This window comes from Macaca thibetana, chromosome 10, assembly GCF_024542745.1.
Source record: "Macaca thibetana thibetana isolate TM-01 chromosome 10, ASM2454274v1, whole genome shotgun sequence".
Taxonomy (NCBI): domain Eukaryota; kingdom Metazoa; phylum Chordata; class Mammalia; order Primates; family Cercopithecidae; genus Macaca; species Macaca thibetana.
This window is the reverse complement of record NC_065587.1, coordinates 34,370,745-34,514,923: the sequence shown is the minus strand read 5'-3', so window position 1 is coordinate 34,514,923 and position 144,179 is coordinate 34,370,745. Positions and strand designations below refer to the sequence as shown.

The 144,179-nt window shown below is 43.7% G+C and overlaps 2 protein-coding genes and 1 pseudogene across 2 annotated transcripts; 1 reads left to right on the top strand and 2 right to left on the bottom strand.

Annotated features, from left to right (window-relative positions):
* Positions 1-47,558: 47,558 nt before the first annotated feature.
* On the bottom strand, positions 47,559-104,863 carry GAB4 (GRB2 associated binding protein family member 4). Its single transcript, XM_050746054.1, has 14 exons — positions 104,508-104,863; positions 86,575-86,881; positions 82,620-82,827; positions 64,978-65,558; positions 63,362-63,447; positions 59,700-59,964; positions 59,189-59,279; positions 58,052-58,632; positions 56,740-56,825; positions 53,686-53,950; positions 53,176-53,266; positions 52,769-52,865; positions 51,722-51,829; positions 47,559-50,833 (listed from the first exon to the last, which is right to left on the bottom strand). The coding sequence occupies exons 1-14, from the start codon at positions 104,577-104,579 to the stop codon at positions 50,690-50,692; spliced, it is 2,982 nt and encodes a 993-aa protein (XP_050602011.1). The 5' UTR covers positions 104,580-104,863; the 3' UTR covers positions 47,559-50,689.
* Positions 104,864-118,294: 13,431 nt separating this feature from the next.
* On the bottom strand, positions 118,295-119,203 carry LOC126929692 (putative vomeronasal receptor-like protein 4). Its single transcript, XM_050746291.1, is given in 3 exon segments — positions 118,295-118,760; positions 118,762-119,005; positions 119,008-119,203. Coding segments are annotated over 3 exon segments (906 nt in total).
* Positions 119,204-143,199: 23,996 nt separating this feature from the next.
* Positions 143,200-143,809, top strand: LOC126964083 (uncharacterized; annotated as a pseudogene).
* The last annotated feature ends 370 nt before the right edge of the window (positions 143,810-144,179 follow it).

Below are 144,179 nucleotides of genomic sequence, written 5' to 3'. Positions count from 1 at the left end.
TTGTTCTTATTTACATATGCAGATATAGCTTAAATATTTTGACTAGATTAGACAGTTAATAGATCCACCATTAGGAATCAATATGTTATGTCATAATAAACATCCTTTTTCTTTCACTGAAATTTCTTTTAGAAATAAACTTATTTTCACTTGTTATGTTTTGAAACTTGACATAGGATATTTTCCCTCTGGCTACACATTCACCTACTCTCGTTCTCTGTTTAGATTATTCAAATAAAGTTAGTTTGCTTTTAAAAAAAAAATTGTGTCTCTTCTCCCAAATTTATATGTTGATATTCTAATATTTATATGTTGATATTCTAAGGCATATATAATGTAATAGGCCTCAAATTGTGAGTGAGTGTTTGGACATATGGTCCTTAAAGAGGTGACTATGATTAAGTAAGTTAAGTAAAGTGGACCCCAATCTACTATGACTGGAGTCCTTTTAAAAAGAGTAAAGACACAGAGAGGCTCAAGGGAAGAGCCTGTGAAAACAGAAATAGAAGGTGGTCATCTCATCTCAAGTAGAAAGAGGCATTAAAAAAATCACTCCAGCCAATAGCTTGATGTTGAATTTCTAGCCTCCAGAATTATAAGACACTCAGTTTTCATTGAGACCTTCAGTCCGTGGTACTGGGTTATGGAATCCAAGCAAACTGTTCCAGCCAATCATGACACACAGATAATGTTTTCTGCATTACAGCCAAAATGAAAATAGAAGGTTATCATGGCAGACTCCAGCAGCACTGAAGGGCTAAACCACTCTGGGAAATGGCCTCCTTTTATAGAACGTTACAAAGACACAAAGACATGCGAAGGCACAGCTTCTGCCCTGAACTCCAGGGATGAGTTCTCTGAGATGACACATTTCAGACAAATGCATGGAACGATGTAACCCATTTTTCATGTAACCTCTTCCCTATTTTTGTGTAAAAGCCTCCGTAGTAATAGTCGTGGCTTTTAAGTCTCGGAGAAGGTCTGGCAGTACAGTGAAGCCACCTGCTACAGAAGATACCTGGGGTAAATAGTTAAAACAATACAAACTGTAGCAACATGAATAAATTCAGCCTAGTGTAAAGTAAAAACAACACAAACACCTTCTCTGATATTTCCACAAGTATGTCAACAGGGACTTTACACCTAACCAAGTTGCCATTGGTACTAATGAAGGCCAGATTTCTGGGGGTGAGAACTTTGGGTCACTCATAGAAAACAGTGCTAAGACAGAGTGGAGAGAGAGTCCATATTTGAGTCTGGGTCCTGGACCATCCTGGTCTTGTCAGGCTGAAAGGACACAAAGATAGATGTGTACCCGCCCCCCACCCGCTACACCCTTGTTCTGCTCTCTAATCTTTGCACATACCAGAGATTTCGTAAGTTCTGTGAGTACCTGGTTTTCTGCATGTACCAGAGATTTTGTTTTGCACAAACCAGAGATTTTGTAAGTTCTGAGGCAAGGTCACAAGACGTGTTTAAGTAAGATAAACTCTTGCTGCCATAAACCTGCTCTCCCGCCTCAAAGTTTGAACCAAAATATCAGAAATGGCGGGAACCAATCATAGTTAGCCAAATCGCCTTGTTCAAACACTAGCCAATCATATATCTGATTTGTATAATAACTCTATGCCCACTTTTCTTAGACTATATAACACTGCTCGGAGCTCAGTGGGGGAGCTCTCCTGCCCGTCTCGTTTCACGAGCGAGGGAGAGTTCCAGGTTCGAACCTGTAATAAAGATCCTTGCTGCTTAGCTTTGACTCTGGACTCTGGTGGTCTTCTTCCGGGAATAAACGGTCTGGGCATAACAAATGGGGGCTCGTCCGGGATTTCCCCCAAGCCCACCAGACCCCCAAGTCAATGGATCTTAATCTGTAGGTAAGCCGGCTTTGTCACTGTCTCTGTCTTTGTCTCTGTCTGTCTCCCTGAAATTTCGCGAAATCCGTAATCTGTAATCTGTATTGGTCTGTTTTATAAGTGGCATGGTCTTGGCGGACGCGCTAAAAGACAGCCACTCGGGACTGGTGGGAGACGTCCCCCAGTGCTCATCTGGGGGCCTCCATCCTTGGTTGCCCCGTCTGACTCAGGTCGGAAGTCCGACACGCGCTCGCGAAGGCTCATCGTTTCTCACTGTCTGTCTGTTATTGTTAAGTGTTAAGTGTAAGTCCAAAACGAAACATAAAACCTTTTCTTCCCCTTCCAGGACCGGACCTGTCGGATACTCCCCTCTGCTTCACACTCATTTTCGTCCCTCCTTCTCTTTGTAGGAGCAGTCCAAAGATGGGCAACAACCAGAGCACGCCGCTCTCACTCCTTGTTACCAATTTTAAGGATGTGAAGGCTCGGGGGCGTAACTTAAACGTAGAACTAAAGAAGGGAAAGCTAGTTACTTTCTGCCGTTCGGAGTGGCCCTCTTTCGGAGTAGGGTGGCCCTCCGAAGGAACTTTCTGTCTCTCTATTATTACTAAGGTAAAAACTAAGATTTTCCTGCCAGGACAGTCAGGACATCCTGATCAAATTCCTTATATTCTAGTGTGGCAAAATCTTGTGGAAGACCCACCGCCCTGGATAACTCCATTCATCCTTGAGCCTTGCAAGGTCCTAGTAATGCGACCTACAAGACAAAGGACTCCCTCTGCTCCCTCGGCCCCTGTGCTGCCAGACAGCCAGGACCCCCTAACGTTAGAACCCACACTTCCCCCACCATATCCGCACCTTATCCCGCAGGACCCAGTCCCCCAGGGTGGTGCTTCCATAGAGGGAAACCGAGAAGCGGAAGCAGCCGAGAGCGAAAGTAACCCGGGGGGGCTGGCCGGCCGAACGCGAGGCCGTGTACTGCGGGACGAAGCTTCCCGACTCCCTGACTCCACCGTAGCCCTGCCTCTCAGAGAAATAGGATCGCTCGATGATACTAGGCTCTCCCGTCTCATGTATTGGCCTTTTTCCACTAGTGATTTATACAATTGGAAGTCCCAAAATGCTCGGTTCTCCGATAATCCCAAAGATCTAACCTCGTTGTTAGATAGTGTCATGTTTACTCACCAGCCAACCTGGGATGACTGTCAACAGCTCCTCCGAATCCTGTTCACAACGGAGGAGCGGGAAAGAATCCAAGTTGAGGCCAGAAAGCTGGTTCCAGGAGATGACGGCCAGCCAACTGCAAATCCTGACCTCATTAACGCAGCTTTTCCTTTGACCCGGCCCAGATGGGACTACAACACGGCAGAAGGTAGGGGACGACTGCTCATTTATCGCCAGACTCTAATGGCGGGTCTCCGGGCTGCAGCTCGGAAGCCCACCAATTTGGCTAAAGTATATTCTGTGTTACAAGGTAAGACAGAAAGCCCCGCTGTGTATTTAGAGAGATTAATGGAAGCTTTCAGACAGTATACCCCTATGGACCCGGAAGCACCGGAAAATCAGGCTGCGGTAGTAATGTCCTTTGTAAACCAGGCAGCATCAGATATTAGAAGAAAACTCCAGAAATTAGAAGGTTTAGAGGGAAAGCAGATTCAGGACCTCCTTCAGATGGCCCAGCGAGTTTATAATAATAGGGATACTCCAGAAGAAAAACAGTTCAAGGCAACCAAAGAAATGACCAAAGTTTTAGTAGCAGCTTTCCCCCAGGCAGGGAATGGCCAAAGCAGAAAGCAGACAAAGCAAGGCTCTAGGCAAGGATTAGAAAAGGATCAGTGTGCTTATTGCAAGGAACGTGGTCACTGGATTAAAGACTGCCCAAAGAAACAGAGACCAGCTAACCCTACCTCCGTACTCGTTACCCAGGACTCTGACTAGGGAAGATGGGGTTCGGACCCCCTCCCCGAACCCAGGGTAACTTTGCAAGTGGAGGGGTCCCCAGTTCGCTTCTTGGTCGATACTGGGGCGGAACGCTCAGTCCTAACCAAACCGATTGGAAAAATGTCTAAGAAAACATCCTGGGTGCACGGGGCCACAGGCATCAAAAAATACCCCTGGACAACCCAGAGGACTGTAGACTTAGGAACGGGAAAAGTCTCCCATTCCTTCCTAGTCATCCCAGAGAGCCCCTGCCCTCTACTAGGGAGGGACTTGCTGACAAAAATGAGGGCCCAAATCCACTTTGAGCCAGAAGGGCCCAAGATAACTGATTCCCAAAACAGGCCAATATCTATCCTGACTGTCACCTTAGAAGATGAGTACAGACTCCATCAAGAGCAAAAGCCCCCCAATCAGGAAATTGACTCTTGGCTCCAGCGTTTCCCTGAAGCGTGGGCAGAAACTGGGGGCTTAGGGCTAGCTAAACATCGACCTGCCATATTTGTGGAAGTTAAGCCAGGAACGGACCCGGTTCGGGTTCGGCAATATCCTATGCCCCTGGAGGCAAGAGAAGGAATTACGCCCCATATCCGCCGACTCCTAGACCAGGGAGTCCTACGGGCTTGCCACTCATCCTGGAATACTCCACTGTTACCTGTTCGTAAACCCAACAGTACGGACTACAGGCCAGTACAGGATTTAAGAGAAGTTAATAAAAGGGTCATGGACATACATCCCACTGTGCCCAATCCATACACCCTTCTGAGTGCTTTACATCCCGAAAAAACAGTGGTATACCGTTCTTGATCTAAAAGATGCTTTCTTCAGCCTTCCTCTGGCTCCCAAAAGTCAAGGACTCTTTGCATTTCAATGGACGGATCCTGAGAGGGGCATCAACGGTCAGCTAACATGGACCAGGCTGCCACAAGGGTTCAAGAACTCGCCAACCCTGTTCGATGAAGCCCTTCATGAAGATCTGGGTGAGTACCGGCGGCAACACCCTGAAATAACTCTTTTGCAATATGTTGATGATCTCTTAATAGCAGCCAGATCCCCGGAAACTTGTGTTCAAGGGACTGAGGACCTCTTGAAGACTCTGGGGGAGCTAGGCTACCGAGCCTCAGCAACAAAGGCTCAGATCTGCAAGTCGGAGGTAACTTATCTGGGGTACCTATTAAAAGGGGGGCAACGCTGGCTAACCAAAGCCCGAAAGGAAACAGTCCTAAGCATCCCTAGACCCCAGTCGACATGGCAAGTGAGAGAATTCCTGGGGTCGGCAGGGTTCTGTAGGTTATGGATACCCGGATTTGCTGAGTTAGCCAAGCCCCTATACCAGGCAAGAAAGGAACGGCAGCCCTTCAATTGGACGGAAGAGGCTGAGCTGGCCTTTCAACAAATCAAAACTGCCTTGTTATCAGCCCCCGCGCTGGGGCTCCCTGATGTCTCCAAGCCCTTCCACTTATACGTAGATGAAAGTAAGGGTGTTGCAAAAGCCGTGTTAACACAGTACCTAGGCCCCTGGCAGAGGCCAGTTGCCTATTTGTCAAAAAAATTAGATTCAGTGGCTGCTGGCTGGCCACCCTGCCTGCGGATAATCGCGGCGACCGCCCTAATGGTCCGAGACGCTGATAAACTTATCATGGGGCAAGAGTTGCGCGTTATAACCCCGCATGCCATTGAAGGCGTCCTCCGGCAGCCGCCGGACCGATGGATGAGTAATGCCCGGCTCACCCACTATCAAGGACTGCTGTTAAACCCCCTCAGAATAACTTTTCTACCCCCAACCTCTTTAAACCCTGCTTCACTGCTGCCAAATCCAGACTTGGACGCCCCGTTCCATGAGTGCACTGAGATACTGGCTCAGGTGCATGGGGTGTGGGAGGACCTGCAAGATCGTCCGCTCCCCGACACAGAACTCACCTGGTTCACTGATGGCAGCAGCTATGTCCACCAAGGCCAGCGGTATGCAGGAGCGGCTGTAACGTCAGAGACTGAGGTAATCTGGGCGGAACCCTTGCCTCCAGGGACATCGGCCCAAAGAGCCGAACTGATAGCCCTCACACAGGCCCTCACCCTAGGGGCAGAGAAAAAACTAACAGTATACACGGATAGCCGCTATGCTTTCGCTACTGCGCACATACATGGGGCCATCTACAGAGAAAGGGGACTATTAACAGCCGAAGGCAAAGAAATAAAAAACAAGCAAGAGATCCTAGCTCTATTAACTGCTTTGTGGAAACCAAAGAAATTGGCTATCGTACATTGCCCTAGGCATCAGAAACCAACTACGCCAATTGCTCGAGGCAACTTCTTAGCCGACCAAACCGCAAGGAGCATAGCAAAAGCTCCCAGTCAGCTCCTCGCGCTCCAGCTCCCCGATCCTGGCCCGCAAAATTTGCCATGTTTTCCCGACTATACCGAACAGGATCGCGAATGGATGAACACGCTTCCCCTAAAACAGGTTAAAAATGGGTGGTGGACTGATATAAATGACCAAACCATCCTACCAGAAAAATTAGGACGGCAGGTGTTGGAACACATCCACCGGACAACCCACCTGGGTGCAGGGCGAATGATGGACTTAATCAGGCATGCCAAGTTTAGAATCAGGCGCATAGCTGAACTGGCCAGCGATGTCACAACAAATTGCAAAGCCTGCCAACTAAACAACGCTTGCCCCCAAACCCAGACCACCGCAGGAATTAGGTGTAGAGGAACTAGGCCTGGTATCTATTGGGAAATAGACTTTACTGAGATAAAGCCTGGAAAATATAGGTATCAGTACTTACTTGTCTTTGTAGATACTTTTTCAGGATGGACAGAAGCGTTCCCAACTAAGAGAGAAACTGCTCAGGTTGTAGCAAAGAAAATTTTGGAAGAAATCCTCCCCAGGTATGGCTTTCCCGTCCAAATAGGGTCAGACAATGGACCAGCCTTCGTTGCTAAGGTAAGTCAGGATTTGGCTTCCATTCTTGGGGCAAATTGGAAATTACATTGTGCTTATAGGCCCCAAAGCTCAGGACAGGTAGAAAGGATGAATCGGACTCTGAAGGAGACCTTAACTAAATTGACCATGGAGACTGGCGCTAATTGGGTAGTACTTCTCCCCTACGCTCTGTTCCGGGCCCGAAATACCCCTTACAGACTGGGCCTCACACCATATGAAATCATGTATGGCAGACCCCCACCCCTGGTCCCCAGTCTAAAACATGACTTACTCAAACCTGAAACTGAAAATGTCTCTGAGCTCCTGTTCTCCTTACAAGCCTTACAGAAAATTCACCAGGAAATTTGGCCCAGACTACGAGAACTGTACGAGGCAGGACCTCCGCCGACGCCTCATCCGTTCCAGCCGGGAGACTGGGTCCTAGTCAAGCGCCACCGGCAAGAAACTCTTCAACCCAGATGGAAAGGACCACTGCAAGTACTCCTGACTACTCCCACCGCTCTCAAAGTAGAAGGCATCGCTTCGTGGATCCACTACACACACGTCAAACCAGTGGACCCAACATCCGACCTTCTCGAGCCGTCTGGAGCACTGGTTACATGGACTGTAGACAAAGCTAAGAACAATCCCTTAAAGCTAACCCTGCGCCGTCACCCACATAGCCGTAACCATGTCTAGCTTGCCTATGCTTTTATGCCTTATACATCTGATTCTCCTAACTGCTGCGCCGTCTAATCCCTATGTCTGGAGGTTCTGGCTCTATGAGAACAAAACTCACCCCGGGGAAACCCCCCAAGCGGGTAAACTGCTAGCTAGTGCACACTGCCCCCCCTCCGGGTGCAATACTCCAATTTACCTCAATTTCACTAATTTCCAAATTGCCCAACCGGGGATACCTATGATTTGTTTTGAATATGATCAGACTGAATATAATTGTAAGAATTATTGGTGGCACCAGAATGCAGGTTGCCCATACCACTATTGTAAAATGCACTCAGCCAGGGTATGGGACGAATACCCGAGAAAGTCTAACCTCCTCAGGACTCGCTACCCGACAGGGACTCTCAACATATTCACTTGGATAATAACAGATCCAGGGCACTCCCGGTGGACATCACCCCAACATGGGGCAGTCTACTACGATGCCAGTAGTAGCTGGCCTAGTAGCCACCTGTACTTGTGGCGGAGTCTAGTCCAGATTCGACCCTTAATCCATACACAAATCCACAGACAGGAAACCAAGCTATCACAAGACTTGCAGCCCTTCTCCTGGCTAACCCTATTATAAGAAGGGCTAGCATTCGCCAACCTCACCGGTTTAGGCGACCTGTCCTCTTGCTTTATGTGTGCAACCTTAGGAAGACCACCATTAACCGCTGTTCCCCTTTCCTCCCCACCCACAAACTATATGCCAGATTCTAATTCATCAACAGTTGCAATACCTGATGTAGCCCTGTACCGTGACCCATACCAAGAGAAATACCCCTACTGTTATTCAGCATTTAGTAGCAGCCTCTGCAACCAGACGGCTACATACCCTAATAGCCCCATACGTGCTCCCCCTGGTGTGTTCTTCTGGTGTAATATGACTCTGTTAAAAACTCTGTCCAAAAGCATCTCTGACAGACAGTTGTGCATCCCTGTTACACTAGTTCCCCGACTGACCCTGCTGACCCCGGCAGAGTTCATAGGCTGGGCAGGGACTGCCCCAACTGAAACTGCGCGACATAGACGAGCAGTTTTTCTACCACTAATTGCTGGAATATCCTTAACCACCTCTGTCGTCGCAGTGGGGTTAGCAGGAGGGGCCCTACAACACTCCATGATAGAAAACGACAAGCTGTTACAACAGTTCTCTGTTGCTATGGAAGACTCTGCCTATTCCCTAGCCTCCCTTCAGCAGCAGCTCACCTCCCTAGCACAGGTCACCCTTCAAAACCGCAGAGCCTTAGACTTACTCACGGCTGAGAAAGGAGGTACCTGTATGTTCCTCAAAGAAGAATGCTGTTTCTATATGAATGAGTCAGGGTTAGTTGAGGAAAGAGTCCAACGCCTACATGAACTAAGCTTAGAAATGAAAAAGCAACAATTCACTACAGCCGCTAACAATTGGTGGAGCTCTTCAATGTTTTCCCTTCTGGCACCCCTTTTAGGCCCCCTAATGTCTTTACTACTTCTATTCACTATAGGCCCCTGTGTGGTAAATAAAATTTTACAATTTGTCAGAGAAAGGTTTGATACCATCCAACTAATGGTCCTCCGTAGCCATCACCAGCCTCTCCTGCACCCAGAAAGTGAGGCTATATTATAAGACTCTGGAAATCCAAGATTGGACATCCAGTTACTTATGAGAAGGGGGAAATGAAAGGACACAAAGATAGATGTGTACCCGCCCCCCACCCGCTACACCCTTGTTCTGCTCTCTAATCTTTGCACATACCAGAGATTTCGTAAGTTCTGTGAGTACCTGGTTTTCTGCATGTACCAGAGATTTTGTTTTGCACAAACCAGAGATTTTGTAAGTTCTGAGGCAAGGTCACAAGACGTGTTTAAGTAAGATAAACTCTTGCTGCCATAAACCTGCTCTCCCGCCTCAAAGTTTGAACCAAAATATCAGAAATGGCGGGAACCAATCATAGTTAGCCAAATCGCCTTGTTCAAACACTAGCCAATCATATATCTGATTTGTATAATAACTCTATGCCCACTTTTCTTAGACTATATAACACTGCTCGGAGCTCAGTGGGGGAGCTCTCCTGCCCGTCTCGTTTCACGAGCGAGGGAGAGTTCCAGGTTCGAACCTGTAATAAAGATCCTTGCTGCTTAGCTTTGACTCTGGACTCTGGTGGTCTTCTCCCCGGATCAGGCACATAGCATCTGCATAGACCCCCAGGCAGTGAGGAAACCAGAAGACAGCTTAAGGCCTTTGGATTCACATCTGAGTAGACAAACTTGGTCCCCCAACACTCAAATTTGTATTCCACCAGCCATGACCTGGGTGTGAACATGACAGACAGATCCACCAGGATTGCAACGCCTGACAACCTACCCCTGTCAGGAAGAGCCCCCTCCTTTCCTGCTCCTCCTGCAACACACAGTTATGGTGGGACAGGTGGGGTTGCCCAGTTTAGATGACAAGAGAGGTCTGGCATGGACAGACTTGCCCTGGGCTACACTGTGTTACATGTGGGTACATTGTCTTACAAATGGACAGAGGCATTAAGGATGCGGACGGAGCCAATGTCTACATTATAAAAAAAGGTTCTCACTTTGAGCCTTTCCAAGGCAGCAGCTTAGAAATGTCACCATATAATGAGAACATAAGTGCTCTCTTAAGCATCTCCCATGAAATGAGATAGGTATAGGGCTGTCTTTAGAATGCGGGTGTCTGGTTTTCAAAGTTCTAAATTCTGTCAGGTTCTCTCACAAGGGAAGTGTGTTAATTCTTCAAGGTTCCATCCCCTGAGCCCTAGTCTTTCATAAATCTATGCAAAGGCCCACACCGCTGCTGATTACTCACCTTCCTCTCCCATGTCAACTCCTCACCTGTACACAATTAGGCAAACACAAGCCCCTTACCCCCTGCAAACATCTAAATGCAGGCAGGGCCCCAGGTTTGAGGGAACAGAGCTGGGTTAGAACATTCATTTTCTTTTCAATTCTGTGATCATAAAAAAGTCATTGTGTGTTTCAGGTCTCCCCAGCCGTGAAATATGCACAATGGGGATTATGCTAGCATTGACTTCCAAAAATATTCCTTGGGTATATATGAGATAGAATAAATAAAATTCAGTCAGGTGCAGTGGCTCGTGCCTGTAATCCTAGCACACCGGGAGGCCAAGGCACGTGGATCAACTTAAGGCAAGGAGTTTGAGACCAGCCACAGCCAATGAGGCAAAAACCCAGGAGGCTGGGACAGGCCAGTCGCTTGAACCAGGGAGGTGGAAGCGGAGGTTGCTGTGAGCCAAGATTGCACCATGGCACTCCAGCCTGGGTGACAGAGTGAGACTCTGTCTCAAAATAATAATAACAACAATAATAATAAGATTAGCTGGGCATGGTGGTGCATGCCAGTATTCTCAGCTACTCTGGAGGCTGAGATAAGGAGAAGATCACTTGAGGCCTGAAAAGTCGAGGATGCAGTCAGCCTTGTCCACTCTAACATGGGCAATCCTGTGTAAGAGAGAGACAGAGAGGGAAAGGAAGGGGAAGGGGAAGGGGAAGGGGAAGGGGAAGGGGAAGGGGAAGGGGAAGGAAAGGAAAGGAAAGGAAAGGAAAGGAAAGGAAAGGAAAGGAAAGGAAAGGAAAGGAAAGGGGAGGAGAAGGAGGAGAAGGGAAGGAAAAAGAAAGAGAACCAAAGAAACCAGTGTGCAATGTGCTATGCATAGATGTTCCACATTTATTGATAATGAAAGGGCTACTGACCATGGGGTCAATTTGATACAATGGCAAGGCTACACCAACCTAGCAGGGAAACTGCAATCTGGCTGGGCGCAATGGCTCATGCCAGTAATCCCTGGACTTTTGGTGGCCGAGGCAGGTGGATCACGAGGTCAGGAGATCAAGACCACCATGGCCAACATAGTGAAACTCCGTCTCTACTAAAAATACAAAAATTAGCTGGGCGTGGTTCGGTGTGCCTATAATCCCAGCTCCTCAGGAGGCTGAGGCAGGAGAATCGCTGGAACCAGGGAGCCAGAGATTTCAGTGAGTCGCGATCCTACCACAGCACTCCAGCCTGGCGACAGAGCAAGACTTCGTATAAAAATACAAAAAAAAGAAAACTGCAAACTGCAATCCAAGCTTGGCCACCACCCCATGTGCAGCTCATAGTGGATCTACCCATTTGTCAACTCAGATCTACAGTCCTTCCTTCCTTCCTTTCCTTTTCATTTTCCTCTTTCTCTTTCTCTTTCTCTTTTTCTGTCTCTCTCTCTCTCTCTCTCTCTCTCTCTCTCTCTTCTCTCTCTTTCTTTCTTGACAGGGTCTCACCTTGCCACCTCCGTCTTCCAGGCTCTAGCGATTCTTGTGCCTCGGCTTCCCTGAGTGGCTGGGATCGTAGGCGCATGCTACCACACCTGGCTGATAATTGTATTTTTAGTGGAGATGGATGGAGTTTTGCCATGTTGGCCAGGCTGGTCCACTCTCATCTTCATTTTTTTAAATTCATTTTTTTGGAGACGGAGTCTTGCTCTGTTGCCCAAGTTAGAGTGCAGTGGCGTGATATCAGCACACTGCAACCTCTGCCTGCTGGGTTCAAGTGATTCTTCTGCTTCAGCCTCCCAAGTAGCCGGGATTACAAGTTCCTTCCACCGCGCCCAGCTAATTTTCATATTTTTAGTAGAGACGGGGTTTCACCATCTTGGCCAGGCTAGTCTCGAACTCCTGGCCTCGTGATCCACCTGCCTCGGCCTCCCAAAGTCCTGGGATGACAGGTGTGAGCCACCACCCCCGGACCTACTCATCTTTAAGATAACTACACTGTACAAGAAAGAAGGAAGGAAGGAAGGAAGGAAGGAAGGAAGGAAGGAAGGAAGGAAGGAAGGAAGGAAGGAAGGAAGGAAGGAAGGAAAATGTTTTTGGTGCCAATAATATTTGTGAAATAATACGTGGAATTTTGCTTTAATGAAATAGTTTTAACTAAGTAGTGACATGATCTGCTTAAGTGTATTGACCCTACCAATCAGAGGCCTCCAAATCCCCACCACGACTTTTCGGTTACATTTGACAAGCATTGATTCTCCTATCATACATACAGGATAGTCAGAATTTCAGAATTCCAACTCTCGCTATGCTATTTGGGCACATTGCGCAACATCTCTAAGACTCGGTATTTTTACTCTTAAGATACTACTAAGAATAGTACCTAGCTTTTATGATATAATGTGTATCAAAAGCATTATACTTTCAGGCAGATATCATTTCTCAATAAATATTTGCTAATATTTTAGTACAAACAGGAAAATTGGATTATGATATTTATGACACTGTTGATTCTTCTTCTAGAAACACTCATTTCTAAAACTTGTTTTCAAGTTACAGCACTATTTTGTGTTCAAACTGAAAACACTTTATGTTCAGACTTTTTAAAAAACAGTATTGCATGAATGTTTTAATAAAAATATTCCTAAATGAGCTTGAGCAAGGAGGACAGGGGAGATACGTGAAATAAGGCTTTGTGGCATAGGAGACATTTGGTGGAAATCTTTCAGCTCAACTAAGATTTGGGAAAAAAAAAAGAGAATTTTTATAAAAAATGTAAAGGCAGGATTTACCCTGATGATCTTGTGGAGAAAATACAGAGTCTAACGTAATTCAAAAGAGCTTTTAAGGAAATATCTTTAAAAGTAGCTTTTAAGGAAATATCTTGAAGAGAGAGAACATAAAATGAAGATCAGGTATGTAATTATTTTAATAATCTATTCATGAGGTTAAAAAATTGATTTTTTTTTTATTGGTCAAAAAGGGACAATAGTTTCAAGAACCATTCTTTGTTCAGCCTAAAGAGGATTTTACATTTTGAACCAGCGATGTATTGTGCTACATATGATAATATCCAAATCCGTGTTTATGTCAACCATTTTGTTCTCAATAAAAACACTTTATTCACACAACTGATGATTATCTGAATCTGATTTAGTGCTGAAATGCCAAAGGAGGACTAATAAAAACAAAATATTAGAGTTACAAGTGGCTTAAGTGGAAAATAATGATCATATTCAACTCATCATTACTGAAACAAGAAAACAAACCGAAAAATAAATAAGAAAAAAATTGACTACATGAACATTTGCTTCTCTCCTAAGATTCAAAATCCTTAATTTGCTGTGGCAAAAAAGCATCTGGGTCCATGAACCCATGCAAAAGTCAACTGTTTCTGGGAGACAAGAAGCAGCAAAACGCATCAGCTTTCAGAGAAGGTTAAGAAACCTATCACACCCTAACCCACCCTACCTGAGACCAGGCAAAGACTCACTGTTTCTGGGGAAGGGATGGAGGAAAAATACTTCTCCATCAGGAAAGGAACAGGGATTGTTTTGGGGCCCAGGATTTTGCACTAATGCAGAGTTGTGCTACTGTGGTAAAGGGTTGGAAAATCTCCATCCAGTGACCACAGACAAAGGTGCATTGTTCCTATGGAAGGAGAAATAAGAGTTTGTCCTTATTGTGGGGCTGAAAACTTGCAATGATATAAACCAAAGGTTTTCTACCACTGATCTGGGAGGAGGGCAAGGTATTATTTCTTCCTCAAAAAACAACACAGATAAGTAACAGTTTGACTTCCACTAGAATAAGAGTCAGGAAGTGCTAAAAATACCCCTTCTCTGAGTGTCCGATGATGAAACTGGCTCAAAAATAACATGAATCATCCCTCTGCCCTCAACCTGAATTTTCTGCCTAGTCACACACATACACATACACAAAATGATGTTCTACAGTTAGAGAGGAACAAGAAAGTGGAGAGAGACCCTATCTATGACACAGGTGGTAAGGACTACCAAAAGCTAACTGTGGAACAGGACATTGGCATATGCCCTCCAGAGCCTAAGGCCTCACACAAGGCACAGGATATAGCAGCCTACTGCTGGAGAAATTTGAGTTACATGGTTCACTGAATGTTTCAGACACCACAGCAAGAAGCAACCTTTGTTCCTGTACACACTAATAACATGACACACAACAAAATGAAACAGAAATATAAAACAATCTGGACATAAATAATTGTCTCATCTACTGTTTTTCTACATCTGATGATTTGCATTTTTTAGAAACTGAGAGACACATAAAAGCAAGTTAGAAATTTGAGTTATGAGTTACAATATTTTCAAAAGATAAAAAGTCAACAGAATCAAATTCAGAGGTAATTCAGATGGTGGAACTAAATGCAAGTAATTTAAAACAATAATGATCAAAATGTTAAAGGATCTAGTTTAAAAAACACGATGTGAATGGAAAAATGAGGAATTTCAGCAGAGATGGGAACAGTAAAAGGCAAAAGCTAGAAATAAGTGAAAGCATGAGAACAGAGATGAAGAATTACATCAGCAAGCTGATTAGCAGACTGGTCATCAGAGTTAAAGAAAGAAGCAGTAAATTTTATACTGGGTCAATACAAATTATTTGAATGGTAGCATGAAGGAAGGAAAGAGAAAAGCAAAATAAGCCAATGAAGCAAGCAAATAAATACCCCAGTGAATCCAAGAATTCTCTGGTAATATGAAATTAACTAAAATACAAAATTTTTAAATAACTGAAAAAAAGTCAACCCCCAATCTTATATTCATTAACTATATAGCAAAAATAACAATTAAATGAAGACATTTTCAGATTAACACTGGAAGAGTCCCTTGTTAACAGGTCTGCACTAAAATAAATGTCAAAATGATTTCTTGAAGCAAAAGGAATATGGAAGCAGATGAAAGTTGAAACTACACAAAGAAATAAAGAGTGCCAGAAAAGATATAAAGATATATCACCCAATGATTTTACAGTGCTCTAAAGATAATTGTCTATTTTGTTTTAAAAAGAGTAACTTTATATTATGGAATTCACAATATTTGAGACTATAATGCATGACATAAATAGTACAGAGGAGAGAGGAAACAAATATACATTTTAAGGTTTTTATACTACAGTTGGTATAATACAAATTATAGGTTACTTTAATAAGCTAGAATAGGTATTGAAATCTCTACAGAAACCATGAACATTTTAAAAAGATGGTATGTGCATTAATGTTTTCATAGAACTTCCAGCTTTTATTTGTTTTTATTTATTTAATTGTATTTATTTATTTATTTATTTTTGAGTCTCACCCTGTTGCCCAAGTTGGAGTGCAATGGCATGATCTCAGCTCACTGCAACCTCTGCCTCCCAGGTTCCAATGATTCTCTTGCCTCAGCCTCCTGAGTAGCTGAGATTACAGGTGCCCACTACCATGCCCAGCTAATTTTTGTATTTTTAATAGAGACAGGGATTCACCATGTTTGCCAGACTTGTCTCAAACTCCTGACATCATCATTGGCCCACCTCAGCTTCTCAAAGTGCTGGAATTACAGACTTGAGACACTGTGCCAGGCCCCAGCTTTTAGCTTTTAAGGTAGTTGTTGTGTTATTACATGTGAAGTAAGGTTATTCTTAAATATCCATGTTTTGAGAATTAATGATAATGACAAATTATCTCAATCTAAATAACATTTTAATATTAAATATTTAAATATTTTTATTATTTTTACTTTTTAACAGAAGTCATTCTAACTGGTGTGAGCTGTGATTTCACTGATATTTTGTTTTGCATTTCTCTGATGATTAGTGATGGTATATATGTGTTAATATATTTGTTGGCCACATATGTGTTCTTTTGAAAACTGTCTGTTCATGTTCTTTGCCCATTTTTTAATGGAGTTATTTATTTTTTGCTTGTTGATTTGTCTAAGTCTCTTATGGATTCTGGATAATAGGCCTTTGCTGTATGCATAGTATGTGAATATTTCTTCCATTCTGTAGGCTGTCTGTTCAATCCCTTGATAGTTTCTCATGCTGTGCAGAAGAAGCTCTTCAGTTTAATTAAAACACATTTGTCAATTTTCATTTTTCTTGCAATTGCTTTTGAGGACTTACCCATAAATTCATTGCCAAGTGCAATGTCCAGAAGAATATTTCCTAGGTTTTCTTCCAGGATTTTTATAGTCAGAGGATGTAATCTTATGCCAATGGGTCTCAATAATCAAATGACTCCACAGTGAGAATCATTACTCTGAAAAATCGATTTTGTTATAATGATGGAAATTTAAATATTTGAAAGTAAAAACAGATGCCACCTTTTTGCTAGAACTCTACAAGGCAAATTGCTATGAGAGAGGCAGAGGAAACACAACATATATATATATATCTCCAAAATATAATTTGCAATGAAATAAATGAAAGCACATTATAAATAAACTTACCTGATTTTACAAACTAACCTGTAAAGGGATTTCTACTAATTTTTCTATTGCCTGCATTGCCCTTTCTTCTAGATCTGATTTATATTTTTGTATTTCACCAATGTCTCTTCACCAATGTGTACTTCCCATGTTTCTTAAGATTTAATATTTCTTCTTCCAACATTTTTATCCTCCTCAAGTTTTTTACATTCCTATTGTACTTTTTTCATAGATAATAATTCCTGTTGAATAACTTAATTGTTTTTAGTCAAATAGACATATTTTGAAGATACAGCTTCCAGCTCTGCTGTAAGATCATCAAACTACAATAATAAAATCATATATCTTGATAATGAAGGAGGATGAGGATAATCTCATACAAAACCAATAACAAATTTTCAAATACATTTACTTGCAATAAAATGTTATCTATAATATAGATTCTTTAAATGTTAACCCTTAAATTACTCAGAAATTCAAGAACAAAGTAAAAGCCACCATGAGTCACAAACATATATTCTTTACTATCATCATCTTTGCCACAGAACTTTTATACTTGATCTTTCTTTTATTTTTCTGATAATTTGCATTTGTTCCTCCATAAATGGCTCTAAGTTAACTCTTATTACGAAGTTTCAAACCCCCTTCTCTCATTATTATGCCCCAAAATTTGTCAAAAAAGGTATCAGAGATATTACATTGAGTTATTTAGGCCAAAGTCAATAAATGGCTCTTAGAATAAGACTTTGAAAATAATGTAATACTCTATGCTAGGCATGGTGGCTCATCCCTGTAATCCCAGCACTTTAGGAGGCTGTGGCAGAAAGATCACTTGAGGCCAGGAATTTGAGACCAGCCAGAGCAACATAGTGATACCATAATCTCAAAAAAAAAAAAAAAAAAAAAAAAAAAAAGATGGCTGAATAGGAACAGCTCCAGTCTCCAGCTCCCAGTGTGAGCGACACAGAAGACAGGTGATTTCTGCATTTTCAACTGAGGTACCAGGTTCATCTCACTAGGGAGTACCGGACAATCGGTGCTGCTGGTCAGCTGCTGCAGCCCGACCAGCCAGAGCTGAAGCAGTGCGAGGCATCGCCTCACCTGAGAAGCACAAGGGGGAAGGGAATCCCTTTTCCTAGCCAGGGGAACTGAGACACACAACACCTGGAAAATCGGGTAACTCCCACCCCAATACTGCACTTTACCAAGGGTCTTAGCAAACGGGCACACCAGGAGATTATATCCCACACCTGGCTGGGAGGGTCCCATGCCCACAGAGCCTCCCTCATTGCTAGCACAGCAGTCTGCGATCTAGGCAAGGCAGCAGCGAGGCTGGGGGAGGGGTGCCCACCATTGCTGAGGCTTAAATAGGTAAACAAAGCTGCTGGGAAGCTGGAACTGGGTGGAGCTCACAGCAGCTCAAGGAGGCCTGCCTGTCTCTGTAGACTCCACCTCTGGAGACAGGGAACAGCTAAACAACAACAATAACAACAACAACAACAAAAAGCAGCAGAAACCTCTGCAGATGCAAACGACTCTGTCTGACAGCTTTGAAGAGAGCAGTGGATCTCCCAACACGGAGGTTGAGATCTGAGAACAGACAGACTGCCTGCTCAAGTGGGTCCCTGACCCCTGAGTAGTCTAACTGGGAGACACCCCCCACTAGGGGCAGACCGACACCCCACACCTCCCACGGTGGAGTACACCCCTGAGAGGAAGCTTCCAAAGCAAGAATCAGACAGGTACACTTGCTGTTCAGTAATATTCTATCTTCTGCAGCCTCTGCTGCTGATACCCAGGCAAACAGGGTCTGGAGAGGACCTCAAGCAATCCCCAACAGACCTACAGCTGAGGGTCCTGACTGTTAGAAGGAAAACTAACAAACAGGAAGGACGCCCACACCAAAACCCCATCAGTACGTAACCATTATCAAAGACCAGAGGCATATAAAACCATAAAGATGGGGAAAAAGCAGGGCAGAAAAGCTGGAAATTCAAAAAATAAGAGCGCATCTCCCCCAGCAAAGGAACGCAGCTCATCGCCAGCAACGGGTCAAAGCTGGACGGAGAATGACTTTGACGAGATGAGAGAAGAAGGCTTCAGTCTATCAAACTTCTCAGAGCCAAAGGAGGAATTACGTACCCAGGGCAAAGAAACTAAAAATCTTGAAAAAAGAGTGGAAGAATTGATAACTAGAATAATTAATGCAGAGAGGGCCATAAACGAACTGACAGAGATGAAAACCATGACACGAGAAATACGTGACAAATGCACAAGCTTCAGTAACCGACTCGATCAACTGGAAGAAAGAGTATCAGCGATTGAGGATCAAATGAATGAAATGAAGCGAGAAGAGAAATCTAAAGAAAAAAGAAGAAAAAGAAATGAACAAAGCCTGCAAGAAGTATGGGATTATGTAAAAAGACCAAATCTACATCTGATTGGGGTGCCTGAAAGTGAGGGGGAAAATGGAACCAAGTTGGAAAACACTCTTCAGGATATCATCCAGGAGAACTGCCTCAACCTAGTAAGGCAGGCCAACATTCAAATTCAGGAAATACAGAGAACGCCACAAAGATACTCCTCGAGAAGAGCAACTCCAAGACATATAATTGTCAGATTCACCAAAGTTGAAATGAAGGAAAAAAGGTTAAGGGCAGCCAGAGAGAAAGGTCGGGTTACCCACAAAGGGAAGCCCATCAGACTAACAGCAGATCTCTCGGCAGAAACTCTCAAAACCAGAAGAGAGTGGGGGCCAATATTCAACATTCTTAAAGAAAAGAATTTTCAACCCAGAATTTCATATCCAGCCAAACTAAGTTTCATAAGCGAAGGAGAAATAAAATCCTTTACAGACAAGCAAATGCTTAGAGATTTTGTCATCACCAGGCCTGCCCTACAAGAGATCCTAAAGGAAGCACTAAACATGGATAGGAACAACAGGTACCAGCCATTGCAAAAACATGTCAAAATGTAAAATCCATCGATGCTAGGAAGAAACTGCATCAACTAGCGAGCAAAATAATCAGCTAATATCATAATGACAGGATCAAGTTCACACATAACAATATTAACTTTAAATGTAAATGGACTAAATGGTCCAATTAAAAGACACAGACTGGCAAATTGGATAATGGGTCAAGCCCATCAGTTTGCTGTATTCAGGAGACCCATCTCACATGCAGAGACACACATAGGCTCAAAATAAAGGGATGGAGGAAGATCTACTAAGCAAATGGAAAACAAAAAAAAAAAAAAGCAGGAGTTGCAATCCTAGTCTCTGATAAAACAGACTTTAAACCATCAAAGATCAAAAGAGACAAAGAAGGCCATTACATAATGGTAAGGGATCAATTCATCAGGAAGAGCTAACTATCCTAAATAAATATGCACCCACTACAGGAGCACCCCGATTCATAAAGCAAGTCCTTAGAGACTTACAAAGAGATTTAGACTCCCATACAATAATAATGGAAGACTTTAACACCCCACTGTCAACATTAGACAGATCAACAAGACAGAAAGTTAACAAGGATATCCAGGAATTGAACTCAACTCTGCACCAAGCGGACCTAATAGACATCTACGGAACTCTCCACCCCAAATCAACAGAATATACATTCTTCTCAGCACCACATCACACTTATTCCAAAATTGACCACATAATTGGAAGTAAAGCACTCCTCAGCAAATGTACAAGAACAGAAATTATAGCAAATTGTCTCTCAGACCACAGTGCAATCAAACTAGAACTCAGGACTAAGAAACTCAATCAAAACCGTTCAACTACATGGAAACTGAACAACCTGCTCCTGACTGACTGCTGGTTACATAACCAAATGAAGACAAAAATAAAGATGTTCTTTGAAACCAATGAGAACAAAGCTACAACATACCAGAATCTCTGGGACACATTTAAAGCAGTGTGTAGAGGGAAATTTATAGCACTAAATGTCCATAAGAGAAAGAAGGAAATATATAAAATTGACACTCTAACATCACAATTAAAAGAACTAGAGAAGCAAGAGCAAACACATTCAAAAGCTAGCAGAAGGCAAGAAATAACGAAGATCAGAGTGGAACTGAAGGAGATAAAGACACAAAACACCCTCCAAAATATCAAAGAATCCAGGAGCTCGTTTTTTTTGAAAACATCAACAAAATTGATAGACTGCTAGCAAGACTAATAAAGAAGAGAGAAGAATCAAATAGGCGCAATAAAAAATGATAAAGGGGATATCACCACCGACCCCACAGAAATACAAACTACCATCAGAGAATACGATAAACACCTCTATGCAAATAAACTAGAAGAAATGGATAATTTCCTGGACACTTACACTCTCCCAAGACTAAACCAGGAAGAAGTTGAATCCCTAAATAGACCAATAGCAGGCTCTGAAATTGAGGCAATAATTAATAGCCTACCAACCAAAAAAAGTCCAGGACCAGATGGATTCACAGCCGAATTCTACCAGAGGTACAAGGAGGAGCTGGTACCATTCCTTCTGAAACTATTCCAATCAATAGAAAAAGAGGGAATCCTCCCTAACTCATTTTATGAAGCCAACATCATCCTGATACCAAAGCCTGACAGAGATACAACAAAAAAAGAGAATTTTAGACCAATATCCCTGATGAACATCAATGCAAAAATCCTCAATAAAATACTGGCAAACCAAATCCAGCAGCACATCAAAAAGCTTATCCACCATGATCAAGTGGGCTTCATCCCTGGGATGCAAGGCTGATTCAACATACGCAAATCAATAAACGTAATCCAGCATATAAACAGAACCAAAGACAAAAACCACATGATTATCTCAATAGATGCAGAAAAGGCCTTTGACAAAATTCAACAGCCCTTCATGCTAAAAAGTCTCAATAAATTCGGTATTGATGGAATGTATCTCAAAATCATAAGAGCTGTTTATGACAAACCCACGGCCAATATCATTGTGAATGGGCAAAAACTGGAAGCATTCCCTTTGAAAACTGACCCAAGAGAGGGCTGCCCTCTCTCACCACTCCTATTCAACATAGTGTTGGAAGTTCTGGCTAGGGCAATCAGGCAAGAGAAAGAAACAAAGGGTATTCAGTTAGGAAAAGAAGAAGTCAAATTGTCCCATGTTTTGGCACCGGTACCAAAACAGAGATCTAGACCAATGGAACAGAACAGAGTCCTCAGAAATAATACCACACATCTACAGCCATCTGATCTTTGACAAACCCGACAAAAACAAGAAATGGGAAAAGGATTCCCTATTTAATAAATGGTGCTGGGAAAATTGGCTGGCCATAAGTAGAAAGCTGAAACTGGATCCTTTCCTTACTCCTTATACAAAAATCAATTCAAGATGGATTAGAGACTTAAATGTTAGACCTAAAACCATAAAAACCCTAGAAGAAAACCTAGGTAATACCATTCAGGACATAGGCATGGACAAGGACTTCATGTCTAAAACACCAAAAGCAACGGCAACAAAAGCCAAAATTGACAAATGGGATCTAATTAAACTAAAGAGCTTCTGCACAGCAAAAGAAACTACCATCAGAGTGAACAGGCAACCTACAGAATGGGAGAAAATTTTTGCAATCTACTCATCTGACAAAGGGCTAATATCCAGAACCTATAAAGGACTCAATCAAATTTACAAGAAAAAAACAAACAACCCCATCAAAAAGTGGGCAAAGGATATGAACAGACACTTCTCAAAAGAAGACATTCATACAGCCAACAGACATATGAAAAAATGCTCATCATCACTTGCCATCAGAGAAATGCAAATCAAAACCACAATGAGGTACCATCTCACACCAGTTAGAATGGTGATCATTAAAAAATCAGGAAACAACAGGTGCTGGGGAGGATGTGGAGAAATAGGAACACTTTTACACTGTTGGTGGGACTATAAACTAGTTCAACCATTGTGGAAAACAGTGTGGCAATTCCTCAAGAATCTAGAACTAGAAATACCATTTGACTGAGCCATCCCATTACTGGGTATATACCCAAAGGATTACAAGTCATGCTGCTATAAAGACACATGCACACGTATGTTTATTGCAGCACTATTCACAATAGCAAAGACTTGGAATCAACCCAAATGTCCATCAGTGTCAGACTGGATTAAGAAAATGTGGTACATATACACCATGGAATACTATGCAGCTATAAAAAAGGATGAGTTCGTGTCCTTTGTAGGGACATAGATGCAGCTGGAAACCATCATTCTCAGCAAACTATCACAAGAACAGAAAACCAAATATTGCATGTTCTCACTCATAGGTGGGAATTGAACAACGAGATCACTAGGACACAGGAAGGGGAACATCACTCACCGGGTCCTATTGTGGGGATGGTGCGGAGGGATAGCATTAGGAGATATACCTAATGTAAATGACATGTATACATATGTAACAAACCTGCACGTTGTGCATGTGTACCCTAGAACTTAAAGTATAATAAAAAAAAAAAATTAGCCAGGCATGGTGGTGGGCACCTGTAATCCCAGCTACTCAGTAGGCTGAGCTGGAGAATTGCTTGAACCTGGGAGGCAGAGGTTGTAGTGAGCCGACATTGTGCCTCTACACTCCAGCCTGGACAACAGAGTGAGACTCTGTCTCAGAAAAATAAATAAATAAATAAATATTTGCATATATAAATAGACATTTGTGTTTTCTTCTGGTGCTTTTCTCCTTTTGTATATTTAAAATTTTTAACCAATACTCCAGGAACTTATTTTTGTGACATAAAAATCTAGCTAGTTTTCTCCAAACAGCATGAATTATTCAGCATTGATATATAATTCATCTTGTTTTACCAATAAGAAGCATCACCATTATCAAGTGATAAATTCTTACATGTATTTGGGTATTTCTGGATTTCCTATTCTGTTCTATTCATTGATGTCTTTTCAGCTGTTAGTAAATAATTTGTGGAAATAGCACATGCACATTTTGATATCTGGAAAAGCAAGTTTTCCATTCTGTTGCAAAAAAATTAATTTATCACAATAATAAAATACAGCATGTCCATTTTAAAAACGCTAAAACTTCGCTATTTTTATTTGGCTTACATAAAAGTGATAAACACAGAAGAAGCTCACATCTTCAGAAAAATGAATCTTCCTATTCAAGGACACGAACCATACTTCCCATTTCAGTTTCCTTTTACGGTTCCTCAGTAAAGAACATATTTGCGAAGGGTACATCGATATAAAATCCATGTTGGATTTTATTTGAAAAATATTTAGCCCAGAAGTTGATGTATTATGGGACTTAGTTCTCAATATACACCTTTCTATAATGTATAGAACATTGTTTTCAAATGTGTACATTAAAAATTATCTGCTGCATCAACTTAATTTTGCGAGTTAAATCACTTTAAAACAGACTATTGGTGTTCTATAAGAGAAATAGTAATTGGATTGGAATTCAGCTACAGTTTTGTTTTTGTGTTGCTGTTCATAATGGGCCTGTGCCCTGTCCTCTCTGAGGTTTCCACACCCAGGGAAGTGTGGGGCCTGCGGAGGCGAGAAAGCCAGTCTCCCCACTCTCCCGCCAGGAGGGTGTCTCCATCATCCCCCCATGTCCTGCCTCCTCCCAGCCCAGGCCCGGTTACCTCTTTTGCTTGTCCCTCTTGTTCACTTCAGTGCCCCTGAGCATGAAGATGAGATCCTTTCTGGGGACTTTACCCCATCAGGCAGCTCTGTGGAGCTTGCCCATATCTTCTTGACGGACGTGGTACCGGGGCTCCATGAAGGCGCTGTCGTCATAGTCTTCCCAAGCACCCACGTTGCTCTTGCCGCTCCTCCTGCAGCAGGGGAAGCAGTGGCAGCACCACTTGCCCATCTTGCTCCTGAGACCAAACGGCTTCTTCATAGAGGAGGCAGCAGGCATTGAACAAACCTCAGCCACCACCTGCTTTTAACAGCCAGGGGAGGCCGGTAGTAGTGAGCAGATCGCGTCTACCAACCAGTTTCAACAACTAGCAGGAAATTCTGGGTTTCCAATCTGCTCTAAGAGAAAGGTCAATCCCAACCAAAACCTGCCAACCCCAGCTGGGGAGCCCAACCCAGCCCACCCAGGGAAAACCCACACCTGCCCGGGAAAGCCCACGCCCACCCGGGGCGACCCAACGCCCACCCCAGGAAAGACCAAGCCCCCCACCCCCAAGGAAACACCCAGCCCAGTCAAGGGAATACCAAACCCAGCAAAGAAAAGGTCAAGCCCAGCAAAGGAATGCGAGGGAGGAAATGCCAATCCAAGCAAGAAACTCCAGGCAAAGCGACTAAGGCCAAGCCAAGCTACGAACGCCAAGCCAAGCTAGGAACACAAAGCCAAGCCTAGCCCGTTACAGGCAAGCCAAGACGGCGTGCGCGTGTGGCGTGCGCGTGCGGCGTGCGCGTGCGGCGTGCGGCGTGCGCGGCGTGCCTCAGGCTGCGTCATTGCACGTGGCGCAGACAGTGGCTATGTGTGCAACCCGCGTGCGCAAGTCTTGGCGCCACAAATGTCAGTGACAGCTTTGTGTTATCGGCAAACTTTATGGGAGTTGGCCGAGCATTCAGGCCACTGAGGAGAGGCCTCTGGTGGGAAAAAGCCCCTTGAAGCAGGACTGGGGCTAGAGCGCCTGGAACTTGAGGATGCTGACAGACTCCTCTGAAGAAAGCCCCCAGGACACGTGGTGGTGCTATTGCGGGTGGCCGCCGCTGCGGCTCAGAGCTCGGGTTGGCAGAGCTGGATGCAAATGGCCTCAAAATCGCTGAGCACAAGACGCCCAGGGAGCCCAGGGCCTGCCTAAGGGCCTTGGACACCGCTCCTCCTTGGTCCACACCCCGAACACAGGACCATCAGCGACTGGGCACTCCGGGTCACAGAATCACGGCTGGGCGGCCAGCTCCTGCTCTGGTGCCCCCTGCCTGGTGTCCAAGCCAGGGTCAACAGCTGTGGGGCTTCTGGCCCGGGGTGCTTCGCTTCACTGGCATGCAGTAGGGCTGAGGTGCAGGCCGCTGTCTCCAGGCCTACAAGAGGGGGTCTGGAGGAGCATGTACCACCGATGGGGAGATGCAAGAAGGTAACCCCCATGTGCAGATCCTGGGAACAGGACACTGCCAGCACCAGGGAGCAAGACCCGTGCCTCCTGGAGGCCTCTGAGCTGGACCCAGGCAGGGGCACCTTGACCCTCCTGCTGGGACCCTCCTGCTGTGCAGGCTTATGCAGTCAGGCTCCAGGCTGCTTCGCCCATACCGCAGGTGCTTTGATGTGGAGGAAAAATGGCTTCTGGCCGGTTGCGGGGCTGACGCCTGTAATCCCAGCACTTTGGGAGGCCGAGGCAGGTGGATCACGAGGTCAGGAGATCCAAGACCATCCTAACACGGTGAAACCTCGTCTCTACTAAAAATGCAAAAAATTAGCTGGGCGTGGTGGCGGGCACCTTTACTCCCAGCTACTCGGGAGGCTGGGAAGAGGAAGAGAGATGGATTCTAAGCCTGGGACACCAACCTGCTCTTGCCAACAAAAACAGAGGAGAAGCCAATTACAAATGCAAAAAAAAAAAGTTTTTATTTCAGTGGGACGAATACCTAGGCGTGCAGTCACTGGTGTAAACTTCACTGGGGCATGCTGTGTAATTCTTTGTGTATATTGCTGAGTTCTACTGCTAATGTTGTTAAGAATTAGTATATCTATGTTCAAGAGAATTACCGGACTAGAGTTTACTTTTTTGTACTGTCTATTTTGATATCACAGTAATGTTAGCTTCATAAAAATGAATTGTGAAAGATTCTCTATTTTCAGAAATGATTGTGTGTATTAGTGTCAATTCTTTAAGCAGTAGGTAAAATTCTTCAGTAAAACCATTTTGTCCTGGAGCTTTCTCCTTCAGCAGTCTTTAAAATTAGAAATTAAACGTCTTTAATTTTTAAGGCTATTAAATTATCTATTTTAGATTGGGTGAATTTTGTGGTAGTTTGTGTTTTTCATGAAATTGGCCCATTTTCTCCAAGTTGTCAAATGTATGTGAGTGGAGTTGTTCATGACATTCCTTTATTATCATTTTCATGTCTTCAGGGTCTGTAAGGATAGCCTATTTCATTCATAAAATTGGTAATTTAAGACATCCCTTTTTTCTTTGTCATTATTAGAAAAGATTTGTCAATTTGATTGATATTTTCAAAGAACCAACTTTATTTATTTGCTTTTCTTTGTTGTTTTCTTTTGGCTGTTTCATTTATTTCCTGCTCTTATCCTTATTATATTCTTATATTTGTTTTGGTTTCATTTTGCTACTATATTCTACTTTCTTGATATGATAGCTTGAATTTTTATTTGAGAAATTTCTACTTTTCTATTATACACATTTAGTGAAATACCTTTTCCTCTCAGCACTGACATTAACTGTGTTAAATCAAGTTTGATATGTTGTTTTTTTTTTTCAGTTCAATATATTTAATTGTTTCCCTTGAGACGTTCTCCTTAGAGGTGTGCTTGCTGTTTAGCACTATTCTCAATAGCAAAGACATGGAATCAACCAAAATGTCCATCAGTGATAGACTGGATGAAGAAAATGTGGTACCCATACAACAGGGAATACTATGTAGCCATAAAAAGGAACGAGATCATGTCCATTGCAGGGACATGGATGGAACAGGAAGCCATTATCCTCAGGAAACTAATTCAGAAACACGAAGCCAAACATCGAGTGTTCTCACTTGTAAGTAGGAGCTGAACAATGAGAACACATTGACACAGGGAAGGAAACAACACACACTGGGGCCCATGGATGGAGGAGGGAGAGCGAGAGCATCAGGAAAAACAGCTAATGCATGCTGGGCTTACTACTGAGGTGATGGGTTGATAGGTACAGCAAAGTACCATGGCACAAATTTACCTATGTAACAAAACTGCACATCCTCCACCTGTACCCCAGAACTTAAAATAAACAAAAATGTAAAAAAAAAAGAACTAAAAAAGTGTGCTGTTTATTTTTCAAGTACTTAAGATTTTGCTGTTATCTCTTTTATTTATAATTGATGCCATTTTTGTTGGAGGATACATTCTACACGATTTCAGTTCTTTTAAAAATCTTAATGTTTGTTTAAATCCAGGATACAGTCCATCTTAGTTTATGTTCTGTGGGTACCTAAACGTTCTGCTGTATTCTGCTGCTAGGGGGTGGAGCACTTTTTTTTTTTTCTTTCTTTTTTTTTTTTTTTTTTTTTAGGCAGATTCCTGCTCTTTTGTCCAGGCTGGAGTGCAATGGTGCGATCTTGGCTCACTGCAACCTTTGCCTCCCGGGTTCAAGGGATTCTCCTGCCTCAACCTCCCGAGTAGCTGGGATTACAGGCACCCACCACCACACCTGGCTAATTCTAGTATTTTTCGTAGAGACGGGGTTTCGCCATGTTGACCAGGTTGGTCAACTCCTGACCTCAGGTGATCCACCCACCTTGGCCTCCCAAAGTTCTGGGACTACAGACTTGAGCCATCACGCCCAGCTGGCATTGGAGCACTTTATGAATGCCAGTGAGATCCTGTGGATTGATGGTGTTGTTGAGGTTTTTTTTTTTATAACATTGATAGTATTTAGGTCTAGTTTTTCTACCAATTATTGAAAGATGCCTGTTGAAGTCTCCAATTGTAATTGTTGATTTGTGTATTTATTCTTTCAGTTCTATCAGATTTTGCTTCACATACTTTGTAGCTCTGTTATTGGTGGTATATACATTTAAGATTGCCAAGTCTTTTTCATGAACCGAATCTTTTTTTTTCTTATGTGATGCCTTTCTCTGTCTCTCTCAATTGTCTTTGCTCTGAAATTAATTTTAGCTGACATTGAGATAACACTCCTGTTCTCCTTTGATTAATGTTTATACAACATATCACCTTTCCTCCTTTTACTTTCAACCGATCTATATTGTTATTATTATTGTGTGCTAGTGTAGACTCTCATTGCTTCATCTTCTTATGAGTTTTAAAGAAAACTCCTAAGACTGGTTATAAATAGCAAAATAGACCAAATGGTAATAACCACATACCCACTAAATCTTGTCATGTGATATTCCTGTATATCATACTTGCACCTTCTCTGTTCAGTGATTGTGACACTTCAAAGAATTTGGCAGGTTCAGCACAGTTTCTTATATACATAACTAATTGCCCAACCTTTCTCAAGTTTCCAGTGAAATCTTAGCTCTATTTATGAAACATATATTTTGGATAGCAAACTAAAATTTATTTTTTTACTAAACTCCGTATCAATTCCTCTCTAACAGCCACTGTAACTCTTTCTTTCCTGGTATCCAAAAGACACAACCTTGGCTGGCTCTGATTAACATTTGCTTAGACATGCTGATAGGCCCACTAAATTATGCAATTATGACAATAATATTAAAAAGCTTAGAATTAATCTGTTTTCAAGCCCAAGATTCTATGAAAACTATAGAACATTTACCAATTAACTTTGTATTAGGCACTTCACACATTTGTCATGTTCTTATTTAATCCTTGTAATCGCACAAATGATCTTCTGCAGTAGGCATCATCTTCTCTTCTTAACAGCTGAAAAACTGAACTCAACATCACGTAGCTGGAATTAAGCTGGACTTTTACTGACACCCACCTTTGTGCCAGTCTTTGGGAGATTGTACATCTGACTAAAATGTTTACACTTCTCTGAATCCACTCCATGTGCAGTGTCCTTCTACTATGGCTCGGTGACCTAGGTTTACTCCTGGGGCTTGCTTTGACCAGTGGAACTTCAGCAGGTATTACACAAGCAAAGGCTTAAATGGAGTTTGCATAATTAGACTTGATTTGTGCCTCCTTCACTACCGTGAGACAAACATTTCTCAGCTAGTCTCTTGGTTGCAGGAAGATGAAAGAAAGGTGGTGCAGATCCTCATTAGATAATTTGCCCAATGCAAGCCAGTAAAGAATAGAGCTCCCTCCAGTCAGTAAACTGCAGAAGCACAAGTTCAGTCAACCCCAACTAGGTTCAACCTAGATCAGCTTGGTCTTAGATGTTTCCAGATACTTGAGCTGAAAGGATAAATGATTATTTGTTTTGAGCTGTGGGGTGGTTTGTGATGCTGCAGTTGATAACCAACACAAAATTGTAAACTCTTTCCCCTGCTTTTTGCAGATGATGAAATGAAACACAATGTCTGATAGGAGAAGCTTACAGAAGTGTTGAAACATCTTTGCTGTCTGTGCATAAGAAAAGTTCAACACTAATGTTAAGAGGCAGGAAAGAGTGATATTAAGTGGCTTGTTAGTTTTTCTATCTGAAAACGGTACTTGATGTTCTCTATTAATCTAGGACAAAAGATGAGAACCAAAAGGAAAGGAGAGAATACTATCTATGATGTACCGTAGTAACACACCAGTATACTTCTGAGTATATAAATGTCAAGAAGAAGTGTTCTGACTCGCTCCTCTCTGTATGCCCTGCTGGAAGAGGTAAAATATAACAGGCAAGACTCACTTTTCCAGTTAAAGTAACCATGGAAATTTTAAGCATTCCATCATGGATTAACAAACCATACCCCATAAGCCAAATCTAGCCTGCTGCCACTTTTTATTAAGTTTCACTGAAGAAGACAGCCATATCTGTCATTATATATTGCCTACTGCTGCTTTTGCTCTACACTGGCAGAGGTGAGCAGTTGCGAGAGACATTACAGCACATAAAACTTAAAATACTTACTATCTGGTTCAGTTTAGAAAATGTTTGCTGACCCTTGCTGTAGAGTGCTGTAGGAAGGCATGGCTGGAAGATGTTAGACTAGAGCAGGAAAGTACAGCTGATCATGTGAGGAAATCGTGTAGCTATAGTTGTGGCTGTGGTTGTAGTACTGTGATTGTGCTTAACAAATGGGAAAAGAGACATGATTTCAGGGAATTCTCACTGGGGTCCACTGTGAAATGTGAAGTCAATGCTTCTGTCATTCACCTGTTGTAGAAAATTACTGAATGGCTTATCTACTTTAAAAAACCTTCTTTTGATGCAGCATCTTTACAACATTAGTGTCATCTCAAAGATTTAACTTGATTTCTAGGTGGAAATTGGAACAAAGAGAAATGGGACACTCTGGAAATGTAGCCAGGCCCAGACGTATTTTCTATAAAACATCATGCGTGTGTGTTTAAAAGGTATCAGTCAGATATTGCCCCCAAAATACGTATGTTTGGATCAAGCACAAAGTGTAGACATAACTACAAGGTATATGCTGTCAGACCACATTTCAGAGCACTCTAAATTGTTTGTTGTGCGCATCCTCCAGCTCTGACAAATCCCCAAGGACCAAATAAAGACTACACTCCTCTCCACTTCGAAGTTCCTGTGAGTTTTACTGTTCAAATTACGGTAGTGACTGCTTTCCCCTTCTCTATTTGCTTGTCCTTTGTCTGTTTCTTTTTTTTTTTTTTTTTCTTTTTCTTTTTTTCTTTTTTGAGATGGAGTCTTTGCTCTGTCACCCAGGCTGGTGTGCAGTGGTGCAATCTGGGCTCACTGCAAGCTCCGCCTCCTGCATTCACGCCATTCTCCTGCCTCAGGCTCCTGAGTAACTGGGACTACAGGCGCCCACCACCGCGCCCAGCTAATGTTTTGTATTTTTTAGTAGAGATGGGGTTTCACCGTGTTAGCCAGGATGGTCTCGATGTCCTGACCTCGTGATCCACCCACCTCGGCCTCCCAAAGTGCTGGCATTACAGGCGTTAGCCACAGCACCCGGCCTTGTCCTTTGTCTGTTTTCAAACTCCTCCCGGCTGTGTAATCACTTATTCTCTCTCATTGATCACAACCTTTCCCAGTCCTGACTATGCTATCTCCCCATTTTTGTTATGGTACACTGGTACATTACAAATTCAATCAAACTGCTTACGACATTGCAGCTTTTGCCCAACACATCCCAGCTTCAAGGTTGAAAGATTTCTGATATTACCTCTGATACCAGTTCTTTCCCATTTATCAACAGTATCCGGACTAATGCAGTAGTGTTGCATTAATTAAAGGAAGCATGTACTACTACTGCTCTTTTTGCCAGTCTGACACTGAATCAGGAGTCTAATGCCTGCTCATGTTTTAAGAACCATTTATCACCCATGGCATCCCAAAGCAGCCAGCTGTCTGAGCCAAGCCTCATTTGCATTTCATCAACCACAGGCTCTCTTTCCCCATCTCACTCTCATGTCCTTGTACTGCAGCCTTAATTTTTTAAAGCACATTTTTCAAAGAAGGAGTTTAGCTAAAATTACATGCTCCATAGAAAGTTGATTTCAATACCACACACAAGTCTCCATACTGATTGTGGTCAAAATGAGTAACACAGACTGTGCCTTGAATTTGTTCTTTCTCTTGGTCAGGTGATGGAGAGATGGGGAGAGCTGTAACCACTACCTCGCTCCCAAAATTGGTACAGAAATTTTATTGATATTTGAGTTTGATAGTAAATCTAAAAATTCAATTTCATTTTCTGATTATGAAAATAATTTATTACAGTAACAAATGAAACATATTTGATTTCATTTCATAATTCATTTTGCACTTGGCCCTCTGTTCTTCCTACTCTCTCCAGTCGAACATTATATAACTTCCCTACTCACCAAAGCTTTCTAGACATATCTTGACAATGGCCCACATTTCCCAAACCAATGAAAACTCAACTAATGAAACTGCAATTTGAAGCTATTTCAAAATAAGTTCAGCATTGGTCTTCATAATTTCAAAATCTGTTTCTTTAATGTACACATTTTATTTTTTACATATGTCTTTACTATATCCCCCTTTTCCATCTATTGATCCAAATTCTAATACCGTTTGAGAAAATTTAGCTTTTTCTTTCCAAGGAAAAAGTAATACTTCTCCCTTTCCTTGAATCATTTTTTTTTTTTTTTTTTTTTGAGACGGAGTCTCGATCTGTCGCCCAGGCTGGAGTGCAGTGGCGCGATCTCGGCTCACTGCAAGCTCCGCCTCCCGGGTTCACGCCATTCTCCTGCCTCAGCCTCCCAAGTAGCTGGGACTACAGGCGCCCACAACCGCGCCCGGCTAATTTTTTGTATTTTTAGTAGAGACGGGGTTTCACCGTGGTCTCGATCTCCTGACCTTGTGATCCGCCCGCCTCAGCCTCCCAAAGTGCTGGGATTACAGGCGTGAGCCACCGCGCCCGGCCTCCTTGAATCATTTTTATAGTAAACACCTTTTCAGAAAGCTTATGCAGAGTGTGTGTGTGTGTGTGTGTGTGTGTATGTGTGTGTGTGTGCGTGTGTGTTGGGGGGTTGTTGGTTGAGGTATGTATGGAGAGTGGGGTGAATGAGATTATGTTAACTCACTGTGCCATAGACTTGTCCAACCTCAATGTTTGACCTAAATCAAATCCCTGGAGATAATTTTTTTAGGGGCAATCATCCCCTTTTATGTTCTTGCTTTTAAACTCAGATGGTCAGCAACAGTGGACACCTGTCTCCTACTGAGACCATTTGATAAAGGTCATTTAACAGTTTTTCCTGACAATACCCTTTAGTCACCATAGGGTTGGTTTCAGATTCCATTCGGTGACCTAGAAACTTGAAAGCTCTATATCCATAACTAATGCTTTGGGATTTCTGGTCCTCAATAGGGAATTATTGCAACGAGTTTCTTTTTGAAAAGTAAATGACCTTTTGGAATTTTTATTAAATTGAATGGGGAAATAAGAATTTTGTATGTATTAAATCTAGTTCACATCTCAAGCACAGTTTAAGATGAATATCACTTAAATTTTAATCAACCATGTATCATTTAGAGCACAAGAACAACTACTTTCCAATATACTATGTAAAAAGAGGTTTTACCTAGGTAATACCATTCAGGACATAGGCATGGGCAAGGACTTCATGTCTAAAACACCAAAAGCAAAGTCAACAAAAGCCAAAATTGACAAATGGGATCTAATTAAACTAAAGAGCTTCTGCACAGCAAAAGAAACTACCATCAGAGTGAACAGGCAACCTACAGAATGGGAGAAAATTTTTGCAATCTACTCATCTGACAAAGGGCTAATATCCAGAACCTACAAAGAACTCAAACAAATTTACAAGAAAAAAACAAACAACCCCATCAAAAAGTGGGCAAGGGATATGAACAGACATTTCTCAAAAGAAGACATGCATACAGCCAAGAGACACATGAAAAATGCTCATCATCACTGGCCATCAGAGAAATGCAAATCAAAACCATCTCACACCAGTTAGAATGGCGTGATACCATCTCACAACAGTTAGAATGGCAATCATTAAAAAGTCAGGAAACAACAGGTGCTGGAGAGGATGTGGAGAAATAGGAACACTTTTACACTGTTGGTGGGATTGTAAACTAGTTCAACCATTATGGAAAACAGTATGGTGATTCCTGAAGGATCTAGAACTGGAAGTACCATATGACCCAGCCATCCCATTACTGGGGATATACCCAAAAGATTATAAATCATGCTGCTATAAAGACACATGCACACATATGTTCATTGTGGCACTATTCACAATAGCGAAAACTTGGACTCAACCCAAAGGTCCATCAGTGACAGACTGGATTAAGAAAATGTGGCACATATACACCATGGAATACTATGCAGCCATAAAAAAGGATGAGTTTGTGTCATTTGTAGGGACATGGATGCAGCTGGAAACCATCATTCTCAGCAAACTATCGCAAGAACAGAAAACCAAACACCGCATGTTCTCACTCACAGGTGGAAACTGAACAATGAGATCACTTGGACTCGGGAAGGGGAACATCACACACCGGGGCCTATTATGGGGAGGGGGGAGGGCGGAGGGATTGCATTGGGAGTTATACCTGATGTAAAGGACGAGTTGATGGGTGCTGACGAGTTGATGGGTGCAGCACAGCAACATGGCACAAGTATACATATGTAACAAACCTGCACGTTATGCACATGTACCCTAGAACTTAAAGTATAATAATAAAAAAAGAGGTTTTAATTTGATTAAGTGTAATTCATTGTTATGTATTTGATAATCTTCCTAATTCATTGTCAAAACACCTTACATTTTCAGAGCTATAAAATGTGCTTCAGTAAGAAAAGTTATGTTCTAAAATCCCTTTTAATGCAGTGAGGATACTCTAAATTATTGCATAAACACTGTACACTTATTTTCCACTGACTTGAAAATGCCATATTGGTACTTCTGAACTAACATTCATTTTTCAAACAGTAAACCGGTTTTCTGTAGCTTCTATGCTGTCATATATTCACAAGGATTCATAAAAGAAATATTTATTCTTATATATTTTTTTCATATCTCTTAGTACCTTTATTTTCTCTTTATTTTCCTTCAGATTTGTGAACTAAGACGTTAATGCTTGAAGCTGAAACTTTTTCCCTCAGCTTTTGCACATGTAAATCTCTTTTTATATTACAACTCTTCCTGCCATGTTCAAGGTTATTAAAATATGTTCACATTTTTATAGATAGATTGTTTTGCTAATAACATTTTCGTGAACACTTTCCCTTTGACCACTTTAATTTGCTTTCATATTTTTTCATAATCCTTACAATATCATGAATTTTGAAAACATGGAATAAGGGCTTCTGACTTTAAGAAGAATGGGTTTAATGAAATCAAATAATTTGGTTTCTGAGTATATTTTGCCCCTCTTTAGCAAAACCATCATAAAATTGGGATAGAAGATGTCTGTTAGTTGTATGGATGGATTGCTTTAAACACTGGCTGGATATGCATATATAGTCATTTCTATTTTTATTTTTATTTTTATTTTTTGAGATGGAGTCTCACTCTGTGGCCCAAGCTGGAATGCAGTGGCACGATCTCGGCTCACTGCAAGCTCTGCCTCCCAGGTACACACCATTCTCCTGCCTCAGCCTCCCAAGTAGCTGGGACTACAGGCGCCCGCCACCACGCCTGGCTACTTTTTTGTATTTTTAGTAGAGATGGGGTTTCACCGTGTTAGCCAGGATGGTCTCGATCTCCTGACCTGGTGATCTGCCCTTCTCAGCCTCCCAAAGTGCTGGGATTACAGGCGTGAGCCACCGCCTCCAGCCTATATAGTCATTTTTTAAGATAGAATTTTAATTTTAGAATAGCTTTAGATTTCTAGTTGGAAACATTAACAGCAGTATAGGCAAGCTGAGGAAAGAACGTCAGAGCTTGAAGACTGGTTCTTTGAATCAACTCAGTCAGAGAAAAATAAAGAAAAAAGAATCTTAGTCAATGAACAAAATATCTGAGAAATATGGGATTGTGTAAGGAGACCAAAACTACAACCCACTGGCATTGCTAAGAAACAAGGACAGAAAGTAAGCAACCTCAAAACCATGTTTGAGGTTATAGTCCATGAAAAATTCCCCTATCTCACTAGAAAGGTTGACATGCAAATTCAAAAAATTGAGAGAATCCCTGTGAGATACTATGACCATGCAAAAGGCACATAGGTCATTAGATTCATTCAGGTGAAAGCAAAAGAAAAAAATCTTAAAGGCAGCTAAAGAGAAGAGGCAGGCCGGGCGCGGTGGCTCATGCCTGTAATCCCAGCACTTTGGGAGGCCGAGATGGACGGATCACGAGGTCAGGAGATCGAGACCATCCTGGCTAACACGGTGAAACCCCGTCTCTACTAAAAAATATAAAAACTAGCCGGGCGAGGTGGCGGGCGCCTGTAGTCCCAGCTACTCGGGAGGCTGAGGCAGGAGAATGGCATGAACCCGGGAGGCGGAGCTTGCAGTGAGCTGAGATCCGGCCACCGCACTCCAGCCTGGGTGACAGAGCGAGACTCCGTCTCAAAAAAAAAAAAGAGAAGAGGCAGATCACTTACAAAGGGAACCCCATCAGACTAGCAGCAGAATTCTCAGCAGAAACCTTACATGCCGGAAGAAATTGCAGATGCTATTTTCAGCATCCTGAAAGAGAAGAAATTCCAACCAAGTATTTAATACCCCAACAAACTAAGCTTCATAAACAAAGGAGAAATAAAATCATTCCCAACAAATAAACACTAAGGGAATTTGTTACCAGTAGACAAACCTTATAAGAGGTTCTTAAGAACATGCTAAACATGGAAGTGAAAGAACAATACCTGCTACCACAAAAGTTCACTTTAAACACATAGCCCACAGACACCATTAAGCAACTAGATAATCAAGTCTACAAAACATCCAGCTAACAACATGATGGAAGGATCAAAATCTAACATATAAATACTAATCTTAGATGTAAATTGTCTAAACACCAGACTTAAAATGCATACACTGGCAAGTTGGATAAAAAATAAAAGGCCCAACCATCTGCTGTCTTCAAGAGACCCATCTCACATGTGGTAAACACCTAAAATCAGTGAATTAACACAGTAATGATACAACTTTTCAGTAACATTTGTCGATGTCAAAATAAAGGATGAATTTCTAAATTTAACGTTTTATTTTTGGAAGCAACAGTTGCAATTCAGGACATACACACAGGTGGTCTTTGGTATATGTGAAGAACAAAGAGAAGTTTGGGGGTTTTATTTTAAAAAGAAACATTACGTATTGTTTTGAAAGAAGGCTCATGGGCACTAGAGAAGCTTTTGGGAGCTGGAAAGCTCTGATTGGTGAGTGATGGTGGCAGGTAAAACTGGTCTTGGTGTCAAAGCAGGAAGTTTCATCAGTCACTAGGTAAAACCGGTCTTAGGCTGACAGCAGGCTTGTGGAAAATAAAATTCTTGGAGCAAGTGCTATGTTCCCTTAGTGCTTTTACCCCCTGGTCCCTAGAGTCTGATTTAGTTGAGCATAACAAGAATTACACAATTTATAAACTTTCACACATTATTTGATTCTATTTTTAAACACCTATCTAAAAACACTTCACTGCACACATTATATACATGTGTTGAAATAACTTGATGAAGCTAAGTTTTTAACCTTAATGGTAAGTTGTATGTTTAAAGAAGTATATGTAAACACTTGATCATTTAGTTTACAGTTAGGTAATCATATAATCACTAAATAGGCACTGTTAACAAATCATTTTTAAGCAACATTATTATAATCATCTTTTATGTATGTATGTATGCACAAACACTTCACCATACATTACAATGCTCTAAAATACCACACTTCAGCACATTCAAGCTTTACGTCCATATGGCACCCAAAATGTTTAAAGAAGTATTTTCAAACACTTCTTTACCTAGTTTACAGTTTGGTACACACTTAAGTTCACTCATGTACCCTACCACCACATTGCAGAAAAAAAGAGCATCATTTCCGACTTACTGTTCTGGAATTCAGTTTTCTCTTCCTTTTTGACCCCTGGTGATTCTCCCTTACTGTCTTGCAAGTTTAGCTACATACTAACAATTAGTTTATAAAGCAAAAATTGCCAAACACACTAAGGGCCAATTTACCATGAATTGGCAGATGCAACAAACAAACAAAACATCTGGTATCTACTTGGAACTTCTCAGCTTTTCAAACTTCACAAGAGACAGAGTTGTTTAATAGTCAGAGCTACTTAAAATGGAATAGGCTGCCTAGATACCTCCTGAGCTCCCTGTCACCACAGGTGGATGAACAGAGGAGACAGGACTTCCATTTGTTGGAAATGTAGCCCAAGGTTTTGGCATCAAAAAGGAGAAAAATAAAGAGCTCTGAGCTTCTGAGACTGTTACTGTTTGTTTCCTGGTAGACTGTGAGTTTCTGGTGGGCAGGGACCACATTGTTTTGAGCTCTTTGTCCTCTGTACCCAGTACATGTCTGCAGTGAATAAGGGAATATCATAAAAGCATTACTGCAGTGTGAAGAATGCTATAATATAAGTATGAACAAAGAGGAGGGAGCATGGCCCTGTACTGGGCACTGAGGGAAACCCAAGACGAGTGAGACATGGGTGTTGCACTCTGGGTACAAAAGGTCTGATCTAGGTGATAAGATGATCTGCAAATACTTATTACTAGCAGGTGCATGGAGTTAAACTTTATAATACAGGTACAGATAGCTTAGGGAGCCAACTTGAGAAGATTCTGGAAAGCATCATAGAGAAGAGATCTAGCAGTTAGGCCTTGACAGACAGGAACTGGCAAGAGGGGGTCGCTCCAGATGAGTCAGAAGAAAAGGCACAGAAGTGGAAATACCCAATTTCAGTTTGGCAGTAGTGTGTCGGCAGAGTGTAGGGAAGATCAAAAAGATCAGCAGAGAGCAGTGCTCTGAAAACTAGGCTGAGTCATTCTGCATCATCCAGCAGACCTGGGCATCTCCACATTTCCACCAAACTACTTGATATCAGAGTAGGGGACTGACCCAAAGCAGCCTGACATGAGCTCAGAGTCTCTCTACAATCTCATTGTACCTCAGAGACTCAGCTAAGCAAGGAGGTGAAAGATTACTTTATGGCGAATTACAAAACACTGCTGAAAGAAATCAGAAATGACACAAATAAATGGAAAAACATCCCATGCTTATACAAGAAGCAACATCATTAAAATGATCATACTTCCCAAAGGAACTTACAGATTCAATGTTATTCCCATCAAACTACCAACATCGTTTTTCACAGAATTAGAAGAATTATTCTAAATTCCATTTGGAACAACAACTACAGCAACAACAACAACAAAAAATCCCTGAAGAGTCAAAGTAAGCCTAAGCAAAAAAAAAGAATACAAAACAGAACAGAAAACAAAACAAAAAAGTGGGAGGCATCACACTACCCAACTTCAAACTATGCTATGGGGACACAGTAACCTAATACTGACTGGTACAAAAGTGGATACAAAGACCAATGGAACAAAATATAAAAGCCAGAAATAAAGCTGCATACCTACAACCACCTGATCTTCAACAAAGTCAACAAAAATAGGCAATGGGGAAAGGACTCTCTATTTAATAAATGGTCCCGAGTAACTGGCTACGCATACGCGGAAGAATAAAACTGGATCCCTATTGCATTAGTCAGCTTTCTCTAGAGGGACAGGACTAGTAGGATAGATGTACATATGAAAGGGAGTTTATTAAGGATTGTTAAGTCACACAATAATGAGGTGAAGTTCCACAATAAGTCGTCTGCAAGCTGAGAAGCAAAAAAGCCAGCCCTAGTCTCCAAACCTAAAAAGTAGGGAAGCTGACGGGGCAGCCTTCGGTCTGTGGCTGAAGGCCCGAGGGCCCCTGGCAAACCACTGGTGTAAGTCCAAGAGTCCAAAAGCTGGAGAATTCGGAGTCCAGTATTCAAGGACAGGAAGCAGCCAGACTGGGAGAAAGATGAAGGCCAGAAGACTCAGCCAGTCTAGTCCTTCCATGTTCCTCTGTCTGCTTTTATCCTAGCTGCACTGGCAGCTGATTAGATGGTGCCCACACAGATTGAGGGTGGGTCTGCCTCTTTCAGGCCACAGACTCAAATGTTAATCTTTTTTGGCAACACCCTCACAGACACACCAAGGAACAATACTTTGCATCCTTCAATTCAGTCAAGTTGACACTCATTATTAAACATCACACCTACCTATCATCACATACAAAAATTAATTCAAGATGTATTAAAGACTTAAGTGAAAGATCTCAAACTAATCAAAATCCTATAAGAAAACCTAGGAAATATCCTTCTAAATATAAGCCTGGGCAAATAATTGTGGCTATGTCCTTAAAAGCAATTGCTACAAAAACAAAAATTAACAAGTGAGACCTAATTAACTAAAGAGCTTCTCCACAGCAAAGGAAACTATCAAGGAAGTAAACAGACAACCCACATAACGGAAGAAGGTATTTGCAAACCATGCATTCAACAAAAGTCAAGTATCCAGAATCTATAAGTAATTTAAACACTTGAACAAGCAAAAAGCAAATAACCCCATTAAAAAGGCAGCAAAGGACATAAACAGCCACTTCTCAAAAAAAGACATACAAGAATATTCATGAAAAAAATGCTTATCATCACTAATTACCAGAGAAATGCAAATCAAAACCATAAAGAGATATCATCTCACACCAGTCGGAATGGCTATTACTAAAAAGTCCAAAAATAACAGATTGATGAGGTTGTTGAAAAAGGAGTGGGTATATACGGTTGATGGGAATTTAAATCAGTTCAGTCACTGTGGAGAGCAGTGTGGAAATTTCTCAGAGAACTTAGAACTACCATTCAACGGTAATTTTTTTTTTTTTTTTTTTTTAACAATAGCAAAGACGTGGAATGAACCCAGGTGCCCATCAATTATGGGTGGAATAAATAAAACGTGGCACATATACACTATGGAGTACTACACACCTATAAAAAAAGAATGAAATCAAGCCCTTTGCTGCCACTTGGATGCAGCTGGAAACCATCATCCTAAACAAACAAATACAGAAACAGAAAATCAAATATCACATGTTCTCACTTATAAGTGGGAGCTAAACATTGGGTATGCATGGTAATAAAAATAGGAGCAATAGACTTTTGGGAATACAAGAGCAAGGAGAGAGGGAGGGGTGTAAGGGTTAATAAAAACTACCTATGGGTCTCTAGGTTCACTACCTGGGTGATGGATTCACTCGTGTTCCGAACCTCAGCACCATACAATATACCCAGGTAACAAACCTACACATATACCCTGATTGTAAATTAAAGTTGGACAAAAAGACTCAGGCATGTAGTTCATAATTATAAACACTTGTTTTAACATAAATGCATATTTTTCTTTGTTGAATATTAGAGAATATAGCTCCAGGAAAAAGTGCTACATTTTTCCTGTGGCTTTACATACCACTTGCCAACAAGCCAGTTTGAGAGTCAAGACAGAAAAGTATAGGATTTTACTGTTTATGAAATTCTTCCACATGTGTTCTAAAAGCACATTATGGTTTGGATATATGTTCCGTTGCACACAAGCTCTGGGAAGTGCTTGTACCAAGGCACATGCATCAGGCTATGCCAGTTTCTCTGGGAGCAGCAGAGCTTGCTCAGGGGGCCATCATATGTAAATTTCCAGAAGCATTAGGAGCTTAAGAGTAATTTGGGGAATTGTTTTATTTTCTTAAAAGTATGAAGTTCCATTCTATGGGGGAAAATGGCATTCGATGATCTTTTTTCTGTTGTGAATATTTTTCCCTCTCTCTCTCTCTCTCTCTATGTATGCATGTGTGTGTGTGTGTATAGGTTCTGTCCATCTGTCTACCTTTCTGTCCCTATTTGTTGATATTGTGTGTGGGGTGAGGAAGAACTGGATAGGGCAGAATTATAAGAAAAAAAGAGGGACTAAGAGAGAAGATGCTGTTATCTCCCCTCTGGCAGCTCTTTTGATCTTTTTTAATCATCTGTGGGAGGTGATTGGCTAATCTGATATGTTATCTAATAAATGCTCCTGGGAAATGAGTGAGTTAAACCACTGCTCGAGCAACGTCTTCTGCAGTAGTCAGAGGACGTGCACTGGGGAGATGAGGGTATTGGGTGTTAAGCCAGCTCGAAGCTCTGTGGAATCTTGTACAAATCTAGGGCACTGTACTCAGGATCTGAGGACAAGAATAGGGCTAGAGTAACTGTCATAAATGCTGCTTAAATCAATTAAGAAACACTACATTGTGCTTAGGTGTTTTCTTTAAAATATATCATTATTAGAACTAGTGCTTGGTGATATTGCTGCAGGTGCAGCTGTATAATGTGATAAAGGGTAATGAGGGGAAAGCTTGCTCATGACCAAGGACCCATACCACAGAACCCCAGCACACTCCCATTGACCTGACTGTAGGATCATGTCCCAAGGGGGTGACTAATTGTCTTGCAAGTTGACTCTGCAAATCTAAAAGTAGAAGACGAAAGCAGGAACATGACTGCGGGTAAGCACCATGGAAGAATAGAACGCCAAACTAGTAGAAGGTAGACATATCCTCACCTGAGAGATGAGGAAATCCAGGCCCAGGGAGGTTTACAGGTTGAGTCAGAGACGCTCACTGACCATGGCCAGACAGCAAGTGAGGACGAGCACGGGGGCTCACACCGAGGTCTTGATGCCACTGGATTTGGCCAATGGACCAGGGCTGTAGCTGCTGGGCTCCTGTAGGAACTTATGAATCCTTCATTCACTGCCATGTGACCTGACCAATTCTTTTCTCCATCTGAATCTCAGTCATTTAATCGATAAAATGGGCATTACTTTAAGGTGGTATGAAGTGAAAGGTCACATAAAAGGCCCTCATGTCAAGATGAGAAGCTGGACTGTGTTTGCAGGCAGAAGCTGTTGGCACCATTTGTAGGCAGTTTCTCAGGACTCCAGCCAGGTTGGATGTAGTGAAGACGACTTCCCAGAGGAGGTGACTGTTTTCTAGTCCAGTTACTGGGCTGATTCTGGTGCCCACTGCCTTGCCTTGTTTCCTCCTCAGGACTTTCATGTTCCCAGTGAGGATTACACTAAGCAGCAATTATGGTAGGAGGCCTGGACCTCACAGGAGAGCGAGCTGACTGGCTTCTGCCCTGAGCACATGGCCAAGTCAGATACGGGCAATATCGTTTTAATCAATCTGGGTGCCCCATGCTGCGTGAACAGCATCCCTCAGGCCTTGTTCGTGGTTTTTGAATAGACGCTGATTTTGCACTTCCTGTCTGCCCTTGGTTCTCCGCACTATGGTCAATGGTAGATGGTAGAAAGGAGTGAGAATGTGGGCTGGAGAGAGTGGGTCTTGCTTTGCATTGCTGACATGATCCCCTGAGGTCTGTGGATACGTGAAGGCCCCAGAGGGCCTCAAGCCATTGTCAAGGTAGTAGGTAGCAACGGGATAAGAACTCAAGATGGGCACAAGGGTAGGCGGGAGGAGGGGTCCTCGCTGGCTGCTTGACATCACTGACTTTTCTCCATGAGTCCATGGTGGTGGACTGCGTCCTCCTGTGTGGAGCTCCCATTCATTCTGGTTTCAGACATGTTTTTGTTGAATGCAACAAACGCAGTATTTACTATCTATGGCTACCTATTCACTTTATGGCTTGCTTAAAAATCACTCAAAATTTCAGCTTTGATTCTGTGAAAGTAAGCTTTGATCCAGGTTTATAGTATGACCTCAAGGCAATTTCTCCTCTCTGAACTTCAGGTTCAGCAGAGGAGGTTGGCTATGATCTCTGACTTCCCAAGCTGCGGCTCCTTGTTCTTCTCAAACTTCCTGGTGAAGGACTTGTTTTTTTCTAATTTTGGTCTGCTGCAGACCATTACTTTTGTAAAATACAATAAAATGACTTACCAAAAAAAAAAAAAAAAAAAAAAAAAAAAAAAGACCCTGTGTTTATGTGGCCATGGTAATATCACAATGCTTTACAGGTTTCTAAAGGCTTCCTCCATTTCTGAACTTACATTGCCTTGAAACAGCTGAGTGGCCCACACTTTAAGAAGTGCTATTCTGTGCGGTGGGCTGTTTGGAGAAATGCATGACTGATCTTTCCAGATTGTCTAGTGAGAAGAGAAACAAAGCTGGGATCTGGAAATCAGCTTGTTCCAGGGAATATGGGCATGAAGAGGATCTCCTTCCTGTCTCCCATAGGACCACACCTCTGCCATCAGAAGCCAGTGTACACCACCATGTCCTCTTCTGTCAGCATAATTCTCATACTGATGCCTGCCTTTCTCATTTGAAGGCAGGGGGATAACTTTGGGTGACTCTAGGGCCAGGGTGCTGAGCAGGGCTGCAGGAGTGGACTGGGGGTGGAGTTGGAGCCAGAGGCACTGCTCTGCATAGGTCTGAATGCCCTGTCCCAGGGAAGCAGGGAGAAAGTGGTGTGGGTGGAATAACTCATGGTGGCTCTAGGGCCAGGCCCCTGAACAGGGGCTGCAGCAGTGGACTGGGACAGAGGTGGAGCTTGCTGCTTTGCAGGGGTGTGGATGCTCTCTCCTGGGGAACCATGGAGAAAGGGGTATGGGGGCTGCTGTGGTTGGAATGATGTTGACATGAACTCCGTGGCAGACCTGAGCCCCAGCCTTAGAACCCTGGTACCACAAGACCTTAGGACACACTAATCTTTGGCTCCTGGGGCTATGGGATGTCAGAGCTGGAAGGGACTTCAGGGGTTACCTTGTTATACCGCTTATTTTCCAAACCAAGGTCATTGCTGTGTTTCCAATCCCAGACACTCTGGGCCAAGTGTTCACCTTCTCTTCCTCCGGGTCCCATGCCTCCAGCCTCACTTTGAACTAGAAATGCCTGTTCTGCCTTTGGCCTGGAGACCATGGGTGAGTAGAGGCTCCTGGGCACTCCTGCTTTTTTTGTGAAGCTTCAAACACTCTTGGCTTCATTTGAGAACAACTCACAGCCTTTTATTTCCAGGCTGCAGTGGCTCTTTGCCTTCCTGGATCAAGCCTCCCGCTGCCAAGTGTGTGCAGCGGGAGGCATGGGTGGAAAGGTAGCTCCGGTCAGGCCCCCACAGTGACACCCTCCCTGCCCCAGGACCCACCTGCATGTGACTACAAGAGCCTGCTTCATGGAAGAAGCTATTAAGCCCTTGTCCATGCTAGCACAGGTTCATGATGGAGCCTCTGGGGCCATGGCAGGGCCCCCTAGAGCCCCATTCTGTGCTGTGCTGCCCAAATCTCTCTCCAGTGATTCCATCTACTGCATTAAGCCTGGGGCCTTCACGTGCTGTAAGTATCATTCATCTACTGTCAACTTTGAGCACCCACATTGCCAGGCATCCCTGGGCTGTTGAGGGTACAGAAGTGAATGAAGGGGGTGAACAAAAAGGGGGAGAATGGCCTGGGACCAGGGACCCACAGGGACACCACTGCCCTCTCCGTGAAAGCGTTGTGTGGTCTCCAGGGCTCCAGCTTTGACTTGAACCTGGTCAACTACTTCCTGTTCCCTCACAGGCTGACAGCAGAGAGCTGCTGCTCCAGCGAGGTGGGTGCTGTCCCTAAGGGTGTTGAACAGACAGGGGCCTGAGCCAGCGGCCACACTACCTCATCCAAAGATTGCTGTGCTTCCCCTTCGATGCAGGAACTGCAAGATCCTGGGTGACATCGCTGCCCACTTGCTGGTGCCAGGCCAGAGCTGTGAACTAGCACTGAACCAGCACTCTCTGGAGTGTCCCGGGAGAGCTGTCCCAACCACTGCTAAGCCCGCAAGGGTGCTGCTGCCCAGCCCCTATGGGAAACTGCCCACACAGGTGGCCTTCTCCTGCTGTCTACTGCAATGTCCCATCCCTCTTATGCAAGGAAAGTCTGTGTGCTCTTTTACCAGCAGTGGCCCAGGGAGGGGCCCAAGGCTGAGCCGGGCTCTCCCAGAGTCTGGACCACGTCCACCCTCCACACGGCTGGACGGAAGCCATTTCCAAGGACAGCAACATCCTCACCTGTGGGAGAGCAGACCCACCAGATTCCTGGATTTGATCTCCTGGGTGGAGATGCATCCAGTCTCAGCCAAGCATTGGGTCAATATAGTATTTCCCTTCACTTTGAGTCTTAAAAATCCATCCATCCGTTCACTCATTCATTGCTCAGTGTCGGAATATATTGGTGATCCAAACAGACCTAACCCCTTACTTCAGAGGAACAGACACTGCATAATGAATTATGCAGTTATTTAGTAAGTGTGCTGTTCTACGAGTGTGAATGGCCAAGTGTCAGTGGGAGGTTAGTTCTAGCTCCTAACTGTGCCTGTGACTCCACCCTTTAGAGTTAAGGGTGGTATCAAAATATTTAACAACTGGAACAGCAAAGGCTTTGGCCAGCAGGATGAGTTTTAGCCATGGACAACCAGAGCAGTACCTGAGGGCTGAGCGGGGGCAGTCCAGTGACCTTCTTGTGCCTTGAGCCTGCTATAGCCCCTTTTCTACGAAGAGAAAGACCCTTGTTCTCAAACAGTATGAAACCAGCCTCTCTGGAGCCTTTGAAAGCTGTTGCTCTTCCTGTATGCTGTACCCTTGATTTCCTCACTGCATCTGGGCAGCCTGATAGGGACCCGTGCTCCTCCTTGGTAAGGCGAGGACATACCCGTCCCCTTCACTTGAGATACAGCATGGAGTGAGAGCCCTGTGTGCTGAAGGACTTGCCTAGTTCTGAGGCTGGGAGGACCTAGAGGATTGAATGGAAGAGGGAGGAAGGGTGCACAGGATGCGGCATCCCAGTGGAATACTGTGGAGGGGACTCACCTCTCAGGTGCACCTGAAACCCAAATAACTGGAGATGTTTCAGACCCAAGAATTCTGGACTGCCCACAAACACCTGTTGCAGATGCCACATTCCTTTCCTCGCACCTAAGAAGCTGGGGAGGTTGAGAGGGGGTTGTCACATCTCCAGAGCTGGACTTGACACGGGTCAGGGCTAGCTGGGAGGCAGCCCCGTTTCTCCGGAACTCAAACCCATCTCCTTCCCGTGGGCACCATCCCATCCAGGAGCTGGAGAGGAGCACACGAGCAGCCACACTGGCAGGGCCGAGGACTAGCTGTCACACAGGGCCATGGTGCACCCACCATGGCTACACCCAGCTCCTTACCACAGGCACCATCCCATCCTGGAGCTAGAGAAACGCAGGAGCAGCCACGCTCACAGAGCCCAGGATCAGCCTTCACCACAGGTTTCCCACTCCAGAGCCTGCACCCGGCTCCTTTCCTGGACCCCACCCTATCCTGGAGTTGAAGAAGAGAAGTGGGGCACGTACAGAGCCTGGGAGCAGCCCTTACCACTGGGTCCCCAAGCACCATGCCTGCAGTGCCATTTGGGAGAACATGGTACAGGTAAAAAGGCACCAGGGACCTCAAGGGCTGCCCCACTTGTGCAGTGGGTGGAGGGGAGCTGTGAGATGTCAGACCTCAGGGACCTGTGCCAGAGGCCCAGTGGACACAGACACAGATGAGGCCCTCTCGGAACCCACCACTAGACACCCTTCTGAGAAAGACGAATTGGCAGATGCTAGCACAATGTCCAGTTTACAGATTAGGAAAACAGATTCTGTGATAAAGAGAATTTATTTTCTTTCTGAGCCAGGAAAACTACTTATTTCCTACTTAAGATGAAGTGAACAGACTGGCACAGTGGCCTTCCTGGGTCATTGGAGAAATGATTCTGAAACGCTTTTCTTGTTGACAGTGTGTGTCTGTGCCTACCCAGGGCAGCCAGGTGCTCAGGCTCACCCCAAGGTGGGACTTCAGTGAGTATGGGCTCCACTCCCAGAGAGACCCAAGCAGCCCACCCTGGGCTGTATTCCTCATGCACTTCACTGTTGTCCTGCTCCAGTGCCTCAGTACAAAGGAGCCTGCCAGCACGAGGCCTGTCCCGTGGCCACAGCAGAAACGACAACCACTTGAGCACACTCCTGTCACCCCAGGTCTGCTCACAGGGTAAATACACATAATAAAAGTTGTAGAAAAAAATGGATTAACTTCAGTGATTAGGCACCAACAGTGATTTGAAAAATGAAATGTCAGTTTTAAATGGTACCAAGTCAAGAACTTAAGACGGGGCTTCTCGCCCATTTTCTCTTAAGGAGAAACCAAACATTCTGTACAAAATGATTCTAAACAGCAAGATACAAGTAGCCAACAAATAAAAACAAGAACACACACTGCCGGACCGAATATGCCAGCCTGACTCTGCAGTGGGCTCTCAGCAGGCAGACGGCCATTGTCCCAGGCCCCAGGGGCCTGGTGTATCCCAGAATGATGCCCTTAGTGCTCTGCAGGTCAGCCTCCCCTCCCCCACACTTCCTAGATCAAGGCCCAGGCCCAGAACGGCAGTGCTCACTTCCCTGTCCTGCATCTCCCTGGAGGTCACAGTCATACCGGTGGTGCTGTGCCAGGGCCTGGGACTGAGATGACAGCCTCACAGCATGCTGAAGGACCACAAGGCAGACTGCAGCTGAGCCTATGATCCCACAACCAGAATGGTTGTGCTTCTGCCGTAGGAATGCGGTCTGTTTGACTGGTTTGAACTAAAGAAGTTGTCCATATCAAGCCAGGGAGGGACTGGCCAATTGGCCAAAGCTCTGGTGTTGCTCATCCCTCGTGATGCAGATCCTCCAGAAAGAAGTAACAGAGCAAGGAGCTCCCCGAGACCAGTAGAGCCTCAGCCTAGGAAGGGGCCAGAAAATATCAAATCCAACTACCCACTCCACAGATGGAAAAGCAAGGTCCTAGGGAGATGTCCTTGCCCCTGCTTCTCATTGTTCCCACCTGACTGCTCTCTAACTTTGCAGGTGGTGGGGGTGGGTGAAGAAGGCTCCCCTGGAGAGCCCAGCAGGACAAGCCCTCATGTGAGTTGCACTGGCTGAGGTGTCCCTTTTTGGGGTCTCACTCATGGCCAGGCCACCAGGGGAGGTGGACTTTAACCTCATGATAGGTCCAAGGACCCCTGTATTAAGCTGAGTTGACTTTTCCTTCTGGGCTGGTGGGTGGAGGGGTGGATACATGCTAGACATGACTGGAGTTCAGGCTTGGGAATAGAGCTCTGCTTCCAATAGGCCCGTGTCCTCTTCTCTTGCCCTTCTTTCCATCTCCACCCTAATCTCACCCTCAGGGTTTTGGTGGTCACAGGAACCAAGAGCTAGAAGGAACCCCTCTGGAGATGGGACTTCAACACCTCAGTCTCTGAAGCCTCCACCAGGTTCATGCATGCCACGCACACTCAGAACACGCAGCACTTTCTCAGCAGCCTGGGATCAACAAGGAAGGTGACTGGGCTGGGAACTGAGATCAATACTGGGCCCCATTGTAGTCAGCTGGGGACAGGGAACAGCAGTTAAGAGCTGCGCTGTATGGGGTCTCTTGCAGAGGACCTTACAGGGACACAGTCAGGGCTGGGCCAGTCATCCAGCACCCTGCACACTCTGCCCAGTGTGGCCACCCAGCCATCACCATTCCAACTGTGGAAGCACAAAGGCCCGGCCCCTGCAGTTCTGAGCAGCTGGACCTGCACTCCAAAGTCCCTTTGGTCCCTCAGCACAAGGCTTTTCCAGTCTGTCGTTCCTTCTTCCTCCACCGCACCCTGGCCCTGCCCTCCTTCCCTGTAAAAATCTGACCTAACTTCCTCTCAAGCCTAACTCAGGCACCCCTTGTCCTAAAAACCACCTTCTCTGCCTCCACTCCCTGAGGAGTTTCCACTTTCTGGGCACCCCATCAGCATCTTCAGCCCATCTTGCCCATCACCACCGTCTGCGTCCTTGTCCTTTCCCTCACTGATGTGACCTTGTCAAGTTTGGGAAAAGGTCTGATAGACTCCTGTGTCCTCAGTGCCTAAGCCCGGGGCCTGGCCACCTGAGCCAGGGGAGAGGGCTCCTGCTGAGGGGTACATCCCCAGAAGCTGACCAGGCCCCTGGTCTGGTGAAGTGTGGCACTCACAGGTGCTGACAGGGTGTGGAGGCCGCCTCCATCAAACCCTGTGGGCAGTCATTTTTTGGAGGAGGAAAGTCTATTCACCCCAAGGTAGGTTGAAGTGTCTGCTCTGCCCTGTTCATTCTGAAACTCTTAATGTTTTCCCTTCCTTTTGCCTTTCCCTCTCTGCCTCTCCCACCCAGGAGCAGCTGCCATACTCTGGCCTCAGTCTGAAAGTGGGAGAACCTGCAGGTAAGAGCTGCCTTGCTGGGTCTAAGGATCTAATTCCTTTGCTTCTCAAGACCACCTTTAACCTTCCTTCTCAACTATCTCAACGTCTGATGGCCTTGCCTCTCCCCTGACCAAAAAATGCCAGGGCTGAAAAGGTCCATGTCCACTGTGGCCTGCGGGCCTCGGGTCCCAGGGTCAGCAGGGTAGCTCCTCATGTTCCAGGATTGAGGGGAACAGCCCAAAGGCTAGAGGGAAGAGGCTGAGGACCGTGAGCGAAGTGTGAGTGTGGAAATCTGTTGGGAGCCTGGGTCTGAGGAGCAGGAAGAGACTGAGGATGCTTGCTGGCAACCGCTCCTAGCAAGGGGGTGAAGGTGGGGACCACAGCCAGCCAAAGGCAGACGTGGGCCCCGAGTAGGCAGAGGATGTGCCTGGATCAGGCCTCTGCTCTCTGGATAAGGGATGCGGTCCCTATTACCACAGAGCTGTAGAGTGTGGAGGAGCAGCTCTGAAGCACTGTCCTGGCCCCGCTCTGGTTTTGGTGGCCCAAGTCACAGCTTGGCACCCCTGGGAGGCTCCAAGGACTGCCGCAGGCACATCTGTTCATGCATGGTCTTCTGCAGGGCCCAGGTCTTCTCCAGATCCACCTGGACATAGTCCACCTTCTCCCCGGACGTGACAGAGCCTATGGATGACTGAGGGACAGAGGGTGGAAGTGGGAGTGGGAGTGTCTGTGAGTTCCTGGTGAGGAAGGACAGGCTGAGGAGGGGGCTCTCCCAAACTGTCTCAGGGGGAAAGGAACCTCCGCCTCCTGCTCTCAGCAGCCTGTGGGGCCTGGGCTTTAAAGCCTCAACTCCAGGCTAACCTCTCCTGCTGCTGGATGCCACAGCCCTGCCAGCACTTCTCATCTCCCAGCTCGCAGGAAGAGCCAGGCCCTTCTCTGGCCCAAAGATTGGTCAAGGCCTTCCCCTCTAAACACTCATCCAGGGCAGGAAATTTCCCAGGTGTCAACAAGCACCAGCCTAGGCCTTTCCAGGGGTGCCTCGGTGAGCCCTATCTCCCCAAAGGGGGCAAGGCACAGAGGTGGAGCTCTCCACCCTGCTGTCTAGACAGGCTGGCTACTGTCTAGTAGTAGACGGTGCTTTACTGTCTACCAGTAGGTGTGCTTTCTCGGGAGGCTTTCCGGGGCCCCGAAGTCCCTTCTGACGCCCCCGCATTGATGGCCGAGCTCTGGAACCCTCCCACACAGTGAGTTCTCCTCATAGAAGAGTTTGGCCTGGAGCCAGGTTGCTGAGTCCCGGGTCTCTCCTGATTTATTCCGCAACCTCCACAGATCAGGTCTCCACACCGTCATCTGTCTGTCTCTACAGGGAGTCAGGGCAGGCTGATGAAGGCACCATGCTGAGAGGGAAGGAACAGGAGCCCCAAGATCCAGATCAGAGCACCACTGAGCATAAGAGCCAGGCACTGGGCTGGCAGTGGCAGCCCAGCAGCCCGGTGCGGCTGGTGCTGAAGGGCCTGGCCCCACAGTCTCTCTCCCAGGACCCAAGGACTCTGCCCAACCCCAGCTCCACCCCAGGCACCTTGCTCGGCTGGAAGTCCAGGGCCACATAGTGGATGGTACCAGTGCTCCTTGGCAGGGCTGAACTGCTGGTGCCACCGGAAACAGGAAATGCAGATGCCGCGTTCTGCTGTCACAAGGAGGAAAATCCTACAAATGAGTTTAGGACACAGACAGACGCAGCACCCAGTGGATCACACCTGTGGGTGTAGCTGCGAGCCTACTGGGTCCTACTCTGAGCCATGCACTGGGGCACACTCTGCTCATTCAAACCCTCTCAGCAGTCCTGTGAGCCAGGTGTTACTACTGTGCCTCTCCTTCATACACTAGATGCTGCACCCAATCAGTCCTCTGAAACTCCCACCCATGGCCCAGAGTGGGTCCATCCTACAAAGCAGCTGCCTCCCCCTCCAGCTCCCAGAGATCAGCAGTGCCCACCACCCCGGGCTACATGGAGCCTACTCCCTTGGCAGCTCTCCAGGAGACACACAGGGTCCCCCAGCCTCCTCCCTAGAAGGCTGCCACCTTGCTGGGACATTCCTGAAGTGTGGCTCTGGTGAGAAAAGCGGCCACCCTGGGCTCTGGGTTTTGGCTGCTTTGCTGGTTGGCTGGCTCATTCTTCCGGTATCTATGCAGCAACTATCAAGTGCTGGTCATGATGCCCTCTTCAGTGCCAATCTAACGGGTATCCTGTGGTCCACCTGCATCTCCACGTCTCTCACAGCCCTCACCACGGTGAGGCATGTACATTTGTGTCTCCCCATGGCCAACAAGACACCTCGAACTCTGCCTCTTCCAGGGCAGGGCCCACCTGTGTCACCATCGTGAGGGCGAGGCGGGCTGCCTCTGCTCTTCAAGTTCCAGACTTTCTTAAGGGGAAACCATCATATTCCTAACCCTGATGATTGCCTGATATGCCTGTGCTCAAGAAGGCTTGCAACAGGAGACCAAATCACACCTGACTGGGCTGGGGTGAGTCAGCTGGGGTAGCTAAGCTGGGAACCAGGGACGTGAGTGTGGGTCCCAGGGGACTCTGACAGGAGGCTTACAGTGACCCCCAAGGACTCACCAAGAAAATCTCTCTCTCTCCACTGTCTTCTGAGTCTGTGCTGGTGATGCTCTGCATGGAGATGGGGTATTGGGAGGAGCTGGAGTAAAAGGTGTGGCTGTCGTGGGAAGAAGGCAAGGAGTACATCCTGCGTGGGGCTCAGGGCTTCTGTCAGGGCTCCAGCCTCCAGCTGGGCCCTGACTTGAAGCATCCAGACCTCACACTGTTACCAGATCAAGAACTGACGGGGCAGGGATCATTATTCCCCCTTTACAGATGAGAAGGCCGCCACGCCTCATGAGACACAGTCAAGATCAGCTATGTCCAGATCAACATCAGCGTCCAGTTTCCTGACCACAAACCAATGGCCATCCCACTCACTCCACCAACCCGGTCCCAAGCTCCTGTTTCCACTGACAGACACTCACCTGGTCCCAGACCAGGACTCTGTGACAGGTGGCTTGAAGGAGAGCTCACTGATGACCCTGTTGTTTCTCAGGTTGGATGGTGTTGGATTTGCTGGAGCAGGAAAAGAACCTTCAGTCATCAGCCAGGTCTGGTTCCCTGTGGCCAGAATGATCCCCACCCAGGTATCCCACTCCTTCCTTGAACCCTGTGCTGGGCCAAGGCCACAAGGTGAGGTCATAGCAGCCTGGAACCTGAACTCTAGCTCTTCTTCCTGGTCTACACGTGCAGGGCACAGACCAAACTTCACTGGACACCTGCTGTGAGCCAGGGCCACTGTCCCAGACACTCTCCTTCCAAACAAACCCAGGAAGTAGGAGTTACTATCTTCATTTCACAGAGAAGAAAACTGAGGCTCAGAGAATTCACATGACTTGCCAAAGTCAGACGTTCCACATCCAGGATCCACCTGACCCCTAAGCGAATGAAGAGTCCCTGGACATTGTCAAGAGATAGAATGGGGAAAGGCTTACCTTTCCGGTTAGGCTTGAGGCTGCGGTTGACAGGGGGCAGCTGGACCTCATGTCCCTGGCTGACATCTTGGTGCACAGAAAGCTCCGTGAGTGGGAAGCCAAGCAGGTCAAAGCAAACAGGACATGAGCCCACAGCGGTGCAGACACCCTGAGAATCGCTGCCTGCTTGCTCCACAGCCACCAGGGTAGGGAAGCCTGGGTTCATGGGCACACAGCTGTCCTCAGAAGCAATGCTGTCCGACAGGCCCACGAGTGCTTTTCCTGGCTAGGAAGGGGAAAGTGAAAGAAACACAGCTATCACCAGCAAGAACAAGATAGGAATGAGAATTTCTAGACAAGGCCAAAAAGAGTCATGACTGGGTGTTTTGACGAAACTCTTGATCATCTTGGCTGGGGGCTGCTGTCTTCAGCAGCCACCAGAGGCCCAGACAGAAGTGCTCCAGCCAGGAACCCCATGCATGGGGCCCCTCTGGGCAGCCTCAGGGGTCAGACTTTGGAGCAGCTTCCATGACACAGTCACACGTAAAAGTGGAAGAGTTTTCAGTTCTTACAGGTCCTGGGAGGTCAGGGAGCACAGAAAAAGAGAGCAAGAGGAGAGAGGGTGGCAACTGGCAGTGTATCTTGCGGAATGGGGTGTGGATCACTTAATTAAGGTTGGAGTAAATGCCTGGATGATCCATTTAAAGGGAGCAGCAAGACAGTGGCGAGCCCAGTCTGCTGGCTGGGGCAGGTGAGTCTAAGTTCCTATCTCTGGCCACTGACTGAAGCCACATGGGTGTGATGTAGAACTGGAAACCATCGGGGTGACTAAGTCCTCTGCCTCTGTTCTGAGAAAGTTAAACCTGCATTCAATGTGGATGCCAGGGCAGCATACAATTATAAGCCTTCATTACATGGGGAGGGCTACACTTTGAAGCTATCAGAGTGTCCCTGGAAAGACTCTGAAATCAAAGTAGAGGCAAGAAAAAATGAGATGTCTGGGCCCTTCTAGCTCTCAGGACCCCATGGGGTCCAACTACAATTTGTGACAAATCTATAGGATAAAATATCTTTAGTGGCTGGGTCCACTCTGGTTTCTGGATGCTGGACCCAAGCAGAAGGCAGCACAGGCCGTGCACCATGCAGATGGGGTCCAGTACCCAATGTCCACTCGGATTTCTGGATACTGGACCCAGGCAGAAGGCAGCACAGGCCGTGCACCATGCAGGTGTGGCCTCAAGACCCACCATCCACCTCAAGTCCTGACTCAGCACTGGCGGGTGTGGGGAAAAGAAAGAGAGATCAGACTGTTACTGTGTCTATGTAGAAAGAAGTAGACATAAGAGACTCCATTTGTTCTGTATTTGAGATGCTATTAACCTGTAACCCTACCCCTAACCCTGTCCTTGCCAGAGACATGTGCTGTGGTGACTCAAGGTTTAATGGATTTGGGTCAGTGCAGGATATGCTTTGTTCAAAAAGTGCCTGAAGGCAGTACGCTTGTGAAAAGTCATCACCATTCTCTTAATCTCAAGTACCCAGGGACACATACACTGCGGAAAGTTGCAGGGACCTCTGCCTAGGAAAGCTAGGAATTGTCCAAGGTTTCTCCCCATGTGATAGTCTGAAATACGGCCTTGTGGGAAGGGAAAGACCTGATTGTCCAACACCCATGAAGGGTCTGTGCTGAGGAGGATTAGTATAAGAGGAAAGAAGGCCTCTGGGCAGTTGAGATAGAGAAAGGCATCTGTCTCCTGTCCGTTCCTGGGCAATGGAACATCTCAGTGTAAAACCCGATTGTATGTTCTATTTACTGAGATAGGAGAAAACCACCTCAGGACTGAAGTTGGGACGTGCTGCAGTGCTGCTCTTTATGCACTAAAAAGGTTTATGGAGATGTTTGCATATGCATATCAAGGCACAGCACTTTTCCTGAAACTTATTCATGTCACAGAGATCTTTATTCACATGTCTTTCTGCTGACCTTCTCCCTCCTATGATCCTATTTGTCCTGCCACTTCCCCTTTTCCAAGATGGTAAAGATAATGATCAATAAATACTGAGGGAACTCAGAGACCGGTGCTGGCGTGGGTCCCCTGGGCCAACTTTTCCTTTGTCTCTGTGCCTCATTTCTTTCCTCAAGTCTCTCATTCCACCCAAGGAGAAACGCCCAAAGGTGTGGAGGGGCAGGCCACCCCTTCAGGCAGGTCAGCATCTCAGGCCCTGATCAAGGCAAGGACCATATCAGATGTCTTGGCCCTGGAAGGTGAGGTGTGGGGCGAGGTGCACTTCCGCAGACAAGGAGATTCCTCTCCCCCAACGGCTGTGATTAACAGACAAGGTATCAGGGAGGTACAGGGAGCTTGGGGCTCACTCAGACTTGTGGGTGACCATCAAGCTGCAGGCAGAGCTGCCACAGAGTTGTGCAATGCAGCAGACCTAGGTACAGCCTTCCTCCAGCTCCTGCCCCATCTGCCTTCTGCCTTGGTTACCTAATTCCCACCATCTTTGTAAGGGGCCTGAAGCCAGGCTTTGTTGCTTGTCTGACACCTTGGACAACTGTGGTTACCCTTTCCCGGTGGCAGCCTGGAATCCATCCACCTCACCTGACTCTGAGTACTGCCCTTCCCTTGAGGCTCACATGGAAGCACCCCTTCTCCAGAGGATCTCCTGGATAAGGTTGCTGAATCAGATCACCCACCACCCCGGTAGCCTGTCCCCTCCGCCTACCCATACCAAAGGCTCACAGGGAAGCACTCCTGCTCCAGGGGACCTCATGGGTTAGAGCACCTGCTTAGAGCACCCAGAACCCCAGCATTCTGCACCCTCTGCTACCCACAGGGCTGGTGAGCCTTGTGATCCCATCTACTTAAGTACTCACTTTCTTCCAGACCTGGATACCTGTATCTCACTTATCCAAAAACTGAACCCATGATTCTGAACTGAGGCAAGAACCCAGGCGGGCTCCTAGGAGGGAGATGCTGTCACCCTTTGGGGGATGTGCTTTTAGTTCCCTGGAGTGTGACCTTTACCTCCCTGAGCCAGCCTGGGGACCCCTGGTTCAGTCATACTCACCAGGAAAGAACTGACTCCCTCATGCATGGACTCAGCAGGCCGGCCGGCATTCCCTCCACCATGCCGGGGGTACTTGCAGGAAGAAGCTATGACAGAGGAAGGAGATCCGCATGTATCACAGCTGATCCATGTGTTGATGCCTCCCACACCCTCCCCAGTGCTGCTCAGGGTCTCACTGACGCTCCAGAGGACACGACTCTCAACCCCAAATGACAAGGTGTTACCTCTAACACATCCTTGCTCCCTACCACAACTCCTCCTGGGTTTCCAGGTCCAGCTCCAGTGTTACCCACAGAGTGTCTCTCCTAGACATCTACCCACAGGATACACTTCTCCTTCAACTCCTATGGCACCCACCACCCATCCCTTTCACCCACCTGCCACCTCCAGGAACAGTAAAGAGGGCTTGTACTGACTTCTGCATATCGGTTTCATTTCATTGTGTACATAAATGTGAGCTCTGAACAGCAAACCTGTTTTATATATGTCTCTATCATTTCAATTTCACAGCACAAGGGCCTTGCTCAAATTGCTGAAACACTGAAAAGCCTGCAAAGAGTTCTAACCCAGGATACAGGACCTCAGCGTGAGGTTCATCTTTGCCACTTCTGACTTGCAACCCTGAGTAAGCCTAAGTACCACGGGCCTCATATAAAACAGACAAAACAAGGCTTTGCCCCACCAAACTCCCTCATAACGGGAAGAACAAACAAAGGCTTTGCAAGATGTAAGAATGGATGCAAAAGGAAAGGAGTTACTATTGATCTATTTCTTTTCATTGAGGAGAGGAGGTTATATGCAGATATAAAATACTCTCAGTGGAAAACAAATGACAAAAAAATCTAGGTATTTCAAATACAAGTTTAGACTTCAAACAAAGAGATCCAAATATAGGTTGGAAAATATTTTGAAGATCTCGTTTTGTTTCAACTGTGAGTCCACACTGGTTTGGCTCTAGTTTGGACTGATCTCCTCAATTTCTATTTTAAGTCTTTGCTTTGATTTACACATACATACACGATTATTTAGAATTCCAAACCCATAATGTGCTGTACTGCAACGAAGAATGTTCTGTCTCCCTTAGTAGAGGCTGAGTCTGCCACAGTCTTGCCACTGTGGTTGTCTACTAACAGCCTGCAGTGCTGGGGGACACAGCGGTCTCAAGGTCCAGACAGGAGATGAACTTGACTATCAGTGACCTGAGTGGCTCCCAAGTCTCCCTTGGCCATGGGAGACCAAGGACTAGCTAACCACTGAGAACCCGGTGCCACCTCCCCTCTCCCTCTATTTCTCGGTGAGGGCTCATACTGACCTTGGCAACATCGGCTGTTGTCTATTGCAGGAAGGGTATTCCGCCTGGGGATGGCAGCGTCAATGGACCACCTGCTGCTTTCACTGACTGAAGGTCTCTGCTGAGGGCTGCCCCACTGACATGCTTCTGCCTGACTTGCCTTGGGCAGGGGAAGGGAGCCAATAGGCCCAGGAGTGGCCATGGCCGTGGCACAGAGGTTCTTGTCTAACGTGACTGTCCTAGGGATCTGGTGCGCTGAGAGTGGGATGGCCGGAACACCACTGTTGTTCACCAGGTGGCCCCCAAACTCCTGGCACAGGGTGCTTCTGGGTGCCTTGAAGGGGTACACACCCTCATTATCTGCCTCAGAGCCTGTGAGGCTGCCTCTGGTGTGGCCATGGGAGGCCAGGCTCCAGGGGGTTCTGCAGGTGCTGCCTCTGAATTCTGTATTGTGCTGGCTCGGCTTGGAAAGGCTATGGAAGCCATGGATGTGACCGCTGACTCCATCGACACTGCATTCACTGTGCTGGGCAAGATTTTGCACGGCTGTGCTTCTCCTCATGGGGAATGGGGCCCTGGAGCCCTGCGAGAAGCTGGCACTCCTAAGACAGAGAAAGAAGGGAAGGGGCAGGGGTAAGAGGAGTGCCCCAGGGAGGCATCCGGGGAAGTTCACAGCCCCATGTAGTGAGATGGTATGGAGAAAACACAGGAAGAGGAATTGGGCAGACCTGAGGTTTGTCTAGTTTGGGAGTTCACTACCTTGTGGCCTTGAGCATTTTCCCTTTCTGAATCAGTATCTCCATCTATAAAATGGTGATTAAAAACTCATTTTGCAGGTTGCTTAGAAATCAGACTCTATAAGAAGGCAAGGAGGACATCCTGGGTGGGGCTCAGGGCTTCTGTCAGGGCTCCAGCCTCCAGCTGGCCCTGACTTGAAGCATCCAGACCTCACACTGTTACCAGATCAAGAACCGACGGGGCAGGGATCATTATTCCCCCTTTACAGATGAGAAGGCCGCCACGCCTCATGAGACACAGTCAAGATCAGCTATGTCCAGGTCAACATCAGCATCCAGTTCCCTGACCACAAGCCAATGGCCATCCCACTCACTCCACCAACCCAGTCCCAAGCTCCTGTTTCCACTGACAGACACTCACCTGGTCCCAGACCAGGACTCTGTGACAGGTGGCTTGAAGGAGAGCTCACTGATGACCCTGTTGTTTCTCAGGTTGGATGGTGTTGGATTTGCTGGAGCAGGAAAAGAACCTTCAGTCCATCAGCCAGGTCTGGTTCCCTGCGGCCAGACTAATCCCCACCCAGGTATCCCACTCCTTCCTTGAACCCTGTGCTGGGCCAAGGCCACAAGGTGAGGTCATAGCAGCCTGGAATCTGAACTCTAGCTCTTCTTCCTGGTCTACACGTGCAGGGCACAGACCAAACTTCACTGGACACCTGCTGTGAGCCAGGGCCACTGTCCCAGACACTCTCCTTCCAAACAAACCCAGGAAGTAGGAGTTACTATCTTCATTTCACAGAGAAGAAAACTGAGGCTCAGAGAATTCACATGACTTGCCAAAGTCCGACGTTCCACATCCAGGATCCACCTGACCCCTAAGCGAATGAAGAGTCCCTGGACATTGTCAAGAGAGAGAATGGGGAAAGACTTACCTTTCCGGTTAGGCTTGAGGCTGCGGTTGACAGGGGGCAGCTGGACCTCATGTCCCTGGCTGACGTCTTGGTGCACAGAAAGCTCCGTGAGTGGGAAGCCAAGCAGGTTAAAGCAAACAGGACATGAGCCCACAGCGGTGCAGACACCCTGAGAATCGCTGCCTGCTTGCTCCACAGCCACCAGGGTAGGGAAGCCTGGGTTCATGGGCACACAGCTGTCCTCAGAAGCAATGCTGTCCGACAGGCCCACGAGTGCTTTTCCTGGCTAGGAAGGGGAAAGTGAAAGAAACACAGCTATCACCAGCAAGAACAAGATAGGAATGAGAATTTCTAGACAAGGCCAAAAAGAGTCATGACTGGGTGTTTTGACGAAACTCTTGATCATCTTGGCTGGGGGCTGCTGTCTTCAGCAGCCACCAGAGGCCCAGACAGAAGTGCTCCAGCCAGGAACCCCATGCATGGGGCCCCTCTGGGCAGCCTCAGGGGTCAGACTTTGGAGCAGCTTCCATGACACAGTCACACGTAAAAGTGGAAGAGTTTTCAGTTCTTACAGGTCCTGGGAGGTCAGGGAGCACAGAAAAAGAGAGCAAGAGGAGAGAGGGTGGCAACTGGCAGTGTATCTTGCGGAATGGGGTGTGGATCACTTAATTAAGGTTGGAGTAAATGCCTGGATGATCCATTTAAAGGGAGCAGCAAGACAGTGGCGAGCCCAGTCTGCTGGCTGGGGGAGGTGAGTCTAAGTTCCTATCTCTGGCCACTGACTGAAGCCACATGGGTGTGATGTAGAACTGGAAACCATCGGGATGACTAAGTCCTCTGCCTCTGTTCTGAGAAAGTTAAACCTGCATTCAATGTGGATGCCAGGGCAGCATACAATTATAAGCCTTCATTACATGGGGAGGGCTACACTTTGAAGCTATCAGAGTGACCCTGGAAAGACTCTGAAATCAAGGTAGAGGCAAGAAAAAATGAGATGTCTGGGCCCTTCTAGCTCTCAGGACCCCGTGGGGTCCAACTACAATTTGTGACAAATCTATAGGATAAAATATCTTTAGTGGTTGGGTCCACTCTGGTGTCTGGATGCTGGACCCAGGCAGAAGGCAGCACAGGCCGTGCACCATGCAGATGGGGTCCAGTACCCAATGTCCACTCGGATTTCTGGATACTGGACCCAGGCAGAAGGCAGCACAGGCCGTGCACCATGCAGGTGTGGCCTCAAGACCCACCATCCACCTCAAGTCCTGACTCAGCACTGGCGGGTGTGGGGAAAAGAAAGAGAGATCAGACTGTTACTGTGTCTGTGTAGAAAGAAGTAGACATAAGAGACTCCATTTTGTTCTGTATTTGAGATGCTATTAACCTGTAACCCTACCCCCAACGCTGTCCTTGCCAGAGACATGTGCTGTGGTGACTCAAGGTTTAATGGATTTGGGGCAGTGCAGGGTGTGCTTTGTTTAACAAGTGCCTGAAGGCAGTACGCTTGTGAAAAGTCATCACCATTCTCTTAATCTCAAGTACCCAGGGACACATACACTGCGGAAAGTTGCAGGGACCTCTGCCTAGGAAAGCTAGGAATTGTCCAAGGTTTCTCCCCATGTGATAGTCTGAAATACGGCCTTGTGGGAAGGGAAAGACCTGATCGTCCAACACCCATGAAGGGTCTGTGCTGAGGAGGATTAGTATAAGAGGAAAGAAGGCCTCTGGGCAGTTGAGATAGAGAAAGGCATCTGTCTCCTGTCCGTCCCTGGGCAATGGAACATCTCAGTGTAAAACCCGATTGTATGTTCTATTTACTGAGATAGGAGAAAACCACCTTAGGACTGAAGGTGGGATGTGCTAGCTGCTCTTTATGTACTAAAAAGGTTTACGGAGATGTTTGCATATGCATATCAAGGCACAGCACTTTTCCTTAAACTTATTCATGTCACAGAGATCTTTATTCACATGTCTTTCTGCTGACCTTCTCCCTCCTATGATCCTATTTGGTAAAGGTAAAGATAATGGTAGAGATAAAGATCAATAAATACGGAGGGAACTCAAGAGACCAGTGCTGGCATGGGTCCTCTGTATGCTGAGCACGGGTCCCCTGGGCCCATTTTTTCTTTGTCTCTGTGTCTCATTTCTTTCCTCAAGTCTCTCATTCCACCTAACGAGAAACGCCCACAGGTGTGGAGGGGCAGGCCACCCCTTCAGGCAAGTCAGCATCTTAGGCCCTGATCAAGGCAAGGACCATATCAGATGTCTTGGCTCTGGAAGGTGAGGTGTGGGGCGAGGTGCACTTCCGCAGACAAGGAGATTCCTCTCCCCCAATGGCTGTGATTAGCAGACAAGGTATCAGGGAGGTACAGGGAGCTTGGGGCTCACTCAGGCTTGTGGGTGACCATCAAGCTGCAGGCAGAGCTGCCACAGAGTTGTGCAATGCAGCAGACCTAGGTACAGCCTTCCTCCAGCTCCTGCCCCATCTGCCCTCTGCCTTGGTTACCTAATTCCCACCATCTTTATAAGGGGCCTGAAGCCAGGCTTTGTTGCTTGTCTGACACCTTGGACAACTGTGGTTACCCTTTCCAGGTGGCAGCCTGGAATCCATCCACCTCACCTGACTCTGAGTACTGCCCTTGCCTTGAGGCTCACATGGAAGCACCCCTTCTCCAGAGGATCTCCTGGATAAGGTTGCTGAATCAGATCACCCACCACCCCGGTAGCCTGTCCCCTCCGCCTACCCATACCAAAGGCTCACAGGGAAGCACTCCTGCTCCAGGGGACCTCATGGGTTAGAGCACCTGCTTAGAGCACCCAGAACCCCAGCATTCTGCACCCTCTGCTACCCACAGGGCTGGTGAGCCTTGTGATCCGATCTACTTAAGTACTCACTTTCGGCCGGGCGCAGTGGCTCAAGCCTGTAATCCCAGCACTTTGGGAGGCCGAGACGGGCGGATCACGAGGTCAGGAGATCGAGACCATCCTGGCTAACACGGTGAAACCCCGTCTCTACTAAAAAATACAAAAAACTAGCCGGGCGCGGTGGCGGGCGCCTGTAGTCCCAGCTACTCGGGAGGCTGAGGCAGGAGAATGGCTCATGAACCCGGGAGGCGGAGCTTGCAGTGAGCTGAGATCCGGCCACTGCACTCCAGCCTGGGCGGCAGAGCGACTCTGTCTCAAAAAAAAAAAAAAAAAAAGGCCGGGCGCGGTGGCTCAAGCCTGTAATCCCAGCACTTTGGGAGGCCGAGGCGGGCAGATCACAAGGTCAGGAGATCGAGACCACAGTGAAACCCCGTCTCTACTAAAAATACAAAAAATTAGCCGGGCGCGGTGGCGGGCGCCTGTAGTCCCAGCTACTCAGGAGGCTGAGGCAGGAGAATGGCGGGAACCCGGGAGGCGGAGCTTGCAGTGAGCCGAGATCGCGCCACTGCACTCCAGCCTGGGCAACAGCGTGAGACTCCGTCTCAAAAAAAAAAAAAAAAAGTACTCACTTTCTTCCAGACCTGGATACCTGTATCTCACTTATCCAAAAACTGAACCTATGATTCTGAACTGAGGCAAACCCAGGCGGGCTCCTAGGAGGGAGATGCTGTCACCCTTTGGGGGATGTGCTTTTAGTTCCCTGGAGTGTGACCTTTACCTCCCTAAGCCAGCCTGGGGACCCCTGGTTCAGTCATACTCACCAGGAAAGAACTGACTCCCTCATGCATGGACTCAGCAGGCCGGCCGGCATTCCCTCCACCATGCCGGGGGTAATTGCAGGAGGAAGCTATGACAGAGGAAGGAGATCCACATGTATCACAGCTGATCCATGTGTTGATGCCTCCCACACCCTCCCCAGTGCTGCTCAGGGTCTCACTGACGCTCCAGAGGACACGACTCTCAACCCCAAATGACAAGGTGTTACCTCTAACACATCCTTGCTCCCTACCACAACTCCTCCTGGGTTTCCAGGTCCAGCTCCAGTGTTACCCACAGAGTGTCTCTCCTAGACATCTACCCACAGGATACACTTCTCCTTCAACTCCTATGGCACCCACCACCCATCCCTTTCACCCACCTGCCACCTCCAGGAACAGTAAAGAGGGCTTGTACTGACTTCTGCATATCGGTTTCATTTCATTGTGTACATAAATGTGAGCTCTGAACAGCAAACCTGTTTTATGTATGTCTCTATCATTTCAATTTCACAGCACAAGGGCCTTGCTCAAATTGCTGAAACACTGAAAAGCCTGCAAAGAGTTCTAACCCAGGATCCAGGACCTCAGCGTGAGGTTCATCTTTGCCACTTCTGACTTGCAACCCTGAGTAAGCCTAAGTACCACGGGCCTCATATAAAACAGACAAAACAAGGCTTTGCCCCACCAAACTCCCTCATAACGGGAAGAACAAACAAAGGCTTTGCAAGATGTAAGAATGGATGCAAAAGGAAAGGAGTTACCATTGATCTATTTCTTTTCATTGAGGGGAGGAGGTTATATGCAGATATAAAATACTCTCAGTGGAAAACAAATGACAAAAAAATCTAGGTATTTCAAATACAAGTTTAGACTTCAAACAAAGAGATCCAAATATAGGTTGGAAAATATTTTGAAGATCTCGTTTTGTTTCAACTGTGAGTCCACACTGGTTTGGCTCTAGTTTGGACTGATCTCCTCAATTTCTATTTTAAGTCTTTGCTTTGATTTACACATACATACGCGATTATTTAGAATTCCAAACCCAGCCGGGCACGGTGGCTCAAGCCTGTAATCCCAGCACTTTGGGAGGCCGAGGCGGGCGGATCACGAGGTCAGGAGATCGAGACCATCCTGGCTAACACAGTGAAACCCCGTCTCTACTAAAAAACACAAAAAAACTAGCTGGGCGAGGTGGTGGGCGCCTGTAGTCCCAGCTCCTCGGGAGGCTGAGGCAGAAGAATGGTGTAAACCCGGGAGGCGAGCTTGCAGTGAGCTGAGATCTGGCCACTGCACTCCAGCCCTGGCGACAAGCGAGACTCCGTCTCAAAAAAAAAAGAATTCCAAACCCATGATGTGCTGTACTGCAACGAAGAATGTTCTGTCTCCCTTAGTAGAGGCCGAGTCTGCCACAGTCTTGCCACTGTGGGTGTCTACTAACAGCCTCCAGTGCTGGGGGACACAGCGGTCTCAAGGTCCAGACAGGAGATGAACTTGACTATCAGTGACCTGAGTGGCTCCCAAGTCTCCCTTGGCCATGGGAGACCAAGGACTAGCTAACCACTGAGAACCCGGTGCCACCTCCCCTCTCCCTCTATTTCTCGGTGAGGGCTCATACTGACCTTGGCAACATCGGCTGTTGTCTATTGCAGGAAGGGTATTCCGCCTGGGGATGGCAGCGTCAATGGACCACCTGCTGCTTTCACTGACTGAAGGTCTCTGCTGAGGGCTGCCCCACTGACATGCTTCTGCCTGACTTGCCTTGGGCAGGGGAAGGGAGCCAATAGGCCCAGGAGTGGCCATGGCCGTGGCACAGAGGTTCTTGTCTAACGTGACTGTCCTAGGGATCTGGTGCGCTGAGAGTGGGATGGCCGGAACACCACTGTTGTTCACCAGGTGGCCCCCAAACTCCTGGCACAGGGTGCTTCTGGGTGCCTTGAAGGGGTACACACCCTCATTATCTGCCTCAGAGCCTGTGAGGCTGCCTCTGGTGTGGCCATGGGAGGCCAGGCTCCAGGGGGTTCTGCAGGTGCTGCCTCTGAATTCTGTATTGTGCTGGCTCGGCTTGGAAAGGCTATGGAAGCCATGGATGTGACCGCTGACTCCATCGACACTGCATTCACTGTGCTGGGCAAGATTTTGCACGGCTGTGCTTCTCCTCAAGGGGAATGGGGCCCTGGAGCCCTGCGAGAAGCTGGCACTCCTAAGACAGAGAAAGAAGGGAAGGGGCAGGGGTGATAGGAGGCCAGGACTGCCCCAAGGAGGCAGGCGGGGAAGTTCACAGCCCCATGTAGTGAGATGGTATGGAGAAAACACAGGAAGAGGAATTGGGCAGACCTGAGGTTTGTCTAGTTTGGGAGTTCACTACCTTGTGGCCTTGAGCATTTTCCCTTTCTGATTTAGTGTCTCCGTCTATAAAATGGTGATTAAAAACTCACTTTGCAGATTGCTTAGAAATCAGACTCTATTATATCTAGAGCTGGTATATCTATATCTGGGCTGTGATTAGCAGGGTGATCAGTTTCACCCCCACAAAACAGACAGCAGCAAGCCAGGTACACTGCCTATTGGTTCCCTGCTGTGAGCATTCCAGAATGTGCATGTCTGAATGCCCAGGCTGAGAAATGGTGGGGAGAGCTTTGAAGTGGGTGGCAGGAAGCAGCAAGCAAGTCATCTCATCTCTGAGTCTCAGTGTTCCCCGGTAAACTAAACCAGCAGCTCATGGGTGTCAATGTGGTTAAGTTATAAAGAACTATTCAGAAGTAAGCAACAGATTCATCTTCTACCAGGTATTACGGTGGTTAGAGAGGCAATTAGAGGGAAAAGTTTCTCTCCCCAGAAACCTAAACATCTAAAGAAAAAACGGTTTCCTGTTTGGCAACTACATTTGGGATGGAAAAAGGTCTGAAGCCAGGCACAGTGGCTCACACCTGTAATCTCAGCACTTTAGGAAGCCCAAACAGGCAGGTGGCTTGAGTTCAAGAGTTCGAGACCAGCCTGGACAGCATGGTGAAAATCTCTCTCTTCAAAAAAACAAAACAAAAAAATTAGCCGGGCATGGTGATATGCACCTGAAGTCCCAGTTACTTGGCTGGGAGGCTGAGGTAGGAGGATGGTTTGAGCCCAGGAGGCCGAGGCTGCAGTGAGCTGAGATCATGCTATTGCACTCTAGCTTTGGCAACAGATCCAGACCCTACCTCAGAAAAAGAAAAAAGTTTTGAATTATTAAAATGTAGGTTTTGGGAGATAAGGCAAGTAGTAAAAAGAGAATCAATGAATGAGAAGGGAGCTGTGTCATGTTCCAACGCTGCCACTGATAAGCTCTGTGTGCCTTCCTGATTGCCCCAGACATGACCCGGAAATCACAGTGATTTCCAAGTGTCCATCTGGCTCTGTAGCTCTACAGCCTTCGGCTTTATGAGAGTGGTTTGGAACTGGGTTCTATGTTCTGTGTGGGTGCTCTGGGAAACTGGAGGATGTAGTTTTGAGCAAGTATGGATCTAGGTCTTCTTCCCTATCTTTTATATTATTATTCCTCCTAGGATTTAATGTAGGGAAAAAAGTAAGACTGGATCCTTATAGCAGTGGTTCTCAGCCTCTTCATGGCCACAGGCATCTTTAAAAAGCTGAGCAAAAGCTCTTGGGGTATCTCCCCAGAATGAGGCATATCTCACACACATGCACATTTGCAAGCTGTTTCTAGGGGTCATAGCCCTCTGAGACCAATTCGTGGAACTGCCTCACTGGTGTGCTCTCAGCCTATGGAGAGCTTTCCCTTAGGGACGTGGCCAAAGCTGGCCCAGAAGCTTAGAAAAATGAAGGGAAGCAGGTGTTCAGACCAGGCTACTTCCTCTGTGAACATGGGCCACCAAGCTTCACACCCTTCCTCCCTGGGCCTGTGCATTCCTTCTCCCTTTCTATTCCTCTCCACACACGAGACCAAGCCAACAGCATGGGCCTCCATAACTGAACACATGTCTCTAAAGCATGCTGTGCTTCACCAGCAGACACGAGAGTGGAGGAAGATGCAGGATCCTCATGTTCATATTTGTCTTTGGTGCCTTTCACTTGGTCTTTTGGAGTTTCCAGATCTCTAGTAGATATGCCACCTGGATTTGCTCCTGTGATGTTGGCTCATGCCTCACTTTCCATCTAGGCCAGGCACAGCAGACACAGATGCCACCTGCCCTGCAGGACAGGCGTCACAGCAGTGGAGGAGGTGTCATGAACGCACACCACCACAATCAGATGGGATGAGCACACGGCTACCGACAGATCTGGATGAGCCCTCCCTGGTGGTGGTCGAGACCACCAGGAAAGCCTTCTGCAAAGCCTTCCATCTGAGTGAGCCCAGAAGAATCAGCAGCAGCTGGCCAGACAAAAGTTGAGACAAGGGAAAAGCTGTTCCACTTGGAAACAGCAAGATGCAGAACACAGCCTGGCCATTCAAGGGGCTGCAATCTGCTCAGGCTGAGAGATGACAGTGGAGGGGCCAGGCCAGCACTGAAGGGATCAGGAGCTTCGGAAAGACGTCAAGGTGGGGATAGAGTGTGGGAAAGCACCTCAGGTGTCCTGCGGTAATCTCACACATATTCAGAATAAGCCCATCATCTTCCTCCTGAAATCTACCTCTCCTGATTGTTCTGTCTTACGATTGGCACCAGCCTCTCAAACCCAAAACATTGGAGTTACCCACACTCTCATTCACTCACCGGTCAGCCTTAGTGAGCCCACCCCACTCATTTCCTCCTGATCCTTCTTCTGGACCACAAAAGGTCTCATAACAAGTCTTCCTCACATCTTCCCAGGGCCTCTCCAGCTCTCTGCATCCTGCTATTTACCTTCCTAACCTCCCAGCTTGAACATCTTCACCACTGTCACAGAGACTTTAGGATGAAGTCCAAACTCCCAGCTTTACTCCATTCCATCTCTGCAGTCTTTTCTCCCTAGTTACACTTCCCACCTAGGATCCACTCAAACCAGATGTTACTGCGTCCTCAGCGTGCTCCTCAGTGACACTTCTGGGCTTTGTCCTGTTGTCAGCTGTCCCTGGATGGCTTTTGAGGTCCCTCTGGCAAGCTCCTACTCCATTTATCCTTCAAACTCAGCTCAAAAGGCACATTTTTAAAAGCCTCTCTTATATCCTCTTCCTCCAAGCGTAACCACTCACCTGCATAACTGTTCTTGGAGTAGCAGCAAATTGCTATCTGCATCACACTCCATTGTTACTTATCTCCTCCACCAGACTATGATTTCCCTGAGGAAGGAAACCCTGTCTTACTCATCTTTCTTTCCTCAGCACCCAGGTTAGTGCTTGTCACACAGTAAACAATGAATAAATGTTTGCTGAAGGAAGAAGCAAATGAATGCAAAAGTAAATACAGAAACATGGGGTGTTGCCATCCTTTTTCCTGAGCTTGGCCCAAACACTTTGAACCAGCAGATCCAAACTCTTCCTCCTTAAACCCCACTTTCTTATGTCCCAACATCTGCCTGCCCAGGTCCTTTATTCCAGCTCAGATACTTCTCAACCCTGAGCACGTCCCACATGGTCTAAACCCCATCCCTGGGTTTGCATGCCTCATCTTGCCTTGGAATGCTTCTCTTCAAAATCTTCCACCAAGTCCAAAAGACTTTCCGTCTACAAAAGAATTACTGGTCCCTAATTCTCCCTCCCATTTTAAGCACACCCTCCTCTGTGCCCCCATAGCACCTGGGCTCCCATCAGGATACGCACTCGCTCTGTCTTGTGTGTGTTACCAGTGTATGAGTCTCCCCACTCCCAGCAGACCCTGTGCTCTTCCTCCGTGTTCCCACAGCACCTGGGCTACCATCAGAACATGGATCTGTCTTGTGTTGCTCTGTCTTGTGTTGGTTTCTGGGTCTATCTCTCTCTACTCCTAGCCAACCACGTCCTCCAAGACAGCAGAGGGCCACATCCTGTCCCCTGGAATTATGCCTGGCTTATGGTAGATGACACTGATGCATTTTGAGCAGGACTAATCATCACTTCAGGCATCAGGTAAAAGGTAATCAAGGGAAGCCAACATGCCCGAAATTACCTACTCAAAGAACAGGAGCACTGTGCCAGCACCCAGGGCTCTGGACACCCTGCTCAATCCCTGCTGCAGTGTGCTCCCCTTGGGCAAGAATCAGGTGGAGAACTCTGAGGACTCAGAGGTCCTGGGGACTCCATTACTGACATGCACACCCATGTGAGGCCAATGTTACTATGATGTCCTGCATTGCTTCTGTTGGATGGACACCTAGGAGCAGTGGATTTGGAGAGAGGCTTCTCTTCCAGGACTGCAGGCTGACAGAAGCCGCATAAAACAGGTAAGACCCTGTGTCAGGCGCATGACATGTGATGCCACTTTAATTCTTCCTAATAGGTCTGAGAGACACGTGTTACCCCTGTGTAGCAGATGAGGAAGGCAGTATATGGCCAAGTTGGTACAGGCAGACACTAAAGCACAAGTGCACAGGGTGCTTCCTGGAGTCAGCAAGCACTTTGGGAGGAAACACTCACTCCAGCCAGCAGCACACTGCACCTGCCCTCCTGTCCTAGGCTTCTGGCTGCACAAAGGCTGTGGCATGTGGGGCTGTCACACCACCTCCTGCATATTCTTTGGTGTCAATATCAACCCAGAGCTCTCCCCTGACTTTTAAAAATGGTTTCCTAGTTTTTGTAGCCACTTCCTTTTGCACTTGGTCACTACATTTAAATAAATAAATAAACACTGTAAAAATCTAAATGATGGGTGGCTGCTAAGATGGCCAAATAGGAACAGCTTTGGTCTGCAGCTCTCAGCAAGATCAATGCAGAAGGCGGGTGATTTCCACATTTCCAACTGAGATACCCGGCTCATCTCACTGGGACTGGTTAGACAGTGGGTATAGCCCACAGAGGGTAAGCCAAAGCAGGATGGGGCATCACCTCACCAGGGAAGCTCAAAGGGTTGGGTAATCCCTCCCCTTAGCCAAGGGAAGATGACAGGGACTGCGCTGTGAGGAATGGTGCATTCTGGCCCAGATACTACACTTTTCCCATGGTCTTCACAACCCACAGACCAGGAGATTCCCTCGGGTGCCTACACAACCAGGGCCCTGGGTTTCAAGCACAAAACTGGGCAGCCATTTGGGCAGACTCCGAGCTAGCTGCAGGAGTTTTTTCTACACCCCAGCAGTGCCTGGAATGCCAGAGAGACAGAACTGTTCACTCCCCTGAAAATGGGGCTAAAAGCCAGGGAGCCAAGTGGTTTAGCTCAGCGGATCCCACTCCCATGGAGACCAGCAAGCTAACATCCACTGGCTTGAAATTCTCACTGCCAGCAGTCTGAAGTCAACCTGGGATACTCAAGCTTGGTTGGGGAAGGGGCATCCACTATTACTGAGGCATAAGTAGGTGGTTTTTCCCTCACAGTGTAAACAAAGCCTTCAGAAGTTCGAACTGGGCGAAGCCCACCATAGCTCGGCAAAGCCACGGTGGCCAGACTGCCTCTCTAGATTCTTCCTCTCTGGGTAGGGCATCTCTGAAAGAAAGGCAGCAGCTCCAGTCAGGGGCTTATAGATAAAACGCCCGTCTGCCTGGGACAGAGCACCTGGGGGAAGAGGCAGCTGTGGGTGCAGTTTCAGCAGACTTAAACGTTCTGCCTGTGGCTCTGAAGAAAGCAGCATGTCTCCCAGTACAGCTCCCGAGCCCTGCTAAGGGATAGACTGCCTCCTCAAGTGGGTCCCTGTCCCCTGTCCCTCCTGACTGGAGACACCTCCCAGCAGGGGTCAACAGACACCTCATACAGGAGAGCTCCAGCTGGCATCTGCCAGGTGCCCCTCTGAGACGAAACTTCCAGAGCAAGGAACAGGCATCAATCTTTGCTGTTCTGCAGTCTCCACTTGTGATAACCAGGCGAACAGGGTCTGGAGTGGACCTCCAGCAAACTCCAGTAGAGCTGTAGCAGCGGGGCCTGACTGTTAGAAGGAAAACTAACAAACAGAAAGGAATAGCATCAACAAAAAAAATCCACACAAAAACCCCATCTGAAGATCACCAACATCAAAGATCAAAGGTAGACAAATCGACGAAGATGAGGAAAAAATAGTGCAAAAAGGCTGAAAAACCAGAACACCGCTTTTCCTCCAAAGGATCACAACTCCTCGCCAGAAAGGGAACAAAACTGCACTGAGAATGAGTTTGATGAACGGACAGAAGTAGGCTTCAAAAGGTGGGTAATAACTCCTCTGAACTAAGCAGCATGTTCCAACCCAAAGCAAGGAAGCTAAGAACCTTGATAAAAGGTTACAGGAATTGATAACTAGAATAACCAGTTCAGAGAAGAAAATAAATGACCTGATGGAGCTGAAAAACACAGCATGAGAACTTCATGAAAAATACACAAGTATCAATAGCCAAATCCATCAGGCAGAAGAAAGGATATCAGAGATTGAAGATCAACTTAATGAAATAAGCATGAAGATGAGATTAGAGAAGAAAGAATTAAAAAAAATAGGCAAAGCCTCAAAGAAATATGGGACTACATGAAAAGACCAAGCTATGTTTGATTGGTGTACATGAAAATGACAGAGAAAATGGAACCAAGTTGGAAAACACTCTTCAGGATACTATCTGGGAGAATTTCCCCAACATAGCAAGACAAGCCAACATTCAAATTCAGGAAATACAGAGAACATCACCAAGATACTCCTCGAGAAGAGCAACACCAAGACACATAATTGTCAGATTCAGCAAGGTTGAAATGAAGGAAAAAATGCGAAGAGCAGCTAGAGAGAAAAGTTGGGTTACCCACAAAGGGAAGCCCGTCAGACTAAGAGCAGATCTCTGCATAAACCCACAACCCAGAAGAGAGAAGGGGCCAATATTCAACATGCCTAAAGAAAAGAATTTTCAACTCAGAATTTCATATGCAGCCAAACAAAGCTTCATAAGTGAAGGAGAAATAAATTTCTTTACAGACAAGCAAATGCTGAGAAATTCTGTCACCACCATGCCTGCCTTACAAGAGCTCCTGAAGGAAACACTAAATATGGAAAGGAAAAACCAGTACCAGCCACTGCAAAAACATACCAAAATGTAGAGACCATCGACTCTATGAAGAAACTGCATCAACTAACAGGCAAAATAACCAGCTAGCATCATAATAACAAGATCAAATTCACACATAACAATATTAACCTTAAATGTAAATGGGCTAAATGCCCCAATTAAAAGACACAGACTGGCAAATTGGATAAAGAGTCAAGACCCATCAATGTGCCGTATTCAGGAGACCCATCTCACATGCAAAGACACAGATACGCTCAAAATAATAGGATGAAGGAAGATTTACCAAGCAAATGGAAAGCAAAAAAAGCAGGGGTTGCAATCCTAGCCTCTGATAAAACACACTTTAAACCAAGAAAAATCAAAAGAGACAAAGAGGGCATTACATAATGGTAAAGGGATCAATTCAACTAGAAGAGCTAACTATCCTAAATATATATGCACCCAATACAGGCACACCCAGATTCATAAAGCAAGTTCTTCTAGACCTACAGAGAGACTTAGACTCTGACACGATAACAGTGGGAGACTTTAACACCTCACTGTCAATATCAGATTGATGAGACAGAAAATTAACAAGGATATTCAGGACTGGAACTCAGTTCTGGAACAAGCATACCTAATAGACATCTACAGAACTCTCCACCCCAAATCAATAGAATATACATTCTTCTCAGCACCACATAGCACTCACTTATTCTAAAATTGACCACATAATTGGAAGTAAAACACTCCTCAGCAAACACAAATGAATGGAAATCATAACAAACAGGCTGACAGACCATATTGCAATCAAATTAGAACTCAGGATTAAGAAACTCACTCAAAAACGCACAACTACATGGAAACCGAACAACCTGCTCCTGAATTTATTTACTGGATAAATAACGAAAATAAGGCAGAAATAAATAAGTTCTTTGAAACCAATGAGAACAAAGACACAACGTACCACAATCTCTGGGACACAGCTAAAGCAATGTTCAGAGGGAAATTTATAGCACTAAATGCCCACAACAGAAAGCTGGAAAGATCTAAAATTGACACCCTAACATCTAGAGAAGGAAGTGCAAACAAATTCAAAAGCTAGCAGAAGACAAGAAATAACTAAGATCAGAGCACAGCTGAAGGATATAGAGACACAAAAAGCCTTTCAAAAAATTGATGAATCTAGGAACTGGTTTTGGAAAAGATTAACAAATTAGATAGACCTCTAGCCAGACTAATAAAAAGAAAAGAGAGAAGAATCAAACAGACACAATAAAAAAAATGATAAAGGGGATAACACCAGTGATCCCACGGAAATACAAACTACCATCAAAGAATACTATAAACACCTCTAAGCAAATAAACTAGAAAATCTAGAAGAAATAGGCAAATTCCTGGACACAAACACCATCCCAAGACTAAACCAGAAAAAGTAAAATCCCTGAAGAGACTAATAACAAGTTCTGAAATTGAGGCAGTAATTAAACACTACCAACCAAAAAGAGCCCAGGACCAGATGGATTCACAGCCGAATTCTAGCACAGGCACAAAGAGGAGCTGATATCATTCCTTCTGAAACTATTCCAAAAAACAGAAAAAGATGGACTACTCCCTAACTCATTTTTTGAGGCCAGCATCATCCTGACACCAAAATCTGGCAAAGACACACAAAGAAAGAAAATTTCAGTTCAATATCCCTGATGAAGATTGATGCGAAAATCTACAATAAAATACTGGCATATTGAACTTAGCAGCACACTAAAAAGCTTATCCACCATGATCAAGCCGGCTTCATTCCTGGGATGCAAGGCTGGTTTAACATACGCAAATCAATAAATGTAATCCATCACATAAACAGAACCAATGACAAAAACCGCATGATTATCTCAACAGATGCAGAAAAGGCCTTCGATAAAATTCAACACTGTTTCGTGCTAAAAACTCTCAATAAACTAGGTATTGATGGAACATATCTCAAAATAATAAGAGCTATTTATGACAAACCCACAGCCAATATCATATTAAATGGGCAAAAGCTGGAAGCATTCCCTTTGAAAACTGGCACAAGACAAGGAAGCCCTCTCTCACCACTCCTACTCAACATAGTATTGGAAGCTGTGGCCAGGGCAATCAGGCAAGAGAAAGAAATAAAAGTATTCAATTAGGAAGAGAGGAAGTCAAGTTGTCTCTGTTTGCAGATAACATGATTGTATATTTAGAAAATCCCATCGTCTCAGTCCAAAATCTCCTTAAGCAGATAAGCAACTTCAGTAAAGTCTCAGAATACAAAATCCATGTGCAAAAATCACAAGCATTCCTATACACCAATAACAGACAAACAGCCAAATCCTGAGTGAACTCCCATTCACAACTGCTTCAAAGAGAATAGAATGCCTAGAAATAGAACTTACAAGGGATGTGAAGGACCTCTTCAAGGAGAACTACAAACCACTCACTGCTCAAGGAAATAAGACAGGACACAAACAAATGGAAAAACATTCCATGCTCGTGGATAGGAAGAATCAATATTGTGAAAATGGCCGTACTGCCCAAAGAAATTTGCAGATTCAAGGCTATTCCCATCAAACTACTTTCTTCACAGAATTAGACTTTCTTCACAGAATTAGAAAAATCTACTTTAAATTTCATATGAAACCAAAAAAGAGCCCGTATTGCCACGACAGTCCTAAGCAAAAAGAACAACCTGGCAGCATCATGCTACCTGACTTCAAGCTATACTATGAGGCTACAGGCACCAAAACAGCATGGTACTGGTACCAAAACAGAGATATAGACCAATGGAACATAACAGAGGCCTCAGAAATAACCACACATCTACAACCATCTGATCTTTGACAAACCTGACAAAAACAAGCAATGGGGACAGGATTCCCTGTTTAATAAATGGTGTTGGGAAAATTGGATAGCCATATGCAGAAAACTGAAACTGGATCCCTTCCTTACACCTTATGCAAAACTTAACTCAAGGTGGATTAAAGACTTAAAAGTAAGATCTAAAACCATAAAAATCATGGGGAAAAAAAACTAGGCAATACTATTAAGCAAACAGGCATGGGCAGAGACTTCATGACTAAAGCACCAAAATCTATGGCAACAAAAGCCAAAATTGACAAATAGGATTAATTAAGCTAACCAGCTTCTGCACAGCAAAAGAAACTATCATCAGAGTGAACAGTCAACCAACAGAATGGGAGAATATTTCTGCAATCTATCCATCTGACAAAGGGCTAATACCCAGAATCTACAAAGAACTTAAACAAATTTACAAGAAAAATCCAAACAATCCCATCAAAAAGGGGCCGAAGGATATGAACAGGTGCTTCTCAGAGGAAGACATTTATGTGGCCAACAAACATATGAAAAAAGCTCATCATCACTGGTCATTAAAGAAATGCAAATCAAAACCACAACAAGATACCATCTCATGCCAGTTAGAATGGTGATCATTAAAAAGTCAGGAAACAACAGATGCTGGAGAGGATTTGGAGAAATAGGAACATTTTTACACTGTTGGTGGGAGTGTAAATTAGTTCAACCGTTGTGAAACACAGTGTGGCGATTCCTCAAGGATCTACAACTAGAAATACCATTTGACCTAGCAATCCTATTACTGGGTATATACCCAAAGGATTACAAATCATTCTACTAGAAAGACACATGCACTCGTATGTTTACTGCAGCACTATTCACAACAGCAAAGACTTGGAACCAACACAATGCCCCTCAATGATAGACTGGATAAAGAAAATGCAGCACATATATACCATGGAATACTATGCAGCCATAAAAAGGAATGAGTTCACATCTTTGGCAGGGACATGAATGAAGCTGGAAACCATTATTGTCAGCAAACTTACACTAGAACAGAAAACCAAACACCACATGTTCTCACTCATAAGTAGGAGGTGAACAATGAGACCACATGGACATAGGGAGGGAAACATCACACACCAGGGCCTGTCAAGAGGTGGGGAGATAGGGGAGGGATAGCATTAGGAGAAACACTTAATGTAGATGACAGGTTGATGGATGCAGGAAACCACTATGGCATGTGTATACCTACGTAACAAACCTGTGTGTTCTGCACATGTATCCCAGAATTTAAAATATAATAAAAATAACTAAATAAATATAAAATAAAATATAGTGTGGGGTAGAAAAAAACTAAATGATGCCCCTTAAAAAAGTAGAAAAGTAAGAAAAAAACAAACCCCAAATTAGAAGGAAATAAATATTACAGTTCAGAGCAGAAATAAATAAAATTTAGAGTGAATAAAATATCAATGAAACAAAAACTTTGTTTTTTTGAAAAGATAAACAAAATTGAAATCCTTTAGCTAGATTAACAAAAAAATGAGTCAAGCCTTAAATAAAATTAGAGACAAAAAGGAGACATTACATCTGATAAGACAAAAATTCAAAGGACCATCAGAGATTATTATGAGCAACAATATGCCAAAAATTGGAAAACCTGGAAGATACGGATTAATTCCTACACAAATACAACCTAGCAACGTTGAATCATGAAAATCTTATATTTGGGAAAACTTAAAAATGCCAAAAGGTTGTTGGAATGGATAAACTCAGCAAAGATGCAGAATACAAAATCAATGTGTAAAAATCAGTAGTATTTCTATATGTCAACAGCAAAGTATAAAAAAGAAATTAAGAAAGCAATCCCATTTACAGTAGCTACAAAAAAATACTTAGAAATAACCTTAAAGAAGTAAAAGATCTCAACAACGAAACTATAAAATGCTTATTAAAAAAATTAAAAAGGACACGAAAATGGAACAATATTCCATGATCATGATTATAAAAATTAATATTGTTAAAATGTTCATACTACCTAAAGAAATCTGCAGAATCAATGCCTATCAAAATACCATTCAGTATTCTCTATGGAAATAGAAACAAAAATTCTAAAAGTTATATGAAACCACACAAGAATCAGAACAACCAAAGCAACCCTGAGCAAAAAGAACAAAACTGGAGGAATCATATTACCTGACTTCTGTCGGGGAAAATCTGAGTGTTGGGAAAAAAGCTGAGGCAGGGCTTGCATGTCTGAAATAATGTAAAAGAGTCTTGGAACATGTCCAGGGTCCAGGGTCTAAAACCCCTCTTGGCCTTTGCAACACCAAGTTCTGTGCCAAAGGGTGGAAGGCTGCCCTGCCACACCATAATCTAAGTCCAAGGCATAAAACCCCTCGTGGCTTGGATAGAATCCAGGACTCAGGGCATAAAACCCCTAGTGGCCTCTGGAAAGTGTCTAGACTTGGTGGCTCCTTGCTTCTAGCCCTCCCAGGCTCATAGATTGATTGTATCTTAAACTAGAAGAACATGTTTCCCATTATCTCAAGTAGCAGAACATGTTCTGTATGCTTCAAAGAAAATGCTAAACCATCACAGCTGTAGATCATGCCCTTGACGCATCGCTACCTTTCAATCCCCACATCCTCACCACCTGTTTCTTTGTTTGATCACCAACAAATAGCATGGGCTCCCAGAGCTTGGGACCTTTGCACCCTCCATACTAGCATTGGCCCCCTGGTCCCACCTTCACTCTTAACTTGTCTTTTCTCAATCCTTTGACTCCGCCAGACTTCGTAGCCCCCATGGCCTGGTGTTGGGTCTTATCATCCCAACACTATCTAAAGAAACCTGCAGAGTCAATGCCTATCAAAATACCATTCTGTATTCTCTACAGAAATAGAAACAAAAACTCTAAAATTTTTGTGAAACCACACAAGAATCAGAACAGCCAAAGCAACTCTGAGCAAAAAAGAACAAAACTGGAGGACTCATATTACCTGACCTCAAAATATACTACAAAGCTATAACCAAAACAGCATGGCACTGACTTAAAAATGGACATACAGGCCAGTGGAACAGAATACAGATGCCAGAAACAAATTCATGCATTTACAGTCAACTCATTTTCAAAAAAGATGCCAAGAGTATACACTGGGGAAAGAATAGTCTCTTCAATAAATGGTGCTAGGAAAAATAAATATCCACGTGAATGTATGAATGAAACTAGAGCCCTATCTCTCACTCTATACAAAAATCAACTCCAGATTGATTAAACATGTAAATGTAAGACCTGAAACCATGAAACATCTAGAAGAAAACATTGAGAAAACACTTCAAAACACTGGTCTAGCCTTTAAAAACGTTCTTGCGTAAGACCTCAAATGCACAAGTAATCAAAGCAAAAACTACAAATGGGATTATATCAAGCTAAAAAGCTTCTATACAGCAAAGGGAAAAATTAACAAAGTGAAGAGACAATCTATGCAATCGGAGAAAGTATTTTCAAACTATTCATCCAATAAGAAATTAATAGAATATATAAGGAACTCAAACAACTCAATGGACAAAAAATCAAATAATCAGATTACAAAATGGACAAAAGATCTGGACAGACATTTCTTCAAAGAAGACATCCAAATGGCCAACAGGTAAATGAAAAAATTATCAACATCACTAGTCATTAGAAAAATGCAAATCAAAACCACAATGAGATATCATCTCCCCCAGTTAAAATGGCTATTATCAAAAAGATAATAACAAATGCTGGCAAGGGCATGGAGAAATGGGAACACTCTATATATTCCTTGTAGGAATGTAAATTAGCACAGCCACTATGGAAAACAGTATGAAGGTTCCTCAAAAAACTAAAACCAGAACTACCGTGTGATCCGGCAATCTCACTGCTGAATAGATATCCAACATCTGTATTATCTTGAGGTTCACATCTATGTCTTCCAATTAGAACTGGTTACATTCTACTGGTTCTCCGTAAGCTGAGAAATTGTGAATAGCATCCTGAATGTTGTGCATGTTGTGTTTTGTGTAGACTGTGGGTTGCCATAATCCTTGGGAGAATGTTGATGTTTTGGATTCTGCAGAAAATCAAGCTGGTTAGGTTGAGACTGCAAGTTCCATCTCTCCTACGTGTGGTAGTTCCAAGCTGTGCTCAGTTCATATAGCTCTGTTACAGTGTTTTGGGACTTTCCACACATGTCTAGCTCAAGGTGAGCATAAGACTTTGGTGGTTTCATGCTCAGAATTAGCAGATCCCTTCTCCAGCTCACTCTGCTCTAGAATCCTTTCCAGCTCCACTGGGCTCTTTTCTGGTTCCTCTACCTAGAAAGACGGGGTTTCCAGGAAAGTTCTAACCACTGGCCCCACTGTGTTGCTTTGTGTGGGCGCACCCTGGAGGCAAATCCATGGAAGACAGAAAATTGACCTCTGCATATTCACTGCTCCAAGTTTTTCTCCAGTCCACTCTCTGCCTCCTTTCATTTACTTCCCAGGGTCTTTGGGTAATCATACTTTGTATGTGTCCAGAGTTTTAATCTGTGATCTGGGAAGGATATCCTGCAGTGGGTCTGCCACCACAGTGGAGCTGGAATTTCTAAGTCCTTTTCCAGAGTCCCTGTATCTCTCCCAAAATCCATCATCTCTTCACCCATTATGTACATTTTTTGCCCATAGATTTAAAAAGTTAACATACTTATTTTAAAGTCTTTGTAGGCTAGCTCCAAAATCTGGGTCTATTCTGGTTTGTTTCTATGTACTGAGTTCTCTAAACTGTGGGTCAACTGTTACCATTTACTCATACGGCTAGTAATTTTTCATCACACACTGAATATCTGGGATCTGTTCTAGGAAAAGCCACAGAAATTGAATCTCAGTTCTTTCAAGAGTCAAATCTGTTCCAGTTCCTGCCAGAGTTTTAATTGTTCTTCAGTGCCTTCAAACAGTTGTTTTTTAATGTCTCAGTTTCTAACTGTTCAGTAATTTAGTATGATGCAAGCTATGCCACTACCATTAGAAACAATATCATCTTTCAGGACTTAAGAAAGCTTCCTTCCCATTTTCCATCTCCCCTTGCAATCTGGCAAACAGTGTTTGAACTTTTCTGAAGAAACTACCCTGAAATATTGCTCATTGCCCTCTCACTCCCTCATCCACACAAGCGAAAACAAAGAGAGAAGACAGCACAGCCTGGCCAAGGGCCTGTGGCAGTGCTGTTCCCAAGCCGTAGACAGTTCTTTCTCCTCCACTGTGCCATCTCACTACAGCACACGACCATCAAACACTGATCATGTACTGATGCAGACGTACTACATGCCTTGCCTTGTGTCCTCAGAGCATCTTAACACGGAAATCCGTAACACAACCTCCATAACATCCAGAACATCTTAACATGGAAATCCATTAACATGAGGCAGACAGCCCCAAATGCTGGGAGAGAGAACATAAAAAACTGCTGTGGTGATTCAAAGAAACCAACTCCTGCTGGTAAGACTAACAGGAATTTCACAGAGGAGGAAGGAATGCAGAAAGTGGACCCTCACTGCTCATGCAGGCAGAGACATTTATGTGTCTGTCTCCTTTTGCTTCAGCTGTGTCACTGGAGTACAGGTGGTAGTGGCTGTTAGTATACCAAGCCTTCTACATAAAGTGTGTCCTGCAGATGAGCTGCACTGGTAACCTCAGTCCGTGTCAGCAAGGTTCACTGATGAAAACAAGCATCTCAGCAAGCTCACTAAGTGTTCTATGTGCATGTGAAAGCGTGAAGGGCACCAACACGAAGCACTGTGTCTTTTACAAGAATGACTGTAAGACCTCCCTTCTCTCTGTCCAGGCATTCATACATGCAGTAGAGGGAAATGGGCACAGAGAGAACCACAGGTAACATGGACTGAGCTTCTGCCACTGTGCACCTCATGTGTGTTCTGCCACCTTACACCCATCCGCCCTTGAGTTAGTCATTTCCATTCTGAAGATAAGGAAGTTGAAGGTCAAAGAGGTTAAATAAGTGGCCTAAGATAACAAGAAAAGTGGCAGAACCTGAATTTGAAGCCATATCTGGCTGATGCCAAACCTGTGCCATGCTTTCCATTGCACTGTACTGCCTGTCCCTGGTCTGGGACTCAGGAGAGGCAGGTACTGGTGTGGTTCTGCCACTAACTAGTTCACTGATCTTGGTTAATTCTTTTATCTTTCTAGAACACAGATCTTCATGTATCAGTTGATGAAGGTGGAACTGCTGAAAGTTCACAAATGAAGGAATAGCGTTGCTTCAGGAAAATGGCTGATGGAACCAGCCTTCAGATTGAGTGTTGGAGCCCCTGCTGTGTTACAGAAAAAGAATTAGAAAACCAGGAGTGCAGCAAAGTGTGAGACAAAGAGTTCAGGACAGATGTGAGGGCACCTGGGTTCTAGTCCCTCCTCTACCATTTGATAGCTGTGAGCCTCAGCTGCTTCACCTATAAAATGGACATAAATGATCTTTCTAGCTATCTCTCATATGTTTGACTGGTTCCAGTGAGATTATGTACGAAAATATTCTCGGAGATGTCATGAAGTAATCTATTAACACAGGCATTTATCTGTCTGCCTTCATTTTCACAGCATGATTTAGGTATTTCTAAACTAACAAATCAAGGAATATGACTGTGATCTGTGTGCCATGGTGGCAACTGAGTACCAGCTCTGGTCAAGCCCATCCCCTCTGCACATTTGCCGGCCCTTACACTGGGAATTACAGGTGATAAAACTGGTGCAGGCTCTGCCCCTGTGAGACATCCAGTGGTGTCAGAGAAGCAGAGGTCATGGTTCCAGAGCAAGGAGTCCCTTGTGAAACCATCTGTGGTGATGGACATGCTGCCTATCTTTGCTAGTCACTTTGCTGGCTACTATAACTGAGAAACTGAACTCGAAATTTAATTTAATTTTAATTAGTTTAAATTTAAATAGCCATGACTGCAGCTACTGGGGAGCAGCACAGCTTAGAATTCAACTGAGCTGTGGATCTGTTCATCAATCTTAAGGTTTCATAGCTGTCCTCTTAAGGCCAACACATAAACTGACTTTGTTATTTACAGTTCTGAAACTCTAGCCACTAATCCTTTTTTCCCCAAAATCAAACAAAATTTTCATGGCATGATTTTCTATAATGGTAGGTTTCTTAGGAATCCAATTATCACTTTGTAGCAACATAAATAAAACCAATAAAATGTGAAGGCTACATAAACAAAAAATTAAATTTTGTTATGTATGTTTGCTAACCTGAAAGATACAATATTTTATGTCCTTCTCTTTGAAATTTAAAAAAAATCAGGGACTGAAAAGAACAAGACCTTGTGGGGGTCACTCCCCGCACTGGCTGTAGTGGTCCCCTACCTTACATGTCCTGCTTTCTGGCTGGCGTGCTGGTGCGAGCAGAGACACCCCCGAGGTGCAAGGATGGGCCAGATGGGCGGCACATGGTGAGACACAGGGGGTTCAGATGCAGGTTCTCGTTCTTGGGGGAGGTGCTGATGGGAGCGGCTGGGCTCAGCTGCAGAAGAGCAGGGGCCGTGACTGGCTGAGGAAATGTTTCCCAGGGAGCCTGTGAATGAAACAGGAAGGAAAGGCATCCTTGTCCTAAAGTGGGCTGCTAGAGGCAGAAACACATGCAGGCAGAGGCGATAATCCAGCCCCAGCACCCTTCCTCCCACATGCCCGCCCCTGTGTCCTCCCAGAGGAGGGCTGGGGCCTCCTGGCTATCCTGGCTGAGGAGCAGACGCTCTGCCTCTTTCCCACCCTACAGCAGCCTGGAAGCCTCATAGTGCCCTGGGCCATGACTGTGCCACTCCCAGATGGTGTGACTCCCCACAGTCCAGGAGTGTGGTCCAGGCTCCCAGGCAAGACAGCCCTTGCAGTGGTGAGTGCCACCACCTCCCTGCTCCACGGTGGCTCCTCTATCATGGCCTCCCTCAAAGCTAAGGCTGTCTGGGTCAAGTGAGGCTTGCCAACTGAAGCCGCATTCTTGGAAACCCCGCTTTCCTGCCTGTCCTTCCACAGCATCTCAGACTCCTGATGTGTTGGCAAGGAAGACAGGTATCATGGACAGGTGGTACTTTGCTGCACCCCAAGCCCAGCACACTGTTCATCTGGCTTGCTCCCTAGGACCTGTCCACACTCCTCAACAGAACCTACAAGGCCTTTCGCAGTCTGACCTGTTTCCTGCTTTCCTACACCCACAACCAAGGTATATGGTAGCATTGGTCATCCTGCACACACCAGCCTCTTTCAGGCTTCTTTGCTTTGGCTTATGCTGTTCCTTCTGCCTGGATTTCACTTCTACTCAAACTCACATGCAGACTTTAAGCCCTGCTCAAATATCATATTCTCTCTGAAACTTCCTGGACCAGCTTTCTTCTGGGTGTCACAGCACTTGGCCCATGTTCCCATTATATGCATGTTCCCATCCCATCATAGGCACTTCCTTGCCCAGTCCATGGGTTTTTGAGAACCGCAACTGATGCTGTTACCTCCATGGCCCAAGCATTCACCTAATAGAGGCCGGTTACATAGATAGTTTTTAGTTTGTGTTTGCAGAATAAATAAAAACATACTTTCAGCAATAAAAAATCCCAACAGCAAAACTTGTTCAAAAGAAATGAAGGTCTACAGGTGTAATTTTAAATGATGTGATCGCTAGTGGGGTTATGTTTGGGTGGTGTTGATGGTGGCCTTCTAAGCGTTCTTCAAGTCATATCAGAGGGGACAGAGTTCTCTTTCTGCCTCCCTGATATCTGGCCTATTTCTGGCTGTGCCACCTCATGGCCTGTAGCAGGAACCCCAGCTGGCTAATGCCCCTGAGTGTCTGCTGCTCTCCAGCTGTTTCTGATGCTGGGCAAGACAAGTTCTGCCAGTGAGCAACAGAAACATCTGACAGGGCTCTGGGAAAGATGGCTCTATTGATAGCTATGTGCACTCCAAGATGAGCTCCCATGCAGGTCTCCTGGTGAGTGGGATGTCTGCTAACAGAATCAATGGCCTTGCAGCTCCAAAAGACCTGCAAGATGAATGCTCTACCAGTGGAGGAGAAAGAGTCTATGCTAGGGGGCCAAGCAGCCACGGCACCAAGGATGAACGCAGCTGCTGCCCAGGGAGGGTGCAACAGGAAGCTCTGCCGAGCCTCTGCTCCTGCCATCTTGTTGGATCTGCTTCCTCTGCCTTCAATGGAGCTATTCTTCAGGATTCCGCTCTAGACCCTCCTCAGCCTCACCCTGACTCTGGATACTGCAGGATGATCCTGTCCTCCCACAGCCCCTGGTACCGCCTAAGTGATGGCAACGCTAAAATCTGAACCTGCAGCTCAGGCCTTTCTGGGGCTCCCTGCTGCAAGGCAGACACCCCAAAAGCAGGTGTCCCCAATGCTCCAAGTGAGCCCCTTGCATGCCTGTGTTCCCTCTAGGTGAGGCACATCAGCATGACTGTCCACTCCACTCTCCAAGCCAGAGCCCAGGCATCACTATGACTCTTCACTGTTTCTCACCAACCATGTCCTGTCTTTACGGCATTGCTCATGGAAAGCTCTTCCACAGTGCCCTGCATCCTTAAGATGACTCACAAAGCATTCTCTCTCTTTCTAAAACCATATTTCTGTCTATTTCTTCAACCAGTTTCTTGCCAGTAATTGCTCGTGTTTCAAATGGAATTCTTGTAAAACACCAACCTTTCTCTCATCGCCCCATACATTCAGCTCGAAACTCAGTGAGGGCAGAGATTTCATCTCTTTTGAAACGGTTTTGTTCTCAGAATCAAGCCCACTGTGTGATACAACCAGTATGTGTTGATCAAACAAAGGATGTAGCATAGTAAGGAACTACTCCCCTGGTGACAGTCACTGCTCCTCATTGCCCTCCCAATAAAGTCCAGGCACCTCAGTCTGGTAGGAAAGGCCACTTTTCCACAACCCACTCACCCTGTCCTGTCACCCCAAGCATCCTTCATGCCCCCAGTTGTATGTGTGGGCTGTGAGGATGAAAGAGTGACCCACCCTCACCTCCACAGCCCCTGTCTAGCACTCAGGCAGTAGAGTCCTATCCATGACCCAGAGTCCATTTATATGCAGACCTGGGGGTCTATCAGCACCAAGTCATGGCTATAAAACCGATCAGCTCTCTCAAAAGACCTATAGCTCCAGAAACATCCTTTCAAAGCAGTTCTGACAATAAACGTTGCCTGAAGAGTTCTTAAAATCAGACTGCTGTGTTTCGTCCCAGAGTTTCTGATTCAGTAAGTCTGGACTGGGGTGCAGACTGACTTACAAGAATGAATTACTTACTGACATTCTTACAAGAATGTACAGGTCTAACAAGTTCCCAGGTTATCCTGATGCTGATGAGCTAAGAATGGTTTTTACATTTTCAAAGGATTGTAACATTTTAAAAAAACAGGAATATAAAATAGAGACTATATGTGACCTTCAAAATCTAAAATATGTACAGGAAGTATCTGCTGAGCCCTAGACCCTTGCTACTCAAAATGAAGCTTTTCTTTTCAATTTTACCCTCCCAAAAAAGTGGGAAAGAGTGGAGCTTCCAAAAGACACTAATGCCTGGGTCCACCACTCAAAGATTTCTAGGTAACTCACTTGGCACAGGTCCTTGGCATCAACATTTTAAAAATGTCCCTCAATTCTGATGTGCAACCAGGTTCAAGAATGACCAATTTAGACCATATACCTGCCTCAGAAAAAAAAAAAAGAAAAAAGCCTGCTCCTTAACCTTCCTGGTGAGTAGAGGATGAGCCCGAACACATGTGAAGGAGCATTTCTGCAACTTAAAACTCATTTTTAAAAGCTGAACTACTCTTTTGTGAAGGTTATTAAAACCCAAGCATAACTCTGTATTTGCTCCTTTCACCTGTCCCCTCCTAAGTGATTATAAATCAGTAAGATTCACAAAGCACCCCTAAACAAACCCACCAAGGGTCAAGTGCAACTGTGCCAGGCGGTCTGAGGTAGGTGGGCCAGAACAGCCAGAGATGGACCAGTAGAGGGCGAAGGAGAGGTCTTCCCTAGGGGTGGCTGAGAGGCGACAGGGCAAAGGTGCTGAGAGGCGACAGGGCAAAGGTGCTGAGAGGCGACAGGGCAAAGGTGCTGAGAGCTCAGGGAAGGGGGAGAGGTGGAGGACTGAGGATGGTACTGATATCCAGGTATCAGAAGAAACACCCAAAACGCCTTTAGCTTCATCACGAGCCCAACACTTCTTGGCAGTGTTGGCAGCTAGAGCTGCCCTCCTTGCTGGAGATCAGAGGGCCTCATCTAGCCCCTCCTGAGACAGGGCTGTGTGTGCTCCCATACCTGTGCTTTCCTCAACCTGCCTGAAGCCACAGATCTGACAGATGCTCTGGACCCACTCGTTCATGTCCTCCCTGGTCTCAGCCACCAGGTAAAAGGTACGCTCACTGGTCTTGATGTCAAACATGTAGCCCTTCTGAATCTCCTTCTTGTTGAAGTTCAGAGTCACACCAACATCCAGCTGCTCACAGAGGTTCAGGTTGATGGTGCGCAGGGGATTCTTGGAGCCATCATTCTTGTAGTATTCCAGAACATCTGGGTCACTGCTAGTCTGGCCCCTCCGCAGGATAAACCAGCGTTTCCTCCAGGCCTAAATCCCACCAGGAAGGAGTAAGAAGAGGGGAAACATTCATTTGTTATTACCAAGCTTTTAACAGATCTAAGACATCACTAAGTTGAGGACGGGACTTGGACCTGCACTCAGCCTATGTCTCCCTTTCGGATTTCCCCAGAGTTTCAAAGGTGGAGAGTGACTTTGAATGCATTTTACCGCAGCATCTCACCATGTCAACAGAGTCTCATCACTACAAAATAACGTGCATTTCCACACTTTAGAGCAGGAGGTTGGGTGAGAACACTTTATAGCAACAATGTCATTAGGCTAGAACACTGACCTCAGTGCATAGCACTTTTAGACAGAGCAGAACTCTCAAAGCCACAACATCTTAGTTTATAGATGGGGACCTCCACTAAGCATGGTGAGTTGAAGCAACAGTGTCAGAAGCAGAAGTATTAGCAGTAAACAAGTAGCAGAAAAACATGTTTCCCAACTTTTAGTAAAATGTGCTTTTTACCATATCATGATGCTTTAGAAGAGTCACAGAAAAACCCTTCTAAAACTTCTCCCAAGCACAGGACTTCAGGATGCTTCTTTTTTTTTTTTTTTTTTTTTTTTTTGAGACGGAGTCTCGCTTTGTCACCCAGGCTGGAGTGCAGTGGCCGGATCTAGCTCACTGCAAGCTCCGCCTCCCGGGTTTACGCCATTCTCCTGCCTCAGCCTCCCGAGTAGCTGGGACTACAGGCGCCCACCACCTCGCCCGGCTAGTTTTTTGTATTTTTAGTAGAGACGGGGTTTCACCATATTAGCCAGGATGGTCTCGATCTCCTGACCTCGTGATCCGCCCGTCTCGGCCTCCCAAAGTGCTGGGATTACAGGCTTGAGCCACCGCGCCCGGCCGATAGGATGCTTCTTTTTTAAGGGACACAGTCTTACTCTGTCACTCAGGCTGGAGTGCAGTGGTGGCACAGTCACAGCTCACTGCACCCTCTAATTCCCGAGCTTAGGTAATCCTCCCACTTCAGCCTCCTAAGTAGCTGGGACTAGAGCACACGCCACCATACCTAGCTAATTCTTTAATATATTTTTCTGCAGAGATGGGGTCTCGCTATGTTGCCTACGCTCATCCTGAACTCCTGGCCTCATGTGATCCTCCTGCTGCTGCCTCCCAAAGCACTGAGAGGCTTTTTTTCCATCTTGTTCACTGCTGCATCCCTAGTACTTATAATAGTGTCTTGTACATGTTAAGTGCTCAGTATGTATTAGTGATCAGATAAACTCCTTACACTACTCCACCCCATAGAATTGAATGCATGATTACATTTTCTCTCAGGCTCTCTTCTTCCATCTCTTCAACAAGACTGAGTGATCCATGAGCAGACACCACATACAGGGATAAAAGACTACCCATGGTAGAGAACTGTGGATGAGTCTATGCTTCTCCACTGGCTCCAGGTGTGACTTTCCAGTAAGCCATTTACCTCTTTGGAGCTTGTCTCAGCTACTGGAATCACCACCACCACCCTGAGTACCTCATAGTTTTATTATGCAAATAAACCCAAACCACTTGGTATACAACCCTGAAGGACTACAGACACCAAGCATCGGGTTATTATCACAACTCTTTAGAACCCAGAAGACCTACACTCTAGGACTCCTACCACCTTTTCCCACTCACCTTTTATCCCTGTTATTCTCCCCCTTATCAAACTTCCTTTCCATGGCTCTAATATAATCACACCCTTGCTTCTGTCTCCATTCCTCTTACTTATCTGGCAAAACCACAGCCCCTGGCTAAGCCTAATGCTTTGCCTACTCCACCTGTTCCCATTCAGCTGTGAACAGCTGGAGAGAATTACATAACCATGCTGCCTGGTCTCACTTTAACTTCAAGGGGCCCTCATGTGGCCCAACGTCCTACCATATTTACCTAGTTCATGGCTTTCTCCTGCTGTTTTGCAACAACCTCTCAACTTCTCTCCCTTTAAACCTCCAACACCCCTATTTCTTTGTTTCTTATTCCATGAGAAAATATAAGCAATGCAAAGGGAATCCGCCTCCACACCCACCAGCCTGCCTGTGCCTATAGCCCTGGACCTTGTCACTGGGGAGCACAGAGTCTTCATCCATACTAAGGCCAACCTTCTTGCATTTGTGAACACCCTCTCGCTCACAAATGGACATCACCCCAACAGTTCTCCACCTCTACTAGGATCATTCCCATCAAGACACAAACTTCTCCCATCTTAGAAAAAAATTAAAAGTTTGGCTTTAGCCCACATTCTCTTCCAACTATGGCCCAGTTTTTCTACCCTCTTTACCTTAAAACTCTGAAGAGTTTCCTCACTGCTAATCTTCATTTCCTCTTCTCCTGTTTTGTGAAATCACTCTAATCAGGCTGTTCCCTTTCTGTACCACTAAAATGACTCAGGGAAGGTCCCAAAGACTTCATTGCTGCTATATCAACTCCTGGGCCTCACTTAATCTCCCAGCCCAATAAGCCTTGGATTGAAAAAGATTGAAGATTGAGGCACATTCAGACAGGATAGAGTTGAGGAACATAAAAATAAGTGCCACTTATTTACAGTCACCTTGCCCAGGCTGCTGCCTTCATGATTCTGTGTGTGCGTGGTGCAGGTGCATGTATATTATGAGCATAGCAAGTGTACTGTTACTACTCTAGCTGGCGTTTACTCTCATATATTGTGAGGGTTTTTATGCTACCGCATTATTTCAATTTTGTATAAATTATGCAGCTGTATTTCCATATATTAAGTTTATATGTTCACCTTAAATTCTGTGGTCTTGCTATATTCACCTAGTTCTGGGAAGGTTTTTTGAAGTAGATTTCTTAGAAGTTCCTGTATATCCAATCATGCCTTTTGAGAATAAAGACAATTTTACTTCATCTTTTACAATCTCTATGACTTTCATTTCTTTTTAATGCTTGTTACACTGACTAGACCCTTTGGTACAACACTGCATAAAAGTCATATGCACAGACATCCTTGCTTTGTTCATGATCTTAGGGCAAAACGTTCAGTATTTTATGATTAAGAATGATGTTAGCTATAGGTTCTTCATAGATACAACTAATTTTCTATGGTTTGTTGAAATTTGGTCAAATACTTTTTTGCGTCTATTCAGATGATCAGGTGATTTTTCTTCTTTATTCTCTTACTGTGATGAACTGCACTGGCCTGTTTTTAAATGTTAAGCCAACTTTGCATTCATTCTATAAACGCCTTGGTCATAAAGTGGCAGAGCAAGACTTCAAGCCCAGCAGCCTGGTTTCATGGGCTCTGCTTGTTCTCTCACCAATATTGCTTTACGTGTAGAATTTGGGCTGAGGCTAGGGGAGAGGGACAGTGATGACGATAGCTCTGCAAAGATAGTTGGGTGGATAATGGAATACAGTTTCCCAAATCTGTAAGCAGATCCTTGAAAGCTGTGGATTGCTCAGCTCCAGTCTTCATCCTCCCAATACTTTCTTCCAGTGCCTGTAATTTACTGGAAATCCTTCTGCATCCATGTTGTGCATCAATATCATTATACTCCCCAGAAGCACACTGCTGAAGTATTTCTTTTAGCATTTCTCATATTGTGGGTTGTCTGGTAACATACGGTCTTAGTTTGTTGTTGCTGTTTTCTATCTGATGCTCTGACAGTGTGTTGGTTTTGCCTTCATATTTTAAAGCAGAATTTTCCACTGGAGAATCTAGGATGATGGCACCACAGACTGTGTCATGGCCTGTGTTCTCCATGTCTTCATTTCCTCACCTGAGAAATGAGGACAACACTGTGCCTATGCTATCAGGCTGTTCTAAGGATATGAAGTGACTCAGCTAAAAGCCTTGGTACTGTGCCTCACAGCTAGCAAATATTCAATGAACACTTAAAGAAAAACAAATGTGTGCCTACAGTGATCAGATTCTGTTAGGCAGACTACATATAGGATAAAAGCCACAGGTCATGGTTTCCAGGAGCCTGAAATATTTCTTTTAGCATTTCTTATATTGCATGCTTTCTGATAACACCCTTCTTAGCTTTTTTAAAAATGTGACAATGTTTTTATAGTATCTTCACTTAAAAAGAAAATTGCACTGGGTGTAGAATCTCAGATGATGGTTTTCTTCCTCCAGGGCTGTTGACACATCAGTGCACTGTCTTCTGGCCTCCACTGTTTCTGATAAAAGCTGACTGTCAATCTGGTACAGTGTGGGTTACCCCTGTGGCTACTTTTTTGTTTGTTTTTTGTTTTGAGACAGAGTCTTGCTCGGTTGCCCAGGCTGTAGTGCAGTGGTGCAATCACTGCAACCTCCACCTCCCGGGCTCAAGCGATTCTCCTGCCTCATTTTCCTTACCTTTGTCTTCAGCGATTTGATCATGATGAGCTTATGTACATTCTCCTTTGTGTTTATCCTGCTTGGAATTAGCTGAACTTCTAGGAGCTGTGGACTACTGTTTATGATCAAATTTGGCAAAACTTCAGCTAAATTTTCTTCAAATATTTTTTCTCTCCTCTCCCTCAACCCCTTTCTGGAACTTCAGTTAAACATATGTTCAATTTCATGATACCATCTCACAAAGTGGCTATTCATTTTTCAATTCATTTTTTTCAAGCAGGATAAATAGCATGAAGACAGACAATAGAAATAAACCCAAGTATGTCAGTAATTACATATCCAAATATGACAATAATCACAGCAGCCTGGGGGAGACTGCTAGATGACCTGGGCAAGGAAGGTCTCTTCGAGGTAGTGACATTTTATAACAGCAATCACTTCTACAGAGCCTTACTACACACTGAGCACCATTCCAAATGCTAAATATGTGCGTGTATGTACACATATATACGAATTTATTTATCCTCACAACCTAGTCAAATAGATATTACTACTGCAATGAACAGTTTATGAATTGGGATGCAGAGAAGTAACTTGCCCAAGGGTCACAGAGCCAGTAAGTGGTAGAGCCAAAATTTGAAACCAGAGCACATGCTCTCAATCACCTTACAACACTGCTTGAAAATACCCGCTGAACTAGAAGAATGAGAAGGAGCCAGGCATGTGAAAGTGGTGGAGGAAGCTGCTGCATCCCAGGAAGAGGGAACTGCAAGTGCAAAGGCCCTAAGTGAGGAAGAACTTGGCTCTTTCCAAAGCGAGAAAGGGGCCACTGTGGCTAAATGACAGTGAGAGATGGGAGAATGTGGCACGGGAAATTTGGAAGGTAGCACATGCCACACTAAGCAGTTTATTTCATGGCTAACTCTACCTCAGGGACTGAGCTCCATGCCTTGTATCAACTTTACATTATACAATTTCTTAATACAACAGTCACCTGTGATATAAATTATTTGCACACCACATTTTGTAGAAAGTGAAGCTTCATTCACTAAGTAGATTTGCCTATAATGCAAAGCTATTAGGTAAAGCCACGATTCAAACTACGTGGGACCACCTGCAAAATTCAGGCCACAACCACACAAGACATCAGGTCAAGCTAAATACAATCATTTGTCCAAGAATCATCTCCACCTCCCTAGAGAAGCACCTGGCTATTAACAGAAGATGCACACAGACTTCTAAGAGACTTCTGAATAAGGTGACTGTGAGGGAAATGCTTTGTGCTATGGAACTTCAGATCAGGATTACCTTTATTCTGAATTTGGCTTTGTCCCAGAAAGCCAGAGTTTCTTGTTAATTTCTTCCTTTGTCTACCTCTTGGTTCTAAAACTGCATCTGTATTTCAGATTTATGTCAATATTTAATATTTACTGCTGCTGGAGTTGCCTCCTTTCAGGGCCTCAGTTGAGCCCTGGTAACCTGTATTGATCTGTGGCATTTGTCTCTACCTCAGGCCAGCAGAATGCAGTCTAATGGCTAAGGATCCTCATAAAAAGGGACAATGACCAGCGGTAGGTAAAACGGAGAAAGAGGCCACTGGGAAGTTTAAACATGGTGCAGAACCCACCACAGCACAGCAAAGCGGCTGTAGCCAGACTGCCTCTCTAGATTCTGCCTCTCTGGGCAGGGCATCTCTGAAAGGCAGCATCCCCCCAGTCAGGGGCTTATAGATAAAACTCCCATCTCCCTGGGACAGAGCACCTGGAGGAAGGGGCAGCTGTGGGCACAGCTTCAGCAGACTTAAACGTTCGGCCTGTGGCTTTGAAGAGCACAGTGTATCTCCCGGCACAGCGCCCAAGCTCTGCTAAGGGACAGACTGCCTCCTCAAGTGGGTCCCTGACCCCTGTCCCTCCTGACTGGGAGATATCTCCCAGCAGGGGTTGACAGACAACTCATACAGGAGAGCTCCAGCTGGCATCTGGCAGGTGCCCCTCCGGGACAAAGCTTCCAGAGGAAAGAGCAGGCAGCAATTTTTGCTGTTCTGCAGCCTCCACTGGTGATACCCAGGCAAACAGCGTCTGGAGTGGACCAGCAAACTCCAGCAGACCTGCAGAAGAGAAGCCTGACTATCAGAAGGAAAACTAACAAACAGAAAGCAATAGCACCAACATCAACAAAAAGGACACCCACACAAAAACTCCATCCAAATATCATCAACATCAAAGACCAAAAATAGACAAATCCACAAAGATGAGGAAACACCAGGGCAAAAAGGCTGAAAATTCCAAAATCCAGAATGCGTCTTCTCCTCCAAAAGATCACAACTCCTTGCCAGCAAGGGAACAAAATTGGATGGAGAATGAGTTTGACGAACTGACAGAAGTAGGCTTCAGAAAGGGGGTAAAAACAAACTCCTCCGAGCTAAAGGAGTACATTCTAACCCAATGCAAGGAAACGAAGAACCTTGATAAATGGTTACAGGAACTGCTAACTACGATAACCAGCTTAGAGAAGAACATACATGACTTGATCAAGCTGGAAGCGACAGCATGAGAACTTCGTGAAAAATAAACAAGTGTCAATAGCCAAATTGATCAAGCAGAAGAAAGGATATCAGAGATTAAAGATTAACTTAATGAAATAAAGTGTGAAGACAAGATTAGAGAAAAAAATTTAAAGGAATAGACAAAGCCTCAAAGAAATATGGGACTATGTGAAAAGGTCAAATCTACATTTGAGGTATACGTGAAAATGACGGGGAGAATGGAACCAAATTGGAAAACACTCTTAAAGATATTTATTATCCAGGAGAACTTTCCAAACCCCTCAAGACACATAATTGTCAGATTCACCAAGTTTGAAATGAAGGAAAAAAATGGTAAGGGCAGCCAGAAAGAAAGGTCAGGTTACCCACAAAGAGAAGCCATCAGACTAAAAGCACATCTCTCTGCAGAAACCCTACAAGCCAGAAGAGAGTGAGGGTCAATATTCAACAGTCTTTTTTTTTTTTAAATTATACTTTAAGTTCTATGGTACATGTGCACAACATGCAGGTTACATATGTACACATGTGCCATGTTGGTATGCTGCACCCGTTAACTCGTCATTCACATTAGGTATATCTCCTAATGTTATCCCTCCCCCCTCCCCCTACCCTACAACAGGCCACAGTGTGTGATGTTCCCCACCCTGTGTCCAAGTGTTCTCATTGTTCAATTCCCACCTATGAGTGAGAACATGTGGTGTCTGGTTTTCCGTCCTTGCAATAGTTTGCTGAGAATGATGGATTCCACCTTCATCCATGTCCCTACAAAGGACATGAACTCATCCTTTTTTATGGCTATATAGTATTCCATGGTGTATATGCACCACATTTTCTTAATCCAGTCTATCATTGACAGACATTTGGGTTGGTTCCAAGTTTTTGCTATTGTGAATAGTGCCGCAATAAACATAAGTGTGCATGTGTCTTTATAGCAGCATGATTTATAATCCTTTGGGTATATGCCCAGTAATGGGATGGCTGGGTCAAATGGTATTTCTAGTTCTAGATCCTTGAGGAATCGTCACACCATCTGCCACAATGGTTGAATTAGTTTACAGTCCCACCAACATTGTAAAAGCATTCCTATTTCTCCACATCCTCTCCAGCACCTGTTGTTTCCTGACTTTTTAATGATCACCATTCTAACTGGTGTGAGATGGTATCTCATTGTGGTTTTGATTCACATTTCTCTAATGGCCAGTGATGCTGAACATTTTTTCATGTGTCTGTTGGCTGCACAAATGTCTTCTTTTGAGAAGCGTCTGCTCATATCCTTTGCCCACTTTTTGATGGGGTTGATTTTTTTTGTAAATTTGTTTAAATTCTTTGTAGATCCTGGACATTAGCCCTTTGTCAGATGGGTAGACTGTAAAAATTTTCTCCCATTCTGTGGGTTGCCTGTTCACTCTGATGCTAGTTTCTTTCGCTGTGCAGAAGCTCTTTAGCTTAATTAGATCCCATTTTTAATTTTGGCTTTTGTTGCCATTTCTTTTGGTGTTTTAGTCATGAAGTCCTTACCCTTGCCCATGCCTACATCCTGAATGGTATTGCCTAGATTTTTTTCTAGGGTTTTTACGGTTTTAGGCCTAACATTTAAGTCTTTAATCCATCTTGAATTAATTTTTCTATAAGGTGTAAAGAAGGGATCCAGTTTCATCTTTCTACATGTGGCTAGCCAGTTTTCCCAGCATCAGTTATTAAATAGGGAATCTTTTCCCCATTTCTTGTTTTTGTCAGGTTTGTCAAATATCAGATGGTTGTAGATGTGTGGTATTATTTCTGAAGGCTCTGTTCTGTTCCATTGGTCCATATCCCTGTTTTGGTACCGGTACCATGCTGTTTTGGTTACTGTAGCCTTGTAGTATAGTTTGAAGTCAGGTAGCATGATGCCTCCAGCTTTGTGCTTTTGGCTTAGGATTGTCTTGGCAATGCGGGCTCTTTTTTGGTTCCATATGAACTTTAAAGTAGTTTTTTCCAATTCTGTGAAGAAAGTCATTGGTAGCTTGATGGGGATGGCACTGAATCTATAAATTACCTTGGGCAGTATGGCCATTTTCATGATATTGATTCTTGCTATCCATGAGCAAGGAATGTTCTTCCATTTGTTTGTGTCCTCTTTTATTTCGTTCAGCAGTGGTTTCTAGTTCTCCTGGAAGAGGTCTTTCACATCCCTTGTAAGTTGCATTCCTAGGTATTTTATTCTCTTTGAAGCCATTGTGAATGGGAGTTCACTCAGGATTTGGCTGTTTGTCTGTTATTGGTGTAGAGGAATGCTTGTGATTTTTGCACACTGATTTTGTATCCTGAGAATTTGCTGAAGTTGCTTATCAGCTTTTTAGGCTGAGATGATGGGGTTTTCTAAATATACAATCATGTCATCTTCAAACAGGGACGATTTGACTTCCTCTTTTCCTAACTGAATACCCTTTATTTCTTTCTCCTGCCTGATTGCCCTTGCCAGAACTTCCAACACTATGTTGAATAGGAGTGGTGAGAGAGGACATCCCTGTCCTGTGCCAGTTTTCAAAGGGAATGCTTCCAGTTTTTGCCCATTCAGTATGATATTGGCTATGGGTCTGTCATAAATAGCTCTTATTATTTTGAGATACATCTCATCAATACCTAATTTATCGAGAGTTTTTAGCATGAAGGGCTGTTGAATTTTATCAAAGGCCTTTTCTGTATCTATTGAGATAATCATGTGGTTTTTGTCTTTGGTTCTGTTTATATGCTAGATTACATTTAGTGATTTGTCTATGTTGAACCAGCCTTGCATCCCAGGGATGAAGCCAACTTGATCTTGGTGGATAAGCTTTTTGATGTGCTGCTGGATTCGGATTGCCAGTATTTTATTGAGGATTTTTGCATCGATGTTCATCAGGGATACTGTTCTAAAATTCTCTTTTTTGTTGTTGTTGTGTCTCTGACAGGCTTTGGTATCACGATGATGTTGGCCTCATAAAATCAGTTAGGGAGGATTCCCTCTTTTTCTATTGACTGGAATAGTTTCAGGAGGAATGGTACCAGCTCCTCTTTGCACCTCTGGTAGAATTCGGCTATGAATCTGTCCGGACCTGGACTTTTTTTAGGTTGGTAGGCTATTAATCACTGCCTCAATTTCAGAACCTGTTATTGGTCTATTCAGGGATTCAACTTCTTCCTGGTTTAGTCTTGGGAGGGTGTCCAGGAATGTATCCATCTCTTCTAGATTTTCTATTTTATTTGCATAGAGGTGTTTATACTATTCTCTGACGGTAGTTTGTATTTCTGTGGGATCAGTGGTGATATCCCCCTTAACATTTTTTATTGCATCTATTTGATTCTTCTTTCCTTCTTTATTAGTCTTGCTAGTGGTCTATCAATTTTATTGATCTTTTCAAACATTGAATCAAACATTGATTCACTGATTTTTTTAAGGGTTTTTTGTGTCTCTATCTCCTTCAGTTCTGCTCTGATCTATTTCTTCCCTTCTGCTAGCTTTTGAATGTGTTTGCTCTTGCTTCTCTAGTTCTTTTAATTGTGATGTTAGGGTGTCAATTTAAATCTTTCCTTCTTTCTCTTGTGGGCATTTAGTGCTATAAATTTCCCTCTACATACTGCTTTAAATGTGTCCCAGAGATTCTGGTATGTTGTGTCTTTGTTCTCATTGGTTTCAAAGAACATCTTTATTTCTGTCTTCTTTTCGTTATGTTGTTCAGTTTCCATGTAGTTGAGCGGTTTTTAGTGAGTTTCTTAATCCTGAGTTCTAGTTTGATTGTACTGTGGTCTGAGAGATAGTTTGTTATCATTTCTGTTCTTTTACATTTGCTGAGGAGTGCTTTACTTCCAACTATGTCGTCAATTTTGGAATAAATGTGATGTATTGCTGAGAAGAATGTATATTCTGTTGATTTGGGGTGGAGAGTTCTGTAGATGTCTATTACGTCCACTTGGTGCAGAGCTGAGTTCAATTCCTGCATATCCTTGTTTACTTTCTGTCTCGTTGATCTGTCTAATGTTGACAGTGGGGTGTTAAAGTCTCCCATTATTATTGTGTAGGAGTCTAAGTCTCTTTGTAGGTCTCTAAGGACTTGCTTTATGAATCTGGGTGCTCCTGTATTGGGTGCATATATATTTAGGATAGGTAGCTCTTCTTGTTGAATTGATCCCTTTACCATTATGTAATGGCCTTCTTTGTCTCTTCTGATCCTTGTTGGTTTAAAGTCTGTTTTATCAGAGACTAGGATTGCAACCCCTGCTTTTTTTGTTTTGTTTTGTTTTCCATTTGCTTAGTAGATCTTCCTCCATCCCTTTATTTTGAGCCTATGTGTGTCTCTGCATGTGAGATGGGTCTCCTAAATATAGCACACTGGTGGGTCTTGACTCTTTATCCAATTTGCCAGTCTGTGTCTTTTAATTGGAGCATTTAGCCCATTTACATTTAAGGTTAATGTTATTATGTGTTTGAGCTTCCAGGCCGCTTTGTTTACCTACTCAAGCCTCAGCAATGGTGGACGCCCCTCCACCAGCCTCCCTGCCGCCTCACAGTTTGATCTCAGACTGCTGTGCTAGCAGTGTGCACGGCTCTGTGGGCGTGGGACCCTCCGAGCCAGGCGCAGGATATAATCTCCTGGTGTGCCATTTGCTAAGGCCTTTGGAAAAGCGCAGTATTAGGGTTGGAGTGTCCTGATTTTCTAGGTACCATCTGTCATGGCTTCCCTTTGCTAGGAAAGGGAATTCCCCAACCCCTTGCACTTCCTGGGTGACGCGATTCACTGCCCCGCTCCATGGGCTGCCCCCACTGTCTGACAAGCCCCTGTGAGATTAACGTGGTACCTCAGTTGGAAATGCAGAAATCACCCACCTTCTGCATCACTCACGCTGGGAGCTGCAGACTGGAGCTGTTCCTATTCGGCCATCTTGGAACCTCCATTTTCAACATTCTTAAAGAAAATAATTTTCAACCCAGAATTTCATATCCAGTTAAATGAAGGTTCATAAGCAAAGGAGAAATAAAATCCTTTACAGACCAGAAAATGCTAAGAGATTCTGTCACCACCAGGTCTGCCTTACAAGAGTTCCTGAGGAACCACTAAATATGGAAAGGAAAAACCAGTACCAGCTATTGCAAAAACATACCAAAATGTAAAGACCATCGACATGATGAAGATACTGCACCAACTAACAGGCAAAATAACCAGCTAGCATAATGACAGGATCAAATTCTCACATAGCAATATTAACCTTAAATGTAAATGGGCTAAATGCCCCAATTAAAAGACAAAGATTAGCAAATTGGATAGAGTCAAGACCCATCAGTGTGCTGTATTCAGGAGACCCATCTCATGTGCAAAGGCACACATAGGCTCAAAATAAAGGAGTGGAGGAATATTTACCAAGCAAATGGAGAGCAAAAAAAAGCAGGGGTTGCAATCCTAGTCTCTGATAAAACACACTTTAAACCAACAAACATCAAAAGAGACAAAGAAGGCAATTACATAATGGTAAAGGGATCAATTCAACAAGAAGAGCTAACTACCCTAAGTATATATATGCATCCAAGACATGGGCACCCAGATTGATAAAGCAAGTTCTCAGAGACCTAAAAAGAGATTTAGACTCCCACACAGTAATAGTGGGAGACTTTAACACCCCATTGTCAATATTAGGCAGATCATCAAGACAGAAACGAAACAAGGATATTCAGAACTTGAACTCAGCCCTGGACCAAGTGGACTTAATAGACATCTACAGAGCTCCCCACCTGAAATCAACAGAATATACATTTTTCTGAGCACCACATAGCACTCACTTATTCTAAAATTGACTACATAATTGGAAGTAAAACACTCCTCAGCAAATGCAAATGAATGGAAATCATAGCAAACAGTCTCTTAGACCACAATGCAACCAAATTAGAACCCAGGAATAAGAAACTCACTCAAAAATGCACAACTACATGGAAACTGAAAAACCTGCTTCTGAACGATTACTGGGTAAATAACAAAATTAAGGCAGAAATAAAGATCTTCTTTTCTGAAACCAATGGAAACAAAGACACAATGTACCATAATCTCTGGGACACGGCTAAACCAGTGTTTAGAGGGAAATGTATAGCACTAAATGCCCACAAGAGAAAGCGAGAAAGATCTAAAATCGACACCCTAACATCAAAATTAAAAGAACTAGAGAAGCAAGAGCAAACACATTCAAAAGCTAGCAGAAGGCAAGAAATAACTAAGATCAGAACAGAGCTGAAGGAGATACAGACAAAAAAAAAAACTTCAAAAAATCAATAAATTTAGCAGTTGTTTTTTTAAAGATTAACAAATTAGACAGACCACTAGCCAGACTAACAAGAATCAAATAGACACAACAAAGAAGAATCAAATAGACACAACAAAAAATGATAGAGGAGTATCACCACTGATCCCACAGAAATCATCAGAGAATACCATAAACACCTCTATGCAAGTAAACTAGGAAATCCATATGAAATGAATAAATTCCTGGACACATACACCCTCCCAAGACTAAACCAGGAAGAAGTCAAATCTCTGAATAGACCAATAATGAGTTCTGAAATTGAGGCAGTAATTAATAGCCTATCAACAACAACAAAAAAAGTCCAGCACCAGACCGATTCACAGACGAATTCTACCAGAGGTACAAAGAAGAGCTGGTACCATTCCTTCTGAAACTATTCCAAACAATGAAAAAGAAGGACTCCTCCCTAATTCATTTTATGAGGCCAGTATCATCCTGATGCAAAACCCTAGCAGAGACACAACAAAAAAAGAAAATTTCAGGCCAATATTCCTAATGAACATCAATGCAAAAATCCTCAATAAAATACTGGCAAACCAAACCCAGCAGCACATCAAAAAGCTTATTGACCACGATCAAGTCAACTTCATTCCAAGGATGCAAGGCTGGTTCAATATACACAAATCAATAAATGTAATCTGTCACATAAAAAGAACCAATGACAAAAACCACATGATTATCTCAAGCGATGCAGAAAAGGCCTTCAATAAAATTCAACACCCCTTCGTGCTAAAAACTCTCAATAAACTAAGTATTGATGGAACATATCTCAAAATAATAAGAGTTATTTATGACAATCAATAAACATAATCCATCACATAAAAAGAACCAATGACAAAAACCACATAATTATCTCAATAGATGCAGAAAAGGCCTTCGATAAAATTCAACACCCCTTCGGGCTAAAACCTCTCAATAAACTAAGTATTAATGGAATGTATCTCAAAATAATAAGAGTTATTTATGACAAACCCACAGCTAATATCCTACTGAATGGGCAAAAGCTAGAAGGATTCCCTTTGAAAACTGGCACAAGACAAGGATGCTCTCTCTCACCACTCCTATTCAACACAGTATTGGAAGTTCTGGCCAGCACAATCAGGCAAGAGAAAGAAATAAAGGGTATTCAAATAGGAAGAGAGGAAGTTAAATTGTCTCTGTTTGCAGATGACATGATTCCACATTTAGAAAACCCCATCGTCTCAGCCCAAAAACTCCTTAAACTTCAGTGAAGTCTCAGGATACAAAATCCATGTGCAAAAATCACAAGGATTCCTATACACCAATAATAGACAAATAGAGTACCAAATCTTGAGTGAACTCCCATTCACAATTGCTACCAAGAGAATAAAATACCTAGGAATACAATTTACAAGAGATGTGAAGGACCTCTTCAAGGAGAACTACAAACCACTGCTCAAGGAAATAAGAACTACAAACCACTACTCAAGGAAGTAAGAGAGGACACAAACAAATGGAAGAACATTCCATGCTCATGGATAGGAAGAATCAATATCGTGAAAACGGCCATACTGCCCAAAGAATTTACAGATTCAATGCTATTACAATCAAGCTACCATTGATTTTCTTCACAGAATTAGAAATATCCACTTTAAATTTCATACAGAACCAAAAAAGAGCCCATATAGCCAAGAAAATCTTAAGCAAAAATAACAAAGCTGGAGGCATCACGCTACCCAACTTCAAACTGTACTACAAGGTTACAGTAACCGAAACAGCGTGGTACTGGTACCAAGACAGACATATAGACCAATGAAACAGAACAGAGGCCTCAGAAACAACACCACACATCTACAACCATCTCATCTTTGAGAAACCTGACAAAAACTAGCAATGGGGAAAGGGTTCCCTATTTAATAAATGGTGTTGGGAAAACTGGCTAGCCATATGCAGAAAACTGAAAGTAGACCCCTTCCTTACACCTTACACAAAAATTAACTCAGTTCTGAAAGAGGTCAGGGTCAAGATGGATTAAAGACTTAAACGTAAGACCTAAAACCATAGAAACCCTAGGAGAAAACCTAGGCAATACCATTCAGGACAAAGGCATGGGCAAAGACTTCATAACTAAAACACCAAAAGCAATGGCAACAAAAGCCAAAATTGACAAATGGGATCTAATTAAACTAAAGAGCTTCTGCATAGCAAAATAAACTATCATCAGAGTGAACAGGCAACCTACCAAATGGGAGAAATTTTTTCCAATCCATCTATCTGACAAAGGGCTAATATCCAGAATCTGTAAGGAATTTAAACAAATTTACAAGAAAAAAACAACAACACTGTCAAAAAGTGGGCAAAGGATATGAACAGGCACTTATCAGAAAAAGATATTTATGTGGCCAACAAACATGAAAAAAAGCTCACTATCACTGGTCATTAAAGAAATGCAAATCAAAACCACAAGATACCATCTCACGCCAGTTAGAATGGCGATCATTAAAAAGTCAGGAAACGACAGATGCTGGAGAGGATGTGGAGAAATAGGAATGCTTTTACACTGTTGGTTGGAGTGTAAATTAGTTCAAGCACTGTGAAAGACAGTGTGGCAATTCCTCACGGAATTGCCTTCAACACCCCTTCAGAAAACTACACTGCAGAAAACTACACTGCAGTGCACACTGTCCCTCAGGATCTCGAACTAGAAATACCATTTGACCCAGCAATCCCATTACTGGGTATATACCCAAAGGATTATAAATCATTCTACTATAAAGACAAATGCACCCGTATGTTTATTGCAGCACTATTCACAACAGCAAAGACTTGGAACCAACCCAAATGCCCATCAATAACAGACTGGATAAAGAAAATGTGGCACATATACACTATAGAATACTACGCAGCCATAAAAAAGTATGAGTTCATGTCCCCGGCAGGGACATGGATGAAGCTGGAAACCATCATTCGCAGCAAACTTACACTGGAACAGAAAACCAAATACCGCATGTTCTCACTCATAAGTGGGATTTGAACAATGAGAACATATGGGCACAGAGAGGGGAACATGACACAACGTGGCCTATTGGGGTTGGGGGGCAGGGGAAGGGAAAGCATTAGGAGAAACACCTAATGTAGATGACGGGTTGATGGGTGCAGCAAACCACCATGACACGTGTATATGTATTTAACAAATCTCCACGTTCTGCACATGATAGTATCCCAGAACTTAAAGTATAATAAAAACTTGAAAAAACAAATGGAGAAAGACAAGAACGCAGAATTGGTTATAGCCCAGGGAAGCAGAGGAGAGGGAAGATGACTATAGGATCAGCTTATTCTGGATAGATTCTCGAAGGGCTGGACCTGGGGCTAAGGAATAAGCGAGAAAAGCCTCTTTTATGTACCTTGGCATAATCATACTGACTTCCAACAGTTACTGTTTCCTCAATAAAACTGTTGAAATTGGCCGGGCGCGGTGGCTCAAGCCTGTAATCCCAGCACTTTGGAAGGCCGAGACGGGCGGATCACGAGGTCAGGAGATCGAGACCATCCTGGCTAACACGGTGAAACCCCGTCTCTACTAAGAAATACAAAAAACTAGCCGGGCGAGGTGGCAGGCGCCTGTAGTCCCAGCTACTTGGGAGGCTGAGGCAGGAGAATGGCGTGAACCCGGGAGGCGGAGCTTGCAGTGAGCTGAGATCTGGCCACTGCACTCCAGCCTGGGCTACAGAGTGAGACTCCGTCTCAAAAAAAAAAAAAAAAAAAAAAAAAAAAAAATTGTTGAAATTTAGAACGACACTCTTCAAATTAGCCACTAGGAGGAAGGGCAGCCAATCTTCTTTTTTTCTAAATCGTTTAACCACGTGAATTAATATATAGAAAACTACACTGCAGTGCACACTGTCCCTCAGCAGGCGTGGAGGCGTGGAAGGACGCGAATGACCCCGGGAATGGCGGGCGAGGAGGGAAGAGAAGCTGGTGTGAGGCGCCTGCGTTTTCTTGGGGACCGGGAGGGCAGAGGAGGGGGTGTGAGGTGCCTGCCTTCTCGGGGCTCGGGAAGGAAGAGAGCAGGTTTGAGGCGCCTGCCTTCCTTGGGGCCTGGGAGGAAAGGAGAGGGTGCGAGGTGCCCGCCATTCTCAGGGCCTGGGAGGGAAGGGGAGCGGGTGCGAGGTTCCTGTCCTTTGTGAGGCTGCGGAGCCTGCTGTGAGTCCGCAAAGCCTGGTCTCCTTTTCCGCCCACTCTCCGACCTGCAGGCCCACGGCGCTCAGGGTAAAAGGGTCCCCAGCCCCGGAATCAACTCCCTGGGACTCGGAACGCAACCCACGCAAACCCGGACCCCGTCTCTCGCTGGCGGGGAGTGGCCTTCGCATGCAGACGTGGAGAAGTCGCCTCCACCCACAGCTCCTCCCGTGGACCCATGCCGCCTCCCCCACACCCCTCCCGGAGCCCCCAGACCCTCCGCAGCGCTCCTGGTCCCTCCCCCACTGCCCGCACTCACAAAGAGCCTCAACTTCTCCTCGGGGGGTGACTTCCTCAGCCAGCCGCTGTGCAGCACGTGGCCACTTGTCATGCTCCGCCTGCGGGGCCGCTTCCGGGCCACGAAGACGAAGGCGCAAATGTTGGGTCCGGTGGTCACAGCTCCCGGGAGGGGGAGGGGGACGGCAGGGAAATGGGGTCCGCGACTCACAGTGAAGGTGCGGTGACAGGGCGAGAGGGTGCTGCTGGAGGTGGGGTGTGGGGGGCGGCTTGCGGTTCCCTGGGACTGCGGGGTCGAAAGCGCAGTTTTGGGGGAGGTCCGGGTCAGAGGTGAAGCTCGTGGGCAGGGCGGGACCCGCGCGCAGGCGCTCACAGGCGGGGGCGGGGTTCAGGTTCCGGCTGGGCTTTGAGTTCTGGTTAAGGCTTGCGCCTGTGGTTCGGATTCCAATTTGAGGGGGAGTTTGGGAGTAAAGTTTAGACAAGGCCTCTGGTTTAGGGTTTGGGTTGGGGATTGGGGTGGGGACTTGCACCCTAGGTCAGCCTGGGTGCATCTCATCGGGACCACCGGGGTGGGGGACATGGGCTGGGCGGCTCCTTGGGAGAGGGGGGACAGGGAGCACAGCTGGTGGGGAGGACAAGAACGAGGCGCGCAGCAGAGCGTCAGATGCTGAGTCCCAGGCGCCAGGTGAGGAAAGACAACGGAAGAGTTCAGGTTCCTGCTGGGGTTTGAGTTCCAGTTCGGGATTCGGCCTGTGGTTTACCTTCTGGCTTGAGGTGGGGTTTGGGGTCAAGGTTCAGGCTAGGACTTGAGTTCTGGGTTGCAGTTTGGGGCTGGGGTTAGGTTTTAGAGTGAGGGTTTGGGCTGTTTGTGTTGTGTATGTTTGTGAAAGTATTGGGATGTCGCTGTGTGCGCGTGTGTGTACTTATGTCACGTGCGTGCATGTGTCAGCGTGTGCATGCATCAGTGTGTGCATGTGTGAGTGTTCGTGAAGTGTGGCACCGAGAGCCAACCCCTCTCCTCGCATTTATGCCCCACTGTCTTATCCTGGTTAGGGTGCGCTTTACAAGTTCCTTCCCTGGGCCAGTTGGAGGTTCGCATGTTGCCTGGGGAGAGAAGGGAAGGAGAGAAGAGGTGGAAGAGGAGGGCGGCTTGGCCTCAACCAGACCCTGCGTCATGGGGACCAAGAAGCCGGAGGTCCTTGTCTCCTGCCTCTGTAGGAGCTTGGTTTGCTTCTTTGTTCACATATTGTGTGAAAGCACAGCTGGGGGCATCTGATGTGCACAGGATCTGTTCTTGCCCCTGCAGATGTCTTAGAGAACAGGACAGACAACGGGCGTCTTCAGTAAGCCATTGCCAATGTGCACTGCGTGTCAGCTTACAAGAGGGGCACAGGGGCCTCATCAGGTAGCAGGGAGGATGCAAGGAAGAGTGTGTGGGAATGGGGGTGCTGGGTGGGGCCAGGTGAGTGGGTGCCTGGCTTCTCCTTAGAGCAAAGGAAAGTGCTGAAGAGCGTGAAACTGTGACATGTTATGCTTTATGTTTTGAGAATGGATTGCGGGAACAAGCAGACATGGGGGACCTGATGAGGGCCAGTGGGATGTCCACAGAGATAAGATTTGGTTTGAGCTGGTAAGAAAAGTGGAGATGAAGCCAAGTGGAGGAAATTGCAGGGTCTTGAGACTGAGGAGACATGTGGGTGGATGAGATATGAGTAGTGACCCTGAGGTGGGGAATGGGGGGACAACCCGGAGGGGAGGTTGGTGAGGTGTATTTGGACCTATTGGGTTGGAACCCTAGGCAACATCCTCATGGGAGGACCAGTGGGTCCTGGTCAGGCAGACATGGTGCTCAGGGAGACATTGGATGAGGTAGGAGCCATAGACCCTCTGCTGATGGCAAGGATGGGGTTCCTGGAGGTGCTGGCTCCCTCTACAGGCTGCAGTCATGGCAAGTCAATTCTAAACTCACCATCACAGCTCACACTGTATATAGGACGTATGCCTTAGTATAAATCAGTTAGCCAGGGAGGCCACAGGGTACCCAGTTGGATCCTGCCCTGAGAGTAGGTTTGGATGGGGTGAGAGGGGAGAGAGGCAGTGGCAGGGATGAGGCAGATGAGCTCTTCCTGGTTGGAAGGGAGCTCAGCCCCTGCAGTGACCTCATGCCAACTGGGGCCTCAGCAGGAGCCCCTACCTGGGTCCCCATGGACCTCTGACTGTCTTCTGGCCTCGGGGTGGAAAGAACCCTCTTCCAGAATATGTCCTCTCCAGCAACATTCTTCCAGCCCCCTACAGTGCGCACAGTGGGAACTTCAGGAGCGTGCAGAGACTGCCACAGCGCATGGAGGGCAGGTGTTGCCCCAAGGTCTAGCCTGCCCAGGATGTTGGCTTTGATGATGGTTGGGGGACTTGTCAGTGTCTTGAGCCTTTTATATATATATATACAGTGAGTTTAAATTTATCCTCTGTGTCTCAAGTGGACAAAAAAAAAAACAACCACTTTACTTTCCATTGATGATTTATTTTTCTTGTGTCTTCCGTTGCATGGCTGATGGGAAAATGTAAGTTTCTCATAACTTATCTCTATTTCCTCTGGTTTGCAACTGTCTGCGCCCACCGTAGGGCTCACCTCCTCCTTCTGTGAGGGTCTGTCCTGTGGCCATGGGGAAAGGTCCCTGGCACTGATACTGCCCTTGGGACCCTCACTGACCCTGGGCTCCTGGTCTGCCCACCTCTTCGGTTCCCCTGGGGTCACACATTGGTACCAGAGCCAGGAATGGGCTCTGCATTTCCTCCTCTTTGAGCCCTGTCTGGCTCCTACAGCCCATGTATTGGTGAACTACTTGGGGGTCACAAAGACCCTCCCCTCCCTGCTGAGCTGGCAGTTCATGCCCCATGGGTGGGAGGAGGGGCAGAGGGAGAGCTCTGGGAGGTGGGCTCCAGTGTCCTCCCTCAGGCTTCTCACTGTGGGCAAAGGGCACAAGGCATGAGGTCCCTGGGGTCCGGACCAAGCTGACCTGGGTCTTCAGCAATCAGGAAATAACTTTTATCTTAGAAATGCAAGTGTTTCTAATTATCAGGTCCAGAAGGAGGCATTAAAATGAGACCACAGTCATGTCCTACTCCCTCACATTGAGCTGTGTATTCATTTCTTGATACTGCTGTTGCCACAAGTAGCTTTGAATTTACCTCATAATGCCACACCAGATGCCATACCCCACACCCTATAGCTTAACAGTGTCACACCGGATGCCATACATCGCACCCTGTAGCTTAACAGTGTACAGCCCATCACTAAGGAGTGTTATTGCTATGAACCAACTAACATTCCTGAGGAATTGTATTTGCCCCTTCCCTATCCCCCTTGTTTTGCCTTTAAAAATCGGCTCATAACTGCTGCTAATTGGAGTGTATATTCAGGATAACTTGAATCTATGCTCCGGAGTTGCAATCCTGAAGTTTGTCTCAAATAAACTCTCTACTAACATTAACTTTGTCTCAACTTCTTCCTTGTAGGGTGACACCAGGGTCTCCTTTCCTGGTCCTGCGGCTTCCCTGGACCCTGTGTGGCAGAGATATCCCCTCCACACAGTATTGCCAGCGTATTATGCAAAAAAAACCATTTTCCCTTTCAACAGGGGACCTAGTTCTTAGGATTGTTCAAAAATATAATTTAAAGCTTAAAACTGAGCACCTGGGTCTTGGCAGAGTTCCCGTCTTTCCTCGGAGTGGCAGATGTGACTGTCAAGAGCCTGGGCAGCTGAAGACAAGGCTGAGTGGGGCAGAGGTTGTGATTGTACCCTGACCTGTGTCATCCACTTGCAGGCACCAGCCCTTCTCTGTAGAACCAGGGCATCTGCCAGGGATGATTCAGGCCCATGGGTGGGGGTCTGGCAGGGAGCAGTGCAGTGATGGAAGGTGTAGTGTGTGTGTGGTGCGTTGGGTGGATACTTCTGGTCCCACCAAAGGAAGAGCTTCCTTTTGGAGGCAGAGGTCTCCTATGTCTCCACAGAGGGATTCAGGTCAGCTGGCCTTTCCCAAGTACCTTGAAAGTCACCAGTCTTAGTGTCACCTGTCTGTCATGCTGTGTGTGCGTGTGTGTGTGTGTGAGAGAGAGAGACAGAGAAAATTGTTCAGGTGGGCGTATCCAGTCTCTGTAGCTGCTGAAAGGCCCTGGGACACACGCTGCATGCTGCCAGGCGTTTTTTCTGTCCTCAGCACATGTCACCATCTGTACCCTGGTGCAGGCTGCTGTGAGCACCAGGCTCTGTGCTAGGGGAGCAGTGAGGGGACCAAAGAGACTCAGGGTCCCATGTTGAGGCTGAGCTAGCACATAGTAAGGAAGACAGAATGTTCCTGGCACAGGTGCTGCTTGATGTGGACATCAGGAGGGCTTCTTGGAGGAGGAGGGAGGGCCTGCTGAGGAGGAGGTTACCACTCCCAGGGTGAGTTCTGATCATGCTGCCTGAGCCCTTCCCTCATCCCATACTCTGCTCCAGACCTGGATGGAGGCCCACGTGGCTGGTGTGCAGCCGAGCCAGGACTGTGCCAGCACCTCACAAGGAGCCTTGGAATTCAGTGTGCGAGGGGCCACTGCGGTGCTCACCTGTGGCTCAGCATGTCCCTGGAAATCTGTGACCTGGAGGAGAGCAGGAGGGCATGGAAACACCTCCTAGGAGCCCCAAGTTTGGAGGATATGCTGCCAGCGGAGTGTGAGGAGTGAGAGGCACCGCTGCCTGCCTACCTGCCACTGGAGGACCAGGCCCCTACATCCCCCACAAGCCTGCTCACTGAGACTGAGTGGGGTAGTAGTGGCTACTATGCCTTGGGCTGCTATGGGGGATGCAACCCTTCATCCCTCTCAGGAAGCACATGGAGCCCTGAACCCATCCCAGCCCTGCCCCGTGGCCTTTCACGTGACCAGTGAGGCTTGGAGACCAAGTGAGGAGGCATCTGGGTGGTGAATGGTCCCAGCCAGAGGCATCGGCTGCACAGGGACATCCAGGGCCCACAACTCCCTCCTGTCTTCACCAGGGCTCAGTCCTGAAAGTTCTGGGGGCCCAGATACAGCCACCTGCATCATGTCCGTCTTGTGGAAAATGGACAAAAGTCTCTGGAGCTGGCCATTGGCTGGGACAGGACCTCCCAAGAAGGGGCCTCTAGCAGTGGTTAGAAGTCCTGCCTGGATGGAGGCTGGAAGCTCCTCCTTGCCTGATCTGCTTAGCACCTGTGGGGAGGGGCCTCTGCCCTCAGCATCCTGCCCACAGCACCACATTCTCCCGTCCCCTTTCTGGCTTTATCTATGGCCACTTTGATAAAAGAGGTGTAGTCTCCCAGCCTGTTCTGCTCTTACCCCTTAAAGGGCCAGCATGGGGCCAGTGGACACAGGTGAGACACCATAACCTGGTGGTGGTGATCTCTCCATGCCTTCCATGCCTTCCTGAGGCACCTTTCCTAGACATTAGAAGGTACATTATGGCTTTTCCAAAGTGCTGATGCCTGGGAGGAAATATCAAGGGAGGGGTGGAGTTTGACCGGCCCTGGTGGGCTTTCTGGGCTCCAAGAACAGCAGGGTGCAGACTCAGACCAGCTCCCAGATAGTAGGGTGGAACATCAGTGACAGCTCTGGGGACAGCAGAGTGGAGGCTCAAGGACGACTTCAGACAGTGGGGTGGAGGCTCACATGATCCAGCACTTCCCTTCTGGGTGTCTACACAAAGGAATTCAAAGAAGGGTCAAAGAAGTATTTGTACATCCATGGTCATAGCATAATTATTCACTAATAGCTTAAATGTAGAGGCAACTCTAATGTCAGTGACAGATGAATGGATAAACAATATGTGGTCTATACATATAATGGAATATTCTTCATTTCTCAAAAGGAAGGTAATTCTGACAAATGTTATTAAAATAACCCTGAAGACGTTAGAGTAAGTGAAATAAGTCACAACAGACAAATACCATAGATTCTGCTTTTATAAGGTCCCAAGAATAGTCAAATGCATAGAGACAGAAAGTAGAACGGTGCTTGCCTGGGGCTGGGTGGAAGGGAGAATGGAGAGCTATTGTTTAATGATAGAGGGTTTCGGTTTTACAAGTTGGAAAGAATTCTGGAGATGGATGGTGGTAATGGTTGCACAACCATATGAGTGTTAATATTACTGAACTGTTCACTGAAGCATGGCTAAACTACTATAGTTTATGTTATGTGTATTTTAACACCATTTTAAAAATTGGAAAATAAAACAAAACACCTAGAGCCATGATCTCTAAGGCTATATGTGTTCTGCCCCTATTACTCCTCACTCACTCCATTCCAGCCCCACTGGCCTTTTTCTGGCTCCTCAGACACGCCAAGCACTCCCTGCCTCGGGGGCTTTGCAGTGTCTGTTGCCCTCACGTGGAATCCTCTGCCCGCAGATCTCTCTATGACTCTCTCTCTCACACTTGCTCTGCTCTAATGTCTCTTTTTCAGTGAGTCCTTTCCTGATCACCCTACAGAAAAGCACCCAGTAATATTCTCTATTCCTTTTCCTTGCCTTGTCTTTGTAGCACCTGCTCCATGATGACATATAGAAAGAATATGTGTTTATGCAACAGTCAATGTGATGACCACAGATTTTTCCCCAGCCCTGTTCTAGGCAGAGACCGGGAAATGGGTCATTCCCGTCCCCTATTCCAACTATCTTCTTATATAAAGGTTTATTTTTCCTTTTTATTGCTCTAACCTAATGTTAAGCAATTTCAGTTGATTTTTTCATAAGCCGGAAGGTCCATGAAATCTTTTTCTATGGCCATTATTTTCTCAAACATTGCAGAGTCTTTTTTCAGTGTTTTCCCATATATAATGATATTCCTAGGAATGGCTCCTTGTCCTTCCTATCTAAATTCACCCAATGTGGTGTTCATATTTCAAGTGAGTTCAATACTGCCTTCATAATTCTTGGCACCTTTAAACTTTCATTGTCCCTGGTAGGTAGTGGCTCATCTTATTGGTTAAATGAGTGATTTTGGCAATTTCACTTTTTACATTATTTTTATTTTTATGTTGAGACAGAGTCTCAATCTGTTGCCCAGGCTGGAGTGCAGTGGCGTGATCTCAGCTCACCGCAGCCTCGATTTCCCAGGCTCAAGCGATCCTCCCATCTCAGCCTCCCAAGTAGTTGGGATTACACACATGTGCCACAGCACCCCACTAGTTTTTTCTGTGTTTGTAGAGACAGCATCTTGCTATGTTGCCCAGGCTGGTCTGTAACTCATACACTCAAGTAGTCAGACCATCTGGGTCTCCCAAAGTGCTGGGATTACAGGCATCAACCACAATGCCCAGCCTAGAATGTCTTCTAGATAGAGTGATTTTGAAGATTAAGCAGGCTAGTGAGTCAAGCACGTAGTACAACATTTGAAGCCCAAAAGCAGGGAGTGTGAGCCCCTGGCGGTGGTGGTGGTGGAGGCGAAAGGAGAAACAGGAAGCAATGGGGAAGAGACACTTGGGACTGGAGCTCAGGGCTCTTTTTTTTTTTTTTTTTTTTTTTTTTGAGACGGAGTCTCGCTGTGTCGCCCAGGCTGGAGTGCAGTGGCCGGATCTCAGCTCACTGCAAGCTCTGCCTCCCGGGTTTTTACGCCATTCTCCTGCCTCAGCCTCCCGAGTAGCCGGGACTACAGGCGCCCGCCACCTCGCCCGGCTAGTTTTTTGTATTTTTTAGTAGAGACGGGGTTTCACCGTGTTAGCCAGGATGGTCTCGAACTCCTGACCTCGTGATCGGCCCGTCTCGGCCTCCCAAAGTGCTGGGATTACAGGCTTGAGCCACCGCGCCCGGCCTGAGCTCAGGGCTCTTCAGGGATAGAAGCTTCCAGGTCCTGGAGAAGGGGCGAGACCCGTGAGAGTCCCCTGGAGGCTCAAAAGGAAGGGCCAGGCTTCCCTGACACAGTGGGCTCCATGGCCTCCTCCCCTCCTTTTCACCTCAGGAGGGAGGAAAAGGGGAAGAGAAGGTCCTGCAGAGGAGGCAGGATGGCCGGTCGAGGGGGGCCTTGGGCGCTTTGTCCCAGGGCTGCCTCCTGCGGCTGCCCCAGGGGCTTCCTTGAACAAGGACTCCCTGCTTTCCCGCTGAGAGACAGGGTGGGTCCCCTGTCCCTCACCATGAAGTTCAATGAGTATTGGAGAGTCCGCATGAGGCCAAGGGGCTTCAGCCCAACCGCTAGTCCCTGCTGCACTCACTCTTCAAGAAGGGCCACCAGCTGTCTGATGGAGAGCATGGAGCAGGTCTGAGTGGGCCAGACTAGCACCAAGAAACACACCAAAATTGAAACATGAAGAAATACAACACATGAACAGACCAATAACAATGAGATCAAAGCTGTAATAAAACGTCTCGCAGTAAAGAAAAGCCCAGTATTCTATGGTTTTACTACTGAACTCTAACAAACATTTAAAGAACTAACACCAATTCTACTGAAACTAGTCCACAAAATAGAGATGGGGAATGCTTCCAAACTCATTCTATAACACCATAATTACCTTTATGCCAAAATCAAAGACACTTTAAAAAAGAAAACTGCAATATCTCCAATTAATATTGATGCAATAATCTTCAACAAAATACTAGCAAAACTTTAAGCATTACATTAAAAAATCATTCTTCATGACCATGTGTGATTTATCACAAGGATGCAAGAATGGTTGCAAGTCAATCCATATGATACATCACATCAACAAAATGAAGGACGAAGATTTTATAATAATTTAAATTAAGACAGAAAAAAGCATTTGATAAAATTCAACATACTACCATGAACCTGGGTAGAGAAAGAACATTATTAACATAATAAAAGCCATATATGACGTACCCACAGCTAGTGTCATACTGACTGGGGAAACACTGAAATCCCCTTCTCTAAGATCTGGAACATGACCAGGATGCCCACTTTCACCACTGTTATTCACCATAGTACTGGAAGTCCTAGCAAGAGCAATCAGACAAGAGAGAGAAATAAAGGGCATCTAAATAGAAGGGGAAAAGACAAATTATCCTTGTTTGCAGATGATATAATCTTATATTTGTAAAAAACCTAAAGACTCCACAAAAACTACTGAACTGATAAATCCAGTAGAGTTTCAGGATACAAATCAAGATATAAAAATGAGTAGCATTTCTTTTTTTTTTTTTTTTTTTTTTTTTTTTTTTTTTTGAGATGGAGTCTCACTCTGTCACCCAGGCTGGAGTGCAGTGGCGCTATCTTGGCTCACTGCAAGCTCTGCCTCCCGGATTCGTGCCATTCTCCTGCCTCCGCCTCCTGAGGAGTTGGGACTACAGGCGCCCATCACCACGCCCAGCTAATTTTTTTTTGTATTTTTAGTAGAGATGGGGTTTTGCCGTGTTAGCCAGGATGGTCTCGATCTCATGACCTCGTTATCCGCCTGCCTCAGCCTTCCAAAAGTGCTGGGATTACAGGCGTGAGCCACTGCGCCTGGCAAAAATCAGTAGCATTTCTATGTGCCAAGAGTGAACAATCTGAAAAAGAAATTAAAAAGAAATACCATTTATAATAGTCACAAATAGAACTAAACACATAGAAATTAACCAAAGAAGTAAAAGATTTCTACAATAAAAACTATAATACAATCATAAAATAAATTGAAGACACAAAAATTGAAAGATATTCCATGTTCATGGATTGAAAGTGTTAGTATGTTAAAATGTCTACATTACCCAAAGCAATTCACAGATTAAATGCAGGAATCACATTAACTGACTTCAAATTATATTACAAAGCTATAGTAACTGTAGCAGCCTGGTACTGGCATAAAAATAGACACATGAGCCGATGGAATTGAACAGACAACCCAGAAAAAAATTTTATACATTTTCACTGAATTCATTTTCGGCAAAGGTGCCAAGAACTTAAATTAGGGCAAAGACAATCTCTTCAATAAATCATGCTGGGGAAACTGGATATCTATATGCAAAAGAATGAAACTATAACCCCTATCTCTTGCCATAAACAAAACTCAAATCAAAGTGGACTAAATACTTAAATCTAAGACCTCAAATTTAAAAACTATAAGAAAACATTGAGGAAAGTCTCTCCAGGTATTGGCAAAAATGTCTTGAATAATAACCCACAAGCACAGGCAGCCAAAGCAAATATGGACAAATGAAGTTACATCAAGTTGAAAATCTTCTACATGTCAAAGGAAATGATCAACGAAGTGAGGAGACAACCCACAGAATAGGAGAATATATTTGCAAACTATCCATCTGACAAAGGATTAATAACTAGAACAGATAAATAGCTCAAACTACTGTATGGGAAAAAAATCTAGTAATCAGATTTTTTAAATGGGCAAAATATTTCAATAAACATTTCTTGAAAGAAGACATATGAATTGCAAGCAGGTATATTATCAGAGATATGCAAATCAAAACTACAATGAGATATCATCTTACCCCAGTTAAAATGAATTTTGTCCAAACGTCAGGCAACAGCAAATGCTAGTGAGAATGTGGAGAAATGGGAAGCCTGGTACACTGTTAGTGGAAATGTAAGTTAGTACAACCATTGTGGAAAACAGCTTGGAGATTCCTCATAAAACTAAAATAGAGCTTCCATATAGTCCAGCAATTTCACTGCTAAGTATATACTCACAAGAAATGAAGTCAGTATATTGAAGAGATGCTACATTCCCATGTTTGTTGCAGCATTGTTGAAAATAGCCAAGATTCGGAAGCAACGTAAGTGTCAATCAATAGATGAATGGATAAAGAAAGTGTGGTACGTATACACAGTGGAGCCAGAAAAAAAGAATGAGATCCTGTCATTTGTAACAACATAGATGAGGGTCATTATATTAAATGAAATAAGCCAGCCACAGAAAGACAAACTTTGCATGTTCTCACTTGTTTGTGGGAGCTGAGGATCCCACTGAGTTGAACTCATGGAGACAGAGAGTAGAAGAACGGTTACCAGAGGCCGAGAAGCATAGTAGGGGGGCAGTTTGGTAGGGGCATGCAGGGAAGTGAGGATGGTTAATGGGTACAAAAAATAGTTTAAAAGAATGAATAAGAGGTAGAGGTACTATTTGATTGCACAACAGGGTATTTGTGCTGATAGCACAACCGTAGTATTTGTACTGATAGCACAGTTTGTACTGATAGCACAACAGTAGTACTTGATACAACACTGCAATTGTCAATAATTGACAATTACTATAATCAATAATAATTTAGTTGTACCTTTTAAAATAACTGAAATAATATAATTGAATTTTGGTAATACAAAGAATAAATGCTTGAGGAGATAGATACCCCATTTACCGTGCTGTGATTATTACACGTTGCATGCCTGTATCAAAGTATCTCATGTACCCCATTTATATACACAACTACTGTATATTCACAAAAATGAAAATAAATGTGATATAATAATCAGGTATGGTTTTGCTGGGATATATACTACATTGTTGTATTTTGCCCAGTCTGTAGGATTAGGGGAATAGCTGTAGTAAATCCCCACAGAGGCAGTTGCAAAACTGCCTAGGCTTCTCTCTCCCATTTGCATTTTAGTTTGTTAAAATCTGCTAAAGCTGTTTCTAATTCGCTACCTTGTAGCATTCTTCAGCTTTGTTTTGGAGGACTAGTAAGTCAATTAGCTGATATTGGTTTGAAAACCCTGAATCACAGGTCTTAAGCATTATTTGGAATTCCTTGGCAAACTTAAGGTGTCATGAGTCAGATGAGGAAATCCAAACATTGGAGCACTTAATTCTGACTTGGTATAAAGTATATATCTTATGTTTGAACCCATTCTTCTGTGGGTTTTGCTTTAAAAGAAATGACTACTATTTTTCTTCTTCTGTAGCTATTTCTGGACCCTTTGTGGTTTAAGAAGGAATATGGGGAGGAGAAAGAGAAACAAAATGAAATCATCCAGGCAAGGAAGTTTAGAAAGCAGAGCTTCGGGGGAAGAAAAAGAAGATAGTTTCTGGCACCTTCCTGATTTTAGAAGCTGATTTTGCTACTTTTCTTTGATTCTGAGGTAGTTTCAAACATTTTCTTGTTACCTTTCTAAGTAAGTTTATCATTTCCACTTTTGGATGTTTTTAGGTGCCAGCTAAAATACAACCCTCATTTATTTTCCATGATTCCGAAACCTAACTTCTCTAATTTAGCATACAAGAAGACCAATTTGGGAATACTTAAAGTTCTTAACTTTGGGAACCTTAGATGTCCATCATCCTTAGTAAAATCCTCCATTTACACAAATGTTTGCAAGAAGAGGTGCTGTAATTATCACATAAAACCAGCTGTTGCGCCCAAAGGGGGACACTGTCCTTGCCTGTCCTTGTTTTTAGAGATTTTTTTTCCTCATTTTTCTTTAAAACAAGTTATTGGACTGTGGCTTGTCATTTGGTTAGAGGATCAGAGTGTGCCAATTGTGGGTGAGACTCCATGGTGTTTATCACTGAGTCATTTCTGTCCTCTTGTATCTCCCAGTTTCTCTATCTTTGTGTTTATTACCTCCAGGGAGATGCAAATCAAAAACTACCAGACCTTACCTTATCTTAATTAGAATGGCCATAATCAAAATGACAAAAGAGAACAAGTGTTGGCAAGGATGTGGAATAAAGGTAACTCTTATACGCTGTTGGTTTGAATACAAATTAATACAGCCACTATGAAAAACAAGTATGGAAGTTTCTCAGCCTAAAAATGGAACTACTGTATGTTCCAGCAATTCTACAACTGGCCATATAGCCAAAAGAAATAAAGTCAGTATGTTAAAGAGATAGCTACACTCCCATGTTTATTACAGCACTATTGACAGTGGCCAAGATATGGAATCAATCACAGTGTCCATCAAAGGATAAATGGATAAGACAACATGGTATGTGAACACAATGAAATGCTATCTAGCCACAAATATATGGCATAACAAAATGAATGGCAGAATAAAATTCTACCATTTAAGACAACATAGATGAACCTGGAGGACATTATGATAAGTGAAATAAGCCAGACACAGAGAGACAAAAAACACAGGAATTTATTCAAATGTGGAATCTAAACAAGCTTATCTCTTAGAAGTAGAGAGTAGAATGGTGTTTACCAGAGCATGGGTTGGTTAGTGGGGAGGATGCAAAGTGTTGGTCAAAGGAAACATAGTTACAATTAGATAGAAGAAATACATTTTACAAGCTCTGTTGTGCAACCTGGCAGCCATACTTAATTATGACATGTTGCAGTCCTGAAAAATGGAAAAGTAGTTGATGTTAAGTGCTTTCACCACAAAAAATAATAACTTTTAGATCATGCATTTGTTAATTAGCTAGATTTAACCATTTTATAATCTATATGTAATTCAAAACATCATTTGTACATAATAAACTTACACGTTATCTTCAATTAAAAACAAATTTTAAAATCATGCTTAAAAATTTTTTATTCAAGCTAGAATTTGAATGTAGCTAAATATCTTCAATAAAGAAGAAAAATTAAAATAATTTCAAAAATTAAAACTGAGAGGTTTGTTTGCCAATAGGAGCCACCTAAGAGTGTACTCGAGAAGAAAATAACGTTTTCCTGTATAAAGGTAAAATTAAAATGAAGGGGTAAGAGGCAGACCTTGAGAATACAAAATCATAGTGGACATTGAACTGAGGAAAGCACATAGTTCTTGGCACCAAAAAATTAAAAGATGTTGAGATATTATAAAAGTACAATTCACATATTTTATTGAAATCAGAAAGAAAGTTATGTGCTTTTTGTATAATTTAATTGATTATGAAGAAATAATTTTTAGAAAATTTTATCACCAACTTGTTAAAAATAGATGGCACTTCCATTGAAACTTTTGCAGAATATTGACGGCTCTTTTATCAGATCTGATTAGCACCAGAGGACTGACAGTGGCATAGGCATTGACCACAAACTTGTGGACACCATAGATGACAGGGCCAAATACCCATAACGGCACTGTGGATGATGAGAGGGTGAAGTCCACTGAGTACATGAGCACAAAGAAATTCACCAGCATGAGGATGGTCTTGGTGGCCATTTTCACTAGGGAGGTCCTTAACATAAGGCTGCTGCTGTGAAAGCGCTGGGAGTGCCTCTGATGCCTGGACAAAAGAATCAACATGTATACACTTGAGAGGAACATGATTCCTATGAAGAAGGCATCTCTGCATAACAACAGCATAAGAAATAGCACCCTGATGATGACATTCACTGGGAAAAGTGTGCAATATTTGCTGATATTCAAAATTATCTGAGTCATTGTAATAACCTACAGTGTAAATTATCATGTCACTACTGAAAGACAAATTGCTAAACCAAAAAACGAATAAGCCCAGGATATTATATTTTGTAAATTTATGTTTAGATCTTACTAACCAGGAGGTTCTGGGGCTGATGGTAATGGCCTGCAGCATGCTCAGGAGGCAGGTGGTGTAGATGGAGAGGACCCTCATCACCTTGTGCACATAGAACAAAGCTTTACATCTGAAGTTATTCTGAAATTCAGTGACTCAAACATGTCTGGAGACAAAAACTCCATTGCAGTGAAGAGCATTACTAGGTGGACAAAGGCCAAATGACTGGTGACCAGGGTATGGGTCTTAGGCCTGTGATCCTGAAAGAATGTAAAAATGTGGAAGAGAAGAAGGAAAATGTTAGCTGAGATTCCAATGCTAGCTTGATACTTTTTAAAAGATAACATAAGTGAAAACTGTGTTCATCCTAATGGCATAGAAGAAACATATTTTGTAGATATGAAAAACAAATTGACTTCATATCATCAATGTTCTTTATTCAGTGTTTGAAATTATTAATGTCATTATTATTTTTATTTTACTCACTTATTCTTGATTAACCTTGACTATAAATTCTTAATAATGTACCTCCTGCACTATTTTCTAAACCAAATAATTATATATATATGTATATATATATATGCAATGACTACATTTGCAATCATGCTTGTATAGGGTGCACACTGTATTCCTAATGTCCTTTGCCCTCCATCTTTAGAAATCATATTTTTATTATTTTATGTTCTCTCATTTTATTTTTAGCACCCAATTCAGTGACAAGCATATAAAATGAATCACATTTGCACAGGTGAATTGAGTAAAACATGTACTGAAGTGGAAAGACTCACTAAAACAAACAAAAATATATCCAATTGAGTCTTTCTCACGATCTGTCACTTTGATACGGTTTATTCTTCATTCTTCCATGGTTTTTGACGCTTATGCTTCTACTGGACCCACCATGATAATTCATAATAGTCTTCTTATTTTTCATCAGCATATCAGCAGTTTTGATCCCATCTGCAGCCTTATATTCTCTTTGCCATGAATTGTAATGTATTTCCAGTATCTAAGAACTTGGATGTAAGTATCTTTTTTAGGGAATGGGGAACGCTATTCTGTTTACCCAAACCCTAATTCACTGTATGTCTTAGAAATGGTCCTGGTGCGCTCCCAGTTTAGTTCACATCCCAGAGATTTATCATGTGAACTCTCTTCATCTCAAAACAAAATTTTTAATATTTGCCTCTCAGTTATCAACAAGATAAACACTACTTTTAATCATTATATTTCAACCAAGAGGTTGCATTAAAATAGTCACACATGGTTCTTTTTCCTGAGACTTTACTTGATACAAGAATGTCTGTCTCCAATGAGAAAGCTAATGCCTCTCAAGTTTTCTTACCTTGTAAAATTTTGCAAAACAATTTTGCAGTTTCCATTTCATGTTATTTGAACAGGATTCAGGTATCATTGTGTCATTTTACTTTAATCCATGGGTAAAAACAATTTAGCTTCATGCATGAAATATAAAAAACAGTAAATGAGCACAAATTGGGGGGGATGAAAGTGTGTCTGGTTATAGATTCAAAGTCATATCATTACACTGTCCCATAAATAAAAATATGAAAGGCAATGCAAACATCTTGACACTTAGTATTCTTCTCTAATAATCATAAGTGACTGAGGTTAAAAAAATAATTGCTTTAAAACCACCAGATATGTTTGATTTTATAAAGGAAACATCATCTAAGTGATTAAATGGTTATTGCTCTCTCTACAAAACTTTAGTAAGTGAATCCATTTATCATAAATGTCAGAATCACACAATGAAAAGTTCCCACCAACATGCATCTGCACCATCAGCACAGTTGAGTTCTGCTGTCAAGTTGAAATCAGAAAAAGAAAAAACAAGGGGAGGCACCAAGATGGCTGAATAGGAACAGCTCTGGTCTACAGCTCCCGATGTGACTGACACAGAAGACGGGTGACTTCTGCATTTCTAACTGAAGTACCTGGTTCATCTCATTGGCGCTGGTTGGACAGTGGGTGTAGCCCATGGAGAGTGTGAGCCACAACAGGGCAGGGCATTGCTTCACCCGGGAAGTGCAAGGGGTTGGGGGATTTCCCTTTCCTAGCCAAGGGAAGCCATGATAGATGGTACCTGGAAAATCGGGACACTCCACCCTAATACTGCACTTTTTCAACAGTCTTAGCAAATGGCACACCAGGAGATTATATCCCGCACCTGGCTCAGCAAGTCCCACGCCCATGAAGCCTTGCTCACTGCTAGCACAGCAGTCTGAGATTGAACTGGGAGGCAGCAGCCAGGCTGGAGGAGGGGCATCCGCCATTGCTGAGGTTTGACTAGGTAAACCTTTGATGCTAGGAAGAAACTGCATCAACTAACAGGCAAAATAACCAGCTAACAACATAATGACAGGATCAAACTCGCACATAACAATATTAACACATGTAAATGGGCTAAATGCCCCAATTAAAAGACACAGAATGCCAAATAGGATAAAGAGTTGAGACCCATCAGTGTGCTGTATGCAGGAGACCCATCTCACATGCAGAGACATACATAGGCTCAAAATAAAGGGATGGAGGAAGATCTACAAGTAATTGAAAAACAAAAAAAGGCAGGGGTTGCAATCCTAGTCTCTGATAAAACAGACTTTAAACTGACAAAGATCAAAAGAGACAAAGAAGACCATTACATAGTGGTAAAGGGATCAATTCAACGAGAAGAGCTAACTATCCTAAAAATATATGCACCCAATACAGGAGCACCCAGATTCATAAAGCAAGTCTTTAGAGACTTACAAAGAGACTTAGACTCCCACACAATAATAACGGGAGACTTTAACACCCCACTGTCAACATTAGACAGATCAACGAGACAAAAAGTTAACACAGATATCCAGTACTTGAACTCAACTCTGCATCAAGCAGAACAGACATCTACAGAAGTCTCCACCCCAAATCAACAGAATATACGTTCTTCTCAGCACCAAATCACACTTATTCCAAAATTGACCATATAGTTGGAAGTAAAGCACTGCTCAGCAAATGTAAAAGAACAGAAATTATGACAAACTGTCTCTCAGACCACAGTGCAATCAAACTAGAACTCAGGATTAAGAAACTCAATCAAAACCGCTCAACTACATGGAAACTGAGCAACCTGCTCCTGAATGACTACTAGGTACATAACAAAAAGAAGGCAGAAATAAAGATGTTCTTTGAAACCAATGAGAACAAAGATACAACATACAAGAATCTCTGGGACACATTTAAAGCAGTGTGTAGAAGGAAATTTACAGCACTAAATGTCCACAAAAGAAAGTAGGAAAGATCTAAAATTGACACCCTAACATCACAATTAAAAGAACTCGAGAAGCAAGAGCAAACACATTCAAAAGCTAGCAGAAGGCAAGAAATAACTAAGATCAGAGCAGAACTGAAGGAGATAGAGGCACAAAAAACCTTCAAAAAAAATCAATGAATCCAGGAGCTGTTTTTTTTTTTTTAAAAAGATCAACGAAATTGATAGACTGCTAGCAAGACTAATAAAGAAGAGAGAAGAATCAAATAGATGCAATAAAAAATGAAAAAGGGGATATCACCACTGATCCCACAGAAATACAAACTGCCATCAGAGAATACTATAAACACCTCAACGCAGATGAACTAGAAAATTTAGAAGAAATTGATAAATTCCTGGACACATACACCCTCCCAAGACTAAACCAGGAAGAAGTTCAATCCCTGAATAGACCAATAACAGGCTCTGAAATTGAGGCAATAATTAATAGCCTACCAATCAAAAAAAGTCCAGGACCAGATGGATTCACAGCTGAATTCTACCAGAGGTACAAGGAGGAGCTGGTACCATTCCTTCTGAAATTATTCCAATCAATAGAAAAACAGGGAATCTTCCCTAACTCAATTTTTCTCTTTTTTTTTGAGATGGAGTCTCGCTCTGTTGACCAGACTGGAGTTCAGTGGCACGATCTCAGCTCACTGCAAGCTCTGCCTCCCAGGTTCAAGCCATTCTCCTGCCACAGCCTCCCGAGTAGCTGGGATTACAGGCGCCCACCACCTCGCCTGGCTAAATTTTTTGTATTTTTAGTAGAGGCGAGGTTTCACCATGTTAGCCAGGATGGTCTCGATCTCCTGACCTTGTGATCTGCCCGCCTTGGCCTCCCAAAGTGCTGGGATTACAGGTGTGAGTCACCGCACCTGGCCCCTCCCTAACTCATTTTATGAGGCCAGCATCATCCTGATACCAAAGCCTGACAGAGATACAACAAAAAAAGAGAATTTTAGACCAATATCCCTGATGAACATCGATGCAAAAATCCTCAATAAAATATTGGCAAATCAAATGCAGCATCACATCAAAAAGCTTATCCACCATGATCAAGTGGGCTTCATCCCTGGGATGCAAGGCTGGCTCAACTTATGTAAATCAATAAACATAATCCAGCATATAAACAGAACCAAGGACAAAAACCACATGATTATCTCAATAGATGCAGAAAAGACCTTTGACAAAATTCAACAGCTCTTCGTGCTGAAAACTCTCAATAAATTCGGTATTGATGGGACGTATCTCAAAATAGTAAGAGCTATTTGTGATAAACCCACAGCCAATATCATACTGAATGGGCAAAAACTGGAAGCATTCCCTTTCAAAACTGGCACAAGACAGGGATGACCTCTCTCACCACTCCTATTCAACATAGTGTTGGAAGTTCTGGCCAGGGCATTCAGGCAGGAGAAAGAAATAAAGGGTATTCAATTAAGAAAAGAGGAAGTCAAATTGTCCCTGTTTGCAGATGACATGACTGTATATTTAGAAAACCCCGTTGTCTCAGCCCAAAATCTCTTTAAGCTGATAAGCAACTTCAGCAAAGTCTCAGGATACAAAACTAATGTGCAAGAATCACAAGCATTCCTCTATGCCAACAACAGACAGAGAGCCAAATCGTGAGTGAACTCCCATTCACAATGGCTTCAAAGAGAATAAAATACCTAAGAATCCAACTTATAAGCAATGTGAAGGACCTCTTCAAGGAGAACTACAAACCACTGCTCAATGAAATAAAAGAGGGCATAAACAAATGGAAGAACATTCCATGCTCATGGATAGGAAGAATCAATATTGTGAAAATGTCCATACTGCCCAAGGTAAATTGTAGATTCAATGCCATCCCCATTAAGCTACCAATGAGTTTCTTCACAGAATTGGAAAAAACTACTTTAAAGTTCATATGGAACCAAAAAAGAGCCCACATTGCCAAGACAATCCTAAGCCAAAAGCACAAAGCTGGAGGAACCATGCCACCTGACTTCAAACTATACTACAAGGCTACAGTAACCAAAACAGCATGGCACTGGTACCAAAACAGAGATATAGACCAATGGAACAGAACAGAGCCCTCAGAAATAATACCACACATCTACAACCATCTGATATTTGACAAACCTGACAAAAACAAGAAATGGGGAAAGGATTCCCTATTTAATAAATGGTGCTGGGAAAACTGGCTAGCCATATGTAGAAAGCTGAAACTGGATCCTTTCCTTATACCTTACATAAAAATTAATTCAAGATGGATTAAAGACTTAAAAGTTAGACCTAAAACCATAAAAACCCTAGAAGAAAACCTAGGCAATACCATTCAGGATGTAGGCATGGGAAAGGACTTCATGTCTAAAACACCAAAAGAAATGGCAACAAAAGCCAAAATTGACAAATGGGATCTAATTAAACTAAAGAGTTTCTGCACAGCAAAAGAAACTAGCATCAGAGTGAACAGGCAACCTACAGAATGGGAGAAAATTTTTGTGATCTATCCATCTATAAAGAACTTAAACAAATTTACAAGAAAAAATCCAACAATCCCATCAAAAAGTGGGCAAAGGTTATGAACAGACACTTCTAAAAAGAAGACATTTATGCAGCCAACAGACACATGAAAAAATGCTCACTGTCACTGGCCATGAGAGAAATGCAAATCAAAATCACTATGAGATACCATCTCACACCAGTTAGAATGGCGATCATTAAAACATCTGGAAGCAACAGGTGCTGGAGAGGACGTGGAGACATAGGAACACTTTTAAACTGTTGGTGGCACTGTAAACTAGATCAACCATTGTGGAAGACAGTGTGGCAATTCCTCAAAGATCTACAACTAGAAATACCATTTGACTCTGCCACCCCATTACTGGGTATATACCCAAAGGATTATAAATCATGCTGCTATAAAGACACATGCACACTTATGTTTATTGCGGCACTATTCACAATAGCAAAGACTTGGAACCAACCCAAATGTCCATCAATGATACACTGGATTAAGAAAATGTGGCTCATATACACCATGGAATACTATGCAGCCATGAAAAAGGATGAGTTCGTGTCCTTTTAGGGACATGGATGCAGCTGGAAACCATCATTCTCAGCAAACTATCGCAAGGAGAAAAAACCAAACACCGCATGTTCTCACTCATAGGTGGGAATTGAACAATGAGAACACTTGGACACAGGAAGGGGAACATCACACGCCGGGGCCTGTCATGGGGTAGGGGTACAGGGGGAGGAATAGCATTAGGAGATATACCTAATGTAAATGGCAAATTAATGGGTGCAGCAAACCAACATGGCACATGTATACATATGTAACAAACCTACGCGTTGTGCACATGTACCCTAAAACTTAAAGTATAATTAAAAAATAAAATAAAATATGAAATTACCATTTGTAATGGAAGAAGGGAAGGGAAGAAGAAGGGAAATTAAATTAAATTAAATAATTATTTTTTAAAATAAAATATGAAATTTCACCTGAGTACATACAGCAAGTTAAACTGAGAAAAGTTAGTAAAACAAGACGTATAATGCAAATGCAATTCAAACATGGTATTACAAAATTACCAAAGTATCTTCAAAATTAATACATTATAGACTCATGAGTGAAAAAATGTATCTTTTCATCTGAAAATATCTATTGTTTTCAGTTATGATTCAGCGAGATATGACTGAAATTATGAAAAAAGAATTATCCTAGCTGTTCCTTGAGTAAATCCTGCTTCATCTCACCACTCACCTGAGTCTTGAGCTCTCTGTTAACAACGCTGACAGTCTCTGTTAACAATGCTGTCAGTCACTCAGTTGAGTCTTTGGAGTGAGCCTATGTTTTTAAGATGAAGCTCACACTCGTGTGGAAGCAATGCCATCAGCTCATCTCCCTCCAGGTTTATAATTTTCACGTCAGCTATAGAAAGATTGCAAGCCCTGACCTTGTGATTGTAAGAAAGAGAGCCACCAAAAGGAAAGTGGAATTTTACAATTCCTAGAAAACACTGTAGAAACAACTGTGCTCCAAACTTTTTCATGTGTGAGCTTATTTCTCTAGGTATTTTCTGCTCAGTGGGTTGTATGGTCTCTGTCCTAGTAGACAAAACAGCTATCTCTCAATTGCTCAGCCTTCAAGATGAGACCACAATGTTAGATTTCCCAAAGCATCTCTGCTGTTTCAAGTAATTCATGGTAGCCCTCACAAATGTTCCCTGGTGGTCTCTAATTTTTGGAGTAAGAAGTAGACCATAAGCACCTTTGTGAGAATCAGAAAAATGTCACCTCTATTAGATCTACATGGGCAACGTGCTCTGTCTTCCTGAGGACACAGTTCTGAGCCAGAGCACCAGACGTGGGAGCAAAATGTGGACTACTTTTTACCTCTCCCACTAATTTGTCCAGGTGCATTTACAGAGTACAGAAGGACACCTCCATTTTAAACAAGAGTGGATATGAACTGCCCATGCCAAGAGATCTCTCTTAGATGTGAAGTATCAAGCTATTCTGGTGGCGTATTCTACAACCACATCCCTCGGTTGCATCTGTGGCTTCCACTCACAGGAGGGTTTTATTTTAAACACTCAGTAATGGAGCACTTACTTCATAGCAAGGGATGTTTCTTTTGCTCCTGTAACACCCATCAAACACAATTCTATCATAACCAAACCTAATATTAATTATAATTAATGACTGCATATTTGCAATCTGCTGTTAGTTGAATACTTTATGTTAAACTGTTATAGTTAAAATGGTGACTTTTCTTTCTATAAGTTTATGGATCTTAGCACAGTGCAAAATCTCTGCCAGTTTAGGTTCAGCATGCTGTGCTCTCCTGCATTGTCTTTAATCCTTTAAAAAGTGTGTCCTCCATTTGGCCTCAGTTCTGCAGGCCTGAGAGTTGGGACTACCCAACTCTCAGACTTGATTGTCCACAAGTTAAATTCTTCTTGCCCTCTCCAATCCAGTTCAATATATCATTAGCTGCTATCAATATGATTTCATTTGCAATCCAATTTGCTAAGATCTTAATTTGATTGCCCTTGTGTAAGCCTTTCAACTCTACTCAAAAATTTTTGTCTACTCTTCAGAGAAAAACTATCATCAAAGAATCCTCTGAACAAGAAAGTTATCAATTAAAAAAAATGTAAAATAAGCCCTTTCCAGATAAACACTGAGTTGCTTTCAACTAAGTTGAAATCAAATGACCAAAGATGATAATTTGAAATCTACATAAAATAACAAAAGCACCAGTAAAGATAATCATGTCGTTATAAAAGATGTTATGTATACATATTCCTTTTTGTTTCTCATCTTATTTTCAAAAATGAATGTATAACAATAAAAATAGTATCGCATTGCTGGAACTATTGCAAATATAAATGGAATATATTTACCAATAACTAAAGAGGTGAGTGATAACAAAGTTGTTTTGGAATAAAGAAATATTCTCTGACATATTTCAAATAACTTGAATATTCTGGAATAAATGAGGAAATCCGGAAACGGAAAATAGGAAAGTTCATATGACAAGATTTGTAGATGTATAATTGCTTTTTTTCTTTTGTCAGCCTCTTTAAAAGAAATAAAATTATATAAAATAAAAAGTGTAAAATATATTAAGTTTATAACATGCAGATATAAGTATAAAATTAGTTATAACACATAGATATAAGTATAAAATTAATATCACAAAATGAAAAAGAGAAATAGAAATACATATACTAGCATTCATATAACTCATCAATATTGTCGGTATAAATGTAAAGCAGATTCTAATGAGTTAAGATGTGTGTCAGAAGCCCTGAAAGAAGGAATAGCTCCAAATATATATTTAAAAATCATAGAATAAATTGCAATGTTACATAAAAATATTTTCTTAATGCAAAATGGCAGAATAGGTAGAAAAAATAATAAAATACACAGGTGATATACAGAAAACAAAAATAGTATGGCAAATATAAACTCAGCTATATAATTATTGACACTAAGTATAAAAACATTAAATAATTAAATTTTAAAAGCTGAGATTGTCAAACATTATAAAAGTAAGACACAAATACATGTTGTCTGCACCACAGTCACTTTGGATCCAAAGAAACAGATTGTGTAAAAGCAAAGAAATGAAAACATGCAAGCAACAGATATAATAAAGTTGTAGTTGCAATTACAAAATTTTAAAAAAGAATTTTAAAAAACAAAAGCCAAAAAAACCCACACACTTAGACATGTAAGGTGAGACATTCTGTGTTGATGAAAGAGTCAGTTCCACAGGAAGATTTAACAATTGTCAGCCAATATGGAAGTAAAAAAGCAATAAAATATGTGAAGCCAAAACTGACAGAAATGAAGAAAGAACTAGATAATCCCACAACAAGAGTTGGAGATTTAAATGCCCCATTTTCAATAATGGATTAAAAAACACCCTGAAGATCAATGAGAAAATAGACTTGAATCTTTTATATACTCTGGATGTTTGTATAGTTTGCAGATATTTTCTCCCATTCTATAAGTTGTCTCTCCACTCTGTTGATTGTCATGTAGCTTTTCGGTAGATAATATGCTGCTTCTGTATGCTGTGGAGCTTTGCAGTTTGATATCATTTATTTGTCTATATTTGCTTATGTTGCCTATGCTTTTGAGGTTCTATACAAAAACTCCTTCTCAAGAGCAATATGATAGAGCGTTTCCCATGTGTTTTCTTCTAGTGAATTTATAATTGTGGGTCCTACATTTAAGGGTTTTTTTGTTTGTTTTTTTTTTGAGGCGGAGTCTTGCTCTGTCGCCCAGGCTGGAGTGCAGTGGCCAGATCTCGGCTCACTGCAAGCTCCGCCTCCCGGGTTCACGCCATTCTCCTGCCTCAGCCTCCTGAGTAGCTGGGACTACAGGCGCCCGGCACCACGCCCGGCTAATTTTTTTGTATTTTTTAGTAGAGACGGGGTTTCACCGTGTTAGCCAGGATGGTCTTGATCTCCTGACCTCGTGATCCGCCCACCTCGGCCTCCCAAAGTGCTGGGATTACAAGCGTGAGCCACCGCGCCCGGCCACATTTAAGTATTTAATCTATTTGAGTTGATATTTGAATGTGGTAAGAAATAATTTTATTGTTCTGCTTGTGGCTGTACACTTTTCCCAGCATCATTTACTGAAGAGACTATCTTTTCCCCAATGTGTGTTCTTGGCACTTTTGTCGAAAATCAGCTAGCTTTTTAGCATGGATTTATTTCTGGTTTCCCTAGTCTGTTCCATTGGTCTAAATACCTGGGAGGCTTTTTGTTTGTTTGTTTTTGGTTTGTTTTTGGTTTTTTTGTCAGTATTACGTTGTTTTGATTACTATATATTTGTAGTACATTTGAAGTCAGATGACGTGATGTCTCCAGCTTTATTTTATTTATTTTTGCTGAAGGTTACTTTGGCTATTTTGGTCTTTTGTGATTTAATTTATATATTGCACTTTTTTATTTCTATGAAGAACTTCATTACCATTTTTATAGGAATTATGATAAGTCTGTAGATCACTTTGGATAATATGAACATTTTAATGATAGTATTCTTCCAAGTAGGAACACAGGATATCTTTTTTGATATCTTTAATTTGTTTCATCAGTGTTTTATAATTTTATTGTAGAAATGCTTCACATCCTAAGTTAAATTTAATCCTAGGTATTTTATTTTATTCAATAGCAGTTATAAATGAGATTGCTCTCTTGATTTCTTTTTCAGATACTTGTTATGAGCATATAGAAATGCTACTAATGTTTGTATGTTGATTTTTTATCCTACACCTTTACTGAATGAAAGTATTATTGCTATTAGTTTCTTAAAGGAGTCAAGATTTTCTATACATACGATCATGCCATCAGAGAACAGAGACAATTTCCCTTCTTATTTTCCAGTTTAAATGTTTATTTCCTTCTTTTGCATAATTGCTTTGGCTGGGAATTCAAGTAATATGCTGAATGAAAGTGGTAAAAGTGAGCATACTTGCCTCGTTACAGACCACAGAGAAAAGGTTTTTAACTTTCTCCCTTCACTCTGATGTTAGCTGTGGATTTCCCATCTATGACTTTTATTGTGTTGAAGTGTGTTCCTCTAGTATCTAAATTGTAGAGAGTTTGTATCATAAGAGTTGTTCTATTCACTGAATACTTTTCTGCATGTGTTGAAATGACCACATGGTTTTTTATTTTGATTCTGTTAATGTGATGTGTCTTGTTTATTCATTTGACTATATTGAACCACCTGTGCATCCTTGGGATGAATCCTAGTTGTGTATGGTAAATAATCTTTTCAAAGTGTTTTTGGGTGCAATTTGCTGGTGTTTTTTTCTTTTAGTGTTTTTACATCTATGCTCATGTGAGAAATTGGTTGTTGGTTTTCTTTTTGTTGTGTTTTTGGTATCAGGTTAATGTTGGCATTGTAGAATTATTTTGGAAGAATTCCCTCCTCTTCCACATTTTGTAAAAGTTTGAGAAGTATTGTTGTTAATTCTTTGTATGTTTGTTAGAATTCAACGGTGAAGGCCGGGCGTGGAGGCTCAAGCCTGTAATCCCAGCACTTTGGGAGGCCAAGGTGGGTGGATCACCAGAGGTCAGGAATTCGAGACCAGCCTGACCAACATGGAGAAACCCTGTCTCTACTGAAAATACAAAATTGGCCAGGCGTGGTGGCGCATGTCTGTAATCCCAGCTACTGGAGAGGCTGAGGCAGGAGAATCGCTTGAACCCAGGAGGCAGAGGTTGCAGTGAGCCAACAACGCGCCATTGCACTCCAGTCTGGCCAAAAAGAGTGAAACTCTGTTTCCAAAAAAAAAAAGAAGAAGAAGAATTCAATGGTGAAGCCATCCATTCCTGAGCCTTTCCTTGATGGGAGAGTTTTTATTTCCAGTTCGATCTTCTTACTCATTACTGGTCTTTTCAGTTTTTCTATTTCATCATGATTCAATCTTGGTAGGTTTTATGTATGTGGTAATTTATTCGTTTCTTCCAGGTTTTTCATTTTGATGGCAAATATTTATTCTTAATAGTCTCTTGTAATCCTTTGTATTTCTGTGATATCAATTGTAATTTCTCCTTTTTATCTCTAATTTTATTTATTTGAGTCTTGTCTCTTATTTTCTTAGTCTACAAACAAATTGTTGACTTTATCTTCAGAAAACCAATTGTCTCATTCATCTTTTCTATTTTTAAAATTTTCTATTTTGTTTATTTCTATTATGATCTTTATTATTTTTTCCCTTCTACTACTTTCCTGCTTTGTGCCTTTTGTTTTTTCTTGCATTTATGGTTCCCTGATATATAATATTAGATTGTTTGTTTGAAATAGTTCTTTTTTTCATGTAGGTATTTATTGCTGTAAACTTCCCTCTTAGAATTACTTTTGCTGGAGTGCAATTTAACTCCACTTATTTGTTGTTGTTGATTTTTCGTCGGTTTTTTTTTTTTTTTTTAAATGCTGAAAATGTGGTGCTTAAATTTTCTATTATTATTGGATTATAGTCCATTTCTCCCTGTAGGTCTGTTAGTATTTACTTTACATATTTGTGTGCCCCTGTGTGGGGTACATATTTATTTATAGCTGTTATAACTTCTTGCTGTATTGACCTCTTAATTACTGTATAATGGCCTTCATCATCTTTCTTTACCATGCTTGACTTAAAGTCAGCTTTATCTAATGTATCTACTCTTGTGATTTTTTGGTTTTCATTTGATGGTATTTCTTGTTCTATCACTTCACTTTAAGTCAATCTGTCTTTGTAGACAGATTAAGTGACTTTTTATTGTAGACAGCATGTATTTGGTCTTGGTTTTTAGTCCATTCAGCTATTCTATATGTCTTCTAATTAAATAATTTAATCCATTTACCCTCAAGGTTATTATTGATATGTAAGGGTTGTGTACTGCCATTTTGTTACCACTTTTCTGGTTGTTTTGTAGATCCTTTTTTCCTCTCTTACTGTCTTCCTTTGTGGTTAAGTGATTTTCTTTTGTGATACATTATAATTTTTAGTGTATCTGTTATAGGTTTTTGTTTTGTAGGTACCATAATGCTTACAAAAAAATTCATAATTATAACATGTTATTTTAAACTGATAACAATTTAACTTTTAATACAAATACAAGTAACAAAAAAAACTCTACACTTTAACATTATCTCTACCACATTTTGACTTTTTGGTATTTCAAATCATATCTTTTTATATTACCTATCTCACCAACTGTTGTAGTTTTATTGTGGTTAATACTTTTGGATTAAGTCCTAATACTTAAAATGTAAGTGGTTTACCTACCACAATTACAGTATTAGGCTGATGTTTTCTGTGTTCTTTCTTTTATCAGTGAGTTTTATAACTTCATCTGATCCTTTGTTACATGTCAATATGTTTTTCTTTCAGATTGAAGAATTATTTTCAGCATTTCCTGTAAAACACATCTGGTATTGAAAAATTCTCTCAGCTTTTGTTTGGGAAAGTATTTATCTATCAAGGGAAACCAGCCCCCGGTATTTCACGTGGGTTCTTTTCTATTTCCCAAAGTGTCAGCCGGTCTGAGAAATAAAGGGAAAGAGTACAAAAGAGAGAAATTTTAAAACTGGATGTCCAGGGGAGACATCACATGTCGGCAGGTTCTGTGATGCTCCCCAAGCCACAAAACCAGCAAGTTTTTATTAGTGATTTTCAAAAGGGGAGGGAGTGTACAAATAGGGTGTGGGTCTCAGAGATCACATGCTTTAAGGGCAACAAAAGACCACAAGGCAGGAGGTCAAGGCGAGATCACAAGGTCAGGGTGAAACTAGAATCACTAATGAACTTTCATGTCCCACTGTGTACACATTGTCATTGATAAATATTTTAACAGGGTTCAAGAGCAGAGAACCAGTCTTACTAGAATTTGCCAGGCTGGAATTTCCTAATCCTAGCAAGCCTGGGGGCACTGCAGAAGAATAGGGCATGTTTCGTCCCTATCTACATCTGCATAAAGCAGACATTCCCAGGGTGGCCATTTCAGAGGCCTCCCCTGGGAATGCATTATTTTCCCAGAGCTGTTAATTATTAACATTCCTTACTGGGGAAAGAATTCAGTGATACTTCTCTTACTCGTTTTTGGTAATAAGAGAAATATGGCTGTGTCCTGCCTGGCCCACAGGCAGCCAGACTTTAAAGATATCTCCCTTGTTCTCTGAACATCACTGCTATCCTATTCTTAAGGTGCCCAGATTTCATATTGTTCAAACACACATGCTCTACAAACAATTTGTGCAGCTAACACAATCATCACAGGGTCCTGAGGCAACATACATCCTCAGCTTACAAAGATGACAGGATTAAGAGATTAAAGTAAAGACAGACATAGGAAATCACAAGAGTATTGATTGGAGAAGTGATAAATGAATCCATGAAATCTTCACAATTTATATTCTTCTGCCATGGCTTCAGCCGGTCCCTCCTTTCCGGGTCCCTGACTTCCTGCAATGTTTATCTTTTGTATGTGAAGATTAGCTTCAATGGGTACAGTAGTCTCTCTTTTTTTTTTTTTTTTTTTTTTTTTTTTCTGAGATAGGATCTCTATTGCCCAGGCAGGAGTGCAGTTGTGGTATCACAGCTGACTACAGCTTTGGACTCTTGGGCTCAAATGTTACTCTTACCTCAGCCTCCTGAGTAGCTGGAACATGCAACCATGCTCAGCTAATATTTTTATTTATTTATTGTTGAGATGGGGGTCTCACTATGTTGCCCAGGCTGGTCTTGATTTCTGGGCTTAAACAATCCTGGTGGAGCCTTCCAAAGTGCTGGAATTACAAGCATGAGCAACTGCAACTGGCCAATATAGTATTATTGTCTGAATTTTTTTTCCCTCAGCACTTTGAATATTTTATCATATTGTCTCCTGACCTGCAGACTTTCTATCAGAAATCCAGTGACAGCTGTATTGGAGCTCTATAAAATGTTATGTTTTATTCTTGCTGCTTTGGGTATTTTTTGTTTTGATTTTTGATAATTCGTTTATGATGTGCCTTGAATTGTACCTCTTTTGGTTGAATTTAACTGAAGGCTTCTGAGCTTCCCGTACATGGATGCTGTCATCTTTCTCCAGATTTGGAACATTATCAGCCATTATTCTTTAAATATGCTTTCTAAGAACTTTTCTTTCTCATCTCCATTGGGAACTCCAATTATGTGGGGTTTAGTTTGTTTGATGATGTCCCATAATTCTTGAAGGTCTTCTTCACTTTTTTGAAATATTTCTTTTTCTCTCTGATTGGGTAAATTTCACATATTCTGTCTTCAATCTTGCTGATTCTCTGTTTTATCAAGTCTGCTGTTGAATATGTCTAATAATTTTTTAAATTTCAGTTATAGTACTCTTTATTTCTAGGATTTCTATTTTTTTTCTAATTTCTTACTTCATTCTTGGATGGTTTTTAAATTTGGTTCAGTTTTATAAATATTTCTTGTAATTCTATGAACTTCTCTAAGAAAATTATCCTGAATTCTTTGTTAGATATTTCATAGATCTTTAATTGTTTGGGGCCCATTACTAGGGCTTTCTTGCTTTCTTTTACTTCTGTCAGATTTTCCTTAGTTATCACAGTTGTTGCATCTTTACTTTTAAGTTTTTTAAATCTGAGGAGACAGCCGTGTCTTCCAGCTTTTTTATGTGTTCTTTGGTGATGTTAGACCTGTTGGCACTTCCTATTCAGGGCAAAATTTATAGTGAGCTCTAGAACTAATACAATACAGCAGAATTAACATGTTACCCTGCTGTTGTTTCTCGTCTGGATAAGACTTATAGTGAGCACTGGACTAAATCCTGTACCAGAACTATGTCACAGTCTTGTTAATGTTTTCCAATCTGAGGGAAGATTTAAATGATCACTGAAACTTAATCATTGACCTTTTAATTGTTTCCAGGGCAGGATAGGCTTTACACAAGCATGTGGTCTTTGTGGGAAACTCAGCTATAATTTTGGACTTTCTCGTGCAGTGTGTCCTCTGCAGAATTATGGCACAAGGTAATCTCCTTTGCATGGAAGCCTTCTGACCTGATGCAGAACAGCTAATCACTGTTAGATCCACATGCTAATCACTACACTCAGTGCACTTAAATTTTGTCCCTCATTCACCCCATGAGAGGCTTTTCAGCTTTTCTAGCACTCCCAATGGATTCTGTGAGATGAGAACACAATGGGCTTTCCTAAGATTTTCAGACTCGTGAGATCATTTACAGCCTACCTCCAGTTTTTCCCTCCCACCTCAGAAAACTTGGGTCTGGAGAAGTTCTGTGTGAGTGGCATTATGCCAACTTGAAGGAGGGGCTCTAAAATGGTCATTGTTTTTATCAGGTGCATTAAGCTATTTTTGCATTGCTATACAGATATACCTTAGGCCTGGTAATTTATAAAGGAAGTAGATTTAAATGGCTCACAGTTCTGCAGGCTGCACAAGCATGGCATCAATATCTGCTCAACTTCTAGGGAGGCCTCAGGCATCTTTTATTCATGGTGGAAGGCGAACAGGTAGGAACAGGCACATCACATGCCAAAAGCAGAAGCAATAGGGTGAAAGGGGAAATACCACCTACTTTTCCTCATCTTCCTGTCTTCTTCTGAGTATCCAGACTCTTTCAGCCTCCCATTACCCATTTCCAAAGTCCCTTCCATATTTTCAGGTATCTTTATAGCAATGCCTCACTCCTAAGTACCATTCTTTTCTGTTAGGTTATTCTTTCTTGCTATAAAGAAATACATGAGACTGGGTGTTTTACAAAGAAAAGAGGTTTAGGCTGGGCACAGTGGCTCACGCCTGTAATCTCAGCACTTTGGGAGGCTGAGGCAGGTGGATCATGAGATCAGGAGATTGAGACCATCCTGGCTAACACGGTGAAACCCCGTCTCTATTGAAAATACAAAAAATTAGCCAGGCATGATGACGGGCACCGGTAGTCCCAGCTACTCAGGAGGCTGAGGCAGGAGAATCGCTTGAACCCAGGAGGAGGAGATGGCAGTGGGCCATCACGCCACTGCACCCCAGCCTAGGCAACAAAGCAAGACTGTCTCAAAAAGAAAAGAAAAGAAAAGAAGGTTAATCAGCTCACAGTGCTGCAGGCTGTACAGAAAATATGGCACCAGCATTTGCTCAGCTTCAGGAAAGACCTCAGAGAGCTTTCACTCACGGTGGAATGTAAAGTGGGAGCAGGCATGTCTCATGGTGAGAGTGGGATCAAGAGGAGAGGGAGATGCCACATGCTTTTCAAAAACCAGATCTCGTGAAAACTCACTATCATGAAGAAAATACCAAGCCATGAAGAATTCACCTCAATGACCCAAACATTATCCACCAGGCCCCACCTCCAACACTGGGGATTTCATCTCAATAACAGATTTGAGTGGGACAAATATCCAAATGATATCATCAATCATAAATTCTCACAGATTCATGGGCCCACGGAGTATCTCTGCTTGTCTCATGAATTTCATGAGTTAAGAGTGATAGTCTTGACTTCAAATTGTCTCTAGTTGCACCTCTGTGGGAGCAGGGATGCCAGGGTATCTTTTAATCTGTCATCTTGACAGCTGGAGATTTATTTTTATGGGAAAGGCAAACAAGTATATTTCTGTCAAATCATCATAAAAGAGACTCCAGTGTTTGTTTACAGCAAATAATGGCGTGTTATAAATATAGATTACAAAACAGCCCGAAGAAACAAACAATTAAAACTCATGATACTTAGCTACAAAATCTCAAAGAGAAAGAATCTGATCTCCTGTGTCACAGCACTATATCCCACATGCCCACTTTTGAACAAAAGTTACAAATCATGCACAAAAATATGAAAATATTGCCCACTAATAAGAAATTAACGAACTGTCTCTGAAGACATCTATACACTCGACTTATGAGACAGAAACTTTATAACTGTTTAGACATATTTAAAAGAGTTAGAGAAAAATATATACAAGCTACCATAATAATCCAGGAAGATGAGGCATTACCAAATGGAGAATATCAATGAGGTAGAAATTTTGAAAATGAGCCAAAAGTAGTTATCAATCTGAACGTTGCAATAACTGATGCAAAAATCAACAGGGACTTGAACAGTAGACTTGAGTACACAAAACAATCAGTAAATGTGAACATAGGTTAATGTTAATTATCCAGTCTGACTATCAAAGAGGCAAAGGAATGAAGAAAAATATACAGATTCTGAAACACGGGTGACTGAACATCACATATATGTACATTGCAATTATAGAATTCAAGGTAGGAGAGGAGAGAGAAAAAAGGCAGTAACTTTTTAAAAGAAAATAATCACTTAACACTTTCTAAACAAGATGAAAGGCATTAATCAACAAAACCAAGAATTATTGAGGGCTCTCAGAAGGATAAACTCAAAGAGATCCACACATTAGAATCAACCTTTTGAAAAACAAAGACAAAAACAAGAATCTTGAATGTGGTAAAGAGAAAAGTGACTCAATTTACAAAGCATCCTCAATTAGACAAAAGCTGATTTCTTATAAGAAACTATGCATGTCAGAGAACATTAGACTCACATATTTCAAGTTAGTGAAGGTGGAACTTACACAGATAAAAAATGTAAAGCAAACCTTATTTGTGATTGCCCAAAACATTCATTTTTTCAAGCCATTCTTGGTTGCTTTATGTGAGTTTTTGGATGGCTTGTTTCTTATCTTCACACTTTATTAAATTCTGGCTCATTCTCACTTTACTTTGGACATGTGGCTCCATGTTTTTATAGTGACATGGGAATTTACCCTCATCTCCTGGTTTTCAGTGAAATGTTCAAAAACCCACGTTTTCAGTGGACACACTCATTTTTAGGCACCACCAGCCACAACAGCTTGCCACAGGTTTCTGCAGTGGATCAAAGGAAAATCTGAATGACAGAAACACCATCTTGCCTAAGGATCATCCCTTTGTTCTGGATGTCATACTTGTGCTCCTTTAGCATTATGCCTAGGCAGGAGTCTCTTTTCTGTGGTAAGAGGTGATGTGGCTTTTAGACACTGAAGCGGTTTTTTTTTTTTTTTTTTTTTTTTTACCCATCTTCCAGGTTGTACTTTGACTGTGTTCATTCATTAAAACTGGACAAATTCTTTAACTTAGATTCTTTAAATTGTCCCATTGCCCTGATGATCCAAGAAATGTTTAAGACACAGATGTGCAACTTTCTTTTCTTTCGTTGATTTACCCATTCTAAAAATCTTTTTATGTTCCGTTATGTCAGACATTATTCTAAGCCCCAGAGATAATAATTCCGTAATGTAATTGACACATTCCTACACTCTCATGGAGGCTACGTCCTAGATGGTAAATATGGTCCAGATAGAAAAAGATAAAACATGAAAGGTTCAATTTTGATATGTGGTAAGAGCTAAAATACATCAGGTAAATGGAGGTGATTGTAGGTAGTGTGGACTGGCAGTGTCCCATTGGAAGAGTACTTCAATATAAACGTAAAAGATGTACGGGAGAAAGTCATAGGCACCTGTATATTAGGCAAAAGCTATCTACCTCACTATATTGTAATTTATCCACTTTAGTATTGACAAACATCTGGATAGTTTTCATGTTTTGGCCACAATAGAATTGATGTGGTCATAAGAATACATTTATTTGATGTGTATATTTACAAGAATTTTTGGTCACAGGGTGAGCATTTGTATAGTTTAAATTGATACCGAAAAACAGCTTTCCTAAATAATTAGACACTTGCTAGGATTAAGCATGTCTAATTCCAACATATTCTCCCAACACATTTAATTCCAACACAATCTTTCCTAGTACATTTTTAAATAATTGTATTAAGGTTCAATCTACATTCTTTAAAATTCACCAATTACAAGAAAAAAATTTGAGAAATGTTGACATATTACTTTGTGTCAGATATTACAGATGATTGTAAATCACCATCACAAATATAACGTAAAATGCTTTAATCACTACAAAAGGTTAAATTCTGTTTGCTTGTTTGTTTGTTTTTCAATAAATGCTCTATTCCCACATTATGACTGTGAAACATCTATTTCATTTCTGTCACTATATATTGACTTACTAACATTTTTGTATAAATAAAGTCCTAAATGTCCATGGAAGGGTCATATATAGGCAAAGCAACCCCCACATGCCCAATAAACCAAAAAGGAGGCAGACAAATCTGGTTGTTCAATATAGGATGGTTTATTGGAGGAGCTTACAGAAGGAAGCATGGTCCTGGGTAACTGCAAGACAGGTAGATCTCTGCAAAAGAACCCCCCAGATTCAGGGCTTCTACTTTGGGGAAAAAGTGTGCATGCTTTGGAAAGAATGTGTAGGTGTCCACACACATCACAGCCTGTGATTCCTACAACAGCATCAAGTGTTGTTTTGGAGGAAAATTACAGCCAATCAGTGTTCCTACATAAAGAGTAATACATCAACTAGATATGTGCAGGCCTCCTCAGACTTGGGGTTAGTCTGAAGTTACATTTGTCACTGAAGATCAGCATTTGTAATAAAATCACTCTCGTTCTCACATTCCACTCCTCTAATCTGGCTCTTAAAATCCCATGTGCTCACCTCTTCTGTGATGGTCTCTGAGCTTTCAGAGGGAGTCATCCAGTGCCACGTATTTTGCAAATTTATTTGCCAATTGCAAGAAAAGACCACAACAGCAGCACAAACAACAAGAAGTGATACCTATGACAAGTACAAGATCAAGAATTAATTACAGCTTTTGCTACCATGAACCCCCAGATCTAAACCAAGAAGAAAGCCACTGGGAGAAGGAGATGGCAGAATAGCCCACCATAGGAAAAGTTTCATTTCTTCTTTCATAAAGCAGATCAGCAGCAGGAACAAAAACTTTAAACAGGTTTAGAAGGCCGGGCGCGGTGGCTCAAGCCTGTAATCCCAGCACTTTGGGAGGCCGAGACGGGTGGATCACGAGGTCAGGAGATCGAGACCATCTTGGCTAACACGGTGAAACCCCGTCTCTACTAAAAAAATACAAAAACAAACTAGCCGGGCGAGGTGGCGGGTGCCTGTAGTCCCAGCTACTCGGGAGGCTGAGGCGGGAGAATGGCGTGAACCCGGGAGGCGGAGCTTGCAGTGAGCTGAGATCCGGTCACCGCACTCCAGCCTGGGTGACAGGGCGAGACTCCGTCTCAAAAAAAAAAAAAAAAAAAAAAAAAAAAAAAAAAAAAAAAAAAAACAGGTTTAGAAGATACTTAATGGGACATTTTTTCCCATCTAGGTTCATCTTTGTTGATTAGAACATAGGCGGCCTGAACACTATGGGCTAGGGGCTCATGCCAAACATGTTGCCTAAGTGATAAAAGTGTTGATATTATCTTTAAGGTTACAGGTGTGGCAAAAGACCCTGTGAAACAGCTACCCAGAATTCTCTTTGAAAAAGGCCATTTTCCAGTTATTGGCCTGTGGAGTGTTTTGTCCCAGACCCTAATAGAAATTGCTGGTATGGTGTTAGCCTTGTATTTATTTCAATTGAATTAATGTTTCAAATGGCCTGAGGCAAAATCTTTACCCCTGCATGCAAGGTATTGTATTGCAAATTGCTCACAGCTGTGCCTTTAAAATGTCATTTTTCTTTTCAGTTAACTGTGCCCCTTGGGGATTGGGTAAGTGAAATCTTCAATCTCTGTCATTTTTACGCACCCAATCTTGGACATCGTGCCCAGTGGAATATATGCCTTTGTCGCTATCAATACATCAAGGATATCCATACGTGACACGGAGTTGCTCCAAATCCTTCATAGTGGCTGTTTGATTTTCCTTTTTGCAAGAGAAGGCCTGCAACAATCCCATGGCAGTATCCACATGTTAGCACATACTTTTGTCTCAAGCTTACTGGCAGGGGTTCAATGTATCTCTCTGCCAGTCTGTCACAAAGGTGGCTGTCTTTTGTCTTATGTACTTGTCCCAGTGTATGTGGGATACAGCAAGGGCACAGCAGTAGCAAACGAAACAGTTTGTTACTGTTACCACTGAATCTGCATAAACAGAGGCAATCCTGTTCCCCCTGCTACTTGCCAGGCCACTTAATACTTACTATGCACTGTAATACTCACTATGTCTACACACCTAATCAACTAGTTCAGAGGATTTCGAGGGATCTAGTGTTCCAATTTTTGCTAGAGTATCAACTTTTATATTATCGGGGGCAAATCTGACCAGTGTACTGAAACATGATATACAATTAGACTCACAGTGGGTTCCTGTTTCCTTTTTCAAATGTCTTTCCCTATGGCAGCCCCCGACAGGGTTTTTCTCAGCACATGCCAGTCATCCTGGGTCCACTGGATGAGCCAAGTTGTAAGACCCTTAAATACTGCCCAATGGTCTGTACAGAAAACTACAGGTGATAGCTCATAAGTACAAACCAACCATGCAGCTCAGAGATCTGTCTAGTGACTACTTTGCTGTGTTCTTGTCTCAAATCATATGGTATCTGCTAGTTGACAGCTACTGTTGTCCATACACACAGGTTACTTTGGCTTGACCAATTTGAGTACCAACATTTTCAGGAATAGGGTCTGTGTCTTCATGTACCATTGGAGACATCTCCTGTTGGGGCTCCACAATGGGGGAGCATTGGTGTCATACTGTACTGGCTCTAATGTGGCATGCAGTTCATCTCCCAAGGGACTTATGGAGAGGGCACTACAGCGTTTCAGATATACAAGCCACTTTTGTAAAGTGGAGGCCTGGGCAATAGTTGAGGGAGGCCTGACAAACAAGCCTTCTATTCCACCCTTGTTAGGGAGACCTGTTCTCACTGTTACCAGCAAAGCAGCAGTTGTGGCTTCAACTTGCTGCAAGGACTTATATACTCCCAGCACCTGTTGTTCAGGTGGGGAACAGCAGGTTTCAGCACCCTTCCAATATTGTGGCCAAAATTCTAGAGGAATTCTATTCTCCCATGCTGGACTTGTCAGAGGGCCCAACTTGTCCTCTCAGGGCTTATGGTCACATCTAAAGACATTGGTATCCTGCTAAGGGGGGCACCTCAGGCTTGTTCCTGAACCATGTGTATTTAACCTTCCCAACACTTCCTCTTATTCTTTATCCCAGCACCAACAAGACCCCTTCTTTACTAGTGAGAATAGTGGACACAAACATTGAGCTAAATGTGGAATAAAAGCCTGTCAGTGTCATTAAAAGACCTAGGAAACTTTGTAACAATTTAACTGTTCTAGGCACAGAAAATTGTATTTTGTCAATGACTGTACCTGAGATAAGGCATGTTTTGCCCAACGAAGTGACCCCCAAGACCTTTACAGAAAGTTCGGGGCCTTGCATGTTTTGTGGGTTCGTTGCCCATGCTCTGGATTGAAGAAGATTGCATAAGGCATCAAGGTGTTGCTGTAACAATGACAAGTCTTCAAAAGTTAGCATAATCTCATCAATACAACTGTTTAAGAGCAACTGGCAGTGGGTGTTAAGTTCAATCTCTCAACAATTATTCACTAAAAACTAGTGGGGCAACCCTGGGGAAACACTTGGAATGTCTATTGCCGGCCATCCCAAGCATTAGGTGGATAAAAGTATTATGGGGATTAGATAAAGAATTTATGGTACATAGACACCATGGAATACCACGCAGCCCTAAAAAAATAATAAAATCATGTCATTTGCAGTGACATGGATGCAGCTGAAGGCCATTATCCTAAGTAGATGAATGCAGAAAGAGAACAGTAGTATAATATGGTAAGTTAAGGTTTCCAAATGTGCCTCCTGAGTTTCAAGCTTATCTGCCAAACCAGACAGAAACACAAATATGAAATGAAAGGAGAAGAAGAGATCAGACTGTTACTGTGTCTGTGTAGAAAGGAAAGACATAAGAAATTCCATTTTGACCTGTTCCTTGAACAATTGCTTTGCTGAGATGCTGTTAATTTGTAACTTTGCCCCAGCCACTTTGCCCCAACTTTGAGCTCAGAAAAACATATGTTGTATGGAATCAAGGTTTAAGGGATCTAGGGCTGTGCAGGACATACCTTGTTAACAAAATGTTTACAAGTAGTATGCTTGGTGAAAGTCATCGCCATTCTCTACTCTCAATAAACCAGGGGCATAATGCACTGTGAAAAGCTGCAGGGACCTCTGCCTTGGAAAGCCAGGTATTGTCCAAGGTTTCTCCCCATGTGATAGTCTGAAATATGGCCTCGTGGGATGAGAAAGACCTGACCATCCCCCAACCCAGCATCCATAAAGGGTCTGTGCTGAGGTGGATTAGTTAAAGAGGAAAGCCTCTTGCAGTTGGGGTAGAGGAAGGCCACTGTCTCCTGCCTGCCCCTGGGAACTGAATGTCTCGCTATAAAACACGATTGTACATTTGTTCAGTTCTGAGATGGGAGAAAAACCGCCCTGTGCCGGGAGGCGAGACATGTTGGCAGCAGTGCTGTCTTGTTATTCTTACTCGTCTGAGATGTTTGGGTGGAGAAAAATATAAATCTGGCCTACATGTACATCCAGGCATAGTACCTCCCCTTGAACTTAATTATGACATAGATTCTTTTGCTCACATGTTGTTTTGCTGACTTTCCCCCTATTATCACCCTGCTCTCCTACCACATTCCTCTTGCTGAGATAGTGCAAATAATAATCAATAAAAACTGAGGGAGCTCAGAGAACGGTGCCAGTGCAGGTCCTTGGTATGCTGAGTATCGGTCTCCTGGGCCCACTGTTGTTTCTCTATACTCTGTCTCTGTGTCTTATTTCTTTTCTCAGTCTCTCGTCCCACCTGACAAGATATACCCACAGGTGTGAAGGGGCAGGCCAACCCTTCATGAAAGTTCTCATATCCATTTCTTTCATTTATAATTTCAATTTTAGATTCAGAGGGTACATGGGCAAGTGTGTTATAAAGGCATATTGTATGATGCTGAAGTTTGAGTATAATTGAACCTATCACCCAGGCAATGAACACAGTACACAATAGGTAGCTTTTCAACCCTTAACCCCCTCTCTCCCCCATGCTGTATTTCCC

Bases quoted from the DNA above. Each gene is read 5' to 3' on its own strand.
- GAB4 (XM_050746054.1), bottom strand. From the start codon at position 104,579: ATGACAAGTGGCCACGTGCTGCACAGCGGCTGGCTGAGGAAGTCACCC. The intron at 59,280-59,699 runs GTAAGTCTTTCC...TTCCTGCTCCAG, and splicing joins CCTCAAGCCTAACCGGAAAG to CAAATCCAACACCATCCAAC. The intron at 56,826-58,051 runs GTCAGTATGAGC...CCTCTGTCATAG, and splicing joins CAACAGCCGATGTTGCCAAG to CTTCTTCCTGCAAGTACCCC.